Source organism: Ceratotherium simum, chromosome 11, assembly GCF_057802395.1.
Source record: "Ceratotherium simum simum isolate JZ-2026a chromosome 11, ASM5780239v1, whole genome shotgun sequence".
Classification (NCBI taxonomy): domain Eukaryota; kingdom Metazoa; phylum Chordata; class Mammalia; order Perissodactyla; family Rhinocerotidae; genus Ceratotherium; species Ceratotherium simum.
The window spans coordinates 50316183-50460361 of record NC_141910.1 but is presented as its reverse complement, the minus strand read 5'-3'; the positions used below and the strand labels follow the sequence as shown (position 1 = coordinate 50460361).

General features: G+C 45.7%; 1 protein-coding gene across 1 annotated transcript; it reads right to left on the bottom strand.

Annotated features, from left to right (window-relative positions):
• Nucleotides 1–39815: 39815 nt before the first annotated feature.
• CAPN13 (calpain 13) lies at nucleotides 39816–91867 on the bottom strand. Its single transcript, XM_087436424.1, is given in 24 exon segments — nucleotides 39816–39842; nucleotides 40403–40458; nucleotides 41523–41651; nucleotides 43634–43710; nucleotides 44586–44653; nucleotides 46318–46376; nucleotides 46443–46500; nucleotides 49766–49822; nucleotides 50179–50215; nucleotides 51487–51685; nucleotides 58461–58586; nucleotides 58589–58624; nucleotides 60393–60480; nucleotides 60482–60542; nucleotides 61867–61942; nucleotides 65749–65833; nucleotides 70530–70595; nucleotides 71503–71677; nucleotides 77000–77099; nucleotides 77102–77132; nucleotides 82256–82334; nucleotides 82336–82369; nucleotides 84024–84102; nucleotides 91670–91867. Coding segments are annotated over 24 exon segments (2001 nt in total).
• Nucleotides 91868–144179: the final 52312 nt, after the last annotated feature.

Sequence of the window (144179 nt, the reverse complement as noted above, 5' to 3'; positions counted from 1 at the left end):
GCCGCTGCGCCTACCTTCGGCCCTGCCAGGGATACGCCCACACACCCCGCTCCGCATCGGGCCCCGTTACTTGTCCCAGCTGTCCCCTGCTCCCGGCTCCCGCTGACCTCAGTGCTCATTTATATGGTCCCTGGGACCCTCTAGCTTATTCATCTGGGCTCTCTGAGGGCCAGGAGAACTGGCACATGGGGGCTGTCCCATCTTTGTTGCAGAGACTCGCTACCTCTGTCACTTGGAGCCCTTCCGGCAAAGCCACATCACCAGGCCTCTGTCTTCGGAAATCTCTAGACCAGAGGTAGGCACTGATATTGGGGGTCAGAGGAACCTACCCTGCACCCTCTTCTTCCCCATAGTGGGGGAGGACCTACATCAGACAGTGTTCCCAGAACGTACCCTAAGGCTCCTCTTGCCATACAGCTGCAGAGAAGCCCAGTGCTGGTTTCAGATCTGCAGCTCCGTGAACACAGGCTCAGCCTCAGGCGGGCCACCAGCCTCCCTCACTGCAGACGCTCCAGTAAGCAGGGGGTCTCTGACAATCCCCTCACCAGGCTGCAGGGGAGGAGCCTGTCACCACGAGCTCCGTCCACCCCTGAAGGCCCTGCCTTCCCCACCCTCCCCCGGGCCTCTTCTGGCACCTTCTGGCCCTGCCAGTGGGAGGGTGGGCAGAGCACTGGTGCTTGGTGGGAGGCAATTCTCTTCCTGAGTCTGCAGGCAGGGGCCGGCACCACCACAGGTGAGGTTCTGAACTCAGAACACGGGGACCTCAGTGCCATTTTCCCTCGGCTTGGATCCCTCGCTGCAATTCTGGGACACGAGGAGAAATCCCACTCGGCATCCCATTCCAACATCCAATCCATCGTCAACTCATCCTGTGTGCCTGACCCGGACTTCCTCAGCTGTTACCTGAGTGTTCATAGTGGGGGTGGCACGTGCAGAGGCAAGGGTACCCCGGCCTCCAAATCCTGGCTCTCTGCTTATTAACTGACGGATAATAATACCCCTCATAGATTCGGTGTGAGGACAAAATGAATTGTTTGTAAGGAGCTTCAAACAATGCCTGCACACAGTAAGTGATGTTTAAAATTTTGCTATTGGGGCCTACCCAGTGGCGTAGCGGTTTAGTTCGTGCTCTGCTTCAGTGGCCCACGGTTCACAGGTTTGGATCCCAGGCGCACACAGACGCACCGCTTGTCAAGCCATGCTGTGGCGGCGTCCCACATATAAAGTAGAGGAAGATGGGCAGGGATGTTAGCCCAGGGACAATCTTCCTCAGCAAAAAGAGGAGGATTGGCAGCAGACGTTAGCTCAGGGCTAATCTTCCTCACCAAAAAAAAAAAAAAAGAAAGAAAATTTTGCTATTATTATCATCACATTGAATAAGCCACCTCACCTCTCTGAGCTGCAGTTCCTTGCCGGTAAAATGAGGCTGTAACACTCCACAGGTGGAATTCGAGGATTAGTTGCGACACCTTGTAAAAAGTGCATAGTGCAATGCCTGGCAGATGGTGAGGGCTTGGGAACGCTACTTCCCTCCCATTCCCCTCCGCCATCGTCGTTTCAGAGGCCATGCCTTGCAGCACTGAAGTTTGTCTTAGGTGAGTGGAGCCATCATCCCCGGAAGGCACTGTGCTTGGCAGGCCAAAGTAAAGCATAGAGCAAGACCGTCTTTGCTTGCCTGGAACCAACAGGACAAAGAGTATTATTGCTCCTTAATGCCTTCCTTCCAACGGGTGTGAATCCTAGGCAGGGAGGCACAAGGCTTGGGTTCTGGCTGCAGTGTGGCCTGTGAACTGTGTATAAGATTGGGCAGGAGTCTGAGGCCTCTTCCGGCTACTCTCTGTATTGAGAGGGGTGGGCTGGGTAATGTGTGCCTCGGTCTGAGTCCTGCCAGTCACTCCCCACTGGACCCACCCAGGGCCCACTCTCCCTCTCTTTCTCATTCTAGTACTCTCTCTCATCAACCTTTCACCTGCATTATAGTTTTTTTGCTCATGGCCACCAGAGTTTGTTATTCTGTGGCACAGCCCAGCAGATTCATTCCTCCCAGACACTCTTCTCTGCTCTGCCCGGAGAACAAGATGAAGTGACATCTCCATGGAAACAGATGTTGATCCCACAGTTGCTTAGCAATGTGCTGCAGGATGATGTAAGCCGTGCTCTGCTTTCCTGAGGGGCCTGGCATCCTTTGATGTGTCTGTACTACTGGGGCTGGATGAGTGGGAGGTTTCCTCCCTTGCTTCCACCCTTTTTATGTAAAAGCAAACAGCAAAGAGAACTGGAAATTTACCTTCTTTGGGAGGAATGCTATCGTAAGGAGAGCAAAGTGTTGGGAGTCAGAGTTTGAATCAGAGATAAGATGATGAAGGTGACATGTTCCTCTGGAGGCCCACAGGCTGGGGGAGCCTTGGAAACTGTGTCCAGAGAGGAAGCTGCTGGCCAAAGATGGGGAGTCCTCAGCACTTCCTCACTCCACTAGGAGCTGCTGCAGGACCTTTCACCCCGGACAGCCCCTGCTCCCACCAGAGCAGCCCTAATGTTTGCAGGGTCCGGGGCAAGAGTACACACCAATCTCTCAATACCGAAAATCATAAACCAAGTCAACAGGTTGTCAGATAAAATATAGTCTATCCTCTGACTTTGGCAATTGTGGTAGGCAGAATAATGGCCCCCCAAAGATGTCCACATCCTAGGCCCGAAAACTGCAAATATGTTACGTTACCTTAAGGTTGTACACAGAATTAAGATTGCTCATCAACTGATTTTATGATAGGGAGATTGTATCATAGATTATCTGTGTGGGCCCAATGTAATCACCAGGGCCCTTAAAAGTGGGAGAGGGAGGCAGAAGAGAAGGTCGGGGTGATGCAATGTGAGAAATACCTGACCGGCCATTATTGGCGTTGAAGATAGAAGAGGCCACATGCCAAGGAAGGCCGGAGGCCTCTAGAAGCTGGAAAAATGCAAGAAAACGGGTTCTCCCTTAGAGCCTCCAGAAAGGAATGCAGTCCTGTCGACGCTCAGTGAGACTTTGGACCCACGAGCTTTAAGCTAATAAATTTGTGTAGCTTGAAGCCACTAAGGTTGTGGTAACTTGCTACAACAGCAATAGGAAACTAAAACAACCATCGTGCCGTGATGGCCTGTGGGGAGGGCCACAGCGGGTCCTGCTAACTGGCATGGCCCAGAGAGGGGCCTTCATTCCTGTGTCTGAGGGCAGAACTGGTCCTACCACTGGAGGAATAAAAGACATTTCCTCCTTTTTCCCTTCTTCAGTAGCCCTTTCAAAACAAAACAAAACAAAGAAAAAACCCAAACATACCAAACAAGCCCAAACCTTCACCACAAAGCCACAGCCCGCTCCCCAGTCAGCAGGAGGATGGAGGGCATCCTTTGTTAGCGAAGATGGTGGGGTCCGGACCCTATGGCACTGGAGTGCCCTTGCGCATCTGACTGCACCACTGGCTGTGACCTTGTTGTGCCTCAGGGTTTTCACTTATGAGATGGACTTCAGCAAGCACACCAGGCAAGGGTTAATTTTCTTTTCCTTCCCTTGGCTTTCTTGCAGTTTAGTCAATTGTCATGCTTAGCTCTGAGGGGTGCGTTCTGAGCAGTCAGGAATTGCAAAGGATTCAGTAGTAAATCTTCTTCTCTTTCTATTCCATCGTCCTATGTCCTGCAGGTCCAGGGCATATCCCACTGCCTCCAGGAAGCCCTCCCTGACTTCTGCTGCCCATCTGCAGCACTTTCTGGTGGTAGCCCTTTTACAGCCTCATTTTCTTCTCTGTGTATAGTGACACGTTAAGCATATTTAGTATAAACTCAACTGTTCAATGACTGATTCACGCCTCCAATCCCTAACAGGCCAAGTGCAATGCTGGGCACATTGCAGGCCTCTCCAAGTCACTGTTGGTCAGTTGATTATCAATTAAAGTAGTCAGAGCCCAGGACAGCTAGTTACACATTAAATCAAAGCCTGAGGTAATTTGCAATGCTTGGGCTTACCTTCTCCACTGAGTGCAATGGCCCGTTTGGCCTCATGCTTTTATAGCCTCCCAGACTCCTCCCTGGGACGGCTTGGTCATCTTCATGTAGGCCCAGCCCTGCTGCTGTCTCTGGGAAGACCCTTTCCTCAGTTGGGGAAGATTTAAAGTTCAGTAGCCAGCCTGGCGAGGGTCCTTTCCTGGCCTTGATCTCAGGTCTACTAAAGGCTTTAGTCTGGTGGCCAAGCCCCTCCTCCAGCTCCTGTTCCAGTTGCCATCTGGATCCTCTGGGCCTTGACATGTGGCCCAAGTTCTGTTTCCTCTACGACTCACCCTGGCTGGGGTCAGAGTCCTGCTCCTGAGGCCCTGTACCCCTGTTTCACCTTCACGTGTCTCCTGCTCTCAGGACACCCATTGACTGCCTACCAGGACACCCACTCCCCACCTCTGGTCGGGCTGCCCTGTCACAATCTCCCACTTGTCCCATCTTCTCTGTATATATTGTGACTTCCCAAAAGGATTGGCTTTGTCCTCCTGCCTGCTCCAGGTCTGTGCCCTCGAACCTCACCTTACCTAGTGCATGTATAGCCTCCAGGTGCAGACTCTTCTTAGCTTGGCTCCGCCTTACATCTTTATTCATTCATTCATGTATTCATCTACTTAGCCACTTATTCATTCAGCAGACATGTGCTGAAGGCCTACTCAGTGCAGGCAGCATCCTGGAGGCTGGGCTCTGTGCTCTAAACGCACACCAGACTCTGATCCCTGAGGCTCCACCCAGCGCCCCTCTCTGAGGCTCCCCGTGGCGAAATGATCTTGAATGAGGATTTGATGGTGGTCACCTGTAGTGCTGTTTATAACCATTAAATTAATAACACAAGGCAGAATAATAGAGCTTAGATTATTACACTTCTAATTTTGATAGAATTCTTTGGTATAATAAGCACCTGTAATAATAAACAAATTAACCCATAAGAGCTGCATTTCATTTTTAGTTATTTAATTTAATATGTGCCATGAGTCTTTCAAGGTTGAGACTTCTTTACATCCAGGAGTTGAAGAGGAATTGTCTTTAGTCAGTTATAGTTCAAGACAAAGGAAAATTGAGAACCTGGACGACACCACCATCATGAGCAGCCTATATCGGCAGAGCAACCTCAGAAGGACGAGTGTCTAGTGAGTGTTGCAAGTGTGTATCACAGTGTGCGGGTGGAGCCACTCACAGCAGACGGTGCTCAGACATTGTTCCTGCACTGTAAGGTCAAACTAGAAATCTGAACATTAAACATGTTAATAATAAAAGTGCAGCACTAATTACACACAAAGTAAAATTTCATATTTATTATTGTATTCCCAAGGATATCTAGAATGGCAATATTTGGCTTCAGCTCAGTATTTAACACTTGGCTATTCTACATTCTGCCAAGACGAGTATTCAGTGCATCTCTAAAAGGAGCCCATTGAGCCTTTTGTGTTTCTTTTCTTGACAGATATTTTATCCCAGATAAAAATAGTGCGTCACATAAGAGCTGAAAATAGGTTTCTTCTCTACCACTTCCTCACGCTGGTTCTCAGCCTCCTCCTGAATCATCATTGCTGAGCCGGTTCACTGAGACCTCATGGAGATGCAAGCCAAGAAACCCCACCTTTCCTCTGGGGAAACTGTCAGCGGTGCCCGTCCCACTGTTACTGAACCAGCCCAAATCAGGTGCTATTAAACCAGATGGTGCTGCCCCTTCCAGACCCACATCCCAGTCTTCCTCCAGCAAGGAGGAAGGGCCACAGCTTTTGTCCTGGTTGACAGAAGCCCGCAGTCGCCCCTGGGTCTCTATTTAGCCCCTTAACACCCAGAACAGATCCCGAGCCCTCCGCTCCACTCCACGTGCCATGCGGAGTTTTGAACTGTGATGAAATGGCTCATGTGGTGTGCCAAAGGAGGCAGAGGAACAAGCAGCCGCAACAACCCGCAGCGGCAAACATCTGCAACTGGGAGATCCAAACATCCCCCCAAAATCGTGGTGAACAGGCAAGCTATGTTTTCAAGTTCGTCTAGATTTCAAATGTTCAGCGCCACGTGTCTGATGAGTTCATGGCATTCTTGTGAGCCAGGCCATGCCTCCATCTGGGAAGCAGAAAATGTCGTGACAGCCCGTAGAGCCATCCAGCTGACTGGGGGGACAGGTCCCTGAGCCGGCTGGAGTTGTTGCTGAGGCATCGCCCACACTGCAGGTAATAGTGCCATCCACGACGTTCTCTCCACTCTGGGAACCTCCTAAAGGAGCTCGTGCATTTACCCCCTGGCCATTCAGCATTGGCCACACATGTATCCCATGTCTTAGTCTAACTGCCGTCTTGACACATTTTAGAGAGCAGTTTGCTGGGTTTGTCTGCCCAATGGGCTGCCTTGGTTATAGATTATAAAGAATTTCTTTCCAGAGTTTCAAGACTTTCTTTTTTGGGGGGGATTACATTTTATCTTTTCCATGCAGTTTGCCTTTCTGGAGAATGTTCTTAGGGAAGAGTAACTTTTGTTTTCTCAGGGGGTCTTCCTTTCAACTGGTTTCCACATTTTAATGATCCCTTTTTCTTATATATTTTTTCAAAGTGATATGTTTGATTAGAAGTTTTAGGCTGAAACACAGCTTTTTACTGCAAATTCCTGCCTGTTTGCTGTTGGTTCATCTTTTGAACCACCTGGGCCAAATCTGCTGGTTAGCTGAGATCATCAGGGCAGATTCTCAAAGTAAGGTCTGTGTAACACCTGTGTCCACAATCAGCGTGCCTCCCAAAGATGCAGACTGCTGGGTCTAGTTGCAAACACACTGATAGAAAATTTTGGTGGGGCAGGAGGAGGCCCTGGAGTCTGCATTTTTCACAAGCACAGCAGGTGATACATATACACTGTAGAGTTTGAGAACCACCATCCCAGCTGAAAGAGCAGAAAGAGTGACCTCCCCAGATGTCCTGCAGGGCTGTCTTCTCCACACATCTACTCAACCCACACTGTAAGAAGGACCCTGGGGTTGGGTCTGCTCACCTGCCCTTGTAGCTTTCAGGAACTTCCGTAGCATGCAGAATCTTGATGGCCATTCTGAAGGCAAGCTGCACTATCATAGTTGAACCCCACAGAGATGTATCTGGCCACAGTGCCTAGGGTGGGTCTGTGTGGGCAGAAAGGGGCACTTGGGAGACTGGTCGTTCCCCAAATTTCCCACATGGAAGCAACATAAAAAATTATGACATTTGAATTGCACACTGAGATTAACAAATGAGGCTTCCCGAGGCTGCAAAATTCTGATCTAGAGGCTCCAGCCTCGCCAAGCCTGGTCCAGCCGCCCCGAGGGCTGAGGGGATGGCACTCTCAGCACACCTGTAGCCTGTTCGTTGGGATGCCCTACATTAGATGTCTGTTGCTCTCAGCCATATAAGAAACGGATGATGCCCTGCAGGAATCGAGAGGAGGAACAAAGCAGCAGATATTGAGGGTGGGAATTTTAGACTTAACAACTGATTAGATGTGGGGAAAATAGAAGGGAAGGCATCAGAGGGCTGTGGGCTCTGAGGCCAGCTGGAATGTGGGGCTACAGACAGAAATAATGACAGAGCCTGGCCTTGTTGCTGTGGGAGCTGTTCATTCACTTCTCACCTCTCTCCTCCATGTCCTGGCTGAAACCACGTGCTGTTCCCTGGTCATCTGTTCCAGGGGCTACTCCAAGAGGTCTGAGGCTGCAGAAGCTGGAGGACTGTGATGCTCCAGGTGTCAGGGCAGACGGCTGCTCTCTCCTCCCAGCCTCTGTACTCCTGCTGATGATGGTGGGGGTGGGAATTTTGTGTTCCCCATTTTATTTCTTAGTCGAGTAAGGCACACACAGGCTATGTACCTTGTGCAATGATTTGCCAGGGGCTGAGGTGGGGAGTTTATCTCTGGCCTTTTCATCTCTAAATCAGTGTTTTGTGTGTTTTTGTAATCACCCCGAACACCGCCATTTCAGCACATTGACAGATAACCTATTTGCTCTTTATATCAACCTCGTGCTGTGGGCAGATCAGGCTTCTCAATTCCTTTTTACCCAGGACTCCTAAGCTCAGAGATTATGTGGCTGCACCCAAGTCTCCCGGCCAGCAGGTGGCGGAGCAGGGAACCCTGACTCCCTGAGGACTGCAAATCCTGGCTCATCTGCGCCTGCAAAATGACCAATTTTTTTAACCCCCTCTATGACTGGCACCCCTAAATTCATTTGCCAGTCCTTAACAGTAACCATAGGCGAGGCCAGCTTCCAGGCAGGGCAGACCCAAGAGACAACTTTGGTTTAAATCCAAGGGTGGATTAGGTTTTGTGGAGCCAGAAGTTTAAACAATTTTGGAGAGCGTCTTTAGGAAAAAATAGTTCAAACATACACTACTTTTGCAAATTTCACAGAAAACCTGGGACTGTGCAGTTGAGGGGCCTTGAAGTTTATGCTTCCTTAGCTCCCCGATAATCTGCCCCTGCTTAAACATGCTAAGGACTGTCGAGCCACGCAGAACCTTGGGTCACTTTTCCCTTCTGCTCGCGTCTTGCCTGACACAGGTGCAAAACGACAGTCTCCTTGCATTGGAAAACAGCACTGTCACCCAAAGCCTTCGAGGCGCTTTCTAAATGTCAAGCTAATTATTAGATGATTAGATAATAGCTGCAGTGTGTGCCATCTGGGGGAGCGGCTGCGGCTGCTACCAAAACACCCTGGGAAAGCCGTGTTTGGATAGACAGGGAGGACTGGGTGTTTCAGGCCTGGATGGTGACAACAAGCTCTTAGGTCATCTCTGTCAGGTCACCTCAGAGGCCAACGGCGGGAGAGAGTGTGTGGCCTGAGGAGGCTGTGGCAGGTAGAAACCTCTTCCCCAGAGAAAGGGATCGGGTTGGAGAAGGAATTGACTGAGCCGGCTAAGCTCTTCACATGTGTATTTCCTTTAATCCCCCAAACAACGTTTTAAAGGTGGGGCTATTATTATTACTAATTAACAGATGAAATCTGAGGCCACACAGCTGGTAAGTGGGGGAACCATTATTTGAACCCAGAGCTCGCTGTGGAGAGTGTCCTGGTCTAGGATCCCCCTTCTCTCTCCTGGTGTTTTTCATGCACACATGGGAGGCCTCCCCTTGGGTTTATAACTGACATCCCCCATCCCCCCACCCCCCAGACCTGCCTACAGTGAGGACTTCCCACGAGCAAGGCAGAGTGGAAGGCACGCCACCAACAAGATGAGCCCTTAGCGCTGCTCTTCTGGTTCCCAGAGAGGGGCTGCACTAGGTTGATGATTCGTAGATGGGCTCTGTGGACATCTAGGAAGTCCACGGAGCATTCTGGGAAGGTGAGGAGGGGAGGGAGGACATCTGATGGGGAGGGGTGGATGGAGGGGTAAGGCAGCCCCAAGAACCCCCGATTCCCAATCCAACCAGAGCACCTCCACCTTCATATGATGGGCTGGGCTTCCTGAGACACTTTTGTTTGAACAAAGGGATCTGCACCCACAAAATGTCTGCAGGACCCATGGGTACTCCCAGCCCTGCACCCGCCACACTGGCCGTTTGGGCGGGAGGATGATGCCAGTTTATGCAGGGGAAGCGGGTCCTGAACTTCCTCGTCACGATAATCTGATGAAGTTTATGAACCCCTCCTCAGAGCAACATTTTTAAATGCATAAAACAGAATACATTGGAATACAAAGGAAAGGAAGCCAATTACGTGGAAATACAGTGATCAAAATATTTTTAAACCCTCAAATTTGTGATATCATCACGCACGTGCTTCTTTGTTAACACGTTCGGCAAGATCTAGTGACAGGTCTAACCACCACCATCCTCCTGAAGTCGTGATGAGCTTAAACAGTAATTTAAGACACCTGCCACAAGCACACTGTGATATGAAGTATCTGTGATTTCCGCTGGTGACAAATGACAGACGCTACCTATCTGTCGCCTACGTTCATAATAGCAGGAAATCCTAAATTTTGGCTGAAGGTTAGTGAAAATAAAGATGTAAAATATTTTCCCGTCCCAGTTCACAGACCACCTGAACTCTGTCCATGGGCCCCAAAGGCCCTAATGTAGTAAGTGTGAGCTATTCGAATTCTTATCCCTCATTCTGGTTGTTGGTGGCTTTTTCTTCTGGAGCAGCAGGCACAGTGGCCTGGCTCTGCCAAGCTCCCTAGTGCTCATCCTCTGCTCCAAGTCCTGGTGGCCAGCGAGGGGAACGTTGCGCCATGTCTTTTCTCACTGGATTATGACCTAAGTGCTTCTGGCCCGGAGCCTGTCCCTTTCTCCATCCCTCACCAGGGAGAGCTGCAAAAGGAAGTCTGCAGCGCTCCAGCCGGGGTCTGTGGCACTTTACCCATTGCCCCAAGACCAGAACGCTCACTCCCGACCCAGCCTGTCCTCATGCACATGCTGCAAGCTCACTCCCTGAGACAGAGATCCAGAAGGATCCATCAGGCGGCCTGCTCTGCTCTGTCAAAGTAACAGAATGTCTCTGTAGCAAAGGCATGGGATTAGGCAGCCAGCAGAGCTTCAGGGAGCTGTTTTGGGACCACTGGCTTATTTTCCCTCCCCTCACTCCATGGTTTGTTTTCAGACTCATTCACAGAATGCCACTGAGGCCACAAGAGCCCAGGGGAGGGTGGTGCGAAATTTCTCCCCAAGCCTACAGAGGGGTGGGGGTGGGGGAACAGGGTTCTGCATGCCTGCCCTACTTCTCAGGAAGGAAACTGCCAGTTGTTTGCAATTTCTCAGAAACCCACAGTGGTTCCCAGTCACCTCTTGGGTGGCCTACCATTTGGTGGGCTCTTGGCTCAGGCTGGAAGATGGAAAAGGGCAGAACAGGGCCTGGATAAGCCCAGACAGTGCCAAGAGTGTCAGAGATGGGAAGGACCCTAGAGGGCATGCAGCCCACCCTTCTCATTGCCCAGATAAGGGGCCCAAAGCTGGGGCCCAGTGGGTCAGGGGCAGAGCCAAAACTGGCAGCCTTTATCCCCTCTTCTCTGGCCAGACCCAGTCTGATCCTCGGGCAGATCCCACTCCTGAGAGCTGAGTGAACCCTCTGGCTGTGTAGCAGCTCCTGCCACTGAGTCTCTAAACAAGGGGACCACAGATCTCCAGCCGGTGGGCTCTCCCTGCTTCACGTGCCCCTGCCTGTGTTGGAGTGACGAATCTTCCTACAAAGGCGCAGGAGGCACTCCCCACCCCTGACCCAGCACCACCCAGAGCTGGTGCACCAAAATGGGTCACTCCCAAGGGTGACTTTGCCCTGGAGCTTTACAGGTTGGGGGTGTCCTGAAGTGAACCAGCATGGGCTTCTTCTTCTTGTGTTTTTCAAGCTTGCACAGATCATACTGATCCTTGCTCCAAATTTCTCTTACACAAGATGCTCTCTCTTCGACCCTCAGCTGTGGGCCCCCTGCAAATGTCTGCATGTCTGCTCTCCGCAACTCCTTGAAGACAAGAGCCAACTGCTCCTTCTGACCTCCAGGCACCTTAGAGCAGGTTCTGCTCTAAGGTGCTTCTCTCCTGCCCTCTCCAAGCTCCTCAGACTGTGCATGTTCTCACTGATCTGGGAGTAAACAACAAATGACTTTTCTTTTAACTCCGCCCAGCCTCTGGGGTGAGGCTAAACCTGACGTCCAAGTCCAGTTCCCATCCACACCCTCCCCACTGAGGCCTGAAGCCACTGAGGCCTGGGGCCCAAGGCAGATGGTGGGCACGCAAGTTCTCCAGGCTCAAGGCCACGTGGTACATCAGGAAAGATGGTTTGGGGGCCCTTTTCTCTCTTTACGGACCTTTTCCCTGTGGGCAGCCCCACCCCCGACTTCAGGGGCTGGTGTCTTCACACCTTCCCTCCCCTGGCCTGTGAGATATGCTCCCTTGAGAACATTTAAAGCTCTTTTTCACCTAACGCAGAGGTGACCAGCTCAGCTTGGAGCCCTCCGGGCTCTGGGAGATTGCCTAGGGAGCTGAGCATAAGGGTGAAAGAACACAAGCATCACACCTCAGGGAGTGGGAAAGGGGTTTGGAGCCATGGACCCACCAGAAGGTGGGGGTCGGGGTGGCCAGCCCTGAAGCAGACTTTCCACATGGAGCTGTGAGGGCAGCCCGGTGGCAGCCCCACACTAGAGCCACGCAAAGCGCCTCATTCAAAGCTGGCGCCTGGTGGCTTCCGGGCGGTTAGTGGAGGCTTTGTGGGGTGGTGGGCCAGTTTCTGAGAATAAAACTCAGATCTCCAGATCCTTTGGCTTTGGCCTGGGTCCACCGCTTCCTTCGCACTGGAGAGAGGAGAGGGCTGAGAGAGCCTCTCTGTTCCTATGTGGTTCAAGGTGCCTGCTCGCCAGCCCTCTGGTCCCCTTCTTCCCCTTAGGCTGAGATGCATGGAGAAGAGGGCACTCTGAGTGACCCAAGGGTGGGAAAGCCACAGAGGCAGGACTGACCACACACTTTTCCTACTAGAACCTTCGTGGCCCACCTCCTGCAGCGTCCCAGCCTTCTCACTTGCTGTTCCCTTCTGTTCCCTCATGAGTTCCAGCCATAATCGCCCAGTGACCACACCCCAAACACATCAGGTGTCTGCACGCCTTTGGGCCTTGCACATGCTGCTCCTCTGCTGGATGCTCGTCCTTTGCTCGTCTGCCTCAAATGGCCTAGCCGTCCCCATGCCCAGTTCAAACACCTGCCACTCTGTGGAGCTCCTTGCATGAAGGTGGGACCATGTCTTGCTCTTTGAACCCCCAGTGCCTGCCACAAAGCTGGGCTCAAAGTACGTGTTCAGAAAATATTTACTGAACGACTTTCTTAGGCACCAGCTGTGTAGCACGCACTTTGCACTGTCCAAAGCATAACGCTCTTAGTCTTTGGCAACTTTATAAGCCAGGTGGAGAGACCAGATACCAACCTTGCCTGGTAGGAGAGGTGCTCGCTGCACTGAATGCATGCATAAGCAAGAGTCAAGAAAACAGGAGAGCCATTAATGCAAGTATAGTTGACACTACCAGTGGCCTCCCAAGTGGGGAGTGCCCACTGATTTGGTTTGCTCCAATGCAGGATCAAAATATTGATCTTCTATTTATTTTAATTCATAGCCTTTTACTTTGTTATGTTTATATTTTTTGAAAGTTTAATGTGCATCATATATTTGTATAGTAATTTATGCCATATATGTTAGAAACAAATATGCACTTATTGGAGGACATGCTGAAAGAGGTTTTACTAAGAAGACTATTGGATTAAAACGGGTTTAAACTGTGCTGGGTGAGAGTCTGCGGTTGAAGGAGGGTTTCCCGGGGGTCTGGCTCCCTCCCTGACCCATGCCCGCCCCCCATGAAGGACACAACCCCCTCGGTGCTCTGACTTCCTCCTCAGAAGATGGGCCTCCAATCTGCGCTCCTCAACTAGCCACTTGCTGCTTCAGGCCCTGGAGCCATCAGCCTCCCAGGCTCAGGGAAATAGAACTCAGGCTGCCCTGCTTCCTCACAGAGGGCCTCACCTCTGCCTCCAGGGAGAGATGCCCCGTTGCTGGAACGGTCTCAGCCGAGCCAACCTGGGGGAGCAGTTCCGATGTGGGGAACGCAGATGGAACGATTCTCTGTTCAGCTTTCCCAACAAAAACTACTTGGAATTTATGTCCCTGAACATACCGTTCCATGTTTCTGCTCAAATTCCTCCCACTGCTGCCTAAAAGCCTTTAAATTTGCAAACAGCCCTGCCTCGGCATTTGGGAGGTCAGAGCCATCCATCACCATCAGGCGTTTATTTCAACAGGGATTCTTTAAGTCTCCACTGAGAGCCAGGCCTGGGGACAGGCACCAGCAGTTCCAGAGAAAGCTGACACAGAGGGGAGGAGGGCAGGGGCCACTTCTCAGGCCTCACTTTCAACTTTGTGCCAGGTACAGGGTTGGGCACTTCATAACATAATTCGTCCTCCCAGCAGAACTGTGAGGTACAGATCATCACCCCCATTTTACAAGTGAAGAAATTTTGGTGTGGTAGGCTGAACAATGCTCCCTGCCCGAAGATGTCCATGTCCTAATCCACAAAGCCTGTGAATAGGTTCTTGTAGATGGCAAAAGGGGCTTTGTCCATGTGCTCAAGGATTTTGGGAGGGGGAGAGTATCCTGGATTATCCAGCTGGACCCAATATAATCATCAAGATCTTTACAAGAGGGAGGCAGGAGGGCCAAAGTCAGAGGGAGAGATGCAGTGATGGAAGCAGAGGTCCAAGTGATTTGGGGCCACGAGCCAAGGAATGTGGAAGCCTCTAGAAGCTGGAAAAGGCAAGGAAATGGATCCTCTCCTAGAGCCAGAAGGCGTGCAGCCCTGCAGAATTCCTGGTTTTAGGCCAGTGAAGCTGATTTTGGTGCCTTTCCTCCAGAACTGTAAGATGATAAATTTGTGTTGTTTAAGGCACTAAGTTTGTGCTAATTTGTTTCAGCAGCAATAAGAAACTAATATACGAGGCTATCATGTACATCGTATATTCATCAGAGCTCAGAGCCCATACGCCAAAGGAGCTGTTGCTTGTCAGAGAGGTGTCCCAGGCCTGCAGCAGGGTTGGAGGGAGAGATGCTGGAGGTGCTGGAGGGGGGCTCCAGGCTGAGTTGGAGGTGAGGGAGGCGTGAGACGCAGAGAAGCTCACAACGGCAGAATGGCCCCAACTGCCTCCTCCTAGAGGATGTGCAACGATCCGACAACTCTCTGTTCCTGTGGGGATGAGGACCCAGGCGCTGCCCCTTTAGTGAGCACAGCTGGCCAAGGCTTCTGCTGACGGGCGGGGCTGGACTGGGGAACCTGCAGACCTTCTATCTTCCTTCATGTGGTCACCCTGTGAGGCAGGGTGACCCTCCCTGACACTCTCAGAAGAGACAAAGCCCAGCTCTGCCATGACCACCCATGGGACCCTGGATAAATCACTGAATCACTCCTGTCCTCAGTCTCCCCATCTGAAAGAGGGATGACAATACCTTCCTCCTTGGGCTGCTGGAAGGATCGATAGCATGTGGGTCTAAGGGGAGCTGTCTCAGCTGGTATGTAGTGCTGCACCCACCGGACACCGCATTCGTCAAGGCTGGAGTCCATCCTGGCTGGGAGGTGCCTCTGCTGTGCTGGTGGCCAAATGACTTTAATGGCACCCTTGGGTCCAAGTCATGTGTTCTTAGCTCAGATTACCTGCTCCAGCCACCACACTGGCAAACACGCCTCTGTGGGGCTGCCCTCATGCACTGAGACTTCATTCCCTTATAACAGAGAGAAGTGGCCTCTTGGGATCTTCTCTGTGGGGGGACATCTGGTGACCTGGACCCTCTGGCCAGCAGCCCTTTAAGGAGCACCGTTGCTCCTGCGACTGCTCCCCTTTGCCTGAACACTAGTGGAGGCCGGGCACTGATCTCCCTCCTCGCTCCTCCTCCTGACCCCTGTCCGGGAGCTCTGGGAACCCGGGGGCACAGGGACAGAAGAGCAGCAGGAGACAGCTGGCAGCGGCAGCCTCTTCCAGCAACTCTTCCCCCATTTGTTTTGAAATTTTCATTTGGTGACACATCTAGTCACGTCGCTATATTTATCTGCGAGAGAGGCTGGATGTTTTTGAGCAGATGTAATTTCTGGCTCTTTCCTCCGAGAAAAAAAAGTTCTCATTCCTATTCATTTCTTCCTGCCTCTGCTTCTGCCTCTCACACACTTCTTCTGTATAAACACATATACGTACCCATACACTTGCATACACACACGTGCAGGCATGCAGACACTCACACGCACACGCAGGAAGGCAGACATGTGGTTCAGCAACTACTATTCCAAGACTCTCTGGGGTGACTCAGGCCAATGCAGCATAATGGATAGACAGACCGAAAGGCGGATAGATGGAATAAAGAGAAGAACATTGGGGAAAACCTTGAGGAAATTGTGGGTTTGGTCATTTTTTTTCCTGCTAACTTCACTGAACACTGGCTTAGTATGAGGGAAACTGGATGATGGCAGAAGAGAAGACCCGAGAAGCCCCTGCCAGGGCTGGGGGGTGGGGCCTTCAGGTCAGAAGGAGCAGTTTGCTCTCTGGCTATGATGAAGTTGCCGGGCAGACATACCAAGCTTGCAGCTGACCCAAAGCTGAGTGCTGTGGGGAGAAATCTGGAGCAAGATTCAGGATGGCAGGGCAAGCTTGAGGAACCAAAAAGATGAACTGTTACAAGGATGAACACCTTCAGTTCTGCATTTAAATTAAAATCACCAACAACCTGCAAACATCTCCAGGAAGTAAATCAGGGAAGTAGGAGATCAGGAAACAAGACTTGGGGCCTCTGTAGCCATCACAGACAGATTGAGGGTGTTGTCTCCAGATATCGAGGTCACAAAGATTTTCTACGTTCCTTCTAGAAAGTTTATAATTTTATGTTTTACATTTAGGTCTCTGATCCATTTTGAGGTAATTTTTGTATAGGGTGGGAGGTATCACTTGAGGTTTGCTCTATTTTTTTTTTGCATATGGTTATTCAATTGTTTCAGCATCATTTATTAAAAAAAATCCTTTCTCCATTGAATTGCCTTTGCACGTTTGTGAAAAATCAGTTGACTATATATGTGTGGATCTATTTCTGGATCTTTATTCTGTACCATTGAGATATATATATATATTTTATATATTTTTTTTCCAAAACTGCACCGATCTCATGATTGTAGCTTTATAGTAAGTCTCGAAATCAGATAATGTGGTTCCTCCAACTTTGCTCCTCTTTTTCAAAATTGGTTTGGCTATTCAAGCTCCTCTGCCTTTCCATATACATTTTACCCTTAGCTTGTCCATTTCTATTAAAAATGTTGCAGAGAGTTTCGTTGGAATTGCACTGACTGCACAGATCAATTTGGGGTGAACTGACATCTTAACAAGCCCTCTCTTCAGGGCCTCCCTTTGCCCTCATATCTTAGAGAACACTTCTCTCTGTACCCTCTATCCTCCTCCAGCAGGAGACTGCTGTTACTTGTCATTCAACACTTGTTAGCCTGGAGTTGGGGATTGGGGTGGTATCTGGGGCCTTCCCTGCTGTTCTGTTTCAGCCTCAGCCTTGGGTGGGTGCTGTGTCCTTGTGTCTTGGAGAGAGGATACTTCAGTGACCCTGCCCTTCCTCATCTTCGGGGACTTACTGTCTGGATGCAATTTTGCGAGCAGGGTAGAGGGTTTACTCGTCCCTTCTCCCAGCCACAATGGGTCTTCTCCTGTGCCCTAAGGTCAACGGTGGGCGCTGCTATTTTCCAATGGTTTCTATTTTTCTGCCATAAGGGACAGAGGGAGAAGGATCTGTGTGGAACTTGGCGCTTTTCCTGAAGCACCATTCCCCTCACCCAGACCTAACCCAACAGAGAGGTCTTCTCAGTCTCTTGCCCTCCCCCAAGTCTTTCCTGTGGGCAGTGTGGCCCATGGAGACTGCATGTGAGTGTGGACTTCCCTCACGTCGGCAGCTCCCAAGGGGTCTATACATTCATGCGGCCCCCACACCCGGCCTTTAGCAATTCATTAAGAAGTTTGGTGGGATTCGTCTCTCCAGCTTGTATGGCGTCCAACATCTGTAACAGTTAAACAAGTGCTGTGGCCCATTTTCCCTTGGAGGTGCCTGTTTTTCCTTAGATTTCAGCTCAGTTTATTGCTTTCCATCTCAGTTCTCTGGAAAGTTCAAGGAAAGGTGTCATTTGTAGATAATTTGGCATTTTTTTTGGTAAGGGTGAGAGCACTGCTCTTTGCAGAGTTCTACACCTTAAGCAGGAGCCAGAAATCCTACAGCCTTTTGAGTTTAAAAGTCTAGAAACCAGCCCGGTGGCGCAAGTGGTTAAGCGCACACGCTCCGCTGCGGCGGCACGGGATTCGCCGGTTCGATCCCGGGTGCGCACTGACGCGCCATTGCTTGGCAGGTCATGCTATGGTGGCGTCCCATATAAAGTGGAGAAAGATGGACACGGATGTGAGCCCAGAGCCAGTCTTCCTCAGCAAAAAGAGGAGGATTGGCAGATGTTAGCTCAGGGCTGATCTTCCTCACAAAAAAAAAGTCTAGAAGCTTCTTTTATTGAGCAATGTTAGGAAATCTTAAAAAATGGAATTTGTGTCTTGACTTTTTGGATTCTTTGAGAGTATAAATCACTCTACACACAGTTAAAGCAAAAGACCAATACAAGTCTTTGTTTTTATGTCATGCAACTGCTTTCTTTTTGTTAAGTTTTGAATAGGATACGCTATGTCACGGGTCATTATTCAAAAGGGTTTACAATAAGAAGTCTCCCTCCCATCCCTATCCCCCGCCACCTAGTTCTCTCTCCAGGAAGCCAATGTTACAAGGTTCTTGTTACCCTTTCAGAAATATTTTATGCAATTACAAAAAAAACCCCCGCTATTCTTTCCCCCCTTATTTTTACACATATGATAGCACACCTTACCCACTGTTTTATTGCTTTTTTTCACCCAGCAATATATGTTTTGGAGATCTTTTCTTGGTTGACACAAAGTGTCTTCTCATTTTAGTGGCTGCGGAGTATTCCATTGCATGGGCTTATTTAACCACTCGCCATTGCTGGATACGTAGTTTGTTTAATGCCTTTTACGTGGTTTACAAACAATGTTGTAGGGTTATTTTCCTACGTGTGGAGGTTAGCTGCAGCATAAATCCCTGCTTGTGGAATTTCTGGTCTAAGGCTATGTGTATCCGTATTCGCCAAATCACCCTCCAAGGGCGTTGCATCATTTAGATTCTTGCCTACAATGCATAAGAGTGTCTCCTATAACTTTGCCAAAAATAGAGCATTCTCAACCTTTTGGATCTTTGCCAATCTGATAAAGCAAAAATAGAATCTCAGTGCAGTTTTAATTTGTGTTTATCTTCCTAAGAGTTAAGCTGAATGTCCTTACATTGGGTAAGGAGACATCTTTATTTCCCTTTCTGCTCTCCGGGGCTCAGGGTGCCCTAGACCTTTGTGAGGTGGGTGGGGGGATCTGAGCCCAGGATCAGGAGCTCTCATTCCCTATGCCTCCTCTAGATCCAGCCAAGCAGCTCTGTTTTTACTGTTTTGTATGGATTGGGCTTCCTGCATAAAGTTTTATTGTGAGCAAAATGTTTCTGTTACATTAAAAAAGGTAGAAAATTACTGATTGAATGCCATGTATTTTTGACTCCTAGACATAAAGACCCCCTGTTGTGTTCCTTGCCTCCTTACATGCCAGAATCCTAGGGGGAAATCCAGTGTACAGAGTGGTGAGGACTTCCAGGCTGAGGGAGGGGTAGAATTTCCATAGCTGTCAGTAAGACACGCTTCCGAGGATCGTGAAGCCATGGCCTTCTGTATCTAACACACGAGCTGCTAGGCCAGGCCAGCTCAGGTTCTGGCCTCTGGGCCGTGGCAGAAGCTAACCTTCCCATGTGGAGGACCAGGGTTGGCAGGAGTCTCCCTGAGAGGAGGTAGCTCCTTGTTGACCGAGGCTGTGCTCCTGAGGTTTGGGCTAAGCAGGGCATGACCCCCAGGAGAGGCCTGGAACTCTCTATCCTGAGGAGTGTGAGAGAGTTTTGCTTTTAACTCTGTTTTTCAGTGTAGCATGGACACAGGGGAAGGACGCGGGATTCCGTGAGGACGCCAAACCTGGGAGGAGAGGAGGGAACAGCCGCGAGCCCAGAGCAGAGACGGAGCTCAGAGGCAGGAGGTCAGGGCGCCAGCATGAATCTCCAGGAGGGAGCTGAACTCCCACAGGGAGTTTGAGCCACTCTTACCTCTTTATAGGCAGGGGGACCTGCTGACATGTGGGTTACAAAAAAATACTGTAACTGCCTCAAAGATTAAATAATTTACCCAGGTTCATGGGGCTGCTACCTGCAGCATCTGCCTGTGCATATCCCTGAGGCCTCCCCCTGCCTGGGCGCTGCCTGGGACCAGCCTGTCTGTCTGGCTAGGGCTGGCCCATCCCTGCCTGGGATGTGGGGGCTGCCCCTCCCCAGCCCACCTGCCTCCTTGGCCCTGCACTCCCACATCTCTCAGGAGCTTGAGCCCCAGACCTGATGGTGGCTGCACCGTGCATCTCTCCTCCATTCGGTGTACCTTCTCTGGTCCTTGCTTTCTCTCCAGCCAGAGTTGCTGATGTTCTGGGAGCCCCCAGACCCTGCACAGCCCACAGTGGGCCCTCCAGCCATTGCCCGCCTCAGCCTATGTGAGGAGCTGCTGTGCCTGGGGGTTCACACCTCCAGAGGCGGGAGAGAGAGGAGGGCCATGGTGTCACTGAGAGATGAGGGGGGCAGTAGACACTCTAGTTAACCATAGCTGACTGGCTCTGATTGCTCGTTAGGCTCCAAGCTCTCCTTTAAGCTCATTAAATACATTACTTTAGTCAACCCTCATAAGCACCCGTACAAGGCAAGACTATCTTTATCCCCGTTTAGGAGAGGAGGAAACTGAGGCCCTAACTTCAAACAAGAGCGTCCCTCTCAGAGTCACTCAATGTGGAGGGATGAGGGGCCCGGGCTTCTCGGCTGCCGTCGAGTGAGACTTGCAGGAGGGAGATAAGAAGGTAGACATTGAGTGGGACAAGCTGGTGGTCCCAGGCGTGCTCCGGCCCGGACCCGCTGGCCCACGGGCCCCAGCAGGACACATGTCTGCGCGTGTGCCTCCAGGAACATGTGGGGATGAAGGGATTAGACCAAGCGGCGAAGGCCACGGCTGAACGAGCTCAGTCAAAGGGGCATGAGCGGGGCATGCGGAGGAAGTTGCCCACCCATCACCCGGGCTCCGGCCGCGAAGATCACTTGGGGGTCAGAAGAGGTCTTGTCGGACGAGGCGGAAGGAGACAAGCAGACAGGGCGCTTGCCGTCCCGGGGTTCTGTGCCCCGCGAGAGCCCAGGCTGAGCCTCACGGCGGTGCGGGCCTTGGCCGATGGGACACGCTCTGGAGACCGGGCTCTGTGGGAAAGGGCATCTTCCTGGGGTCGGGGCCCTGGCTTCTGGTGCCTTCCCTCCTTGGGCCTCACTGTCCTCGTGTGTAAGCGGGGCCCCTGGAACCCGCCCGGAGGCCGCCTACACAGCGGGCAAGTGTCCGGGCTGCCGGCAGGGGCGACAGGGGTGATTCCCGGCTCTGCCCCGTTAGCGGATCCTCCCACCCGAGCCCACCTGTGCTCCCCGGGACAAGGTGGATAACTGCACCCCCCTCATTAAGTCCTTACAAGGACGAAAAGAAGGTGTCTGCTAAGTGCTCCCCACGCACCCAGCATGGTAAGAACTCAGTAAACAGCCATGTGGTTATTGTCCCCCAAGGGTCCCTGCAGCGCTCACATCTTTGAGGTGGCAAACAGCCTAAGGAGAAAGAGGGTTCCGGTTCCACGGCCCCATGCTGCCACCTGGCGGTCAGGGGGAAGGAAATGAAAACGATTGAAGAGGGTGATGAAAATAAGAGTGATGGTAATAGCTATCAGATGCCGAGTTCTTACCCAGGCACCTCCCTCCCTTTACACGGATTATCTCATTTGAGGACAAGATACCTAATATCTCATATTAAATAAAGTGGTACTGCTATTTACGTGGCCAGAAACACTACCTGTGTCATTTTACTTAATCCTTACAACAACGCTGTCGGGTAGAGATTTATTCTCTCCGCCAAATAGAAGACAGCAAGGTTCAGAGATGTTAAGTAACTTCCCAAGGTCACACAGCAAGGAAATGGCAGGGCTAGGATTGGAACCATATCTATTTGGAGCCAAGCTCATGCTTATTTGAGCATCATGTACTTCCCCCAGAGAAGCTCTGGATCCCCTCACAGAGCTCTGAGCCAGGGGAGGGGGTCTGGTAAGGAGGACAGATATGGCCATGGAGGGAGACCCAAGGGGAATCAGGAAGCACCCACTTTTGTCCTGGATCAGCCCTGGACAGATACTGAGGACCAGGTCACAGCCCTGCGTCTTCAAAGTTATCCAAGCACTTTCCAAACAAGGGGCCTGTTCCCACAAACATGGGCACAGAAATGTGGGTTCCCAAGGCGGAGCCTAGGAGGAAATGCGCCATCTCTGGGAACCCTGATTAAGGAAGACTTTCAATTTTCATCTTTATGCTTTGTGTGTGTGGTTTTATATTTTTGCAGTGCAATTGAACTACCTCGAGTAAAAGATAATATCACAATAGGAAGGACCTTAGAGATTGTCTGGCTCACACTTGGCGCTCGGTGACGTATTCAGTGCAAGAAGGAAAGAAGGAGTCCCGTCTGGGGAAACCGAGGCACAGAGAGGGGAAGAGATGTTCCCAAGGTCACACAGCCACCATAGTATTGGGTCTAAAACTTGGGTCTCCAGATGCCTCCTTGTTCTCTTTCTACTCCACTGAATGGTTACCAGAGTGGCTGTAGGGTCTAGTGAGTAGAGAGATGGCCTTCTGTGCCAGGTGAAGGCACTGGGGAGCAAGCGAGGACTTTTGAGCAGAGGAATGGTCAGCCAGATTTGTGCTTTTGCCAAAAGACTAAGCCCTCTCCCATTCCTTCATTTGATGGTGAGAAGGTTAGTCTGGAGAGAGGGCGGGAGGAATGGATCTTACTAATCCCAGCCACGGGCCTGTTATTATAGCCAGCCCTGGGCCGTACTTGCTGTCCTGTCTCCTGATTACTAACAAGGTCACTTGGCCAGTCTGTTCTTACACCTGCCCCCGCCGCTCAGAGGACTCCCTGAGGGAGACGAGGCTGTGATGGAGCCAAGCTTCGTGCTTCTCCCACTGTCAGGGTCCTCTGGGATCTGCAACATGCTAGCGAGGGTGATGTCCCCCCTCATTCTGCTACCGTGGACCCCACTGAGTGCCAAGGACTGGGCTAGGCCCTTCCACAACATCATCTTATTTAATTCTCACAACAACCTTAACAGGCAGTAATTTTTTCCCCTTTTAAATAGACTTTAGTTTTTAGAGCAGTTTTAGGTTCACAGAAAAATTGAGGGGAGAGTATGGAGAGTTCCCACACCCCTGCTGTCCCCACACATGCATATCTCCCCCCCTACCCCCATCAACACCCCCATCGGAGCGGTCTGTTTGTTACAATGGATGAACCTACACTGACACATCATGGTCACCCACGGTCCACAGTTCACATCAGGGTTCATGCTTGGTGGTGTACATTCTATGGGATGGATGAGAGGTGGTATTTCGAATTGCCTCTTTACAGAGGAGGGCAGCTAGGCCCGGTGGGGTTAGGATCAAGGCCACACAGCCGAGAGGTGGCAGGGATCTGAGCCCGGATCTGTCCCACTCTATACCGGGCCACACGGTTTCCTACGGAGGGCCCGCTGTGTGACAGGCACGAGTGAGCTGGCCACTGGAGAAAAACCTGAGCAGGCAGAGCTGGTGGGGCCGCAGATGCACCTCAGCTGGTCTCTGCTTTGTCTTCACGAGGCCTAAGTCCGCCGACACTCACTGACTTCCTCCCTCTTGGCATTTGTTGGGCAGTGCGACATGGAAGTTTCAGCTCTTCTCACCCTTTTGTAGGATTAAACAGTCTGGCACTCGAGACATTTCTGAATTTTCCCCCTTCCTGGATGTGGTTTTACAGGTGGCCATTTATGTAGTGACTCAGGAGAATTGATCAGATACTGTCCCATCAATGCGGCCCCAATTCCTGGTGAACTGGATTCCTGTTCCTTATAAAGGCCCCATCCCCGGCTTCTCTTCAACCTCTCTCACTTCATATCTGGTTGTCTGGGTGGGCCCAGGATCCCCTTCTCCCCACTGGGGCACTTCTGGGCCTCCGGGCCTGAGTTCTGGCTCTCCTGCAGGCTATGCTGAACCGGCCCTCCCAGGAGAGCAAACACTCAGCCCCTCTCAGGACAGCCTGGCTCTGCCCTGGCAGGGCCTGAGCCAGGAGCTGGCTCCTCTCCCAAGGCCATGTGAGTCCATAGAAAGAGCATGGCTTTAGAGTGAGACCCACCTGTGCCTCAATTTCAACTCTGTCCCTTGTATCTGCGTGGCCTGGAGCAAGAGCCTCAGTTTCCTCGTCTGATAGATGTGGTGTTAATCCTTGCAAGAGGGTTTAAGGATTGGAGATAATGGGACATGATTCCTGGCACATGGTAGACACTCAAAAGCTGTTGGCTCTTATTCCTGAGCCAGATGGGATTATCTCTGGTCTACTCTAGATCTGAAATACCTCCTGTCCAGAGAATATGTCCAAAGCAGCTGCCAGGCAAAGGGGCCTAGAGGTCCCAGAGCCCATCCTCCAATTTCCCAGGCTGATAAGTAGGAATCAATTCCTCCTCTGTTACAGCCGTTACGATTTCATCACCCATAACAGAGATCCATGTGCCTGATTGGATTTTCATTTCAGAAACCAAATATCAATGTTGACCTTTCCACGGGGTGCTGGAGCTGAGAGGAGCTTCTTAGCACGAAGTCCGCTCTCCCCCCATCAAAGGCCAGGCAGCTCTCACTTTCCACTTCTTGCCCAGTGCAGGCTGGTGCCTCTCTCCTGGAGTACATCAGGACTTCTGGGGAGCTTGTTAAATGCAGATTCCAGGTGCCCTCCCAGGCTACTGAACTGGAATCTGCAGAGGTTGGCCCAGGACCATTTTCACCAAACTCTCCCAGTGATTCTGGTTTAGCAATCACGGCCTTAGAGCACCACAGGGCATCTGCCTCCCTGTCAGTCTCTCCAAGGAGGAGAGCCCAGGAAGCAATGCTGGGAAGGTTTATGTGAGTTCACGGAGGAGGGCAGGTGGAGAGAACAGGATCTCACCGTCCCTGTCCTTCACAGAGAGAGGCACCGTTAGCTTGGTGTAGAAACACAGCCTCTAGAGTCACACACACGGCATCTTCAACCCCAGCTCAGCCATGTATTAGCTGCATAACCTTCTCAGGTTACTTCTAGCTTTTAGAGCCTTTCAACATTAAAACGGGAATGACAATATCTACTTCAAGGAACTATGCTTGAGATTATGAGATTCAGGAGGGAAATGCATAACACAGGGCCTGGCACAGAGTAGGTGGGCCTGTTATCAGTTTGTTGCCTCTCAGCTCCAAATCCACCCTTCTCGGCCCTACTTCCTAATACTGGAGAGGGACCCTGTAAACATTTCTCCTTTGCCAGCTGGTGTAACGTTAGGCTTTGTCAGTAGAGGGCGCTGAGGGACACGGCACAGCATACAGAGGAAGAGCTCCTCCTCCTGGCTTCAGAGGGCCTTCCTTCCTACAGCCGGCAGCATCTGGGCCCTCTCACCCAGGGGTGCTGTCTCCAGTGAGTTTTTCTGGCACCCAGCAGGGAGCCTCCTGTGCTGCAGCTCCAGCCTGCTGGTGCCCCACTGAACTTCTCTACCATCTGATGGGCTGCAGCCACGCTCTCGCCAACTTGGTCTGAATCTCATCTAAGTTCCTGGATCCTTCTTTGGGTAATCCCTCTCAGCCCTAGAGGTAGCAGCTGCTTCCTGCATTTCCTTTACCTGTATTCCTTACAGTCCTCTATTGCCCATTTAGTAGTTTAAGTACCTTTCACTAGTTAGTAATTCTTTATATTAAATTTTCCCTATTCAAACAGCTGGTGTGATTTTTTGTCTCCTGACTGGACCCTGACTAATATATAGCAGGTGTTTTAAAATGATAGTTCACCTGCTCTCCATCTCCAAAAACAGATTTTTACATACATTATTTAATGACAAGCGAAAATTTCCACACACCACCAGAAGCTGTGGCAAGTCTAGAATTTGCATCCCCAACCTGAATGAATGGCTTCCTTCTTCAAGGGGTTCCAGAGTCTTACCCCTGTATACTTCTTGGGGATGGTCTAGGAGAGGCCATGAGGAGTAAAGGTGACATAAATACAGCCTCATCCAGCATTTTCGCAGTTTCCAAGTTGGAAAGCACCAAGGTCTTCTGTGGAAGTCATGCAGCACTCAAAGACTGTACTTGGAGAAAGACTAACAAACGCGGACCAAAAATTAGTGATACGGAACATGGTTTAAGGGGCAGGAGCCCAGTTTTTCCAGGGTAAGAAAACACGGGACTCAGGAAAGACCCAACGAGCTCAGCCTCTGTGTCCTCAGCCCTGCTGACCTGGGGTGAGTGCCTGGCCCCAGGGGAGGGTCTGAGGCCTCGGCACACGACCCCCCCTTCTACTCCTTGTGGTTTGTGGGGTGTCAGCAGAGGGAGTACAGTATAGAGAGCATATTAAGAAGAACCCATCTGTATTGTTCTTCAGGGATACATGAACCCTGTGGACCCCACCAATAGGACAAGATTCTGGTACCCAAAGTGGGCAACACCAAGTGAACTGCCCCCCAATCCTCCCACAGAAAGCCAGCTCAACGAGGCTTCTTTCTGGCTGGTTCTGTTACGTTTCCTCACCTCAGCAGCTGGCGGCTGGGATGGAGGCAGGCCTTGGCATGGAACATCTGTGGTCAGTGGCCTCGCTGTGTGGTGCTGCCTCATGGCTGTGTGGAGGTGAGTGTGTGGCAGGATTGTGCATGATCATGTGGGTGGAACCCCAGGGTCCCAGGGGTGAACTCTGAGCTGCGCCTGCCCGGTAGAGATATCCTGCCCACTGCCTGGGCCTGGGGTCCTTGACTATATGCCATAAGCCATGGTAGAATCTCAGAGAACAAGGCAGTTGGAAGGGAAGGACTTAAGGGCCAAACTCCTATTTGAAGAAACTGACTAAGGTCAGACAGAGAGGCAGTTGCAAGACTGAGATTACAACCCAGGGCCCTGCATTCGTTACACCGTGGGTTCATGCTACCCATGTAGCCATGGGAGGGTGGGACATCTACCAAGTGCTGAGAAGCAGGGCTGGACTGTGATGGAGATGGCCACTAGGTGTCACTGTCTGACCACCATCTGCCTGATTCCGCCTCTCCAGGGCCATGTCAATGCTAATGACCAACCCCCTGTGAGTGAAAGGGCTTTTGAATTTCCATTGTCACAAACGTCATAAAAGGAGCAGCAATTCTCAGGCCGAGGGAGAAGAGCACTGTTTGATTTATTTCCCCAGACAGTGGGTCCCAGTAAGAGCTGTCGCTGCTGCATTGCTAGGGGCTCTTGCTTCCTGGCTAACTGCTGCCTTTTAATGATGATTGCGGATTAGAATCCCTAGGACCTGGCTCCCCAAGTTTGTGAGGCAAAAGGGACCTTAGAGATTTTTTTAAATTAAGTTCAGCCTCTTCATTTAGAGAAGAAGGGAACCCAGAAAGAGAAGGCCATTCCCCAGAGCACACACAGCGGTATGGAGGCTGAACCCAGACTTGAACCTTCAACTCCAGAGTCCTTGCACAGTGCTCTGCCCACTCCACCCTACTCCACTACCTATGTCCAGTCACTCAGTCTCTTAACATTTATTGAGCACTTATTATATGCTCTTTCCTTTTCTTTGTGGCTGAACAAAATTGGAAACTCTTAAAGACACAAGATGACATGACATGTCAGTGTCCAAATCAGAGTAGCACAGCTGGGGGTCAGCTTCCTTCCCCTTGGTCCAGAGATTTTCCCAACGTCATCTGTTCTCTATGCAAAAAATGGCAGAAATGAGACCAGAATTCAGATAAAGATTGGGTTGGACAGATGATGGGGCAATTCCACAGATATGGCAGCTCAGATGGTGCATGCTCCGGCTGGGCTGGCTGGAGGCTCCATGCTGAGGCCCCCACTGGATACTTGAGTGGCAAGGAACCTTTGGAATGTGGCTGCTTCGAAGCTGCGACATCTGTGACCATTAGGGGGCAGTGTTTTATCACATCCTGCTTGGTCAAAGAGACTCTCTTCCGAGCACTGAAGAAAGTAAATCTTTTAAGAGAACAGAGGAGTGTATGAAATTAAGAGTCTAAGTGTGGAAAAGAGAAAGATATATCAGTGTGGACTGGAAATTGATCTCTCAAAGGCAGTCATTTTATCGTTTTGCCTGTCTCTCCTCTTCCTCCAGCAGCTATATAGTTAACACAGCTGTAAAGTTGGAGAATTAAAAAAAATATCTCCGTATCCGACTCTCTTGCACATGTCTCCTGCGGTCCAGAGTTGTTTATAACCTTAGAAACCCTCTGGGGGCATTTGGTGGTCTCAGAAAGAATGGTCTAGAATCTGGTTAGAGATGCCCCAGCCCGTGCAGCCTCAAGCCAGTCTACCTCCCTCTCCACTGTCCTCTACCAGGCTGCAAAGTCAGGCCCAGTGACCCATTCTGCATCTGTCTTCTCAGATACAGCCCTCACCTGCTTTGCTGCTGCCCAGTGCTGCTGCTGTACTCAGTATTGACAATTCCGCTGGGATATAAAGCACTTTTGGTTTGGCTCGGGGGATGGTTAATCAACAGCCTTGTCAGAGTGATGGATTCTTCTAGGATTATTGCTAACTAGCTTGTTTAGAAGTAAAAATAAGCTAGGACATCAGTTCTCTGGGAGCTGGAAGGAGGAGGAGAAGTGATCAGGGAGGAGGCGGGAAGGGGTTTTAGAGAGGGCCCAGGCAGCAGAGTGTGGCTGGGGGGTGGGCCAGTGGGAGGCGTCTGACAGAGCAGACCTTGAGCTTGAACTCATTGGGCCTTTCGTAGCGACCCTGGCTGCTGCAGCCCAGAGCACTTCCACCAGTCAGTGGAGCTGCAAAAGCAGTGATTTCTGAAATGACAGCCAAGGACCATAGACATCACTTGAGGAGCGTTGGAAAAAAAAAAAGGCAGATTCCCAGGACTAGCCCTAGACCTTCTGGATCAGAATCTCTGATGCTTTTTAACAGTTGTTCCAGGTGATTTTTACGCACAATAAAGCTTGAGAGTCGTAGCCACTGATCAGTGTTGGGCATGTCAACATTTCCACTGGCGATGGATTTCAGATGGTTGGGCTCCATCGCTAACACTCCCATTGTCATCCAAAGACCCCAGCCTTCCTCCTTCTGTTTTAATCTCCTGATCTCATCTTGTCCTCTGTCTCTCCCATCTTATTTTGTCTATGTTGCTCCCTGCCATGCCTCATTTGTCTGTCCCTCTGTCTGAATTTCCTTCTTCCTCCAGCTCTCCATCTGCTTGTCTTTCCTTCTCTCCCCGCTTTTTCTCTTTTCCCTGTGCTGACTGTTGTCTGTTGGCACCTGACATCCTTTACACCTCATCTACATTTTTCCTGTCTGGCAGGGGCTGGAAGCCTGAGAACCACCTTGTCAGGAGAGTTCCAGATACCTTTTAAGTCCCACCAGTAAGATGCATTTATGTGTCATTTGGAAGGCAGAAGAGAGGCAGAAGCCTTATTATTCTGCCTCCAGCAGCGTGGGCAGCCATATAGGCTTTGGCAGATGTGGCGTTTTGCCTGTAAATCACCCGCCTTAGGGCTGCAGGCAGTGGTGACCACTTCTGGCAGTTCCCCATAGTGTCTGGCGAGGGTGGCAGCAGTGGCTTCTTGGTTCTCTGAAAGCTAGTGGTGAACCTGGGAGTTAGTGGTGACCCTCTCTGGCCTTTGCTCCTCCAGCCAATCTAACAGCTTTGTAAGCACCTCATTCCCTGTGTTAAATCCCTCCTTGAAATACCTTGAGTAGTTCCTGTTTTCCTGCCCGATGCTGTCTGATACACTATCTGTTACAGCCTGGTTCCTGAGCAAAGCCTTGTGAGGGAGGAAACCACTCTGCACCCTGAGGACCAATCCAGCTGACACAGAGGGGGCACAGCCACCTAGAGGCTGCTTGCCGCTCATCCTAGGCCTGTAAAATTTCACCCTTTCTTGTCTCCCAGGGCCCAAGCAGGCCCAGAAGGAGTCTGGGGTGACATGTGGTTGGGGCAGTGAAGTATGCATGTGTGTTGGACTTTCTACCTGGACGTTCAGGTGAAGGTCATCTCTGAATCCTGAGAGAAATGGCTCATTCATTCTTCTGCACTTTCCCTTTTTTAGCAGAGTCTATGTTGACCTGTTGGTACCAATGTTTTGTGTGCAGAAAATCTTATGTCACAAGGCAGTGTGACAGCCCAGGACTCAGGGTCTTCAGGCGTTAGCTCTGTCTGCCTCCAGAGTCCATACTGATAATCACGGCCATCTATCCTGGTTAACCAAGCACAGGGCCAGGAGACAAAATGACCTGGCCCAAGCTGTGCTGTGTTCTGACCTTGCTATATTACTGAAATAATCCTGCACACTTTGCAGCAGTCCCTGTGGGCTGCAGGTTAGTTGGCTGTGTGTGTGTTCCTTGTCCTAGGATGTGTCCTCTTCCGAACGCTGCCCTTGTTCCTGAGCGTGGGTGTTTGCATGACGGCGCCCTCCTGCCCACACCATCCACCTCTGCTCAGAAAGATCACACTCAGGAAGGTCCCCACCCTCCTGTCCTCTGGACACACACATGTGCAAAGATTCCACCACTGGGGAGATGCTTCCAGGAATGAGCTCTCAAACCACAAATTCTCTGGAGTAGGGTCTGGCCTGGTCAGTCTGGAATGGCTTCTACGCTCTAATGGACCATGATCTTTCTGAGATACCTGATTACCACTTTATGGAGAAGGAGGGAGGGAGGTGTCTGTCTTGCTGGCTGGATTTCCCCTCCCCCAAGTGTATTTTTCATCCAGAATTAAGATCCTACTTGTCACGGAGCCCAAGACTTTAATGGGAACCATGTTTTATTTTGCCCTTTGGCTGTGAAACAATCAGGATTCAGACACTGACAGTAAGATTATTCTGCAAATGCCCAGTGGACTGCTCCTGTGTCACCCACAGCACCCTGTGAGTGGGGAGACGCTCATTTCTCTTCCAAGAAACGGATTGGACTGAAGTGAGATGCAGCTTCTTCCCTTCTTCCCCATGGTGGAACATCTCTTACCTCATTTTCCAGGGGATTCCAGGCTGGTGTCCCAAAGTGCTCAGATGACCTGCTCTGTGACCATGGCTTACCAGAGCCTGACCAGCTGAGGACCTGGCCCCAGCTCCTTGAAGGCGGCTTTGACTACATTTCAGGCGGGGCAGGTGTCGATGTATCACAACCACAGGGGCAGCGCAGCCCACTGGAATGAGAGCCAGATTCTTGAGTAACCACTGGGAGCTTACCCCAGAGAAAGACACAGATGGTCAAACGCAGAAGGCCCAAGGAGAGTAAAGAAACCTTTCCTTCCTTTGAGGGACCACAGAGGCCCGGCCCCATTCCTACGGGTGCTGTTTGGGACCACCAGACAGCAGAGGGAGCACATGTACTACCTGCTGGCAAGGCTGGACCCACTCCATCACGCCCATGGCTCCCCAGTGGATGCGAAGGTCTCCACCTCATTCTTCAAAATTCCTCAGAGGCACCCTACCCACCCACTCTGCCCTGAGTGCAAACTGTAGCCCATTTAGCACCGGAGTGCCTGCAGCAGAGTGGAGGGAAAGTTGGGGAGCAGATATCCCTCCAATCCCCTGGGCAGGTTGCAAGGGCTGAGACCAGGGCCAGCTATAATAACAACAGCTCTGTCCTCTCTTCCAGCTGGGCTCTTGTCTGCTGGCTGTGGACTCCTATCGAAGAGTGGCTTTTCTAGTGCATGTCTCTTGGATTAAAGTGACATTCTTGCATAGACATTTTTTCTAGAACTATAATCAACAAACTTTCCTGCCCATGTGGTAAAGAAGCCTCCACTCTTCTTCTGTCTCCCTCCTCTTCTCTTGAGTCTTAAACTCTTGTTTCTCAGACTATTTGCTAGTTTGCTTATTTATTTTTCACAAAAATCCAGCCCAATGTACACAAGTTAAAAATTCAAATAGTGTTATAAGGCATGAAGGAAAAACAGCAGTCCTGTCCCATTCCAATCCTAAATTCCTCTCTCCAAACCTTTTCTTCTGATGCTTACCTCCATATTTCCAAGTAATATGCATACATGGTTACCCCTTGACTTATCAACTTTAAATGCCTTTTGACTTCTCATGATGGACAACGGGGCTGGGGTGCTCCTAACCGGCTTTCATACCTGCACCTTCTCTCCCTCTACTCTCTACTATAGTTCTGTCGCGTTTTTTGTTAAATCAATATTCAATTTTTATTTTATTACAATTATGTATGTACTGTTCACTGCTAAGTGAAGAAATACTCTAGGATCACATTTCCTTTCTTCTATAATTCTTTGTTCTTCTAGGAGTTAATAATTACCTCATTTAAAAAATCTGCATAGTCTATGTCATTATCCTAATAATTCTTCCAAAACTCCCCAGCAGAAGTTCAAAATCCTTCCGAACACTATTTTCTCCATGATTAAACAATCAGAGAAAACTACTGGCTCCTTTTTCCCCCAAAGGTCGCTCTTCCTGCTCCCTACTCTGGTTCAGCTGTGCAGCTCTGGTCCCTGGGATTCCCTAGCTAGTGAAGGATCTAGGGCTGGGTCTCCTGTTTCCTGGATCCTGACTCTTTCTCCTTCTCGGTTTATGCTCTTGGAGTGTCCGTCATTTTCCTAGTTGGATACATTTCTCTTTAAAAGCCAGCTCTGGAAGGCTCGATACCCTGGGTTCAAAGGGTGCCTGGTAATCACCAGCCATATGTGTGTCAAAGAGGGTGGGAAGTTTGCACATCACCAGAGGCAAATTCGGATTCCTGACTCTCAGAAAGAACTCCTCTGGTCTGGAGGCTGAGAGATGGATTTATTAGGATAGCAGCAGACCCACCTTGGTGAAAACTGTTGTTGGTAAATCAGCAGGATCAGGGCCACTGCTGCCCATATCCCACCGGCATGCAGACAAGGAAAAGGTGGCCCCTTCCTCAAAACACTTTATTCCTGTGTCGTGGGAAACTGTTATAAATACTGACTTTGTTAGAATGAGGCACTTTACTGCCATATTGACAGTAGATCAACACGAATGTCAATGACATTAGCCAGACAAACTCTCAGCAGGGCATGCCTTGCCATGTGTTAAACCTGTAGACTCTGAAATCAATTAAGATCAACATAGCTTCAAATGTCCAAGGACCATATACCAATGCACTGATTATTAGCAGTTTTCAAAGTATGAACTTGATATCTTTTAACAATTTGAACATAAACATTGCACAGAATGTGGCAATGGAGGCACATGCTTTGTTAAAAAAAAAGAATAGATATGATGGGAGGGGAGGAAGAGGAGTTGCTGGGTTGCACATTTCTATATCCTAATGTACTAAGTCAGAGAAGAGCAGATGGGTTGAAGATGAGAGAGAGAAGAACAGAGTGTTCTCACAATGGGAGTATACCCTAGCCTGCCTGGTGAGTCCAAGGGCAGGTAGTTGCTTCTTGTACACAGTTTGTAGGGAGTGGCCCCGAAGGAGAGTAGCCTTGTGAGGGGCTTCAGCAACCTCATCTCTGGGGAGAAGCTCACTTAGCTCATGTGACAAGGCTTCACTTGTTCCAGTGACCACTTCATTGCACAGGGGACCAAATGAGCAAGGAGAGGGAATTCTCTGGACTGAATGCTGGCCAACAGTGAAAGTCTCTTTGCTAACCCGGGACTTATGGAAATCCTGGAAGAAAGTGACTTTGACCTTGTAGTAGCAAAGTAAGGGAAGGTTGGGCAGAGCTGAAATGTGCCCTAGACACAGGAAAGCAGATTTCAAGAGGGTGAGAGGATCAATAGGTCAGACAATAGCCTTTATAAAAGAATATAGACCATGAGGTATTGGAGATTATGACAAGATGATGTTAACTATCTGCTCCCCAGTAATCCCAATGGGGAAGAAAATACAGAAATGGCTGAAATAGCAGGAAGACTTGGGTTTAAGACAATATTTACAAAAGTTGGGATGAGAACAAAATAAAAGAAGACACGAACCTGAAAGTCATTTGGGAAATTGTTACTGAGTGGTTTCTCTATGCCAGGCACTTTGTCACACGCTAAGGAGATGGCAATAAATAAGACACACCTGGGCTTACAGTGTAGCAGGAAATACAGACATGAGGCAAGTAATTAAAAGTGCGTTGACTCAGTAAACTACAAATAGAGGGGAACTTCCTCAACCTGACAAATGGTATCTACAAAACGCCACAGCTAACACAATACTCATTGGAGAAAGACTGGTTGTTTTCTCCCAAGGTCAAGAATATAAGGATATCTGCTTTCTCCACTTCTATTCAGCATTGTACTAGAAGTTCTAGCCAGGACAATTAGGCAAGAAAATTAAATAGAAGGCATTCAGATTAGAACAGAAGAAATAAAACTATCTCCATTTGCAGATGACATGATTTTATATATATAAAATTGTAAGGAATCCTCTAAAAAACTGTTAGAACTAAGAAATGAGTTCAGCAAGGTGGCAGAGTATAAGATCAATATACAAAAATTAATTTTATTTCTATACATTAGCAATAAACAATCTGAAAATGAAATTATTTATAATAGCATCAAAAAGAATACAATACTTAGGAATAAATTTAACAAAGGAAGTGTAGGACTTCTATATTGAAAACAACAAAACATTGTTGAAAGAAATTAAAGAAGATCTAAAAAAAATGGAGAGACATCTCATGTTCACGGATCAGAAAATTTTATATTGTGAAGAAGGCAATATTCCACAAATTGATTTACAGATTTATGTGATTGCTATCCAAATCCCAGCTGCCTTTTTTTTTTCCTGCAGAATTTGTCAAGCTGATCCTAAAACTTATATGTGAATGTAAGGAATGCAGAATCACCAAAACAATCTTGAAAAAAAAATCAAGTTGGAGAACTCACACTTCCTGATTTCAAAATTTACTGTAAAACTATAGTGATCAGCACAGTGTGGTCCTGGCATAAGGATAGATATATAGATCAATGGAACAGAATTGAAAGCTCAGAAATAAATCCTTATCTTATGACAAATTGATTTTTGGAAAGAGTGCCAAGACAATAAAATGGGGCAAAGAATAGTCTTTTCAATAAGTGATGCTGACACAACTAGATGTACAGATGCAAAAGAATGAAGACGTTACCTTACCTCACACCTTATATAAAAATTACCTAAAAATAGATCAAAAACCTAAATGTAAGATCTGCACTATAAACCTTTAGGAGAAAAACATGACAGTAAATATTCATGACTTGGATTAGGCAGTGATTTCTTGGATACGACACCCAAAGTGTAAGTGACAAAAGAAAAAATAGATAAGTTAGACTTCATCAAAATTAAAAACTCATGTTCTGTAAATGATATCATCAAGAAACTTAAAAGACAACCTGCAGAATGGGAGAAAATTTTTGCCAATCACATGTATGATAAAGGACTTGTAACTAGAATATATATATATATAAAACTCTTACAACTCAGTAACAAAAAGATAAATAACCCAATTTAAAAATGGACAAAGGATTTGAATAGACATTTCTCCAAAGAACACATACAAATGGCCAATAGACACTGAAGAGATACTCAACATCATAAGCCATCAGGGAACTGCAAATCAAAACCACAGTGAGATATCACTTCACACCTTCTAGGATGGCTAAATGAAAAAGACAGACAACACCAAGTGTTGATGAGGATGTGGAGAAATTGGAACTCTCATTCACTCCTAGTGGAGATGTAAAATGGTGCAGCTGCTTTGGAAAATAGTTTGGCAGTTCCTCAAAATATTACACATAGAGTTATCATCTGACCCAGCAATTTCACTCCTAGGTATGCACCCAAGAGAAATGAAAACATATGTCCACACCAAAACTTGTACACAAACATTCATAGCAGGATTATCCACAGTAGCCAAAAGGTGAAAAACAACCTAAATGTCCATCAACTGATGAATGGATGAATAAAATATGGTATATCTACAAAATGAAATAACATTTGTAACTAAAAAAGAATCAAGTCTTGGTATATGCTACCACATGGGTGAACCTTGAAAATGTTAAGCTAAGTGAAAGAAGTCAGTTGCAAGACCACATATTGCATGATTCCAATGATATAAAATGTCCAGAATAGGCAAATCTATAGATTCAGAAAGTAGGTTAGTGGTTGCCTAGAACTGGAGGGATGGGGCATATATGGTGAGTGACTGCTAACGGGCATGGTGTTTCTTTTTGTGGTGATGAAAAATGTTCTAAAATTATATGGTGGTGATGGTTGCATGGTTCTATGACTACACTGAAAACCATTGAACTCTATGTCTTAAATGGGTAAACTGTATGGTGTGTGAATTATATCTCAATAAGGCTCTAAAAAAGAATAAGGAAGGAGTGGACAACAACAAAGCGTTTTGAATGTTATGATTGGGGAAGAGTGATATGCGAGTAAATAATATGGGAACCCAGTGGGACTAAGACATGAAGGATCAGGAGTTAGGTAACTAACCCCAGGGCTGAGCAGGCAGTGAGGGCAAAGGACCTGAGGTTGGGAGAAGCATGGACTGTTGATGGAAATGAATGTCATGCTGGTGGGAGTAAGGTGCAGGAAGGTATGGTTAGCTAGGTGGGCGGGGGTCGGATAGTACAGGCCACGTTCACGAGTTCACGACTTTAGACTTTTCCTGAATATCAATAGGAAGACATTGAAGGGTTTTAACCTAGGGAGTGCAATGATTGGATTTGAATTTTTAAAAGTGTACTTAGACTGCAGGAAATTGATATGAGGGACGGGGTGGATATAGGAAAATCAGATAGGGAGCCAATGCAAAAGTCAGGGAGAGAGATGATGTCTGAGAAATCCAAATTGAAGCAGTTTGAGGGGAAAGTGGGAGGTGAGAACGTGGAGCCAATTAGCTTTTGTACGAAGTTTGGCTGTAAAGGGAGGAGAGAGAGAGTGTTGTAGCTAGAAGAAAATGTGATATGGAGGAAATTGAAAAGATAAGCATGTTTAAATGGGAATTGGAAGACTCCAGAAGAGAGATAGGGAGAAGTTTAGTATTTAGAAGATAGAGGAGAGAATTCACTCAATCAGGCCCTTGCGAAGGAGGAAGGTAATGAGATCCAGAACATCCTCAGAGGGATATGGTCTCTGGCATAACAAGATGAAGGTGGGAGATAGTTACAGAGGAAAATGGGTTTGTAGATTTGGAGGCAGACTTCTTCATCCTCCTGCCTCCAATTCTGCAAAGCAACTTACGAGCCAAGAGTGAGTGGATATGCTTTAATAATGTGATGTCAGAAGGCGGTGATTGATAAGGAAGGCAAGGGAGCATTCTTAGGGATGACGATAGGCATTAATGAAAGAGACTGAAACACACATACCCACGCATCTTATATTATCCTTCCTTCTTACATAATCTGCAGAACAGGAAGTGTGGAAAAATTAATTAAGAGGGAATTGGGACCCTATATAGGAGAAAGGATAATGAGAGATAACCCAGATATTTCAAAAGTTCAAGCTTTAGGTCCTGTGTGCTGAATTAGCTTAAAGATACAATTGAAAAATCATTCCTGATATTAGAAACCATGCAGATTGGATAGGAATCAGGCAGATGGGAAATTGGAAATGATCAAATGTCCTATTTTTAAAAAGGAGGGAAAGGGGAATTCAAGAAAATATAGTTGAATCTAATTAAATTTGATCTCTGCCATGTTTGTTAACTTGTGTTCATTAGGAAACACCAAGTGTTTATTGGGAAATATTTATGCTACAATATTATTTCTTTATGGAGACAATGTCTGCCTCTTGATTCAAACGTACATGATTGGGAGATTAAATAAATGCTGTTTACAAAAATAATAGGATTCCAGAATGTGTTGAACCCAGGACTGCTGCATAAGGGAACTGTATATTTCAAAGGGATATTGGCATATAGATAATGGTCACCAATAGGTCCTGGATGAGAACCAATAGGGATAACTAAAGAAGAGAGGCTTTGGGCTAGGCAGCAAACTATCCTCAAGTATTGGAAGGTCTGGCATGTCCAGTCTTTTTCCTACAGTGGTCCAGAGAGTAGATCTAGAAGCATGAGTAGAAAGTTCCAGGGAAGTAGATTGTTGCCTCTAGATAAAGAATACCTCACACCTGGAGATGTCCAACAACAGGGAGTACAAAATATTGAGCTCCCCAGTCCTGGAAGAGTCTAGCTGATTCTGTCGGGACTTCTGCTACAGTAGGGTGGGGTGTGGACTATGTAATTCTAGGGTCTGTTCCCTGAAAATAAACAAGTAGAAGAATAGTGAATGGGCGTTAATTCTTCAGCTCATTCATGCTAGAGGTGTAGACCCTGATGCCTAGAAATGATTGTGATCTGTCTGAAGCTGCATAGTGAGGCAATGGTAGATCTGGGGCTGGACCCAACTCTCTTCTCCCCAAGGTCTGCTCATTTCTATTACTCCACACATTAGCCTTTCCTGTGATGAGTGACTGCCTTTCCTCCTTGCAACTTTGATTAAGAATTCTAGAATGAAACTGGACCACTGTTTTACACCATACACAAAAATCCACTCAAAATGTATTAAAGACTCGAACGTAAGATGTGAAACCACAAAACTCCTAGAAGAAAACATGGGGGTAAGCTCCTTGATATTGGTCTTGGCAATGATTTTTTGGATTTGACATCAAAAGCAAAGGCAACAAAAACAAAAATAAACAAGTGGGACTACATCAAAATAAAAAAAAAGCTTCTGCACAGGCAAAGGAAACCATCAACAGAATGAAAAGGCAATGTACCAAATGCGAGAAAATATTTGCAAATCATATATCTGACAAGGGGTTAATATCCAAAATACATAAAGAACTCATACAACTCAACAGAAAAAAAAATCCGATTAAAAAATGGGCAGAGGATCTGAACAGACATTTTTCCAAAGATGACATTAGATGGCCAATGGGTACAAGGTGATCAACATCAGTAAACATCACGGAAATGCAAATTGAAAGCACAATGAGATGTCATCTCATACCTGTTAGAATGGCTGTCATCAAAAAGACAAGTAATAACAAGGGTTGGTGAGGATGTGGAGAAAAGGGAACCCTTGTGCCTTGTTGATGGGAATGTAAATTGGTACAGCCACTATGGAAAACAGTATGGAGGTTCCTCAAAAAATTAAAAGTAGAACCACCATCTGATCCAGCAATTCTACCTCTGGGTATTTATCCAAAGGAAACAAAAACACTAACTTGAAAATATGTATGCACTCTGATGTTCATTGCAGCATTATTTACAATAGCCAAGATGAGGAAACAACCTAAGTGTCCATCAACGGATGAATGGATAAAGAAGATATGGTATATATAATACAATGGAATATTATTCATCCATAAAAAAGAAGGATATCATGCTATTTGTGACAATGTGGATGGGCCTTGAGGGCATTATGCTAAGTGAAATAAGTCAGAGAGATAAATACTGTATGATTTCACTTATATGTAGAATCTAAAAAACAAAACAAAACAAAACGGAACTCATAAGTACAGAGAACAGATTGTGGTTGCCAGAGGCCAGGGGTGAAGGTACAGACTTCTAGTTATAAGATAAATCAGTCCTGGGGATGTAATGTACAGCATGGTGACTATAGTTAGTAATATTGTACAGTATATTTGAAAGTTGTTAAGAGAGTAAATCATAAAAGTTCTCATCACAAGAAAAAAAAGATTTGTAACTCTGTGTTGATGAATGTTAACTAAACATATTGTGGTAATCATTTTGCAATATATACACATATTAAATCATGATGTTGTACAACTAAAACTAATACAATGTTAAATGTCAATTATATCTCAATAAAAAATAAATTATAAAAAATAATTCTAAATCCCTCACTCATGACTTTCAGGCCAAACTCTTTTATGAATGCCCACTGGTCTACATAGCCTGGATGAAATCTGCAGCATTGGCCTTGAAACTCAGGGCCCCTGAGCAGCTGAACCTTGACTCACACAGATAAGGGCTCTGTAATCTCTGGGGAGGTTGCTCCCAGGGAGGGAGTCTTGTGTGCAGTTCTTGGAGGAGAAGGGAAATTGTGCCCCGATAAGGAAATGATTCTAAAGCTGTCATATCTTACCTGGATCCTAGAGTCTGCTCTACCCCTTGGTTCAGTTGTAAATCACCAGGTTCATCCACTGAGAAATAAGCATCATCATTACAACCCATCTTGAAATTTGTTAGCTTAATACAGAGCAAGGCGAATGGTACCCTCCTCCCTTGAAAGATGTCAGTGTAGTCTCCTCAATCCTTTCTAGCTAATTCGAACTCAGGGGGCGCTCTAAGCTCCCTTCACAGCACATCTTCTGCTACTCCCTGAATAGCCAGGCAGTGAGAGGAGCAGCTGAGGTCGACCAGCTGGCTAGGGCGGGAGGCTCGCTCTAAAACTCCATGGGAGTAAGTTTACTGTATAGTGAGCTCAGCGGGTGTTCTTCAGTCCTCTCTGGGATTTATGACTCCCACATAATCCTCCGCTTTATTAAGCTATTGGAAAAAAATAAAATCTGTCTGCCAAGATCCCAAGTCAGCCTTGGCAGAGAGCAATATATAAAGGCAGTAATTGGAGGCAGGGGGCCAGCAGCCTGGCTGGCCCTTGACAGCCTGTTCAATATCCTCAGGGAGAAAAATGCCCCCTGGAATCGGGTGAGGGAGGCGGCCTGGGGCTGGGCCCTGTGTCTAGGAGGGGAAGGGTCCTTACCTCCGTTTTTGTCAGGTAGCGTCATTCTCCATCCTTGGAGAGGTTCCAGAAAGTCTCTAGGGTACAGAGGAGGAGAAGAATCAGGACAGGCCAGGGCAGGCAGGCCTGGGCCCTTGTGAAGATCAAAGCAAATGCGGTGATGCTGTGTAAAGCGCTGTCTCACCCTCCGCAGAGTGTGCCCCCCTCCCCTCCTCGTCTCTTTCCAGACAAACACTACACCCGGACAGCTCAGGGCTGGCCTCCTCAGAAGAGCTCTCTGTGACGGCTCTGGCCCTCACTGCCCTCTCCCTCTCCCGATTCCCTGCCACTTTGAGGCCCTCCACACTTGGCCAGGGGCTGGGTGCTTTTGTCTTACAAAGTATTTCCGGGGTGCAGTTTGAGGAACCTCCCTCCTCCCACTGAGAACTTTCTGGAACAGGGTTTATGCCTCAGGCTTCTCTTTTACCCTCCCAGGGCTCTGTTCTTTCAACCTTTATTAACTGCCTAGCTCAGAGCTGTCGGGTTTACAGAGGGGCCTCATGCCAGGGACGGAGAAAGGATTAGAGTCGAGGCCAGACCCTGCTTCCGCCTCCACCACGATGGTTCCATCTTGAGCCATGTTATGGCTTGGGGTTTCACGTAAGATTTCATTTAAAACGAAGGAGTATGCTGCTAGAAAGTGTCAAAACCTCTGGCCTACATAGTTGGATTTCTGAAGCCTTGGGAAAGACCTCCCGACCCCGCCTCTTTGCTTGGGTGTGCAATTCCTTCAGGAGAGACCCAAGTCATTCACCGCCTGACTGAAGAATAGGTTTAACCCATAAACACAATCCGGAGAGGGACACAGTGGTTTAACCCTGTTCCTGAAAGAGGCACTGAACAGTGAAGAGGAAATGGGAGAGCTGGATAGGGGAATGTCCCGGGGAGAGAAGGGTGCAGCAGGGATGCTGGGGACACATGCCGACTACACCATTACACGGGCTAACGTTGGCCCTGCCTCCTGGGGCAAGGGTTCCTCGCACAGGACGCCCGCCCAGCCCAGTACTCTTGCCTAGGCCTGGGGCAAGAGTGCATTCCTGGTCCTCTTCTGCGTTCTTTGGTCACTGGGAAGGTCTCAGGATGTCCCTCAGGTGACACTTACTTGCCGTGACTTCAAGCCGCATCAGGAAGCAGACCAGGCTGGGGAAGCTGACTGTGCTGGAGCTATGGCTATACCGGAGAGTCATGAGGACCAGCAGCTCGTTGCTGATGGAGATCCCCGCAAGGAAGTCTGGGCCACAGGGTGAGCCAGTGAGCAGGGAGGAGCCTGGGGTGGGGTGCGCTTCTGCCTTCCAAGGTCTGAGAAACCTGTTCAGAGGGCCTAGGGGCCTCCCACCCCCATTTCCTCCTCAGCCTGGCATAGGGGCCAGTCCACTCCTCTGCAGTGGTGTTGATTCTCCAGCTGCCTCTATCTTGCTGGCTGCTGGGCCCCAACAACACTGTTCTAGAGTTTGGCCAGAGACCAACTTAAGATACTCAAGACACTGTTCTGGGGACACCTCAGCCTTCATCATCATCTGATAACTCTCCTGTGGGGGGGGAGCTCCTAGCCCTGCCTATCTGAGGTCTCTCTCTGCTGATGACTTTGTAAAACAACCTTTGTCCCCCACCCCATGACTTTCTGTGGGTCTTACAGGTGGATGCTGCCAGTGTGGGCAAGTGTGGTTCCCGGAAGAGGGGAATTCAGTCCTAAGTCGGTCATCCAGGGAAGAGGCTGGTCTTCAGAGGGGAGACCACAACTCAGTAGGTGGCCTCCGGTGGGCAGGACAGAGGTGGCTTGCCCTCTTCAGGCTTTGTCATCTTGCACGTCTAGTCATGAGCTCAAGGGAGGCACCCATCACATAGCAGACAACGGCAGGCTGGCACAGTCAGGCCCGTGAGCTCTGGGGGTTCAGCAGAACCTTCCAAGCCAAACCACTCATCTAGCAGCCAGGGGCCTGTTTGCTTTCTCTAGTAGAGTTAACAGCATGTGAATTGAACACCTTTAGTTAGGGCATGACTCTCCAGCCTGCTGCATTCCCAAATCACCCTCTCCTCTTGGGTTAGCTCCATTGCCCCTTTCAGTTACCTGCCTGGTCCCTGAAGCCTTTGAGTTGAATTCCAACTATTCTCTATCTTTCTCCTTTTTACTATTCTGGAGTCATTAGTGAGGTCTCATTTAAAGATTTCATCATTCACTGGCTATTCAGTGGTTCTCAGTGTGGTCCTCAGACCAGGAGCATGCGTCTCACCTGGGAACTTGTTAGAAATGCGAATTCTTGAGCCCCACCCCAGTCCTCCTGGATCAGAGACTTTGGGTGATGGGGAGGCTCATCAGTCTGTGATTTAACAGGCCTCCAGGGGGTTCCGATGCAAGCTCAAGTTTGAGAACCACAGCCCTCTGCTATGAAGATTGAAGGGGAGGAAATATGCTAAAGCAGGGAGCAGCAGGCCACGTTTCTACCCGCTTTCCAAGCCAGGAGCCACGGGAGGGAGAATTACGGAAACTCCTTCCAGGAGTAACCTGGGTGAATCTGATTTTAGATTTTATTAAGAAGGGAGGTGGCAATTTCCTGACTTAACCTTTGTGATCCATTTCTCCCCATTGGGACAGTGGAGATAATGATTCCTGCCCTTCCCAGTTTGCAGAGGAGTCAAAACAATCAAGTGAGATGATGTGAGAACAAGTTCTTGCTCAACTAGGAAGCACCTCTGCGTGCTATGGGATTATTATAATTATCCCAGGACTGAAAGCTCTTGCCTGCTCGAAGCTGACAGATGCCATTTGATTTCACTTAGCCCCAAACCCACTGTGAAGAGAGCGCATCAGCCCACCCATGGGTATTTAACACTGATGGCCCAGATGCTGAGATGGAAGTGTCTGCAAGGCAAGTGTGATTTGTGTTAAGGTATCAATCACGAGGGATTATTTTCTCACAATTAGAACTGTGCTGGGGAGAAAAGGAAATGGGAAAAATTGACTCGCACATGAGAACTCAAGCGGGGGCAGATGGAGTCTGAGTCCAGAGCCGGGAGGCTCACAGAGGCCCGTGTAAACCAGAGGAGGACAGGGAAGCCGCAGCTCTGCCTTCTCCTGACTGCCCAGCACTGCTGCACCAGCCTGGCCTATAGCATGCTAGGAGAGTGGGCATCTACACACACACCCACACCCACACCCACACACACCCCGCTGCTGCCTCCGATCATCACGGCTCAAAAGGTCCCCTGCTTTACCTGTATCCTTTATGGCCTTCCACAAATCTGAGCTCAGGAAAACTCCAGTGTTCTCCTGGGTGTTCTGGAAAATATTCAGATGAAAAGAAGCAAGAAGCCCGTGTAAGTCCCAGTGCCCACCTTGAAGAGGATATCCTGGAAGACCCTGCAATCTAATGGGGGGGACATGTCAACCATTGCAGAGCCCTGTGAGAACTCAAACGACCCCAAGTCAGGGACTAGGTAACACACCCTGGTAGAGCCACACAGGAACACTGTATTTTATTGTTGTGGGTTCGAGTATTAGGAGCTAAGGGGGGAACTAACCAGGCCTTGGGGGTAGGCAAGGGCCCCCGGGGAGGCCCTGCAGGGAAGGTGCATCTGAGGCGGGACTCTCAGGGTAGGTGGGCACTGGCCAGGCTCAGAGTGCAGGAAGGGAATAGCGAGAGTCTCGTAGTTGGGGTCTGAAGGAATGGGATGAGTGAAAAGGCTTTTCCTGGACCCCAAAGTCGGGTTCCAGCTTGGGGGATCTTGGGCACAGCTCTGATGAGTTTAGACTTTGTCCTGAGAACAATGGGGAGGTCATAGACCACATCTGTGATTTCGCCACATCTTCTGGCAGGTGGATGGGAAGGGAATGCGATGCACCGGTGGCTTGGGGGACGCAGCAGTGGTCAGTGGAGGAAGGAGGAGGGCAGTGCCGGCTGGCAGTTTTAGCTACTGTCCAGGGTGACCCCCTTCTCCTCCAACCTCCTGGAGTGCTCCTCAACCTGCCACTTGATCGGGCATTGCCTTGTGCCTCCTAGCTGTGCATGTACATCTCCCCAAACAAAGTGGGAGCTCTCCTTGAGGGTCGGGGTGAGTTTTCTCTTCTTTCCTACCCCTCGGCCCTGGTGCAGGGTCGGGCACCCAGTGAATATTTGCTAAACTGGACAGAACAAGGGTGCTAGTTAAAAGAGAACATGCCAGTACCTGGTAGTGGACAAGACACCCCCACAGCCTTGAAAACTCCTCTTGGTCAAGCTGCCCATTCACTTTCAGCTGCTGAGGAGTTAAGAGTTAACCAGCCCAGTGTGCAGGGAGCAGAGGGGCTGCAGGTTCTACCAGCCCAGCGAGCAGAGCAGCTCCATCCATCAACTAGTAACAGTCGGTCCAACGTCACTGGGATGTGGCCCCACGCCAGCTGGCTCCCTCTGTATCTGAAAGGGACCTGGCTTAGATTTATTTTACAAGGAAAAATCAACAATTGGAAGGAGAAGGAAGCGCTGAGAAAGGGGGGCCAACATCACTTGTATCCAGGGGAAGAGAGAGAGCCCAAAAGCCAGCCTTCACAGTTGGAGTGGGGCCGCCAGCCGGGGAGAGTGGGGAGAAGCCTGAGGGGGTCACTGCACCTCCGGAGGCAGCATGAGAGGGGAGTGCAGGCTAGTGGATGGAATGCGTGCCGTGGATTAACCAGCCCTGGTCACTCCATGTCATGGGTTTAATGAGAACCGATGAAAGGAAAAGAATCAATCTCCGAGGAACCGGAGTGTGAGTAGGAGCAAGGGCAGAAAAGACCTGCTGCTTTGCAGGGTCCAGCAGCCATGACCTCCCCGAAGGTCACCTGCCTTAGGCTGTGGGGCCACCCCGGGCCATCTTGATTCATCTACCGAGGATGGGCAGTGTCTCTGAGTGATTCCAAACCACTGCCGGCAGAGACAGGCCTGATTTATGATTTCATCAAGAAGCCCTCTTGTTCGACAATGGCTGGATTCGCAGTCCCAATTGAGTCTTGTTAACAGTGAGAGAGCCGAGGGGCTCTGTCTTGCTCCCAGGAGACAGCACACACCCGCGTGAAGAGCTACAAGGCAGCAGCTGGGGGTTATGCCCATGTGGGGCTAGTCTCTCCTGCCTGCCCACTGGGAGATGGGGGCAGGTGGGGGCAGAAACGGCTCACGGGAGAGTGGAAGTCAGGAGGGGAGTCAGGAGACCTGGGTTTGATTCCCATCCCTGCCACTCATGGCCGTGGAACTTGGCCATGTCACTGTACTGCCCCAACCCCAGTCTCCTCACCTGCAAATGCAGCATAATAGTAAGAATGGGGTGCAACCGCTGTGTAGACCGAGGCATTTTCTACAAGCTTCAGTGGTTGTTGTCTTTATTGAATTGGGGGCTTGTTGAATAAGGAATTTAAATAGTGAAGACTCCTCCAGTGGGAAGGGGAGGAGTAGAAGCAAAATAGTTCCCATGGGTGCTACCAGGAGGCAGTGTAGGATAACGTGAGAACATGGGCTTTGGAGTCTAAAAACTCGCACTTCAAATCTAGGCACAAATTCTGACTAGCTATGTGATCTGGGCAAATTACTTAACCTCTCCGAACCCTGTTTCTTTAATTGTATGATTGGATAATACTTATTATCACAAGGGTTGTTGCAACAATTACAAGAAAAAAATATATATATACCAGTACAGTTCTTGGCACACAGTAGATGCTTGATAGATGGTGACTATCGTCATTTTTGCTGTGGTTGTTCTGGAGAGTTAGTGGGTCAGTATAGATCCACAGAAACCCAGGTTCTATGGTGATCCCTTGGAACCAAGGAAAAAGAAATCCTGAGAGTCAGAAAAGGGTTCTCTAATGTCCTAATTCGACCCTTGGGGAAGCCCACGGAGCAGATGGGCCTTTAGAGCTGGGGGAGGGGCAGGAGGATGATGGCACAGGACACATCCATCAGAGCCACGATGCTCTGGCACTCGTCCAAAGAGAAAGTGTCCCCTGGAGGTCCTGAGGGGGGAGAACAAAAACGACAGAAATGCCAGGGAGGGTGGCACTGGGCCAGCATGTCCTTACCTTTCAGGAATTCCTGGTTGAGAAGGCCCTGAAGCTGGGTGGCATCAATGTCCAGTCCCTGATTAAGTGAAAGAGGAATGCAGGAATCACACCAGCACCCGGGAGCTGAGGGGCCTACCTGCCTGACTGTAAAAGCACTTCGTTCCCACCGCGGGCCCATCCCACCTCTGTCAGGAAGCCTTTCCTGATTGCTCCCGGCCAGGGTGATAACTCTCTCCCCTGAACGTCTGTAGTGCTCCTCACTCCTGACATTGGAGACTTTGTGCGGCTCACCTTGCATTCTCTCTGCATTCATTTATGGACTGAAGGCAGTGTTTGTCCCCCCTCCGCACTCCCCAACCTGGCACTTGGGAGAAGTATTGTTGAATGAATCAATTCAGCCCTGCAGGTGTGTTTCCCCATCTGCTTCCAGAAAGAGACTAAGAGAAAATATGAGTACTGAGTGTGTGTGTGTGTGTGTGTGTGTGTGTGTGTGTGTGTGTGGTGACAGGGGATAAAAATGCGAAGAACCCAGGCTGAGAGAAGCTGCTCTAATTGAGCACATACTTAACATTAGTCTCCTCAGCCACTGAAGCAAAAAGGGAGACATCATGGTTTTCCTTGGATTAAAAACAAGAAGCCAGTGAGGTTGAGGGGAGAGAAACTCTTGCTGGCCTGAACTTCTGGAAGTGTTAACCGCGTCCAATTTTCTGCTGGGAACTCTGAGCAGCTTCGTGGCAGTGTGCTCTATGACGACTTTTCAGAGAAGCAAAGCTGTTTCTATATGCGTCTGTTTCTTATGTCCAGCCTGGTAAAAGCTGAGGGGGTGATGTGACATCATCAGCCTGGGAAAGCTTTTACACGGGGACAGAGCTGGCATGAGGTCCCCCAGCAGACGCGTGGTCCTCCAAGTTGGCCTCACCACACAGGACTGAAAGCAAAAGCAGCCTTAAGGCCTGTCCTTACGGGAGTCCTTCAGCTAGAAGGATGACCCCTCATGATGCCCCTTGGGAAAAACATTCTGTCAGTGTCTGAAATTGGCCCTCAGGTCATCTCTCCAACGTCTCACTGGTTGGTTACGTCAGGGAAGTTGGTGCTGTGTGCCCATCTCAAATGATTTTTCCTATTTTGTTTTTTTTTGTGAGGAAGATCAGCCCTGAGCTAACGTCTGATGCCAGTCCTCCTCTTTTTTTCCTGAGGAAGACTGGCCCTGGGCTAACATCCGTGCCCATCTTCCTCTACTTTATATGAGACACCGCCACAGGATGGCTCGACAAGCAGTGTGTCAGTGCACGCCTGGGATCCAAACCGGCAAACCCCGGGCCGCCGCAGCGGAGTGCGCGCACTTAACAGCTTGTGCCACCGGGCCGGCGCCACCTCAACGGATGTTTTTTGTCAAAAGAATCAGGGCACCCTACTTTGAAGAGCAGTTGACATGCTGGTGAGGAACTAACTTACATGGAGTTAGCAACTAGAATATAAGCAGCTGTGGGGCACGGGCCATCTCCTTCCTTCTGCATGTCCCCCACCCCAGGACACCCCCTGACGGGGACCCTGAACCTAGTGACCACCAAAATGCTTGAGGAGATGAGGAAGCAATGAAGATGAAGGTTGCCTAAACAAATTTCCAAAGAATTTCACATTTGCCTCTGCCACCTCAATGTAAGATCCCTGAGGACTCACGCTTCGCATTCCCAGAGCTTAACGTAGTACTTGGAATGACCTTTGGTACATATTTGCCAATTGAATAAAAGAAGGCAGGATAGACTCAGCCTGTCCTGGAGGCTGAGTGAGTACTTCCTTTCTCACAGGCAGACCCTGGGTTATAGAACCATCACCACCTCTACAGCCATGAAGGTAACTCGTGGGAATGGTAGTGGCAGGAACCAGTCATTGTGTTTGTTTAAGGCTAGTTAAAAGGCACAAGAGATCAGGAGAGATGACACAGTGAGTGCGTGCACAAATATTTTGCTTTCAACTTTTCTTTAAGGACACAACCTCTGAGGATAGTTTTCAGCTTGTGCAGAATGATGCCAGGTTAACCCTACTCAAGGGTGCCCAGGCGAGGGGTAAAAACGGTCTGGAGTCTGGTCCATGTTCCAGTTCCCAGCCACACACCTTGCACAAAGCTGCATCTGTCTCATTTTAACTCCTACAAAGGCCCATATGGGCTACCAGTTACCCTCTATGAGGTTATAAAAAATTACATATTTAATTTCAGATGTGCAGGGGCATGGGCCATGTTGAGGATTTTACTACCTGCTCCTGAAGGAAGCTTGGTCTCAGGTATCCTAATCAGGTCCTGCTGATCATCTGGGGGCAGTCACCTTAGCTTGGCAATTTGCTCTGGGGAAGCTAATCTGTCTTAATTCAATGCAAATTGATTGAGCACCTTTTCTATGCCAAGGGTAGTGATAGGTATTGGGGACAAAGGATGCATACGATGTCACCCCTGCCTTGGGGAGCTCACAGACTGGGGACAATCATCTTGGCAGACCTTGTCTTGCATCAAGTGAAGTGCCTTCTGAATCAGCCTAGACATGGACCTGAATCCTGGGCCCATATTGATTTCAAAGAGGTCCAACTGAGCTGCTCCTTGCAACATGTACCCCTCATGCCAGCCACATTCTTCATTTCTGCTTGTTTTTTCCTCTGGGTGCAGGCTGCCTGAATAATTTCCCTTTGGGCTGCCTCCTGGTTATCACTGCCCCATTAGCCCTCTGAAGGCCTGGCATCCTTCCTGTCCTTGGCCTCTGCCTGGACCGAGGCTGGCAAGGTACACACGATCGTCTGTTTCACTTTCCACTTCCCACACCAACATGACTATCAACGGTAAAAGGCCCACCATGCAGAGCCCTTGGAAGTTGTTTTTATCCTGACAAGTCAAGGAGTTCTTTACAACAGCTTATTAAACCATTAAGAAAATCCCCCTTGCACATAGGTGGCTTGGCAGGAAGAATGCCGTTGCTGCTTTCCAAAGCTGGCCAGCTCCCGGGAGGAATGATGCCAAGGTTGGTGGGAGGTAGCAGAGCAGGAGAGGGAAAAATTTCAAGGGGTATTGCCAATGGCTTGTTTAAAGATTTAAAAAGCTCTCTTTCTCACACACACACGCACACCCCATAATTAGCTCCTCCCTTTCCACGCTCTACATTCCATCCCAGATGTTACCCAGGTGGGGCACCATGTCTCTCCAGAGCTTTGTAGCCAGATCAGTTCTGCAGACATCCAGGGAGAGAGGCTGATAAGATGACCCATCAAATCACTTTTCCTCTCTGTATCCTGATAAGGGCCTGGGAGAGGTTTCTTTACTTCTGGTCCCACCACCACCATGCTAAGTACTGTACCTGATGAGCATATTTGTAGAAAATATTTTGTTGGAAGCCATTTTCTCGAAGACTTGCCTGGATCAAAGGGAAAGTAACCAACATCAAATTTCTGGGGAAGGAGGCCACCTGTCTGGTACAGTGAGGGCACAAGGACCCCTCACCTAGATCTGAGACAGAAGATTCAACCAGCAACCAGATAAAACCTTTAGGGGAATGGGAATATGAAAGTTTATGGAAGGAAGATGGTTGGGTCCAGCCTGGCCTTGGAGGCCTGGTCTTCTCCCCTCCATCCTGTCCCTTTGAGCCATCATCAACCCATTATGGTCTCTCTGCTTTCACTGGTCAGTAGGGAGGCAGGAAGGAAGCATAGGAGCTCTTGGGAATGGGATGTGGCCAATGAAGTTTGCAACCAAACCTTGCCACACACCTACCTTCAATGCTCTGAGATTGAAATCACTGCCCAGGTTCCTAGAAAATCAGCAGAGTGTGATCAAGATGGTCAGCTCACTATTCAAAGGAGGTTTACATATGGGGGGCACCCTAGGTGGCATTGGACATTTATGCCAAGGACCTGAGCGGAGAGCCCTCAGCAAAGCAGGATGTGAAGTGGGCGGCCCAGCAGTCAACGTACAAGCATCATGACCACGTGTCCAATCTTTTGGGTGGACATCATCTGGTCTTCAAACCCTTTAGTAAATTGTTCCTTTCACAACCAGATACACATCAACAGTGACCCCCATTGCCAGGATGGCAGATAAGCTTTGTTTTATGTTCCAACTCTGATTGGTGGTACAGTGGTTGTCTGGCATGCTGGACTGAGAAGCACTCATCTATGCTCAACTGTAAAGATGGCCGTGTTTACAGCGCTGTCTGCCTCGGGTCCAATGGAGGATGAGGCAACCAGCAGGCTGGGTACTTGCTGATCCCAGTCTTGACCATTGACTTGACATCAAAGACCCTCCACGATCAGACTCTATCTTTCAGGCCCACCTTTCACTGTCTCCCTGATGTACCCCACATTCTGGCCACATTTCAGACAACTGCCATGCATGCCATGTACCACCTTCCTATGCATATGGCTGACATCACTTATTCTTCAACAAGCCCTGTGCTCACCCACTTCCTTGCTTCTGCTCAAGCTTTTTTGTGTGTGTGTGTGTGAGGAAGATTAGCCCTGAGCTAACATCTGTGGTCAATCCTCCTCTTTTTGCTGAGGAAGATTGACCCTGGGCTAACATCTGTGCCCATCCTCCTCTGCTCTATATGGGAGGCCGCCACAGCATGGCTTGACAAGTGGTGCGTTGGTCCACGCCCGGGATCTGAACCTGCGAACCCCAGGCCATCGAAGCGGAGTACGTGGACCTAACCACTAAGCCACCGGGTCGGCCCCTTTCTTCCACCTGCATTGCCCTCCCCTTTAAAACACCAAATTATGTTTTCCATCAAGGACTAGTTCAAATGCTGTTTCCTCTAAGAAGCCCTCCTCAGTCCTTCCTGCCAGAGGTGGTTTCCTCCACTCTGTCCTCCCATGAGACTCTGTGTTTCCATTGAGCAACTGCCCCATCCTGTTTGTGGTCTAGTTATTGGTTCACAAACTTTCTCGCCTCCCTTTGTGGTGGGCTCCTTGAGAGTGGGGCCCACGCTGTGTCCCCCACAGACACAGTATGTGCTGCACAGAATGATGCCATGTGTTTTTATAAAATTCAGTAAAAACATTTAGAATTCCAGAGGTTCTGTACCTGTCACTGTCTGGCATTTTCAGGAAGATTCGGAGCAGGAACTCAACTGCTTCTTTGTATGCAGTGATGACCACCACGTAGGTCCCAGGATTCAGACTGAAGCGCTTCGTGAGGGCGCACTAAGTTTTAGAAACTGTGACAGAAATGTCAGCATTTCTGAACTGGGAAAAAATGCAGGCAGCAACCTCTCCCGGAAGTGCTGAAACAAGAGGAAACAGGATGATGGTAAGAAAGCCCCCACGCCCCGTGTGAGGGAGCCCCAGCCATGGGGAGAGACCCATCACCTTCCAGACCCCTCCCCGTTCACCAAAACAGCAGTGCAGCCCTGGAAAGGGAGACAGTGCTTCCCTGAACTCTCCAAATGGAACAGAGTTCAGACTGTTATTTACTGTAGATGCTACCACTACAGTGAATGCAAAGAAACGTGACACATGGTTTTACCTCATTAAATCTAACAGCATCCTGAGTTTCTGGGCTTATCTCTCTGCTTGTCCATAAAGAAGACTTCCACAAAAACTAGTGAGATTGTTCCAACACAGAATTACTTTTGGAGCCTCTAAAGCCCCTTCTCTCCTGAACCTTTTGCAAAAGCACTCTTTGGATGCAAATGCGGAGTTGGCCTCCACTTCCTCCATCCCATCTTTCCAGCAGAGCCCTGAAATTCCTTCTCATTGGAGAATAATAGGCCCTGATCATTTTCCTTTTATTTCAATATTTTCTTAGAGATAAAACAATAAATATAATGCAGTTCCTATTACCGAATGTCACATATATATTACATAATAAAAACCCCTTACTAAATAAATTTTTCCCAATATACTCAAGACAGGGATTCCATTTAGAATGGTTACGCAGCGTGAAATGATTCTTTGTGAGCTCTGCCTTGGGGAAAAACAGGAAGAAGAGAAGAGTTTCTTTTCAGGGGGTGGGGACAGGGCTGGGCGACAGAGGAAGACAGGAGATAGGCCACTGTCCTCGGTATGCAGCAGGGGGCTGGGAGGACCCTCCAAAGTGATTCTGCTGACGATAACAGCAGCCCTGGTGTGTTTGGAGCCTGGCTTGCTTGGGCCCTTCTGGCCAAAGCAATGATGAGACTAGTTCTTCTCCAGAGAGTCAGCACCGTCCTGTGCTCTGGGTATGAGTATGTGTGCACATGTGTGTGTGCATGCATGCACACATGTGCACGTGTGGAGGCAGTGTGTGCAGAGGTGTGTGGGCACCATGCCTCCTATAATCTAGAATATAAGGATCTCCCTGCTTACCTGTTTTCCTGCCCTCCTCCCTCCACTGGACCCTCGTGCCTGTCCAGGCTCCTGATCCTTCAGAACAGACTTGTTCAATGGCAGCAAGAAGTGTGAGTATGGGGGCCTGATGGGAGGCTCTTGATCCAGAGCTCAGAGGACCCAGCGTCAAATTAACATGAAGCTAGTCACCCACAGACCTGACCATCTAGTTCTAGGGATGGGGCTTGTGTCTTTTCCTGGATCAAGTCCCCATCCTGTTCTCTAGCTTTGGGATTTAGACTACCGACTTGCTCCTTGCACCTGAATGCTTCCATCAAAGCCTTTCTGGAACTTCCACTTCTGTGACTGAGGTGCTGTGGACAAGAGTTGGATCCTACACCCAGCTCTGTGGTTGGGCCATGGCTGTGACAGAGAGGTCTCCTTGCTGTCTTCTTCCTGCCCAAGCCTCTGAGTATCCCCTGCTCAGAGATGCCCTGTCTGGCCTCTGTCTACACGCTAGAGCACCGTGGAAGGCCTGGAAGAGCTTCCCTGGACCCACCAGCATGCTATAGTCCCCACCTGTTGGCTGTGGCTACATCCCGCTCCCTCTGTTCCATCCTCCGTCCCCAGGCACATGCGCCTCTCCTTGGCAACAACAGCCCCACAGAGCCCACATCCACTTAAGGGGTCTGAGTGCCTGTGAGGTCAAGCTTCCCAAACTATCTGTTCTTCTCCATCCTTACTCACGTATCACCAATGCTGAGCTAGAATATCTACTTAGAAGGGGTGCTGATTTGGTTGTAAACAGAGCTAGAGGATGTGCCTTGAAATCATATTTGCACAGCATGCATCCTGGCTGTGGTGGATTTGGCGGCTGACAAAGAATACAGGAGGCTCAAGATCCCCCCCACACCCAAGGGACCCTCATTAGCCCTGCATCTCATTCAGCTACTATGGAAAACAGCTATCTCAACAGCTACTATGGAGAGTTCTCAAAAAATTAAAAATAGAAATACCATACAATCCAGCTACTCTACTATTGGGTATTTCTCCAAAGAACATGAAATCAATAAATTAAAAAGATTTACATAACCCTATGTTCATCGCAGCATTATTCACAATAGCCAAGGCGTGGAAGCAACCCAAGTGCCCATCAATGGATTAATGGATAAAGAAGATGTGGTATATATATATATATATATATATATATATATATATATATATATATACACAATGGAATACTACTCAGTCATAAAAAAGACAAAATTTTGCCATTTCTGACAACACAGAGGATCTTGAGGGTATTATGCTAAGTGAAATAAGTCTGACAGAGAAAGACAAATACCATATGATTTCACTCATATGTGGAAGATAAACAAACACATGGATAAGGAGAACAAATTAGTGGTAACCAGAGGGGAAGGGGTTGGGGAGGGCAAAAGGGATAAAGGGGCACATATGTATGGTGATGGATAAAAACTACACTATTGGTAATGAACACAATGCAGTCTATACAGGAACTGATATATAATAACGTACACCTGACATTTACACAATGTTAGAGCCAATATGACCTCAATAAAAGAATTTAAAAAACAAAAAAAGGAACCAGCTGCATAGTCTTATCTATTAGAAGCCAAATGCTTGAAGATAGTTTCACGGTTGCAGTCCCTCTTGGATGTCAAACCAGAGAGCAGCCAGAGGGGGCCAACCTTTAGACCAGGACAGCTAAAATCTGCCCTGCATTGTTGACCCATTTGCAGATTCTAAGCTGGTATCTGTTACAGCACATGGCAAGACTGAATCTGCAGCCACTGAACAGTGAGAGACATATCAAGGCCATGGGTGTTGGAAGAGGATGGATGGCAACAGAGGCGTGAGAAGTCCCGTGAGGGCGGTGGTGAGCCATGCCTGAGGGTTGACCTGTGGGGAAGAAGAAGAAAGGCAGGTTCAGGAGCCCAAACCAAAACATAAAGGCAAGCAGATCCCGGCAGCCTGGCTCAGGGCCCTGCCTTCCCTCTTCTTGCACAGTCAGCCTGTTCCCTGGCATACCTGGGGTGAACGGGGACAGTTACTCATTCCCTGTGAGGAGCTGTGAAAAAGCTCCTACCCATTGTAGGGAGCGCCGAGGGGAAGGAAATCAGGGAGGGGAAGCAAGTGCCTGGGAGGAGGAGACTCTCCGTTCGCCAGCTCAGCCAGCTGTGGTTACTCTTTACAGCAGTGATGATAAAATCATCATCAGGAGAAGTGAGACACTGACGAGGCCCTGGAGGTAAGACAAAACCTGGACCAATGTAAGTTCTCCAACATTGGGAGCTCCAATGAGAAGTAAATTTCCTTTATTCCATCAGACCACTGTAAAATATGGTGGGATTTGTTCTAGGCCCCCCAGGGTTTATAAAGACTGTATGTGAGTGTCTGAATGGGAAATACCTACATCTCAGTCTTTCCGTGTGGCAGAAGGAAGTACCAAGGATGCAGTCCCATTTTTAAGCCACTCCACGGTTTGCAAAGCACTTCTGTGTAATGTGTTGGATTGTCATAGTAATCCTGCAAGCAGATGCTAGGCTCCCTATTTTATGGATGTGGTAACTGAGGCTAAGCAGTCCAAGTAGCAGAGGCGAGAATAGAGCAAGCTGTGTTGCTTCCTTTGTAATTAAGACCCACCACCAGGCACTGTCTTCCACCGTTGGTGTAGGTTTCAGTTCTTTTCCACTGCTGAGCCCAGGCCTCACCTATGTGTAGGGCCACTTGATTTGCCCAGGAAGACTTCTCTGGAGACCAGGGGTGAACTAGAAGGGAGGTGGAAAGTCCCAGCCTGTGGGAGGAGCTTTGGGGTGCAGATGAAATGGCTCGTCCACCCTTGTCCTTTTTCTCTGTCCTGTCTTCTCCCTGCCTATTTGTCTACCACCCAAGTTTGGTTTGATGCAAGGCAAAGCAGTGCTCCCACAGCAGCTGGGGAGTCACAGGCCCACACCAGGACCTGAGCACCATATACGTAGCTGTCACCTGGGCAGCACTGTACCCATTGGCACCATTAGAGCCCTGGGGACTTCTGAGAGTCTGCTTGCTGGCACACACAGCCTGTTTCTCAGCTGAACTGTGAAAGGAACCCAAGTGTCTCTTGAGTCATCAAGGTCTGGACTATTTTTTGGTGTTTAACTTGATCAAGATCCTGCAAGATCCACTGGGATCTCCAGGGAGCCTGAGGAGATCTCAGGTCTGACTGCCTCTTTAGCAAAGTGAGAAGCTGAGAAATAATGCATCTCTGAATGAAAAGTAGAGAAATGGGCTTGGCAGGATTTAAAAAACAGATATGACTACAATCTTGCCAGGGCTCCTGAACTATAAAGACTTTGGGCAAATCAGTTAACACAAGGCTGTTGTGTTGCCCTGCTCTGGGGGATCAGGCTCATAGACGACAATGTGAACAGCACCCCTAGGAGTTGTGCACTGGGGCGGCCCTCTTACCCTCTCTGGGCTTCTGTCTGTCCTCAGGAAAGGGAAGAGTTGGCTGAGACATTTTTAGTAGACCTGCCTGTGCCCTGAACTGTTCAGATCTGGCTGGGTAGACCAGATGCCTCAATTCCTTCCCAGTCCTTCTCAAATCCTTTCCTCTTGTTCTTCTCAGAGGTGAGAGTCTGGGGACTCTGGGGATGAGAGTCTTCTTAGAAGGCACTTGAATCAGTTGGGATTCTTGGCTGAGAGCAATGGAAATGAACCCAGGGTGGGGTGGGCAGAAAGTAATTTATTGGGAAGGATAGCTTACAGAGTCAATGGGAAGTCTAGAGAATGCCGTTTGGAAAGTGGGCAGGAACCAGAAGAGATGGCTACACAGTTGGACACCGCCACAGGCTCTGCCAGCATTGCTGCTGCTAGGCCCAAAGATTTGCTGCAAATAATCCCTGGGCTGGTCCTACCTTTTATTTACCTCCTCAAGGGTCAAAGTCCAGAGTGACCGAGAGTGTGTGTGTGGTGCAGGGGGCATGAGGGGGGCATCTAATTGGACAAGACTGGGTCACAAATCTATCCCTTTGCATCTGAGGGCTGGGGAAAGGGAACATTTGGCCTCTTTGGCTGCTGCAGTGGGAGACTAGGCCCTGCCTTCCACTAAGTGGAAGAGTGTTCAGGCACCTGGTCATGATAAAAACGACAACTGTCCACTACTGCATCCTTAGGAGATGTTCTTCGATAGCCTCAGCAGCTTTGAAGTACCTCAAAAGTATTGTGCTAAACCCCAACAATTTCTTTTCCATTGATTTCATGCAACTAGGAAGTGGAAATGTGCTCAGAGAGAGCAGAACCCAAAAGATTCTCCTCCTTCTAGAACCAGAATCATTGTTTCTCTTCGAGCTGTGAGCATCACCAGAAAGGCAAGTGTGTGAGCCCTGCTGAGCGCCCCGGACCTGGGACCATGAGTTCCGCTATCAGGCACTCCCCTGTCACCTCCTAGCTGTACCTTGGGCAGGTCATTCTTGCTCTCTGAGCTTTGGCTCCCACATATATAAAAGTGGGGATACCAGGGTTTTTGAGACAACGAATGTGAACACGCTTGGAACTCTGAAGTACTATATCAGTGAGGCCTTCTTATTAGAGTGAACCACAGCCAGTGCCCAGGATTGCTCCGCCAAGAGCGAGGCACCCAGGAGCACTGCCTGTCCGTATGGCTAAGAACCATGGTTGTGAGTGATGCCTTAGTCTCAGTGAACAGAAACTGAGATCATTCCCAGAGATACTGTGATCAGAGCTCCACCAGAGAGGTGATGGGTGTGTTTGACTGAAAGCTGGAGGGCCTCTGGTGCCCAGTGCCCAGCTCTGCCATTAACTCCGACCACGTCCCTTCAGCTTGCTGGGCCTCAGTTTCTTCAACTCTAATGTGAGGAGAGGGGATCCCAGCATTTGATGGTTGCGCCATCTTAGTTATCCACGTAGTGCAGAGAGGCTGTGGGTATATGATTTGACAACCACCCACTTTATCTTTGGGATGCATTAAATGATTTGGGGAAGGAGGAGGGAGCAGAGGTATCAGATTTTCTTTTGTAATTCTTTTCTTTTAAATGGTAGTTTTTAAAGGAATGAATTCCCTGATTACCTACTCGCAGTTGGGGTATGTACAGGTGTGGGGGTGGGGGGATAGCCCCTCAGGAGCTGAAAAGCTGGTTGGGAGTGCCGTGAGGGTGGAGGGAATGCTAGGTGGAGAAGAAAACCTAGCCTTGGATGAGTGGTCAAGCAGATGCTTGCAAGTCAACCACTGAGCTATGACTGGACTTTGGTCTAAATATGAGAGAAAAACATACCTCCTGGCTTTATACCCAAGATTATTTTTTTCCTTAAACTCCTCCCAAAGTTTAGCCAATGATTCTCAAACATTCATATGCATAAGCAGCACCGGGGAGCTCATGACAATGCAGATTTTCAGGCTCTGTCCATGGAGATTCGGATTCAGATTTGGGGTGGTCCCAGGAATCTGCATTGTGCTGGTCTTGGACCAGAACAGTCTTTGAGTAGTATTAGAGCCTGCAGCATGCCAGGAAATGCTGACAAGTGACACAGGCAGGAGGTGTGTCCCACTGTAAATTTGGTCAAGTCTAATCTCCTCTGTCTCAGGTTTTCCTGCAAATTTACAGAGTCGACCAGACGAACTCCATAGCCCTTTGGGTTTCATCTCCAAGGCTGTGGTTCAGGGAACTCGCCCAGCCCGGCCAGCTGCTCTCTCTGCCCAAGATCTCCACAAATGTCCTGACAGGGCACGCCCTGAAGCAGGCCGCCTTACCTTGAACACATTGAAGCTTAGTGGACATTTCTCGTCTTTTGCCTTTAAATTTTGTGGCATGACATTGAAGGACATGACGACATTGTTGGCTTCCAGGCTCTCAGCACAGAGAATATGTACTGCGTGTCCCTCTGAAGTCCTTCTGCAGGAGAAAGAGCTGTTATGGGAGCTCAGCCTGGCTCCTTGTACTCCCAGACGGGGCCACGTCCAGTTCAGAGAACCCTGGGGGTAGGGTTAGAAACTCTGGATTTGGAGACTTAAGGCCTGGGTCCCAGTCCCACAGTTACTATTGTGGGACAGGCTTCTTTATTTTGTGAGCCTCAGTATTCTCCTCTTAAAAACAATGAGGGGGAGTGTATTCCTTATTTGGTGAAAATGTTTCTTAAACTGTCAAGTTGAGGGCTGTTTTTGTAATAATAAGTGGAATTCCAGAGTTCTCAGGTATGCCTGAGCTTATGCATTGGTGATAACCATCAGAGCCTTGAAATGATGTCAATCCCCCAAGTGCCAATGGAGACAGAGGAAAATAGGCAGAGATGGCAATTCATCATCCTCTACTACCAAAGCATGCTCATCAAAGCCAGAGCAAGGGAGAGAACAAATGTGAAAACCATTAGCTTCAAATGCACGAAATAATGAAGATAAGTCAAGACGGAGATGAATTAATACATATCAGAAAGTTTGGGTCACAACTGGGAAGCTCTGAAAGGGGAATGGGGAGACATCGAGGACCATCACACTCATAGGCTTTTTGTGAGGATTGAACATGATACATTAAAGTACACTTAACAGCAAATAGCAGGTGCTGGTTGGCTCCCTTTCCTCTCTCCCTTGTAAAGAATTACTAAAAATGGCCTCAATGTATAATATTGGTTAGTTCATTGCGAAGAGGGCTTTGGCCCCACAGTCAGACAGGTGCAGCTCAGAAAGGTGAATCAGTAAATTTGCTGCCCAAGAGTGCCTCAGCGGTTTCTTTGAGTCTGCCCATGGCCTCCTGGTGACTAGGTTCTCTGACTAGCAGAGTGAAGAGCCTGGAGGTTCAGAAGAGGGATACCCTGAGGTAGGGGGTTCATTCAAGAGAACCATTCTCAACAGGCATTATTGGAGAGGGAATGCACATGTCTAGATGCAAACAAATGCGCGCGCGTACAGACACAAATATGTTGTTTGCACAGCTTTTTCTATCAAGGATGTGTAAGCATACTCAAGTTCATCTTGGCAGGGAGCTATTTTACTTGGTGCTGACACAAATGGGGAGCAGGAGGTGCAATGAGAATATATGACTCTCCCAAGGTCACAGTCAACAAGATTCATTTCAGAGGAGCCCAAAGGCATGTTCTGAGGAGACTACCTCTGGGATCTCAGCATCCTGCTGCAGGATAGACCAACCCACATGGGCAGGAATATTCTCCCTTATGTCTGGATGGTGCTCTGTAGTTTCAAGGGTCAGATAGGGATTACTATTCCACTGTTTACAGTTGGGGAGGCTGAGGACAGAGAGACTAGCTATATTCCCAGGGTCACAAAGCCAGTAGGTGGCAAAACAATGGTTTAACCCAGGCCCTGACTTATGTGCAGTGTTTCTTCCACATCCCGCCCATCGTCCTGGATAAATACTGAAGAGCAGTGAGCCTGTCCTCCTGGGAGGTGGGTGGAGGTCAGTAGAAGGGCAGTGGGAGAGCATAAAAGGGCAGGGGGGTCACATTTGAGATTCTCCTACCCCCTTCCCATCCCCGCCATGGTCATTTCCTTTGGGGAAATAGAGCTTTCCCTTTAGGCTGACAAATTCCTCTCCTTTCAAGTTCAGGCTGATGGTCTAGAATCAAGGGCTATTGAGACCTGAAACCAGGACAGGGCTAGGGCTCGCAGCTTCCCCTCTGGCAGAATAATTACCGATGTCATATAACTACCTGCGGTGTTTCCTGGAATCACAAGGTTCTTAAACATCATTTGGGACCATCTTTCATGGGGTATGTTTGCATGGTCCAGGTTGACTGAAAGGAAATTGGTTACATATATACAGGCAGGAGAAGTTCTCTTGGAAATCTTGACATGACATTCTGTTAAAAATAGACACACATCACTCAATGACCACTGGTTTTGTCCCTAGAGTGGAGGTTCCCATCGCTTTACACTTCCTTTGCCTGTCAGCTAAAGTATCCATTGACGTACCACTGTCCTACCCAAAGATCAGAGCCTCATTCTGGCTCATCCGCCGTCAAGTACCCTTCTGCTCCCTCTGGTAGTTGGGAGGACGAGGACAGAGTCAAATTCTGGTTCTATATGTCTCTCTCATGGCCCACAGGGTGACTGTCAGTTTCTCTCTGCCATGGGTCCTACACACTGCTAGGAAAATCATCTTTCCCTAGGTGCCTTTGCCAAATTTTTTGTTGAGGTCTTTATTAGAATACAATGGACTCAACACCTAAAATCCCAGCTGGTACTCTGATTAAATTAGAAATACTGGAAATATTTTTCCTTCTAATTTATATTTGTCCCTCTGATTCATAGTTACTTAGATCCAGCCTCCTTTTCACACACACTAAATTTCATTTAAATATGTTACTAAGTAAACCAGACAACCCCTCAGAGAAATGTCCATCTTATCCTTTAAGATGTGAGCATATGGCCGAGAATGTGCTTTTAAAACATCTAATCCTGGGGCAGGCCTGGTGGCATAGTGGTTAAGTTTGCACGCTCTGTTTCAGAGGCCTGGGGTTCATGGATTCAGATCCCAGGTATGGACCTATGCACCGCTTATCAAGCCATGCTGCGGCAGGCGTCCCACATATAAAATAGAGGAACATGGGCACAGATGTTAGCTCAGGGCCAATCTTCCTCAGCAAAAAGAGAAGGATTCGCAACAGATGTTAGCTCAGGACTAATTTTCCTCACCAAAAAAAAACCCAAAAGACAAAAATAAACAAACAAAAACATCTAGTCCTATGTAGCTGGTGAGGACAACAACGTCTCACCCAGAACTCTAGAGTCAGGCCTGGGAGATTGCAGTTTATGCCTGGGGAGACCATGGAGCTCCACGGTCCTAACAAGATGGCATGGAAGATGCAGGCATAATAACCATGCATCTGAGTTTCCAGGAAACGGTTGATTTCAAAGCTTGGGTACCAATATTTCCTTTTACTATGAACATTTCCTGGAAGTTCCAATATTTCAGAGCTGAAATACCTTTCATACAAAGAGGAAGCACACAAATAATTTCCCATATAAAGCTTTTCTGTCTTGGTGGAAAAAATAGGCTCCTTCTATGTAGGTCTCTGCAAAGCTAATCTCTATTCTCACAAAAGTTTAGGGAAAGGGGTAGGGATGGAGGGTTTTGGAAATAGTTAAAAATTTAAAATATAATTTTAAGAGAAGAGTCAATACAAAAACTCGCCATTGTCTTTATTCTCATACAGCTGGCTTTTCCACTGGTTGCAGGTTTCCTACCACTCCGGAGACCAGAACATGGACAGACAGACCATAGGGTGAGATCTCCCAGATCTCCCATTTCATCTTAACCCCATGTGGCCCAACAGGGGCCATTTGCACAGACCTCCATTAGTTCCTGGGGGGCAAATGGAGAGTGTCATTCCACCTAATGACAGGACTCATCATTCCCTGTATGCTGAGGGCTTCCAAACTGTGCCCAGCCCAAGCCTCTTTCCTGAGCTCTAGATGGATAAACACGCTGCAGTCCACTCCACGTCTCCACCAGAGCCCCACAGTGACTTGAAAATCAATCCATCCCACACTCTACTTACCCTCTGCCTCCTACTGTTGCCCGAGTGAGAACATGAGCAGTCCCTCTCTCATGTGCCCCTACATCCAAACAATCACCAAATGTTAAGGATTTATTGATTCCACCTCCTAACCCGCTCTCAAAGCCATCCACATATTTCCATCCCTACTGCTATTTTCCTGGTTCAGGAACCATCTCCATCTCAGACTTCCCACTGCTCTCACCAAACTCAGTCCTGCCCACTTTCCCAACCATTCTCCACTTGGCCATCAAAATGGTCTTTCTCAAGCAGAAGTCTGATTATGGCATTTCCCTGCTGAACACACATCAGTGGTTCCCTTTACTCTCAGGATGAAGGTCAGACTCCTGAAACAGAACCTTGGCCTCTGCCTACCTCTCCAGCTGCACCTGAGCAGCTCCCTCTTCGCCCCCGCTTGACTTCTATGCTTCAGCAGTAATGAGTGTCTTCATTTCCTTAGAAACACCTGCGTTGTCCCATGTCGTTGTCCTCTCCAGTCTCGTCCCCCTACCCCCGGCCTCTTGGCCTTTGCCATGCTGCTCCCTCTGCTGGAATACCCCTCCTCCTCTCAGTCCTGTAACCAATCACTTCTACTCATCTCTCCTCTTAAAAGGTACTTCTGTTGAGAAACCTTGCTTGCCCCCTATGGCGCCCCTGCCCCACTTCTGGGGTAGGTGCGCCACCTTTGAGCCCCCATGGCACCCTCCTGTACCACTTCTGTCTCAGAACTTAGTCCCTGTATCACTAGTTCTCATTGATTTCTTGCTGTCCTTCACTAGAGTTCAGGTTCCATGAGCTCAGTGAGGCTTGCTGATCATTATATCATAACAGGAGTTTAACATAATACTTGGCACATAGTAGGCACACAATAATTTTTTGCTTGCTTAATTAATAATTAAAGCTGTCCACTTCATTGAGATAATGTGTTCCAGAAGCTAGTCCTAGGGTGTGTGGTGAAGGAGGAGACCCTCACAGGCAGAAGGGAGCCACTGTCCATTCTTCAGCCCGCTCCTCAAAGTGGAGGCAGGCTCATAGGCAATGGGTCCCAGGGGCACAGAAGTGTCATGAGATCTTTCTCTGGAAGTGGCTTTCATGAAGGGCCTGGGTCACCTCTGTGCCGGGAGAGCAAGGCAGGGACCACCACTCAGGCTTCTGGCTGCAGGATGAGCCAGTCAACTGTATTATTGTAAAAATGGCAATTTTATAATTAAGCAATAATTACATTTTCTTCAGTGTGTAAGGGAAAATAAATGTAGTGTAAATCAATACACTATCGATTCATGCAAGTTTGCCTTTAAGTGTGTGCGACTGAAATTTCAATCATGGCTGAGATTAGACCATCTGGCTCTCTCCATCCATCTCCACTCCTTAAAAAGTAGGGAGGAAATCGACCACCTGCGTGGAGACAGTGATTATGCAGCCCCTGTCTCTTCCTTCCAGCCTGGTTTCTGGTGGGAAATGGTGAACCTCAGCACTCAAAGTACATGACCCTATGGAGTAGGTGCACCGTCCATCTCCAATCCCCGTTCTGCACACCTCTCTCCCTGTTTGAAAGCCTTCGGAAATACCCAGGCCTGGAGGGTGTAAACCCAAACTTCTAAGCTGGAATTGGGCTCCAGCCCAGCTCCCAACCCTTCTCTCCCAGGTTCCTCTGCCTCAGGCTGGCTTGTTCGCCCTGAACACACTACAAACGTTCTGGGCTCAGCACCTTGGCCCACACGTCCCCGCCTACCCAGTGATCTCTTCTGAAGTGAATCAGACTTTTTTTTTTTGAGGTTGAACTCAAGTTCAACCCCATTCATGAAGCTTTCTCCAAACATGCCAGCTGGTGGGAAGCTTCTCTTCCCTGATCTCTGGTGTCCCTGGTTGCGGTCACCAGCCATTTGATATTTGGGAGACATGGGCAAAATATCAACTCATGTGAGTTTATGGGCTGTTCTCCTACCCAAGGGGAACATATCACTGACATTGCCCTTCCTCCAGTCCTACCCCCAACAGCCAACCCCGAATCAAGGATTCTGGCTAACTGTACCGTCCCCTGGGCCATATTTGGCAGCTTGGAGTAATGACTGGGAAGGAGATCTGGAAAAGGCCAGAGGTTATTAAGATTTACGTTGGAAGGATCAAAGGATATTCCTGGGAGTGAACAAAGAATAGAGGCGAGATAAAGGGAGGAAGGGTGACAGTAAGTACAAATACAGTCCAGTGGTTCATGGTTTTGCTGCCCTGTTCTCCAGGGGAGATCTGAGGTCACAACCAGTTTTATTCTATGAACTCACGTACCTTGTTTCCTCTGTCTCTCACTCGCTTCTCTACCCTCCACCCCCAAGTCCCTATGTTCGCCTCACATTTGCGGAGGCCGGTCCCGCAGGCGCACATCAGCTGTGGGTGCTCACCGAGGCTCAGAGCCGTCCCTGCCACAGACTAGCCTGGGGCAGCAGGCTGGGTTCTGGATGGCCCAGACTTGGGGCTGGGACACTGGCCAGCTCTGCATTTGCCTTCCAGAACTCGCTTCTCACTGTATTGATTTTCACTGCTCGTTGGGTCCTGTTCTCCTGTTTGTCTGAACGCTTGGCATTTCCTTTCAGATCATGTTCTACTTCCCGCCTCTCCCTCCTCCCCCTCAACCCCAGCGATGTGCTGTGGCTGCCGCTGTGTCTCCCACTTTTCGTGGATCTACGCAGGCCCTCAGAGGAATGCGACAGGGCTGGGCCTCCATCCCTCTCAGGACCGCCATCTGATTCTCAGTCAGCAAGTGGGACAGGACCAGGGCTCAGGCCTCCTGGCAGCTGGAAAATGCCAGCCCAGCTCCTCGAGAACCACTGACCACACAGCTGGGTCCCCCTGGTCAGCCAGTCAGAAAGCAGCTGCCTGGGACTTGGCCAATAGGGCCTTCTGAGACCCTCTTAGCTCCATTCACTGCTATTGTGAGCGAGACTCGGCTTACACGTGAGAGTCCAGATCAGTAGGGCAGGATGGACAACCCAAATGGACTGAGTAAAAAGATCATCCAGATCTTTGCCTCAGTTGCCCCAACTCCCCCAAAATGAAGCTTTGTCCATCTCGATGACATAGCGTCATCAGGATCAGAATCCCATGGGATCCCTTTATGGGATAAGGCTCCTTCTCTCCATCTTTCTCTGCCAACTTGGCACCTGCCCTGCCTCTCCCCTCCCCTTTTAAAAATAATTCTGGTTATGTGGGTTCACAGCTCTGGACTGTAACCTTCTGGAAGACAGACACTGGGTCTTGTCATCTCTATATATCCCATAGCACCAACCTAACACCGTATACTTAGTATAGACAGTACACAGTAGGTGTCTAATAGATGCTTGGCAAACGGCATCATGGGAGTGTGAGAGGGACCGACAGCCATACACAGGTGTGAACTGGACAGACCTGCAGTGAGATCCACAGCAGGAGAGACAGATGCTGGCCTTGTGGGGCGGGGCGCTCTCTGAACACTGGGTCTCCTGAAGGATAGAGAGAGGATTTCAGACGCCATACCCATCCCTCCAGTGCCCTCTCCATTCGGTGTTGCCCCAGGGGGTCCACAGGCGGATAAGATCTTCCCAGCCACTCCTGTACTGAATCTGTTAGGAACAGAAAAGGAAACTGCCAGTGCTCTCCAGCAAAAGTCAGCAGAAAGAGGGGATATGAATTCAGCTGCTTTTCACCTCCAAGGACTAATTTAACTTCTGACCTCATTTGGCTGCAGCCAGAAAAAAAAAAATTGCAAGGAAAAAAAAAATCAATGTCTCTCTGCTGCCTGCGTGGAGTGGGAATGAGCTAGAGGAGAAAACGGCCCCTCTTTCTGCTCAGCATCTTGCAGGGCAGGTGCAGCTGCGGCATTCTGTACGACCGCATCCTAGAACTTGGGCGAGCTGAGATTTAATAGCAGATAAATAGCATGATACGTTGCCGTGGGCTGCAGAGGAGAGATCTTTATGGGTCTCTGGCATCCGCCAATAGAGCCGGTGTCTCTATTCCACAGACAAAGCTGCTTCCATGCCAGGGGACCACTGGGAGCTGTGCCGGGTTGTGCACGGCTGTCCTGAGTGAGGCCAGTAGAGGAGGCTGATTTGAGCATGACTGGGATGGCCTGCGAGTGGAGATATCTGAGGCTAGCCCTCCTCAGCCTGCAACCCTGGCGCTACACCAGGCCCCCATCACCCTGCCTCTGTTGGTCAGCAGGGTGCCTCGATGGCCTGCACTTTCCTTGCTTCCCCTGGGGACCTCATCATCCCTCACTCCCAGATACAGAAGTTGGCACATTTGCTCCCTCAGACCACTGAGGCCAGAGGGCAAGACTGTTGAAAAGCTACAACAAAACAACCACAACCTTTGAACTTACATTCCCAGATCCAGGAGCCCTCAGCCTTCGAGAGGAATTAAAGGATGATTAAGACATAGCTTGGTATTGATCTGTGCTAATGTTGTCTGAGGAGACTGAGGCCTGGAGGGTGAGGGAACGGGAGAACTAGTTCGATGATTCCAAGTCAGAGGGGGCTGAGAAAGCGCTGAGTGGAATATCACCGTATGGAAAAGGAACTCGTGTGTGGAGGCAGGGCTCAGAGCCAGGGGCTGACTGGTGCTTGATGTGTGTTTCATCCTTCAATCCTGTGAGGTAGACGTTCATATAATCCTGTTCTTGTAGATGAGGAAACCGAGCGTCAGAGAGGTTAAGCAACTTTCCCAAGGCCTCCGAGTAAGTGGCAGAGGCAGAATTCTGATCCCAGCCACTGTCAGTCTCCAAAGCCCAGGCCCTTAGTTTTGGAATGGGGAGTAGATAAAGGATATAGCTGCTCCAGGGCTGGGCCATTCCCAGATGTGGCCATGACCCTGGCCTCACATATAACCCCTAAACTGCCCGGCTGAGGCCCATGTGATCACCAATAGGGCATTGACATGAATGGAGCAATGCCATCAGACACAAGAACTTGGCTTGGATAAGGTTCCTTTCTATCTGCTTCTATCACTGCACTGCAGCGGAAGGTGCTCTGGCTTAACCCTACCTGGAATGGGGGGCTCCTGGCCTAAACCCAGTGTCCTGCCCCTCTCTGCCCCACATCCAGGCACTCCAGGCCTTGCACACAGTGTATTATTAACCACCAGCCCCCGATGGAGCCCATGGAGCAGGGACATGAGAAATGGTTGCCTGGTGGCCCAAAGAGCTTAATGAGCCACCTCAGTGCCTAACAGATAGCCAGGGGCTCAGCTGGGCAGCGGGGAAAGAGCGGCCGGCAATGGGAAGGGGCTGAAAGAGGGCTAAATGAGGCATGCAGATAAACACTACCCCCCTTGCCCAGGGGAGTCACCGACCAAGCTAGGTGCATAATAAAAAATGCCAATTTCATTCATCTTCCTGTCTGTATCCCACCTAGAGGGAGGATAAGCAGATTAAAAAGCACACTGCATTTGCGGGCTGTTTTAATCTTAGCACTTGTGGTCAGAGTTATAACCTCCTCTTTCGGGAGGAGGAATCTTTAGCCAAGTTCTCAGGCCCTTGTCCGACTGTGTCACTCCTTTTTGATAGCGCCCTACTGGTGATCACATGGGCCTTGGCTGGGTGGCTCAGGGGTCCATTTGAGGCCAAGGTCATGGCTACATCTGAGAATGGGCTGGCTTCCATGTGTCTGTCTCCTGGCTACTGACTGCACCCCTGGCCCTTGTCAGCTCTCTCAGAAAAGGTCCCACTGGCAAGAGGTAATCCAGGTTATCTATCTTAGGATAGTATTTCCTCAAATGTATTCTCTTGAATTCTAGCTAGTTCCATAGGCTGTTAATAGTTATTCCTAGGAAAAATGGTTTCATGGCTAATGGTAGATTAAAACCAAGCTATACTGGTAGTGTTAATACAGGCCTTCTCAGAGCCTTTAAAATGCTAACGTCCATTGTGAATTTCCAAGTAGGGGATATGGTGAGCAGCATTTTCCAAACATTTGGAAACCTGCTTTCACAGAGGATCTCACCATGTGGGTGCTCCTCAGGGCACGTGCTGGGAAGTGAGAGCAGCCACAGAATGGCAGGAATTGACCATATAGGACACGTAGTCTTGATCACCTACTGTTACAAGGGGAGGTGTCCTGTTCAGACCGCTCAGTGTATTGTAAGAACAACTCAACATGTGCTGTGGGGGAGCAGACATTCGGGCTATGAGCAGAATCATCAGGAGCCTAAACCCCAGCTGAGCCCACACTCCAACTCCCAAGTTCGCCTCCATGACCTCGGCCCTAGATGTTTACACGACTGCTCTATAACATGGCGGTCACTGCCATCCCCATACCCAGGCTCTGTGGGGCCTCACGTTCTGTGGCCATCTGGACCTCTGGATATGCAAGTCCCTTCTCCCTGTGTTCTGAGGAGATACAAAGGCTGTCTTAGTGCATAAAAAGGGCCTTGTCCAGGAATAGCAGGTACATCTCGCAGGTACCACTGCTCCTTCATTCCATGCCCAGCACAGACGTCATTAATTGATCACAGCTCTCTTTCCCCAAACCTGGAAGCAGTGCCAGAGTCTTGTCAACACAGTGATCAAGGTAGCATTGCCAACTGATCAAAGTTGACATACAAGAAAACTGATTCGCTATCCCTAGCCTGGACTTGTCCACATCTGGGACTGGGGAGCTGTGGGGAGCAGAGTGTCCGTGCGTGGCCAGGTGTGATGATGGTATTGGCTGTGTCCATTGAGAATTCAGAGAAGAGCTTGGGAGAATTCAGAGGAAGGGAGTCTGGAGCCACCGTGACTGGGATCTCTTCTGGCCTGGGTTTATCGGGACAACCTTTTCCCTGCTTGTGGGAAATGTTTTTTGAGCTCTTCACATATGTTCTATGATGGAGCATCAGTGATGTCATCTTCATAGGCCAAGGACAAATGCATTCATTCAGTCATGCACGCACATTCACCCATTGATCCAGCAAGCATTTATTAGGTGCCTGCTGTCTCCCAGATGCTGTGCAGAGGAAGCATTTGTTACTGATTTCCTGAGGGAGACAGAAGATATTGTCCCTGTTTGGTGGATTGGAACATTCACCAAAACACAAAACAATGGAGTAACTGGCCTTAGGTCAGTGGACAGGAGAGACATTGATACAGAGAGAGGGAAGGCAAATATGAGAAAGCATGCCAGAAATAGAACCTGACATCCTGCATTCCTTGGCTCATAAGTACCTGTGAAAAATGGACCTTGGAGCTTGGAGCGCTGTCTCTTAGGGCCTAGAAAGACATTATTAGACCTCAAGAGTTATGAGAAATACAGAGATGGGGAACATTTGTGGGAAATCAGCACAAGGCCAGGAAGTGCTGTCACTGCATGGCTGCGTGAGAAACATAGATAGGAACCGAGGAGACGTGGTGTCTGGGCCCAGCCATTTCGAGTAGCTGTGTGACCTTGTGAAAGACCTTTGCCTCTCAGTTCTCAGCTTCCTCATTGATGAATGCAGGAGGTGGCGCTTTAGTGGTGTTTTCCAGACCAAATGATACTGCACACAGTAATTGCATACATTTTTGTCCACACTAAGTCAGTTCTTGCATCAAGGGGAAAGACTGCCCTCCTGTAACCATCTTCCCCTCTCCCATGGGAATAATGTTTTAGCTGGGAGTATGGAGGCCCAGCTAGGCAGTATGTTTCCCAGACTCCCTTGGGCCTTGGTACGGCACATGGTTAGGCTCAGAATAATGGGATCTGAGGGAAAATGGTGTGTGCCTTTTCCACTATCTCTCTGGATATACAGGAGTCCCCTGGCCTCTTCTATTCCATTGGCTGAGAGATGAGGGGACCTGAAGCAGCTGCCCTGGGCTCACAAGTAGAAGCCCCATGTTGTGGATGGCAGAGCCACCTACCAGCTCTGGGATCACCTGCTCACCTGGGGGAGAAATGAACTTTATCTTGTTGGAGCCCCTGTATTGTGGAGTGTCTTTGTCATAGTAGTTTAGTTGGCACATAACAAATAAAACCCTTTCAGGGCAAAACTTCCCCCAGAGTCAATTGGGTAGTTCATTCTGCTTTCTTTTTGGGCTAATCCCCCAGGCTAGACACTCAGCCTGTCTGAGATCAGTTCAAGGATAGCAAGCTCTCTGGTGGGTCCCTTGGGGATGAGGATACTGGACTCCAGAACTTCTGGATGAATAGAAGAAACTGAGGCTGTCTGTGATGGCTGCCACCATGGGGGCAAGAATGACAGATACTCATTTCGGCTTTGCTTGGCTTGCTGAAGGTGTGTGATTCTGAGTCCTCTTTTGAAGAGCCAGAACACTGGCCATGGCCCATGGGCGCCTTACCTGCTCACTCTCGTCACTGTGTAGGCCTGCTGACTCACCAGGCCATTCTCCATTCCTGTGGCCTCACCTTTCGGCTTAAAGGAGAAAGTCAGACCAAGCATTAAACATTCACAGGCTCTTTAAAGAAGTAGAAAAGCACAATTCAATCAGCAGCTGAGCCATGGCTCGGTGAAAAGTGTCCCACTGGCTCACATTGCAATGGCATTTGTTCCGGGAAATCTGTTCTAGAGAGGCAGAGTTTGAAGGCTGCTGGGTGGTTGAGGCTCCAGGTATTCCAGACCTCAGGAGAACACCCCATTACTGATAGGACCCCACAGAGTCCTGAGGACCTGGACTGCTTGCTCCTCCTCCAATCACTCATCATCAATAAGACAGCATGAAACGTGTCTGCTGGGCGTTTTGTGGGAGTCGGGAATACTCGCCACCACGGTGTTGGGGGTAGTTGGGGTTGAAAGCGCGTCTTAGTTTTCATGTGGCATTTCAGATTAGGGACGTGTAACTCACAGTTCACATGTTTTAAAGAATGAAGGAAGCCTCCCCATGGGTGGGGAGCTAGCAGTCTCAGAACAGACTCAAATAATTTGGAGCGTTATCCAAGCTTTTCAGAATGGGACATGCTGCCCTTGGGGTGCTGCTTCTAGATCCAGTGAGAACTGAAGGGCTCCCTGGCCATTCTGGACCCATTGCTCCTGGTCACGGGGAAGCACTAGGCAAAGGCTTTCAAGTTAGACAGCAACATTTGAACCCCTGCTCAGCCACTAACTGGGTGTGTGATGGTGAGCATTTTACTTAGCCTCCTTGAGACCATTTCCTGTTCTGAAAGTGATTCTGCAATCTGCGTCTCAGAGGAGGGCTGTTGTGAGGATTAAATGAAGTGACCTTGGTAAAGCCGTTCCCCTCACCAGCTGAGTGAGCCAGTGGCTGAACACTCCTGGGTGAGGAAAGGCTCACACTATGCAAAGGGATTCCTGGTCTACTCACCCACACCAGGGTGGCACAGGTCATCAGGGAGCTGGCCTTGGCCGCCATCTTCACCATCATCACCAGGTTGGTAGAGAAGGAGTGCAGGGTGACACTGGTGATCACCCCTCCCCTGAGGTCCCCCAGGGTATCGGGGAGGTAGCTGGAGTGCAGGTGGAGATAGGCCCCTCGAAACCTGGGAGGGGGAAGTCAGCTCAACCTCTGTGGTGCCTTTGGTGAGACACTCCAGGGAGGGAGGTTGCACATGTGACCTCTGTGTATTTCCCAGGTGAAGAACTGCCCTGTCCACCCCCAGACCATGGCCACTCACCTATATTCACCTGGATGGAGATTCTAGCAATGTGCCACCCACACCACCTTCCTTCTCCTAGTCTCTGGGGCCTGGGCAGCCCCGTGAGTGGCAGTATTGTGAGGTTAGGAGGGCAGATGCTGGAGCCACAGGCTGGGGGTTAAATCCCAATCTCACTACGTATTTAGCTGCTTGACCTTGGAGCAGTCACTAAACCTCATGGGGCTCGGTTCAGCATAGTGCCTGGCGCATGGCAAGCCCTTAGTAAATATTGGATATTATTATGATGAGGATCCACTGTTTCCTGCTCAGTTTAACAATAGTGGTGAGTGCTTATGGTGTGCAGGGTACCATGCTAGGCATTGAGCATTTAAAGACGAATGAGGCCCCATTCCTGCCCTCAAAGAGCTCATAGTCAATGACCCTGACACCCACTGTGGCCACAAGCAGCCTCTGTTCTCAATCCGCAAACCTTGATCCAGAATTCCCATTCCTATTCTCAGCACTCACCCACTTGCCCTAGAATCATCAGGGAGATAAGTTGACTTTACTGAAGGTAACATAGGTGAGGACAAGTCTTATATAAGGCATTCCAAAGCAAACCACTTAAAACCCTCCTAGCTGTTCTCCAAAGCACCTCTGCCCATCCTCCCATGGGGTTTCTGCTTCTGCACCTGCACCCGGAGAAATGCCTGGCCTTATTGCCCCTATCTTGCCTTCCTCCCAATTTTTCCCCAAGTCTTAGCAGCCAAGCTGCGTACTAGTGAGGCCGACAGACTCCAGATTCAAGAGCCAAACTGCTGTGGTCCAACTCCTAGCTCCCCTTCTCATGAGCTGTCAATTCTTGGGCAGGAGGCTGAGTTTTTCTAAGGCTCCCTTTGCTCATCTGGGGAATGGGCATGTAACAGCACCTGCCTCAGACGGTGTTGTGATGGTTCTGCCAGTTAATGCGTATACAGCATATAGAAAAGTGTCTGGCTCACAGAGGGTGTGTTTGTTGCTGTCATCATCAGGCACAGCAAGTGTGCATTCTCCTGCTTCTACCTCCAAACTTGTCTCCCCCTTTTCCATAGCGCTCGGCCACTCTAAGGGGACACTCTCTCCTTAGAGTGACGCGTCAAGTTTCGTTGCCTTCCTTGTGTGTCTATTTACTATGAGAGCATGTGGGTCACCTTGGAACAGAGAGGAAGTGCCTGAGCCCAGCCTGGGGGGTCTAGAGAAGGCTTCTGGGAGGGGTACACCTCTGAGTTGAGTTTTATCCAGGTGAGGACATTGGGACGAGCACTCCAGGGAGGAAGAATCAAATCGAGGAGGCTCCTGGAGCTGGAGGAGCGTGGTGGAGTGGGGCCCAGGAGGGGCTGACTGGTGCTGCCGGGGGAGAGGGTGGATTGATCAGTCACAAGGAGAACCACTGCAGCAGGGCCCAGAAGAGGTCAGATCTGTTTTGAGAACTCAAGTGCCTAGCCAGGGGGTGAGCTGGAAAGGTTCCCATGGAATCCCAAAATATAGGCAGGGCAAATCCACAAAGACATGGAGCTGAGGCCAGGCTGGGCAAGAGGCCCTGGGGCTGCTTCCTGGTGTCAAAGTTGTCCAGTGCGACTACCCCTGTCACTTGGGTTTCTCATCAGGGACCTGAGCACCCTCGTCCCTGATGGGCAAGCAGAGGTCAAACACTTCACAGGCTGGTGGCAGCAGAAAGCTCCTGCCATGGTGTTCTTTCTGGTAAAACAAAACCATGCAAGGGTCAGGGGCCTGATTCCATGCATACTGCTGCCTCTCACGGGGTCTGTGACTTTGACAAGACTCTTCCCCTCCCGGTCCTCAGCCTTAAACCTGGAAACAGTGAGGTTGAGTGGATCGGCTCTGGGGGCCCCTCAGACACTCCTTTCTCACCATGTTTCCACCTCTGTCATTCTCTCCTCCTGGGGATCACCCAGAATTCGCGTAAATTCACGTTAGCAAATACACAACAAGCAGCCACTCTAAGCAGGACTCTGCCCCAGGCACAAATGCCATGGATGGCATAGAAAGTCTTTTATCAAAGGAAGCTAAAGATACACAGAACAAGAGGGACATTCTGCAGAAACTACCATGTGACAGATTGATCTCAACTTGTTCTATAACCGGTTCTGAATCTTATCTTTCCGTTTCTGCCTCTCTCTGACCCAGGGTGAGGCCTGGTACTAGACTCTTATCTCTGGCGTGTTTGCTTAGTCCACTGCAAAGCCTGCCTCTGATCAGGATTATGCCCACTTGGGTCTGAATGCCTGACTCTCTTGATTTCCCACATGTATTATTCTGGCCCCTGATCCTAAATTAAGAGGGCTTTGCTGAGGGTGCTGGAAGTTCACAAAGACTGGGGTCCTAGAACCTATTCCAGAGCCTGCCAGAGTGATCTCCACACTGCTTCTTCCTGGTCATTCACTCTGGGGTCTTCCCTGACTTCAATAGGGCTGCACTAGAGTCACTCCAGAAAAGCAGCTGTGGGGCTCTGTCCCATCTCTTCAGGCCTGCTGCCTCAGGACACATGGGCCCCGTCTGATGTCTTGCACCCACCCCATTCTGCAGTCACCACAGTGATACCCAATGCAGGAAGGCCCCGCGGCCAGCAGCCCCCTTTCTCTGCATCTTCTGCAGTTTCTCTCATTGTCTCTCCGCAATGCCCACAAAACTTGTCCAGTAGCAGCTGGGTGTTTTGACAAGGAGCTATCTCTCTGCTTTATAAACATGAGCTCACGAATCCCGCTGATGCTTCAGGAACATGGCAACTATTCTTAGCCCTCTTTGCTGACAGGAGATAGAAAGGGAAGGAAAGATAGAGAGCACTGTGTTCACCACACCTGTCACTACGCCTTGTCACCTGAACCCAGGAGTTCTCAGAGAGCCTTGTTCTCATTCCTCTGCTTCAGCCTTATTTTGGGGAAATGTCTATCTCCCCAGCAATGACATGAAAGAGGGAAGAATTGAGACGTCTAAATCAGAGCCAGAAACTATGCTGAAATGCTGCAATTTTTAACTGCAGAGATTCTATAAAGAATGAGACAGACCACGGGGGACCAGACCTTGTCCCCCAGTCTCCTCTCTATCGAATGACCTCTGGGCGAAAAAATCTACAAAAAGAGATTTCTCCCCTCCACCACGACTGCCTTGACCAATTCGTTTCCAGACTCTCCAGCCGCAAGGATAGTTGCAAGTTTGGAGTCCACACGTTCACTAGGTATTGCCTACCCCTTTGCGGGGGAAAGAGAGCCATCTCCATCTGGATGGATGAGATCTCCATTCTTGTGCTGTAGTCCCTGTGTACCAGACACTGGGTTCCAAAGAAGCAAAAAGACAAATCTTTTTCCTATAGGACTAACAGTGTCAAGAGATGATGGAAACCCATGTGACTAGGGAGACTAGTCCTCACCCCAACTTGGCCTCAAACCCAGTGTGACCTTGGGCAAGTCGTTTCACCTCTCTGAGCCTCAGCTGGCTTATCTTTCAAAAAAGATGCTGACAGAGGTCTCTTCCAGCTCTGATATGCTATAATTCTATTTGATTCCTTCCTGCATTCTATAACTTCCTTCTTTGGATGGAGGGAAAAGCTTTTAAATGGCTTAATAGTTTGAAACATTTTATCCTCTGCTAGATTTCTTTAGGCGGTAGAATGTGGATTCCGGGACCACTTTCCTATTTATTTTCAAGCTGAGTGATTGCCTTAGGTCAGCTGTTAACAAAATGGGGTCAAAGTCATCATTTCAGTCCACAAGCTTTCTAATTCTCCAAGTGAACTGCCACGCTCCCCCTTTACGTAAGGCAGAAACGACGCCCTGAAGTGGTGAGGGCTGAATCCATACTGGAAAGATAATGGCAGTGTCTGCGTAAGTAGCTTAGAAGTGAATTAACCTCCCCAAATATATGGATTGGTTCAACAACCTTGGCTGTTATCTGGGCTTCATTCTCAAATGCTAATGAGCAGCTCCCCCTGACACTGGAAATGAGCAATAGCTTTAGTTTTTCACAAGTGGGCTCAGAAGAAAGAATGCAAAAAAAGAGGTCTTGAGCTATCTCACTGTTCAGACTGTGACCTCCAGAAGGACAGGGACTGGGGTAGACTGAGGGTTGTTACCACTCCTCAGGGCCCAGGACTGGACTGGGCAGGGTCTTCAGCCGTGCTAGATGTCCTCCCCCTGGTCAGATGACCGAAGAGTCAGCAGATTCAGGCTGCCTACTTCCACCTGCCATTATATCACTTGGCTTCCCCATTTTTAAGATGATGGTTGGTTAGGATGATCTTTGGGGAACCTAATTCAGTGACGCTCTCTGCTACATATTTTCTCCTGAAAATGTGGTCCTCTGTTCTTTCGTCTCCTAGCGTTGATTTCTACCTCTGATGTGTCCCTCACCTGCGTGGGTCTTTGCGACAGTGATCACACACACACGTACTCTTGCACACAGCCACTTGAGCCAGTCTGAGTCTCTATCCCCGTGCCAAACACAGGGCCTGGCCTATGGTTAAATGCTCAATAAACATCTGTTGAATGAAAGCAGCCCAAGAATCTAAGTAAAACATGTGAATTGGGGTGTTGATAAGTCCTTGAGCTTGTCAACACCAGAAGGTAGCCCCTGAATCATGGTGTTTGGACCACATAATAACAAGCAACTCCTGCCCTGACCCTACACATGAGTGCAATCTCACAGCAGCCACACCAGGCCCCCAACTGACCCAACCTCACTTGGAACTGTCCCACCTCTAGGTCTTTGCTCGAATCATTCCCATTTTTGAAATTCTACCCATCGTTCAAGGCCCCACTCAATGCCACCTCCTCTGACAGCCTGACCCTGTGAGTCAGAAAGTCAAGATTGTTTCCTCTCTCCTTTGTCCTCTCATCAGATTTTGACCATGATATATTTTATTTCAGCCCTTATATCAGCCCTTGCAATAATATCCTTGTCAGTGCCTCTTTGTTCAGCCCTGCCCTGCCCACCCCTTGTTATGTACCTCTGGGTCCCTCCTGATGGTGTCACAGCCTTGCACACAGTGATTCCTTAGGGAGGATGTCAAGCTGGGTGGCAAAGGCTTTGATGTTCCCGGGACATCGCTTGCATTCAGCAGAGCTGCCAAAAGTCCCAGGGCCAGCTGGCGGGGAGCATCTGACAGGGCAAGTGCCTGGGCGGGCAGGGCCAGCACTGAGGCCCTTGGCTGAGGGATGGGCCCATCCTTACTTGGCGTAGGCTTTCTCCAGCAGGCGGGGCCAAAACTCTTGGTTGTCCCGAGGATGCACAAAGAGGTAATCCTTGTTCAGGACAGGCAGGCGATCATCACCACTGCTTCCACCCACTGGCCACACTGCTAGAACTGGAAGAAATGGGGAATATATGCCTTAGTAGAGTTGGGGTAGGAAGGAGCTCCTGGACCCCCGACCCACACCAAAAAATCACCACCGTCACCACATGACCCCCACAATGCAAAAATGAACTCTATTCGGAACAAAATCTCAGCCTATGTTGGATGGACAAGGGACGGGCATGTCATCTCCACTGGCAGTTGGAGAAAATGAGTCACAGATCCAGTTAGTCAAGGAAAATACAAGCAGAGAGGAAGGAGACTTGGATTCTAGTTTGACTTTGTTTCTAACTCTGGCCTTGCTTTGGCAAGTCCTTTGTGAGCTCCAAACATGAGGCTCTCCAGGTACATCTTGTGCACAGAATGGCAGTAGGGGGAGCAGCTGCTGAATAACAAAGGAGAATGGTAGACACAGAGTGTTGTAATGGGGGAAGGAGAGCCTACTGGGTGCTGATGGCTTGAGGCAGGAAGCAGGTGGAGAGGAGACAGGGAAGGCATCCCAGATGGCAGGGACAGTGTGGGCAAAGGCCTGGAGGCCGAATGATGAGGATTGCTCAGGAGGACTGAGCACTTACAGCCTCCCTCTGGCCCTCCTCTCTTCAAGTCAAGCTGGCCCTGCCATCAGAACAGCAGAAATGAAACTGGCTGGCGCTGCTACTGCTAAGAGCACAAATGAACCAGATGTTCCTCTCCAAAACAGACTGCTTTAATCTTCAGCATTCAACTCTTAATGGTTCACCCGGGGACATCGCCAAATGACGAAAATTCATAACAAAGCCAGCCTTTTGGAGTTTCTTCCCTGGTCTCCCCTGTGCTGGATAAGCAGCAGGGCTTCAGGCTTCAGTCCTGAGCCTTGATGAAGGCAAGTCTCCGACAGGTGGGCTCAGAGTAAAGCTGGGTAGGTGCAATCTATCATCTGCTCAGCAGTGACAGGAAGCCATCCGCATGGACTTTTTCACAGCTGGATGTCGCAGATGTTGGGCTGTTGCATTTAGCTGAGGATGCACTTTCAAAGCCGAGATGGAGACCAAGACAGAGACGTCACTAGAGACAAAGCAAAGAAGATGTTTCCACGGTCATTAATGGACCAGTGCACTGCAGCTGGTTCGGCACAGCTGTGGACGTGGGTGTCCCTATTGTAGTAAGATGCATAGGTGGGTGAGGTCAAGAGCCAACGGGATGTTATTAGAGGGAGATCATGAAATGCATCTGAAGCATCAAGGAACGCTAATCCAGCTCCTAGATGGGGGGTACTGGCAGGGCAGCCCGATCCAGATTTGGGATTTAATTGGACAGCAGAGTTCAGTAGACTGTCCAGTGAGTGGAACTATGCTTGATTCCTGGTTTTGCCTTTAGTTACCTGAGCAACAGACACTGGGTAAGACACTTAATTCTCTGTGACTCAGTTTCCTCATCTGTCGTATGGTGGTAGGAGTAAGAACTGCCTCATGGTGCTGTGACTGGGATCAGATGAGACTGTGAAAGTGAGATCACAGTTTGCTAAGTAGAAACTGTTTTTCAATAGCCTTTTTGTTCAGCACCTAGGATAGTGCCTGGCACACAGCCACCATCACGAATGAGTGAGTCCTGGCTTGAACCAACCTGGTTAGTTCCCCCTTAGAAGTCACCCTCACTCCCATCTCCCCACACCAGTAATGCTGACCAAACTTCTCTCCCTGTACAAAGGCAACATCAGATAAGATCATCATTCCCAGAGAGGATGCAAATGGCCTGACTGGTGGTCAAGAATGAGGCCACTGACCTGCATTTGCTGGTTCTCCTCTCTGGGTGAGGAGGACTGGCATCTGGATAATGTCTGCACCCTCCAAGAAGCATGCTGGTGCCATTTTGCCAACATCCAAGTGTCTGAGGGTAACCATAAGTATTTGGGAAAAGCACCCAAATTGTCCAGGCATTGGCCCCTTTCCAGGGAGCAGTGCCCAAGCTCAGAGTGATGAGAAGAGATGTACAGAGGTCGGCACTGCAGCTATTTCTGGGGAACTATGGGATTTTCTTTACCACCCAGAAGGGCAGAGAGTGTCCTGCCTGGGCCTTGGGTTGTCACTACCAACACTTGCAGGTCTGGGGCGAGCCCAGATACGGCTGAACCCTACATCCTCTAGCTTACTCCTCAGTGTGATCCTTGGACCAGCAACATCAGCATCACCTGGGTGCTTGTAAGAAGACCTGGTATGCAAATAGTTGAACTTCAGGAAGAGAGAACAGGATAAAGGAGAACACCCAGAAATAATGGAGGGAAACTTAGCTGAGCAGAAAAAGGAGACAGGTCTTCAGACTGAAAGGGCTCACTGAATTCCAGACAAGATTAATTTTAAAAAGGCACATATCTAAACATATTCCAGAGAAATTTGTGAACACCAAGGAGAGTGAGCCTCTTATAAACTTGCAGTTTGAAAGAACATGTTGCCTATGAAGTCCAGAGCAAATATTAGCACTGGATTTTTCCTCCGCAAGATCAGAAGCTATAAGAGAATGGAATAATGTTTACAGACTCTTGAGGAAAGAGAATATGATCCAAGAGTCCTAAATTCAACCGAAATATTGTTCTTAAGTAAGAGCAAATGAAAAATACTTGTGTAATCTGAGGAAACTATTTAAGGAACTACTCCTACCTAATGAGCAAGAAATTAGAACAAAAATCTTAGGAGGAAATGAAGGGTGAAAGAAACAATGGTGAGCAATGAGTTTTAAATATGCTTTGTACAAGAAACATATAACATAGTGAAAATGAAATTGATAATGAAGGGATGAGCAAAGATGTAACAGGGAAGTGTAAATCATAGGAGGCTGGAGTGGCATTAGGAACATCAGATAAAGAGAAATTCAAGGCCCAGAGCATTAAATACAACAAAGAGGACTATTATGTCAGCTTTATTCCAACAATCAGATAGCAAGAACATAAAACTTTGGCCACCAAAGAATATAGCAGGAAAAGTGTAAAGTCAGAACATCTGAAAACATAAGAGGAACCCTCCAGACTATAGCTTTGGGGAAGAATTTCAATTCATCTCTTTTAGAATTTGTCAAATCAAGCAGACAAAAACTAAGCCAAGATAAGAGAGATAATTGCAGATAATACAATCAGCAAATCAGATGCTTGATTCCATGTATAAAACTCATGACCATTGGGTAATATATATTTTTCTCACATGTCCATGAAACATCTACAAAACGTGTCTTGTTGGCCATAAATGAAACTTTAATAATTTCCTAAAACGTAGAGATTTTATGAATTATAGTCTCTGACCATAATTTAATAAATCTAAAACTCTACAACCAAAAGATTTCCCCCTGTAAAGCTTAATCAAAACTAAAAACATATTATCTTAAAATTAATAAAAGTAAGACATCTTATATCAAGATCTATAGATACAGATAAGATCTCAGAGGAAAATTTAGTCTTAAAAGTTTTTTCATTAAAAAAAGACTAACAATATTAAATGACTGGTTCAGAAAACAATAAAATTAACCAAGAGAAAGTAAATGGGCATTAATAAAAATAAATTGAAATTAATTATATAGAAAACAAAACCCCAAAAGAAAACGAATAGAATGAATAATGAAAATTAAAAGTTGATTCATTCAAAAACCAATACAACAGATTGGTTGGATTAAGAAAAGCTGGATTAAGAAAAGAAAGGAAAAATGAATATATAGCACAGGAATTGATAAAGTAGATTTAACCACCGATTAGAAGAAATTAAATGAATTTTCAGAAAATAATATAAGCAACTTTTGGGCAATAAATTTGGAACTATAGAAGAAATAGTTGGTTTTCCTGGCAAAATATGAATTTCAAGAATTAACTCCAGAAGAAATAAGAGACCCAAGCAGATGAATAGCTATTGAACACATTGGAAGAGTTAAAGAAATCACATTTAAAAAGGAAGTAGATCCATATGATTAGCTATTGTCTACGTTACTTTCAAAGATCAGATAATCAATGATTAACAACCATTATTCAAATTATTTCAGATCAAAGTATGTAAAACTCAGTGGGTTCATTTTAAAAAGCTAGCATAACTTAAATGTGATAAAATTAACATAAACAACTAGATATCAATTCTACATATGATATAGATGCAAAAATTCTAATAGAATTTTTAGCAAATTGAATCCAACAGTGTATTACAAGAACAGCAGACCAAGAAACAACATTACTAAAATCATGAGAAGGCAGGATTTTTCAAAATTGTGATGTTCTAAATAATGCGACAAGGCAATAGAGCAAAAGAGTTCTATAAATAGTAAAAGAAGAGACAAAATTATCTTTATTTGCAGGTAATATTAGATAACTAAAAAAATCCAGACTGTACTAAAGAAAAAAATTAGAACTAGTAAAGAAATTTGGTAAGGTGGCTAGATAAATTTTAATATATAGTAAGGAGTAGTTTTCCTCTTTTCAGCAATATCTACTTAGGAATGAGGGGAAAAATCTCATTCACATTAGCTACAAAACTGCAAAACATTTGAGGGGATAGCACCACTCTGAAAACATAACTACAACATTTTATTGTTCTGAATAAACTAGTTCTGAATAAATGGAAAGATATACCATGTTTCTGGAAAGGAATAATTTAAATAATAAAAATGTAACTTTTCCAAATTAATACATGAATTTAATGCTGCTCCACTCTGCATCACACTGGCTTTTCTTTTTACTTGACACAATGATTTTAAAGTTCTCGTGGAAGAATAAATGTGCAAAAATTACCAAGATATTTTTGAGGAAAGAGTAATGAATAATAAAGGAGAACTCGTCCTACCAGATGTTGTAACTTACTCTAAAGCTACTGTAATCAAAATAGCAAGATATGGCACAGGGACAGACGCTGACAAAAGCTCGGTGATGAGCAGGGTTCTTGATCAATGACTTTTTTTTGCTAATTGTTTTTCTGCCGTTTCTTTTTATTTACATGAAAACATTTGAACTCTCATCTTTCCTACGTGTTGTCAGATTGTGAGCTCAAATCCTTTTTTGGAGGTACTCAGAGAAACTAAAACGTAACTGACTCTTTCATCTCAGGCTGCCAGGCCACGAGAATACTCAAGACACTTGCCTCCCTGTGCTCACAGAGAACCCCACATAAAGGTTGTCCCAGCGGTGCATGTACTAGGAAACGGAAAATTCCTGCATACTGGTATGAAAAGGTTTGGTCCATCAGGATCTTCTGCAGATGCTGTGGGTTCTGTCAAGGAGCCCAGCACTGCCAGGAACCAGCAATCTTCTGTGAGGGTAGATAAGCGACAGGAGGATTCTTGGACAAACCTGGAAGCCCTACCCCATGCATTTCACAGGTCTTTGTCACCAGGGTCTGTATACTTTCTTCTGAATAATGCATTTTTTTTTTCTGTCCGAGAGAACTGGGTGAAGGACTCACTGGGGCCAGTTCCAAGCAAGATAGAGACGGAGCTGGCTGTCATGGTGATGGTGATGGTGGTGGTGGTGGGTGTGATGAAGGCGATGATGAGGGTGAGGGTGGGGATGGTGGTGGAGATGGGGTGATGAGGGTGGTAATCGGGGTGGTGATGGTGGTGGTGAGGGAGGTCAGAGAGCCCAGCCAGGCTTGGGCAGAGCTGGTAGATCAACTTGCCTTTTGATTCTCATTTTGCCAGGGGTGCCCAGAGCTAAAGTGACAGTGAATTTTGTTGCCAGCACGAGTGCAAGGGTGCTCTCTACAACTGGAACAACCAACTATGTTTTTCTTTGCTAATATTTGCTCAGCCTCATTACCCATGTCAGGGCTTCTCTAGCCCACACAGGGGTTCTCTCCTCCTCCCCTTTGAGGGACACGTTGCCTTGAGTTTCTCCTTGGACATTATTGTGAGCCCTTTTGAGCGTGCTCATCCCCTTCTCCTGAGTCTTCCCCACTTCACCTTCAACACAATCAATTATTTGAATGCCATTTTGTGTCAGACACTGTGCTGGGTGAAGCCAAAAAGACACCCTTGGAGAGGTCCTTCCTCCAGTTAGGTGGACCCTCATAGGAGGATTATTGGCCTGTGGGGGTTTTCCCCAACACTGAGAACAAGCCAGGTAGGCTTCTATCAACTTGGTGCTAAGACACCATGGTTCCACCAGGCAAAGTCCAAGTGCAGGCATCTTTGTAAGCTGACATTTTAAAGACGTGGAGTCTGTTCTCAGAAGAATTGCTGTCTTACTTGGCCATGTCTCCCAACTCTCTGTCTGCTTTCTCCTCCAAGCCAGTCCCACATAACCCTTGCTCAGGGGTTTTGCTGGAGCATACCTGATACCACCCAGGGGCCTCCTTCAAGGCAGGCCTCCACTTCCCTGTCCACACTGGTCAACTCTTAGCAACAACTCTGTCCCGGGCTGTCTGGCAGGTGGGAAGGAGTCTAACAGCCCTGGATTCAAATCCAACTCTGTCACTTATTGCTTATGTGACATTAAGGAAGTTATTTTACCTCTTAGACCCTTCATTTTCCTTTGTTTTCACAGAATGGAGATGTTGTGAGACATAAATGAAGTAATAGCACACGCAAAATATCTGGCACAGCCATTGCAGAAGCTCAATAAATGTTTGCTTCCCTTTTCTCGGTCCCTCCTTCCTTCCCATCTTCCAGCAGCTGATGCTTCTCTCTGCTCAGCGCTCAGATTAAACCCTGTGTCCATTTTTTCCCTTTTTTCAATAATTCCTTACCGCACATGGCTCTGCACACCTATTGCTGAGCTGACTTGCAGGTTGCAGGACTGGGCGTGAACAGTCCTTCCACAGCAGCACCGAGGGTGCCGGCCTTGCCTCCTCAGGAGCTGGGGCAGAACTCCGTGGGTCTGGGTGGACACCACCCTCCACCCCTCCCTACCTGAAGCTGACTCGGGCAGCCTGCCCCGATCTGGGGCCGGGAGGGGTGAATTCTTACGTGCCTGTCCTTGTTGGATGTCAGATCTGCTCGCACCTTCCAGGGTAAAGTGAGGCTCTGACTTACCCTTTGATAAATCCTTAGAAAAGAGGGAGAAAAGCTATGAGCATCTTTCATTCCTCTGTGTCCCAGTGTGGTACCCAGGACATCACTCATTTTGTCTTTGAGGAGTAGAGGTTAATTCTTAAATAGGTGCTTAAAATCTGAGTTAGGAAAGTTCCCCTCATTCTTCAGGTTTTATTGCTATCACGAAGGCAGATGTCACAGGGGTGTAAATGTAACTGACAAGACAGGCAATAAATGCCTAAGCAAACTGCATGCAGAGAGAACGTAAATAAGGACTCAGGATCCTTGCATCAAATAGTCAGCCATCCCGATCCCAACAAGCAGTGTTTTATTAAGAGGTTATAGACAACCAAAAAAAAAGAAGAATAGGATACATTTATTAGGAAGAAGCTTTTATAAACATAATAACTCTTTCTTTGTGAAATGTCATCTCTTAGAAGTCAGCGTTAGGCATTCTGGGCTCCAGGTTCAAGTCCAGTCACATGATGCACAGGATACGGGATGCGTATTACTCAGATATTTGCCCACTCCCTGGCTAACTCACAGACTGACTCTGGAAGACCCCAGGCTTGTCTCAGGTGCTGTTATTCAGCACCTAGTCCTTCCCCAACCTCCAACACACATCGTGCCTGCCAGCCACAGAGAGGGGCTTGCTAGAGGATTCTGCAGGGCTGCAATTCCCTAGGGAGAATTGTGGGAACTCTCAGCAGACCTGAGGATTGTGCCAGGTCCTGGAGCAGCTCCCCAGGCACTTTGGGGGAACACCGGGCCAAAGATGTGGCTCCTGCCCCAGCCCCACCAGCCCTTTGGATTTGCCCCCTCCTAGGAGCCCATAGGATTATCCTCAGCGTCCTCTCTGTGCGGCTCTTCCTGGATTTCCATGGTATATATTTGCATAATTTGGTAATTGTTCCTGTTTCGTTTCTTCTCACATTGACAATTAAGTCCCCAGAGAGCAGGGCTGCAAAGTGGGAATGGGTTCGTTTGCTCAGCAGCCGTGAATGGATGGAGCGCCGTGCCTTGTGAGACCTTCATAAACTGCCAGTTTCCTGGTGGAGCCGCCAAGGAGCAAACAAAGGTGTGGGAACGCGTGTGTCAGCTCGTGTGCGCGGGTCATCACCTCACCTCACCTCCTCCCACTGCCTTCCCTGCAAATAACTGGCCCTTTCAGATGGCCAGGAGAGGCACACTCAGGCCCAGGCCCTCCCGGGGTGAGGGGGACCCTGGGGTGGTCCCAACCTGACCCTCTGCTGTACCCACGCTGGGCAGAACCTGGGGGTCTCTCCCAACACAAGCAAGCAGGGCAGCCCTCTCCGAGGGGCCGCTGTGGTGAGCAGGGCCATGGAGGGAGCAACTCTCTCAGTTTCTAAACAACTTGGGGGCGTTTCAACGGCTGTCACTGTCCCCTCCCTTCTAATGGAAGAAGGAAGTAAAGGTCTCAAAGGAAGCCTGCTGTCAGTGGGCAGATGCTCATGTTCCTCCACTCCCAGGAATTAGAGGCTGGAGGCCATCGGGTATTTGGACTGGGACAAAGACAACTGTGCTCAGCTTTCTGCGCCCCCCAGCAGCCTCAGCTCTTCTTTGCTCTTTTCTCCTGGTTTTGCTCCAGTGATCCTCAGAGGAGGGGTGGACGTGCTCCCGAGTTGGTTCAGACGGACCTGGTATGGAGTCCAGCCCTGCGCTCTGCGTTTCCCCCAGATGACCTGGAGCAACTTCCTGTCCTTTGCTGAGCCTCAGTTGCCTCATGTGTAAAATGGGAAGATTAATACAAACTGGAGGGCAGGTGGGAGAATCAAATGAGAAAGCAATCAAGGCGCCGGCTGCCCTTTCAAACCCTTGCTGAGGGCCAGGTGCCGTATTCACGGAGGTCTCCCAACAGCCTTGCATGGCAGGAGTCTTTCCATTTTACAAATGAGGAAGGATGTGAAATACTTAGTGCAGTGTCAGGCACAGTACTTGTTCAATAAATATTGATTCCTTTCTTCTGGAATAATTGCAAAATTAAAAAGGCCATATCATAGACAAACCCAGAGCCTCAATGCATTCATTATTAAACAAGGTAGAATAAAAACGTGAATTAGGCAATCAACTCATAGATGTTAGAGAGAAAAAGACAAAAAGAGCCTCACAAGCATGGGTGGAAGGAAGTGATAAAGAGAACAATCAGTGAATTATAAATTAGAAAAACAGAAAAATCAATAAAGCAAATTGATTGTTCTATTTGGGGGCGAAGGTTTACATAGACCCAACCTCTGGCAAATATGGTAGAGAAAGCCACATAAAATTAGAAAGAGAAATGAGATTTTAGCAATATAAAAACATGATGTAAAATTCTATACTAATCACTTTAAAAATACTGATGATTTTCTGACAAAAATTAACATGGCCCAAAATGATTCAAGTTAGTAAATAACCTGAGAAGATTAATAACCTTGGAATAGTATTTTAAAATGATCAAAGACCATCTCCCTAATATTTCTGTAAAGGCTTCTAAGTACACACAATTTTCCTGCTGTGTTTTCTTAGACTTTCAGGGAACACACAATTCTTGTATCACTTACAGTTTCGGAGTTTAACAAAAAAAAAAACAGAAAGAAAGAAGAAGAACCCTGCCACCATTTATTTTGAGAAGCCAGCATAGCCTGGATGGCCAACCTGAGAGAAAACACACACACACACACACACACACACACACACACACACACACACCAGACTGATTTCACTTATGGAAATATACCTAAGTAAAATACTCAGCAAATGAATCAATAATAAATCATAAGACTAACCCGCCATCATCAAGTAAGGTTTGCCATCGACAAGCAGAATACCAGAATTTTTGCATGTCAAGACGTTTAATAATATAAAATAGCATTTTCATGAACCAAAGGAGAAAGAATTTATATCCTTCCAATAAATGCTATGAAAGCATTTGACCAATATACCACTTTCTCTGATTTACCAAAATAATAAACATTGAATTAACAAAAATTTTAGCTAATTTAGGAACAGAAAGGTTTTTTAATGTTATGAAAATTAAATGGCAATCATTTCAAATCAAAAATCAAGTCAACATCAAGTTTATGGGCAAAACAGTGGAATCGTTTGCATCAAAATTGGGCACAGAACCAGACCAACAGTCTCCTGTCCTCTACGCTGCCTGTTCCTTCCCCACCCTGGGCTTTAGAGGGGTGCTGGACGATCTAAATAGAGCAAAGGTAGGAAGAGACAGAGATTATACCCAGAAGCAGTCTAGTCTGCTGGGCTGACTTCCTGAGACAAGGCCCAGAGAGGAAATAGGTACAGATGGCTGGGAAGATGGAAATGCTCTGGCTCTGGGCAGGTCCCCTGTCACCAGGCAATGAGCAGCCACCACCCTGAGTGTGACTCAGAGTCACCTGGGAGCTTTCCAGACATGGAGACTGCTGGGTCCCGCCTCCCACAGCTGGATTTTAGTAGGTCAGCCAGAGGTAGAGCTCAGGATTTACAGAGCTCCTCAGAAGATTCTGAGGCCCAGCCAGGGTGAGGGCGCAGGTTGGGCAGTTGAGCGATTTGTTCCAGGTCCCCCAGGAAGCAGGCTGTGAATTAGCCAATCTGGCTCCATAGTGCCTAGCTCTTCCCCATGGACCACATCAGCAGGCAGAGTCTTCTTGACGTCAGTGTTTTCTGATTCTGTGAGATGGACTGGCCCTTGGAGGGCTCTGAAACATCCGTCGGTACAGAAAGAAGCTGTGGTGGTTAACTTTATGTGTCAGTTTGAATAGATCATGGGGTGCCCAGATATTTGGCTAAACATTATTTCTGAGTGTGTCTGTAAAAGTGTTTCCAGATGAGATTAGCATTTGAATTGGTGGGCTCAGTAAAGCAGATTGCCCTCCCCAATATGGATGAGCATCATGAATCTGCTGAGGGCCTGAATAGAGAATACAGAATAGAGGAAGGGAGCATACCCCCTTCTCTGCCTGACTGCTGAGCTGGGACATCGGTCTGCCCTTTCACTGGGAATTACACCACCGGCACCCCCTGGTTCTCAGCCCTTCCCACTTGGACTGAACTAAACCACCAGCTTTCCTGGGTCTCCAGCTTGCAGACAGGAGATTGGGGACTTCTCAGCCTCCATGATCACATGAGCCAATTCCTCGTAATAAATCTCTCATCATAAACATATTGCTAGTATATATATATATATCCTGTTGGTTCTGTTTCTCTAGAGAACCCTGGCTAATACAGAAGGCGTCAGCCATAGTCAAACAAAGTACTCTTAGAAACTTAGTTTGGGATTGTGGAGCCCTTTTTCAATGCAGTTTGGGGCAATCTCTTGTTATATTAGGCATGCCAGAAGTTCGTGTAATGCAAAAGTCCTTAGAATCTTAGGAAATACCCTCTCTGAAGTGGTACCAAACCCAGTACTCTCCTGCAGTTGTCTCTGGAGGTGTCTCTTCCAATGAGACATCACTTTGTGTATTTCCAACAGTGATTCCTGCGTTCTTTTCAAAGGCTGCTCATGTACTTCCCCAGATGGTGTACTGTTCTTGGATGAGGTTTAGCGTCTTAGCACTCAGACACAGGCCCTTTCAGAGGGTGGCCAGAGTTCGGGCTGGCCCAGGTGGCAGTGTCACTCCCTTTTTCTATTTTTGCTCAAGAACTTTGCTTTATTGGCATCAAAGATCTTTGGTTCAATGGCAATTGGCTGTTGGCTTTTGTTCGCTTTCTGTCACCCTCTGTTACCTCTTGCCTTCACAACCTCCACTCATATCCCCACTTTGTCAACCCCTTCCTTTTCTGAAGAACTCCTTTTGGTCCCAAGGTGAATCATTTCTAGTGAATGATCCTTCCAGAAACTCTGCTCTGGCTGCTTGGAAGATGCAAGTTGTTGCCTAAACAGGCAATGCTTCATTCTGGGATGGCCACAGGCCAGAATCCACAGTGGGGCTGGGTGCCGAGCACCCATCAGACAACATACTTTGGGCTCACAGCCCATTCTGCAGTTGAGCAGTGAAATGTTTTTCACTAGAATGGAGACAAAGATGAAATTTCAATCCCTCAATCTGACAGATTTGTGACCGCACCGTGAAGATCTATATCTACAATTCTGTGCTCTCCAATATGGTAGCCACAAGCCATATTGGCTACATAAATTTAAATTAAATAAAATTAAAACTTCAATCCCTCAGTCACACTAGCCACATTCCAAGCGCTCAATAGTCGCATGTGACTAGAGGCTACAGTATTGAACAGTGCAGAAAGAACATTTCCAACATCACAGAAAGTTCTATTGGGCAGTGCTGATCTATTGAGTGAGGATAATGATATTATCTACCTCACAGGACTGTTATGGTAATTAAATGAAATGTTGTATGTAAAGTGCTTAGATTAATACCTAGCACATGTACGCACTTGATAGATAAAATTTATTATTATTAACCATGAAATAAAAATTCTAGAAGAAAGTCACTCTAAGCACCAAATTTAGTTCAGAGAAATGTCACATAGATACTCCATGTATAAGTGTAATTCTCAGCATTGTCTCTTGCTGACACTGGGGGTTGTAGGAAGCTTTGAGGCTGATGAGGAGTTGGGTCCCAACAGTGCTATTTGCTTCATGCACAGGTACAGGCTACTTAAAATAAAATTATTTAATTTAATTTAACAGAACCTGATTGCCTGCTGGTGGGGGGAGTGTAGGGAGGTGAGGGGGGTTTAGAAATTGTTTAAACCAAGAAAAGCTGAATGAAGCAGTAGAAGGAGCTCCTACTTCAAACACAGTTGCAGCAGCAAATGGACTAGGTTAATTGTTAGAGGGAGGGAAGACCAGAAGAAGACAGAGGTAGGCAAAAGGCGAAGGGGAGAGAGAGAGAGAGAGAGAGAGTAGAGAAAGGAGCGAGAGGAGAGAGAGAGGAAAGAGAGAAGCAAATGTAAGTGTGGCCAGCAAAGAAATATGACATATCCACATATACATTTTAAAAGAAGTGCTGGAATGAAAAGTGACCCCCTGGTAGAGTTTGGGTAAGCTTTTGGGTAAGAAGAGGAAGGGGAGTAAAACTTATCTTGTTCCTGGCTGTCTCCATTTCAGGTTCCTGGCATGACTCTGTGTAAGTCATTTCCCTTCTGTTTGCCTCAGTTTCTCCGTGACCCCAAAAGACATCACAAGTTGAGTTGTTACTGGAATTAAGATAATAAGAAACTCTCAACCCTTTCTAAATCGAAATGTTATAAATTCTTCAACACTATAAATATTGTCTCACATCTATTGCTCAGCACCTTGTGAAAAAAAGAAACAAACACTTTCCAAAAGAATCTCAACTTCTCAAAATAACAAAGGGAAAAAAATATAACCCTTCCAAATCTTAAATAGAGTTCTCTGTTCAGCTGTCCTTAGGAGGTGAAGGCCAGAAGAAGAGAGTCATTGTCGGGGACTTGTCTCTCGCTGCTAAGATGGACCCTAGAAGGCTGAAGCACCCCCATCTTTCTTTAAACAGCCTTCCAAGCCCCACCTGATCCCCACTAATCCTCCCTTTCCCCAAGGCTACAAATCTGTCCGAAGTTAGGACAAGACTTGGCCCCTCCAGAATTCTATGTCTTGTTCTATGTCATAGAAAACATATTTTCTGTGTAACCTAACCTGGCTTTATTGAAAGTGCTCAGCAGAGTGCTCAGCATTTAATCTGTGCTCAGTAACAATTGCGCATATTGTAATCATGAGCTCACTAGACATTGTATTATTTTCTCTTGTTCTAGGTTCTGCTGGCTACTTTTAGAAGCATGAACAGGAGGTTTGGGCATCAGGGCCCTCAAAAAGGTCCTTACCTGGGTCCTTTGCATCAACAGTAGTCCTGATGAGATTATGAGAATGTTGAGTGTGCCGAGAAATTTCCCTTGGAGCTTCATGCTCTGAAACTGAAATAGTTCTGGAAAAAACAACAGGTCTCACCTTGCTGCAGGTGGAGTGAGCGGCCATCTCCTGGGGTGGGGGTGACAGAGGGGTATGAATGTTGTCCTGTAATATCTCCCTAATTTTACAGCTGATGTCTGAAATTCTGCTGTAGGTATCAAGCCTTTACAAGATTGAAAATACAAATATAAATGAGAGAGGTGAGGCAATTATTTAAATTCATCCTATTGTATAAGTGACTGACATGATAACTTCTGTTTGAGTAAATTCTAACAGGGAAAGAGAAAAGAAGAGAAAGACTGATACCTGAAGAGAATAAAGAGTGATGAAGACTGATAGATGGGCTCAATTATGGAGATGGAAGAGACCCTGAAAACCAGCTACTACAATCTTCATGCCCATGGTTTCCCATTTTTCAGATGAGAATACTAAGGCATGTAATCTAGTGATGTGTTCATTGTCAGAACTGGGTTAGAACCCAGGGGTCCTGGTTCCTGGTATAGGGTTTTTCCATCCCACTGAGTATACAACACTGTAGCCGAGGGACCAGATGAATTTAACTCTCCTTCCAGTTTGCTTTGGGCAGCCCTGAAAACCAGGTCTCAGGCCCATCCGTCTTTCAGTGGGAGGTACCATGGCAGGCAGCTCAGAGGGTCCAGGAGCTGGGTGTGTTCCTAGGGGGCTCACTCACCTTTGGCTGCTTCCACTGCAGGCTGGAGATGTTTTGTCCCTGGAGCAGCTGCAGAACTATGGAAGATGTCTTGGCAGGGAAAGTCTCATCCTCAAACAGCAGACCTCTGCGGAGGCAACGATCCTGCAAGAAGTTAAAGTCCTGGCCCTTGACCTTGATGATGGTGGTCCTGGCTAGAGGCTCCTGGCTGTGTGTCATGACTCTCCCTAGAAGACGTCTTACATCTGTTCTTTCTGGGGAGAAAAAGAGGTATTTTTAGGGAGGAGCTGTCAAGTTCTTTGCATCATGGGATGTGAGCCCTGGAAGGGCACTCAGATGTCCCCCCTAGAGGTCTAGCCTGACTAGAATTCAAGCATCCTCCCTCCCAGGTCAGTTTTTAATCTGCTATACTGAACAGCTCCTCGGTGTGTTCCTAAGTGCACGAGAGACCTTGGCGGTATTTGTACATTAATGAATATTTATTCAGGACTGACCTTGTGCCAGGCACTTTTCTGAATGCCGGCAATCCAAAGACAAATACTATACGATATTTATCCCCTAGGGGCTCACTATCAAATGGGAAAGAAAGATTAGATATTTTAACAATTAGCTATCATTCAACGGAAACTGTCTAATTAAAAACATGTACAAAGTCCTGTGGATATAAAGAGGAGGAGCTATGAACTGCTGAGGAGAGTCTGGGATGACGCTCCCACAGGCAGTGACATTTGATTTGGGCCTTGAAGGAAGAAGAATTTGCCAGGTGGAGAACTGGTGGGTAGATATATAAAAAAAAGTTCCTCCAGGTGCCCTGAGTAGCAAGCGCATGGAGGCCCAGGAGTTGGATTGGAAAGGTCATGGGCGTTAGAGGGAATGGGAGGGGCTGGAGAGGTCGGTGGGGTGGGGGCTGGGGAGTGTTGGCAGAGATGGCCGAGAAGGTGGATTGGAAAGCTGGACTGTGAAGTGTTTTATACCTTGAAAGCACTGCAGGGCCACTGAAGAGGTGGGTCATGGTCAGATCTGTGTATGGGACTGTGGAGCAAGTTGGAGGCCAGCATGGTACTGCTCTGGTGAGGACTCTCTTCCTGGCTCACAGATGGCCACTTTCTCACTGTGTCCTCACAAGGCAGAAAGAGAGAGAGAGAGAAAGAGAGAGAGAGGGAGACCTTTACCTCTCCTTTTTAGAAGGCCACAATCCTATTGGATTAGGGCCCCACCTGTATGACTTCATTTAACCTTAATTACCTCCTTGAAGGTCTTTCTCCAGATACAGTCACATTGGGGGCCCGGGTTTCAATATATGAATTTGAAGGGAACACAATTCAGTCCATAGCAGTGACTAACCCCAGGCTGTCCCAACAACTTCCCAGCCCTGGTTGCATATTTCAGGGAGTGTGCAGATCAAAGAGAAATTGGGGGCATATCAACAAGGACCTCCGGGAATAGGTGAAGGATGCCAGTGAACATGAGGGACAATGACAGGCAGCACCTAACAGTGGCGAGTATGTGAACATTATTCAAATTAATGGAAAGATGAGGAGGGCCCCTTCATGGCAGAAAGGTCTGAGATACCTAGATAGTAGCATCTTTGGTCTGCCAGCACCTAGTACCAGGCCTGGCACACAGTGGGTATTCTATAACATTCTTGTGAGTCTTGGTGGAATGAATGTCACATATCAGCTATTCTCAAATGTCTTCCGTAGAGCAGAAGCCTCAGGAAATGCTTCATAAATAACAGATTATGAGGTCAAATTGCTTTGGAAATATTTCACATCCAATAGTCCTTATGGAGATTCACAAAAGGCTCCAAGAAGTCCTTGAATAAGGAAAATTATTTCAGTTTGTTTTCAGTGTTTCACACTTATATAACCGGCAAGTCTTCTTATTGGAAACTCTTATTGACATAGGGAAAAGATGCACAAAAATTTAATGACTTCACAAAAAAAATCCCAAAAGCTAAATGACTTCAGAAGATCCCAGGTCCTCATTCTGCCCCTCATTAGCCATATGATCCTGAGGAATTTTTCTAAGCATGCAGCGCCTTGGCTTTCTCTTCTGTCAAATGGGCACAATGATACTTTGTTGAAAAATAAAATGAGACAATATATGGGAAGAGATTTAAATCATAAAGTCTTATACAAATCATTATTTATTTCTCTGATTCTAATAATCTTATCGTAATCTATCTTGCATTTATCCCACTCATAAATGGATACTTGAAGGGCTGGCCCGGTGGCATAGTGGGTAAGTTTGTGTGCTCCGCTACGGCAGCCCAGGGTTCACAGGTTCGGATCCTAGCAGCAGGCCTACACACGGCTCATCAAGCCATGCTGTGGCAGCATCCCACATACAAAATAGAGGAAGATGGGCACAGATGTTAGCTCAGGGACAATCTTCCTCAAGCAAAAAAGAGGAAGATTGGCAACAGAGGTTAGCTCAGGGTCAATCTTCTTCAGCAAAAAAAAACAAACAAAGAAAGAAATGGATGGTTGTAAGAATACAGGGGTCGGGGGCCGGCCCTGTGGTTTAGTGGTTAAGTGCGTGCACTCCGCTACTGGCGGCCCGGGTTCAGATCCCGGGCATGCACCAATGCACAGCTTGTCGGACCGTACTGAGGCGGCATCCCACATACAGCAACTAGAAGGATGTGCAACTGTGACATACAACTATCTACTGTGGCTTTGGGGAGAAAAAGGGGAAAAAAAAAAAAAGGAGACGGATTGGCAATAGATGTTAGCTCAGGGCAGGTCTTCCTCAGCAAAATGAGGAGGATTGGCATGGGGCTGATCTTCCTCACAGGAAAAAAAAAAAGAATACAGGGGTGGATTATCTAAACTCCTTCTGCCTGGACACAGGATAAGGGCATTTATCCCCAGATAAGACTTCTCACATGCGTTGGTCTTCTACATGAATATTCATAGTCTGGGTTATCTTTGGAAATGGAGAAAATCAACATGTGTAGGTGTGTGTACAGATGCTCTTAGAAATAACTTTACTATATACTAAGAAATTTCCTGTGAATTTTCCTAAGTCTGTTTTTTGAAGAGTAATCATCATCTTTCCGAGATATGTGAGCTTTAAACATATTCAAGAAAAACAGCTTTTTATTCCCCAGTGGGTCTCACAGTTGGTAGAAACTTTTCTTGAGGATAGTTTAACAATAGGTAGTCAAAGCCTTTAAACTATACAAACTATTAAAATTCTTTATTTTTAAATTAGTTCACTTTGATACCTATAAGAAAATATGTAAGCAATATAGATTATGAAGTATCCTAATCACATGAACACCTGTGAAGCCACCACCCAGCTTATGAATTTACCAACACTGCTGAAGCTACCTGTGCCTTTCTCCCTGATGTCACTCCTCACCTCCCCTGGAGGAGGCCACCACCTGAATGTCATGTTTATCATTCTCTTGCTTTTATTGAAAGGTCGCTTTATCACATATTTATCTAACTCCTCACTGCATTTTTTTTTTTTGCGGTAACATTGGTTTGCAACATTATATAAATTTCAGGTGTACATCATTATGTTTCAATTTCTGTATAGATTACATCATGTTCACCATCCAAAGACTAATTATAATCCATCACCACACACATGAGCCTAATCATCCCTTTCACTCTCCTCACACCCACCTTCCCCTCTGGTAAGCACCAATCCAATCTCTGTCTCTACGTGTTTATTTGTTGTTGGTTTTATCTACCACTTATGAGTGAGATCATACAGTATTTGACTTTCTCCCTCTGACTTATTTCACTTAGCGTAATACCCTTAAGGTCCATCCATGTGGCTGGATTTCATCCCTTCTTATGGCTGAGTAGTATTCCGTTGTGTATATAAACCACATCTTCTTTATCCATTTGTCCCTTGATGGGCACCTAGGTTGCTTCCAAGTCTTGGCTATTGTGAATAATGTTGCAGTGAACACAGAGGTGCATGTATCTTTACGCATTTGTGTTTTCATGTTATTTGGATAAATGCCCAGTAGTGGAACAACTGGATCATATGGTAGTTCCATTCGTAATTTTTTGAGGAATCTCCATACTGTTTTCCATAGTGGCCACACCAGTTTGCACTCCCTCCAGCTGTGTATGAGAGTTCCTTTCTCACCCCATTCTCTCCAACACTTGTTGTTTCCTGTTTTGTTAATTATAGCCATTCTGATGTGCGTGAGATGATATTTCATTGTAGTTTTCATTTGCATTTCCCTGATAGTTAATGATATTGAACATCTTTTCATGTTCCTGTTGGCCATCTGTATATCTTCTTTGAGAAATGTCTATTCAGATCTTTTGCCCATTTTTTAATTGGGTTGTTAGTTTTTTTGTTGTTGAGATGTATGAGTTCTTTATATATTTTGGATATAAATCCATTATCAGATATATGGTTTGCAAATATCTTATCCCAATTGTTAGGTTGTCTTTTCGTTTTGTTGATCATTTCCTTTGCTGTGCAGAAGGTTTTTAGTTTGATATAGTCCCATTTGTTTATTTTTGCTATTGTTTCCCTTGCAGAGTAAGACATGGTGCTTGAAAATATGCTGCTTAGACCCATGTCAAAGAGCGTACTGCCTATGTTTTCTTCCAGAAGTTTCATGTCTTACATTCAAGTCTTTAACCCATTTTGAGCTAATTTTTGTGTATGGTGTAAGATAATGGTCTACTTTCATTCTTTTGAATGTGGCTGTCCAGTTTTCCCAACACCATTTATTGAAGAGATTTTCCTTTCTCCATTGTATGTTCTGGGCTCCCTTGTCAAAAATGAGCTGTCTATAGACGTGTGGGTTTATTTCTGGGCTCTTGATTCTGTTCCATTGATCTGTGTGTCTGTTTTTGTGCCAGTACCATGCTGTTTTGGTTACTATAGCTTTGTAGTATATTTTGAAATTAGGAAGTGTGATACCTCCAGCTTTGTTCTTTTTTCACAGGATTCGTTTGGCTATTTGTTCCATATACATTTTACGATTCTTTGCTCTATTTCTGTGAAAAATGTTGTTGGAACTTTGATAGGGATTGTATTGAATCCATAGATTGCTTTAGGAAGTATGGACATTTTAACTATGTTAATTTTTTCAATCTAAGAGCATGGAATATCTTTCCATTTCTTTTTATCATCTTCAATTTCTTTCAACAATGTTTTATAGTTTTCAGTGTACAGGTCTTTCACCTCTTTGATTAAGTTTATTCCTAGGTATTTTATTCTTTCTTTTGTAATTGTAAATGGGATTGTATTCTTAATTTCTCTTTCTGCCACTTCATTATTAGTGTATAGAAATGCAACTGACTTTTGTATGTTGATTTTGTATCCTGAAACTTTCCCATATTCATTTATTATTTCTAAAAGTTTTTTGGTGGATTCTTTAGGATTTTCTATATATAAAATCATGTCATCTGCAAATAGTGACAGTTTCACTTCTTCTTTCCAATTTGGATCCCTTTTATTTCTTTTCCTTCCTGATTGCTCTGGCTAGGACTTCCAGTACTATGTTAAATAGGAGTGGTGAAAGGGGGCACCCTTGTCTGGTTCCTGTTTTTAGAGGGATAGCTTTCAGTTTTGCAGAATGTCATTTTTATCATTCTCTTGCTTTTACTGAAAAGTCACTTTATCACATATTTATGTATCTCCACGCTGCCTTGTTTTCATCTTGCTTGTTTTGCAGCTTTTAAAAATTCTATAGGAGTTCCAGTTCCTTTATGGCAATGTAAGAAGCCCCCTATACAGCCATCTCTCCTGCTGATTATAACTATAGCCTCTGGGGAAAAAATAAAACAACTCCTTGAGGACACTGAAGTGAAAACAAAAGCAGGCAAATTGTATGGGGGAGTCAAAACTTGGAGAAGAAACAAGCATGCGGGCGAATTTCCAGGTTTTTGTGTTTTCTCTCTCACATCTTTGCCATGAGGGTGGGCCCAGTCATGAAGTGGCCTGGTGCAGATGACTGAAGCTTTGAGGGAAACTCGGTCATCTTTTGGGCAAAGGAGCTCCTACAGACTTGGTGGGAGGGAACTAGGGGGAAGAGGCTGAGAAGGGAGAGAGCCAGAGAATGGGGTCCTCTAATTCTGTGCATAAATTTGCACAAGTCTTAGCCTAACCCATCGATACTCTGGATGTGGGGAACAGATATAAACCAGCAGAGCAAAGGCTTAAAGAAATGAGCTGAAATTTGAATCGCTTCCCAGAGAAGATGAGTCAGAATACATAGACTGAACTTAATCAGGTTGATTGCCTGCTTAAAAAAAAAAAAATCAGCATTCTCCAGAGAATTCTAACAGAACACAAAGTCTACACAACATAACATTCACTTTGTCCAGGATATAATCCCAAACTGCTCAAAATAAAAAGAACTAGGAGAATGTGCCCCATTCTCAAGAGAAAACACAATTGATAGGTGCCAACTCTACAGTGATCTAGATGTAGAAATCATCAGATATTCTATATCCTGTGAAAATATATTTCAGGAATAAAAGTGAAATAAAGACATTTCATATAAAGGAAAGCTAAGAGAATTCATCATCCAAAGACATGCTTCAGAAGAAATGATCAAGTTCTTCAATTTGAAAGGCAATCATGACAGGGGAAAACTGAATTTTCATGAATGGTATGTAGTAAATATTTGAGTAAATATGTAAGACTATTTTTTCCTCTTAAATTCTTTAAAATACATGTATTTGTTTAAGGCAAAAACTACAACGTTGTCTGGAGAGGCTTCAATGTGTGCAGATGTAATTCATACAACAACCACAACATAAGAAGCAGTGGAGGGGGTTAAAGGGACCTATATGGCTGCAAGTTTTCTGTATTTTACATGAATTGGTGCAATAGAATGTGAATGGTTAGGAAAGTGTATTATAATCCCTAGACAACCACTAACAAAACAATAAAATGAGAGATAGCCAAAAAGCCAATAGATAAGTTAAAATGGAACACTAATGGGGCCAGCCTGGTGGCGAAGCAGTTAAGTGTGCGCACTCTGCTTCAGCGGCCTGGGGTTCGCAGGTTCGAATCCTGGGCGCAGACATTTGAACCACTCATCAAGCCATGCTGAGGCAACGTCCCACATAGAGCAACCAGAAGGATGTACAACTATGTCATACAACTATCTACTGGGGCTTTGGGGAGAAAAAAGGAGGAAGATTGGAAACAGATGTTAGCTCAGGGACAATCTCCCTCAAAAAAAAAAGAAAAATGGAACACTAAAACATAGTCAAATAATCAAAAGAAGTCAAGAAAGGGAAAAGAGTAGATAAACAAACAAAAAACAAAATAGACCTAAATCCAACCACATCAATAATTAAATGTTAATTTAACTCCAGTTAGAAGGCAAAGATTGACAAAGTAGATAAAAAAAGCAAGACAACTATACGCTGCCTGTAAAAGACACTCTGTAAACACAAAGGCAAAAATAAGTTGAAAATAAATGGATGAAAAGAGATACAGCATACAAACATAAGAAGGCTGGGAGGAATATTAATAGATTGATCAAATAGACTTCATAACCAAGAGTATTACCAGGGATAAAGTGAGGCATTTAACATTGGTAAAAATTCATTAGGAAGGAAAAACATCATAAACATCTAGGCACCTAATAACAGAACCTAAAAATACACGAACCAAAACTTAACTGAATTAAAGGGAGAAAGAAACAATTCCACAATTACAGTAGGAGATTTTAGCATCCATATTTCAGCAATTAATAGACCAACTAGACAAAAAAAATCATTGAAAACACAGAAGATCTGAATAACACTATCAATCACCTTGATATAATTGACACGTATATTGCACTCTAACTGCAGAACATACATTCTTTTCAAGTGGATGAGATACACTCACCAAAATAGACAAGATCCTGGGCCGTAAAACAATATATTTCCAAGGATTGAATCACACACAGTATTCTCTAATCACAACAGAATTACAATTAGAAATCAATAATCATAAGATATTTAGGAAAATCCCAAATATATGGAATTAAAGACTTCTAAATAACTCATGTGTCAAGGATAATATCATAAGGGAAATAAGAAAACCCAAAATAAGTAGAGGGCAGTAAGTAAAAAATAAAAAGAGCAGAAATTAATAAAACAGAAAATAGTAGAGAAAATTAACAAAGCAAAGACTGCTTTGAAAGGATCAACAAAACTGACAAACTCAGTCAAACTTGTCAAGGCCACAAGATGATTTGTGAGAACACAAATCATCAACGTCATCATGGATGAAGGCGTTATCACCACACATCCCATACACATTAAAGGGCTAATGAGACTACTAGGAACAAAACTAACACCAAAAAATTCAGTAAGTTATATGAAATGGATAAATTTCTTGAAAAATACACCTTACCAAAGTTGACACAAGAAGAAACAGAAAATCTGAGTAACCCTATATCTAATAAGGAAACTGAATTTGTTATAAAAAGCTATCCCCAGAAGAAACCCCCAGGCCCAGATAATTTCACTGGTGAATTCTATTATACCTTCAAGGACAAAATAACGTATATCTTACACAAACTTCTTCAGAAAATAGAGGAGAAGGGAAACATTGTTGAACTTATTTTATCAGGTCAGCATAACACTAACAAAAAAGCCTCATAAAGAAATCTACCCCCAGAAAAAAATTACTCATCAATATCCTTCATGAGCAGAGACGGCAAAGATCCTTAACAAAATTTTAGCAAATCAAATCCAAGGATGTAAAAAAGAAAAGAAAAGAAAAAGGATAATACCACAAGACCAAGTTGGGTTTATTTCAGGAATGTAAGGTGGGTTTAACACTAAAAAATCAATCAGTGTAATTAACCATATTAAAAGGTTAAAATAAAACCAATAATTGAATTAAAATTTGATAAAATTCAACATATATTTATGAAAAAAACTCTCAGAAAACTAGAAAAAGGAGGTAATCTCCTCAAACTGATGAAGGGCATCTATGAAAAATCTATAGCTAACATTATACTTAATGATGGAAGAGTGTATTTTTTTCCCCTTATGATCGTAATTAAGGCAAGGATGTCCACTGTCAACACTTTTATTTAACATTGTACTGGAGGTCAAAAGGCCAAAAGACCAGAAAGAAGAAAAAAATGGTCCTTATTTGATATTTCGATTGTAGGAAATCTACAAAAGAACTACTAGAACTAATAATTGAGTTTAGAAAGATCACAAGATACAAGGTTAATAAAAAAATCAATTGTATTATTATGTACTAGCAGCAAAAACAATAGGAAAATAATAGCACCAAAAAAAAAAATACTCGGGAAAAAAATCTTACTGAAGACCTCCAAGATCTCTCCATCAAAAACTACAAAACATTGATGAGAGGAATTGAAAACCTAAATAAATGGAAAGATATGTCAGGTTCATTGATTAGAAGGCTCACTATTGCCAAGACGGCAACTCTCTCCAAATTTATATATAGATTCAATACAATCCTAACCAAAATTCTAGCATGCTCTTTTTTTTTAGAAATTGACAAACTGATTCTAAAATTTACATCCAAATGCAAAGGATCTAGAATAACCAAAGAGTTTTTTTTAAAAAAGATAAAGTTGGAGGACTTACCCAACCTGACTTCAATACTTCTTATAAAGCTATAGTATTGGCAAAAAGATAGACAAATAGATCAATGGAGCAGAGTAGAGAATCCAGAAATAGACCAAAACATATACAGTCAATTAATTTTTGACAAAGCTTCCAAGACAATTCAATGTGGATAGAAATGTCTTTCAAAAAATGATGCTGGATCAACAGGATATCCATATGGAAACAAACAAACATGGACCTTACTTCAGACTATACACAAAAATCAAGTCACAATGACCACAAACCTAAAGATAAAACAAAATTATGACACTTTTAGAGGAAAACATAGGAGAAATATTCGTAAACTTGGGGTAGGTAAACATGTCTTTGATAGAACACAAAGAATACGAGACTTACAAGAAAAAAAATGGATAAATTAAACATCAGAAGTTTGAAAGACACCATAAAGAAAACAAAAATGCAAACCACAGACCAGGAGAAAATATTTGTAACATAAATATCAGGCCAAGAACTTGTATCCAGAATATATAAAGAACTCTTATAAATCAATAATAAGAGAAAGATAACCCATTAAAAATGGTCAAAAGATTTGAGCACTTTATCAAAAAACATATAGGTATAGGCAATAATCAACATGAAAAAATGTTCCACATCTTAAGTCATCAGTGAAATGCAAATTAATACCACAGTGAGATACCACCACACACTCATTAGAAAGGCTAAAATTAAAAATGCTGACCATACTAAGTGTTGGTGAGGAGATGGAACAACTGGAACTTTCGTATACTGTTGGTGCTTATGTGAAATGGTATGGCCACTGAGTGGAATTTCTGGGTTTAGAGTATGCATATATTCAACTTCACTAGATATGCCAAAATATTTTCCTAGGTTGTACTGATTTATAATCTCACCAGCAATGTAAAAGAGTTTCCATTGCTCCATCTCCTCATTAACGCTTGGTATGGGCAGGCTTCTTATTTGTGCCCATCTGGTGGGAGTAAAATGGTAACTCCTTGAAGTCTTAATTTATGTTTCCCTGATTACTGGTAAGATTGAGCATCTTACAATATGTTTATTCTTCATTTATATTCCCTCTTGTGTGAAATGAATATTCATATGCCCATTTGTCTATTAGGTTGTCTTTTTCTTATTGATTGTGAGAATTCTTTACTTACTCTGGATATTCATCTTTTGTTGGTCATATGTGTTGCAAATATCTTCTCCTAGTTGGTGGCTTACCTTTTTATTTCCTTTACAGTGTCTTTTGAAGAACACAGATATTCTTCACTTTATACAAATATAAATGTGTTATGAATATTTGCCTAGAAGTTTAATTTTTATAAATTGAGCCAAATGTTATTAATTCTTATGGGAACTTAATGTAAGAAACTTTGTGAGAGATTCTCTTTTTAAAACAGGAAGTTTATTTGTAATTAACACATTCATTCCCCCAAAGCATTGATTTTTACAAATTTTTATAGCTCTATAATAATATTTATAAGAAGTATGATATTCATAACAAAACTCAGAAATAGACTTGCAAAGAAACACTTTGAGTACTTAGGAAATAATGCTTGTATTTCTAGAAGCAAATGTAGCCTTACCAAAACCAATTACCTAACTTTCCCTCCTTTTTTGTTTTTTTTTTCTTCCAAAAATAGAGTTCCTACTTTGGAGGAACAGGAGACTGCCATGTATATATATATATACATATGTGTTGCAGTATATATAAAACATATCTTGATTTTTAAAAAGTATTTGGTAAAATCTGCCTTTAGTCTTTCTATATAAGATGGTGAAACCAGACCAGACTGCTAGACTAGGTAGGTTGTATCCCATAGTATTGTATAGTACAGAAGTACAGTGTAGTGTAGCACAGTAGAGTATTGTAAACAGAATTCAGTTTGAACCAGAGATTATGGATGAATGACTCTGGATTATCTTGGAATCACTGCACTGTAATAGTCACAGAATTCTGTCCCTTGTCCTGTCCTGTTTAACATTTTTATCTTGGTCCTGGATGAAGATGTTGAAATGAAAATGAAGACACTTTTCAACTCTTTCATCATTTTTAATGATAGAAAGAAAGGAAGAACAATTAACCAAGCAGACGGTGGAATCAAAATTCTAAAAGACCTCAAAACCAAGAAGATGGAATTTAACCAAGGAAACTGCAAATCTGTCTTCACATTTAAAAGTTAATTGTGCAAGTAAATAGTGAGGGGGATCTGCCTTGGCTAAATTTCATTTCAAAAATATTTTTTATGGCTTACTTGACTTCCTGTTTTAAATGAAGCAATGTGGTGAAAGATTTGACACAATCTGAACTGCTGTGACAGCAGTAGGGCATTGCTCTAGACGGAACAGCTCCAGCCCCCTGTACAAAGTCGCTCTTGACTCCATGTGGACATCTAGTCCACTGTGTTCAGTTCTGGGGGCCGCATTTCAAGAGGTACATCAACACTCTCGGTGGTACCCAAAGAAAGGTGGTGGAGTAGCGTAGAGAGGCCGGCCGGGGAGAAAGCAGTCTGCTTGTAAGCAGGGTTTCCCGGCCTACAGTTATATCTGCCTGGAAAAGGTGGCAAGTTTTTCTAATTGGCACAAACATGCCATCAGCCAAATGCACAGGATCCTAGAGATAGAAGTTGGAGATCTAGAAATGTTTACTGGGAGGAAGAAAGACTGAGGAACTTGCAGTGACTGTCAGACCCAGCCCTACAGTCCTGGTCCCCAGCCCTCCAGAATAATCCTGGTCTGAGAGAGCAGGGATTTAACCACCACTGGTCCCATAACTGGGCTCCCCCTTGCTGCTCTCTGACTCCCAATGTCATGCTCCCATTTGGAAAACTGGGCTTGTCCTCGTCCCTAAAACAAAAAGACATCACGGAATGGTGGTGAAGAACGTGTGGAATCAGGTTGAAACTTTGGTTTGAATCCGGATGTTGCTTAGCGGCTGAGTGGTCTTGAGCAATGCCCTGAATGTCTCGAAGCATCCTCTTTTACATACAAAATGGGCTGGACACGGTGGTAAAAAAACAGCCTCACAGCACTAAGTGGGTATTAAAGGAGAAGATTCTCGTAAAGGGCTCGTCGTGGGACGTAGTAAAAGCTATGTGGTAGGTCTCATGACCATCACCCTGTCAGGATCACCCCAGGTGCCGCTGCCCTGGCCCTGAACTTGAGCCCAGGGGCCTGGGGCCCTGTAACAGGTGGTGGGAACCTCAGGCATTGGCCATTCATCTCTTGGACTTCCAACAGTAGGTCTCTTCAGGTCTGCAGAGCTGTGTCCAAATATCGTAGCCACTCGCCACATGAGCAGTTGAAATGTAGCAAGTGTGGCTAAGGAACTGAATTTTAAATTTTATTTAATTTTAATTAATTTATATTTGAATTTAAACACACGGCTAGTGGCTGCCTTCTTGGAAAGCACCTAAGAAAAGAGCTGCTACTGGCATGAATGAGCAGACCAAGAAGGGCATGCGCACTCTTCAATGGAGACAGCCCAGCTGAGGTTGGATGATTATAAAAGCGGGGTGCACAAGAATCCTCAATTGGGCAGATCCGTTCAACTTTGACCTGCTGGGGTTCTCTCCACTCGATTGCTTTTCTTCAACATCGTATTTTTTTGCCACCAAACCACACAGTCCTTTCCTGCCAGTGATATGATAGGACCAGGGATGGCAGCTCCCCCAGGCCTCGCAGTGACAGGTGCAGGGCTTGCCTTGGTGTCCAGGCCTCCAGGATGAGCTTAGCAACAAAGGCTGATTCTGTTTGCATTTGTTTTCAATCAACTAAGAAACGGGAAGCAGCGTTCAATTGTTCCCTGCCCAGGAATGATGCACACAGCTCTCTCCTGGCTGGTGTTTTTCAGAACAATGGAAATAAATCTGATGTAATGTAGCAGAACACGACAAGGGACGGTTTTCCCCTTAACAAATACTCATTTGAAATGGTGCCCAAACCCGGCACAAGGAGTGATCCATTTCCCACAACAGTGTTCCAGCAAAACCCATTACTAATTCCACAACTCAAATTAAAACTAACAGAGCTTGAAGGCTGGGGCTGACGCACTCTCTGCTGACAAGGAGCAGGGAAGGGTGGGGGAAGGGGCCCACGCACTCGCGTGTGTATGTGTTTAATTACGCTGTTTAACACATCGAGAATAATTTAGCCACCCGAGTGGAGAAAATAAGGCACTTAACTGCTCTCTGGCAGAAAAAAGCCCCATGCAACCTGCTTACAGCTCTATGCCACCTCAGCACACCTCAGGGCTTTGGAGAGAGAGAGGAGGGAAAAGAGAACGGGACAGGTGGGGAGAGAGGTAGACAGAGTAAGGGAAGGGAGGTGAGAGAGAGTGAGGAAAGGAGAGACAGCTCAAGGGAGAGAGAGGGTGAGATGGAGACAGAAAGAGAGAATAGAAAGAGGGGAGGAGAGAGAGACAGAGCAAGAGAAGGGGAGGGAGGGAGAGAGAGGGGAGTAGGAGGGAGGGAAGGAGAAAGAGAGAGGGAAGGAGAGAGAGGGAGAGTTGGAGGCAAGGAAAGAGAGGAGGAAGGAGGGACAGAGAAAGGAGAGGTAGGGAGGGAGAGAGAAAGAAAAAGGGAATTTTGTGCACACAAATCTACTGTGAGTTGGGAGAACAGTGGCTACTTCTCAAGGAGGGCTTGTGTGAGGTGGTGGAAGGGTGAGAATGAAGATAAACTTTGGATTTTTAAATGGAGCTTAACCCCTAGGTCATCCCTTTCCCTGACCCCCTCCCCTACTCAGGGTCATCTCAGCGGGTTCCCACACCTTTGTGGCCTGAAAGCCACCAGTGGGGTTTGGGGCCCCTAGAAAGGCAGGCCTCGGAGGAAGACTATGCAGGGCTCACTCTACAGGGGGAGGAAACCGAGGCTTAAGATCAAAAAGCAGAAGTTTGAACAGGGCTTGGAGTAGACTCCTGTCCAGCTCCCAGCCTCAAGGCTGGAGATCTGGCCTGCAAGCAAAGCATGTCACTGTCCCTTCCAAGGGACCTCTTACTTCCTGTTTAATTAGGGCTGAGAGGGGTCTGAGAAAATCTCATACCCACCAAGGGTCATGGCAGAGGGAGAAATGAGAGAAGCCTCTCGCCTTGGCTTCAGATTTAGGGGCCAGCCTGTGGCGGAGTGGTTAAGTGAGCACGCTCTGCTGCTGGCGGCCTGGGGTTCAGATCCCGGGCACGCACCCACGCACCCCTTGTCAAGCCATGCTGTGGCAGCGTCCCATATAAAGTGGAGGAAGATGGGCACAGATGTTAGCCCAGGGACGATCTTCCTCACAAAAATAAAAAAGATACAAAGCCTCCCAGATCTGGAACAGGTGCCAGAGAAGGATGTGCTCAGAATAGAACTATCCATCGCCAGCCAGTGACTCGAGGTTCAACGTCGAGGCTGACTGCCAAGGAGATGAACAGCCTGGCAGGAGAGAAGCAGAAGGCAGAAGCTACTTTCCGTGGCCAGAGAAAGGGCAACCCCATCCTTCTCTCTCCCTGGTCGCCTTGCTTGTGGACCCAGCCTTTTCCGGGGGGACTCATGGCCTAAAGGAGCTCAGAGACCTCAGCTGATGGGTCAGTCCCTCCCAGGAGGCCTGCAGGGTAACAAAGAAAACATATGCCCAGAAGAAATGAGTCTGTGCAGCTCCACTAAGATTGTGAGCCGTGGGCAAGCCGCTCCTCTCCTCTTGCCTCAGTTTCCCCATTTGGAACCCCGAGGTGGTGGGACTTACTCTTAAGTGCTTTTCAATTGTAATGTTCTGTGTTTCTGGAACTGAGAATGTGGATTGTTATGTACCCTAAATGATACCATTGGGCAGACAATGAAACAGTGAATATATCATTCCTTTCAGTTAGGTTTAGGTACGTCATGAGCAAACACAAAAAATGAAACTTGTCTTTGCATGAAAGGATCCTCAAAGTTCTTTGATGTGTGTCACTCAACTACAAAAGAGGCCTAGAAAGTTCCTGAGTAGACTGTCAGTGTATTCTGAGGACAAGGTAGAATGTCCTTTCTGAGTTCTGTAACTATATGTGTCTCAGGAACGCTGTGTAATATTTGATATGATCTCAGATTTCTGGGCATGGATTTCTTTTTTCATCCATAAAGACAGGATGTACTTCTTACTTAGCTAATTCAAGCTCCCTCTTGAGCAAATTAGGGGGATTTAGGAAGTTGGGACTGTCATGGAGCAAATCATAACCCGGGTCTAAGAGCTACTGTTTCAGACCCACACTCCCCAGCAGGCCCGGGCTCCAGAGGCATGAACCAGAGGGGCTTAGCCAAGCCCTGTGCGTATTGCGTATTGGGTTTAGGGCCGTTTTTTTTTTCCCCCAAAAGTTTCTTTGGAAGTCGATACCACATTTAGATCATCAGTTTATTCTCAAAGGATTTCCTCTCGGCCTATCTTCTTAGGCTTTCAATGAAGTGAGACAAAGAGAAAGAGAAAGTGAATGAGACAGAGACAAAGACAGAGGGACAGAGACTCAGACAGAGTGGGGCAGAGAGACAGAGACAGCTGGTGAGCAGAGATGGAGATCTTGAGGAGGAAAGTGGGAGGAATGAGGGGACCACGATGCAGGGAAGGACAAAATCCACTGAAGAAAGGCATTCTCGTGCAATTCCAGCATCCCGCAGTGCTGAACTGGTGTCCAAAAGTTGCCATGCTTTCCTACCCTCGGATGTGAGCACTCAAGGCCCACCTGGGAAACACACGTGCAGTGGCTGCGACTCCCTGATGAAGTCCCCTCCTGCTACGACAGATCATATGGTGAGATCTGGGGCTCTGTCTCTGGCCACAACACGGGAGAGAAAAGGACAGGGAAGCCAGCATTTGGACCTCCGGCCCGGTTACCGTGGGCATCCCAGTCTGTGCTCGGCCGTTTCCAGGCATCTCAGGCCTCTGGCAGCCACAGAAGTGAGAGGACAGAGCCTTGGACTGGGAGCCTGGTCTGGTTCTGCCAGTGGCCCCTCCGCCCGTGGTGTGGGGGTGACAGGGGTGGGGAGAGAGGCACAGTAGTACCAGCAGCCAAGCACTCTGGCTCAAGGAGAGACTCCCTTCTCCCACCACCTCGGGGACCCATGACAATGGTATGTCCCAAGAAGGCCCAAGCTACTTGCTCTGAGACTTTTCTGAAAGTAACCTTAATCCAAGGGGATGGGGTCACGCTTGTAGGGTGTGTCAAATCTCTTGAAAACAAGAGATTTCTGTATTAAATGTCAAAGAGCATCAAGAAAGAGAACGACCTTAGAACACAAGCATGTGAGTGTGTGTGTGAATGTGAGTGTAAGTGTGTGTATGAGCAGGTGAGTGCTGCAGAGAAAAGCAGGCTGAGGGGGGCTTTAAGTCTCTGAGTGCTCCCACAATCCTTCCTTCATTCTTTTCCACCCCCACCTTTAAAAACTCCAAGAAGGCCAGAGCATTTGAAGGTGGGGGCTGGGGTAAGAAGGAGAGACAGTAGAGAGAGGAGCAGAAATGGTCTAGGAGCCTGCTTGTGAGGGTCGAAAGGGGAGGGGGTGGGAAGTACAGGCCAGCGGGGAGAGGGACTGTGCCCGCAGAGCCTCCGCCTGAGATGCCTTGGAGACGCTGCCACAGGAAACCGCCAGCTCCCTCCTGCTGCCTGGGCTATGTGCCAGAACAGGTGAGGCAGGCAGGGGCCATAGGGGAGTCCTGTGCCCATCTGGAGAAAGTCACCTGGTTGAAGGGAGAAGACAGCGTTCGAGAACAGTGTCGGGGGGAGAAAGCGGTGCTGGGTCAGGACAGCCTCTGAGTTGATGGACTGTGCCTGAGGTGGCCCACAGGCCAGAGTCGTAGGCACCAGCCTCCCGTCAATGCCTTTGCCCTGAATTTCTCCTCCAGGCAATGCCATCTGAAAATTTCTTTAGTTTCTGAAAGGACGCTGGAGATTTTAGAGATGGAGCTGAATGATGTTGCTCAGCTGGTTGGCAGCCACTTCTGGTTCAGGATTTTACTGGGGAGAAGATAGAATGTTGGGCTAAGGGAACCAGGGAAATGACCTCTCCCACCTCAACCACTTGAGAACCAACTGGATCCAGACGTGGGTCATGGGCTGCATCTCCTGAAGGAAGGTGTGCAGTCAGTGCTGATGGACACAAGCCCCTCGGAGTCTCTGGACCACAGGCTGTGGTGGGGTCTGGCTCAGTTCTCTGAGCTGCATGGGAGGTCCTGGTCAGGCCTGATCCATACGCATGAGAGGCGGGCATGACAGGGTTGACCCAGCCAGTGATCAGAGGGCAGTTCTCTGCCAGAGGGACCATCCTTTCGGAGAGAAATCAAACAGAGGTCCTGGCCACTCTCAGTTTTAAAGATCTCTTGTGGCTGATTTGGCAGAGTAAGAATGTTAACCCCAGAGTCCCTGCTCTCATCTAGACCAAGGACTCAGAGGTAGCCCATTGCCCGGGCCTTTACGTTAGGACAGGTTACTTCTCCCAACTTCCGTACAACTCCACCAGAGGTGGCGGTAATGGAGCAAGCCTTCACTTCCACAACCCTACTCCATCTCTTAAAAATTTGCGTGTGTTTATTGGAAAACCAGATCATCTCCAAAGCAATGCAGGAGCTGGCAGAGATGACCTTCAGCTGACTTGCAACATGAGCATCACAGATTACAAAGGGCTGGAAGGTCCCCTAGGGATCACCTTGTTCAACTACCTTAATTATTAAGATGAGGAAACAACGCTTGGCTGAGATTTCCTGGTTGTTTACTGGGAGAACCAGCTTTGCAGACTGGGGAGCATGCCTGGCTTCAAATTATATAGCAGAAGTTTTTATTTAAAAAGGTTATGCAAAGCAAAAAGTAGTGCATAGTGGAGAGGAGGCCCCTGAGAACTCAGGGATCAAGACAGAAACAGAGCGAACCCAAGGGTCCCCAGGGTCCCAAGCACTGCTTCCAACAGGTGTGCAGTATGAGAAGTGGTGGCATACTCAGTTCCACTAGTTTCCTTGTCTTGGTCCTCTCAGAGCCCTTATATGCAAACCTGAATCATGACTCTCCAAAGAGGAAGAGGAGGAGGAGACATTCACCCAAGTGTTTGATCGTAGACCCTTTACATCAAGGCGCTCCCAGCATTAGCATTCTATGTACCGTGCTTTAGGAAACACTTGTCCAAGAGACAGAGTCCCAAGGGCGGTAGAAAATCAACATTCTCCTCTTGGTTCTGCTCTGGTGTTTTGCATGGCTTTGGGCTTTCTTACCATCTGTCAATGGCATGCTCTGCCATGTAAAGGTTTGCGAGAGTGAAGGATGCACTCAGCTGACCTCTTCTAAACACTGAGGGGAGAGGGGATGGACCAGTCTACCCGGGGATCTCTTCACGGTTGCCTCGTGGGAGAAACAGGTGACTCTTTAAGGTCAGGGAACATTAGTGCCTTGCACAGTGTCCAGGAAATATTAATAATGATAATTTGATCTGTATCAGACAAACCTGTGCTGTCTCACGTTCTCTTGGTGTCACCTGTCTCTGGAACTCTTAGCCCCCTTTCTGGCTGCAGGCAAAGAAGTGGCTTTTTTGACCACTTCGGGACTCAGGTGAGGTGCCGAGCCTCAAGGAAAAGGATCTGGATTTCCCAGTGTCTGCCAAAGGGGCCAGATGGCACAAGCCAGAAGTTCTGGAGAGTTAACCTCCCATGGAACAAACTTTGCCCTAGCTTTTCTTAACGCCTGTCCTTGGACTGTTTGTATCAGAAATACCCAGTTTTCAGAGCTACTGAATACATATCTTTGGGAGTGGAGACTCAGAATCTACGGTCAGGACACTCTCTGAGGAAATTCCTGTGCTGGCTGAAGTTTAGAGCACTATCTTGGTCCTAAGGCCTGAGAGGTCACCACCCACACCCTTCCTGTTTCCTAGTCAGGGGCATGGAATGGAGCGTTGTCAGCAGTATTCCCGAGTTAGGACTGAGGGGTTCCCACAGGCTCCGCAGCAGCAGCCCTGTGGGATGGAGAGTGGTGGAGGAGAGTGGCAGTCTCTTTGGAGGAGCGGCAGGCTGGCTCACTGGCAGTGCTGGCATCTGCTTGTTTCTTCCCTTTGGGCTCTTCCTTATATGGGCACAGCAGGTATTGCCCCACCTGAGTTAGACAACGACTCCAGCATGGGCCCTGGCGCCTCCTGGAGAGAGAATGCTGGATGTAACTGCGAGAGCTTCCCCATACTCCACCCCAAGCCTCTCTCCACCTGATCCCACCTCACTTACTGGATCCCTGAGCTGCCCGTTTCTTGGCTGCCTGGGTTGTGGTTTTTTCACTGTTTCCAGGTACTTCAGTCTCTGTATTTTCCTTCAGGGAATTGGCGCTTCTACAAAACCCCTCTCAGAGCACAGAGGAAGTGCTGTGAGAAGCAAGCTCCCTTAGTGTCTCATTCTCATGCCGGGAAGGGCAATTGCCATGTGTTGCACATCAGGAGCGGCCACTCACAGTAAATCACATCACGTGGTCTTCCTGCCGGGGAAAGCATCTTCTTTCTACAAATAAACCGCAGAACACATTAACCCCTGGGCATGGTGGGACCCGGGGACAGTCTCTGCATCATCCTTGCCTAATGGATCAGGGAGAAAGAGGTGAGGCCTGTAAAGCAGATGCCTTCCTGACTCCAGAACCCTGATAGCATGGCTCACCCTATGTTATAGTAGAGAATGATAAAGTAGGTAAAGCAAGAAAAAATGTGGAAATCACGAGGAACTGACGTGACTGGATCCATCCCCAAATTGTGATAGTTGGGAAGAGATGGGATTTGCAACATGGAAGGAAGAATCACAGCCCTTGTGAAGTGTGGCTCAGACCACGCCAGTGGGAGGTAGCATGGTGGTGAGGACAGATCACTCAATGACTGGAAGTGGGTTTTAACCCCAGTTCTACAGTTTTTGTTTCTCTGACTTGGGCAAGTCCCTTCCCTTCTGGGTCTTAGATGACTAATTTATAAAGTGAGGATTATGACGTTTGCCTCGCCTCTTCTTATGTGTTTACTGGGATGCCTGCACCCCGAGGGACATGATCTGATAGAATTTTCCCTATCAATACAGTAAACAATAAGCACACTATTGTATAAACATAATCCATGAAAAATACACATATATTTGTGGTGTGCGCTCAAAATGATTTCACTAATAGGATACGCAATCAAAAATGTTTGAAAGCCACAGTTTCAGGAAAAACGGTGTGAAAATGCTTTAGAAATCCCTACCCACATAAGTATATCTAGAGACAGTGCTTAAAGAAAAATAATTGAGAGTTTTCCTGTTTACTGATGTTGATTTTGTCTCCTCCTATTTCATAAATTTTTTTTTTTTCCCCTCAGAGCAGGAGTGTTGCCCCAGAGCAGATTTTGGGAGTATTGAGTTAAACAGGGAAATCTCTCCCCAAAGCGTGTTCTTGGTGCCATGAGACAAGTGGCCTTGGGTGATAGTTGTGCTATAAGAATGGCTTAGATGAGGGACCCTGGGAAGAAGCCTGTTCACAAATCTGAAGGGCTGTTTTCTTTCTGGGCTTCATTGGCTCTTTGATGTTTTCCCTCCCCATATGTATGTGCTCTTTAGAAGCCAATGCTTGCTGGTTTGTGTTTTCCAGAGAATTCTAGCCTGAGGCTATAAACTGGGAAACCTCTAGCCACAATTTTCTAGCTGGACTTCCTCTAGGTCTGAAGGGAGTGGGGCATGCCCCTCAAATCCTTCCCACACTGGGCACTTTGCATCTGCTCTGAGATGCAGCCCTTTGGTCCCCACATGGAACCTACCTCCCCTTCCACTGAGGCTTGGTTGCCTTCACTGCCTACAATGGCTGCTGTATCACAAGGCCCACCGAGGCCTCCACCACATAGTAAATGGATCATCTAACAGATTTCATTTATTCTTACATTCTTCAGTGGGTGGAAAAGCAAAGTCAACAAAGTGTGGTGATTTTTATTACTGCCCAAAAGTAATCACTGTCAAATGCACAGACCCGGCTGTGGCCACTCAAGCCTGGGTCACCAGGGCTGTGCTTCAAGTGGCTACAGGATGTAGAAAATGCAGTCATCACCACAGTGCTGCAGTCACCTTGCCCTTCCTGTGCCAATGTCATGGCCATCCCTGAGGCTGCCACCTGCACACAGCGGCTCACACCTCATGCTCTCAGGGTTCTAGAGAAATGACAGAGAAATTGCTTTTTTTTGCAGCCTCCTCTGAACCAGAAGAAAATCTGAGACAGATTGGGCTCAGGGTCCCTTGCCCTCCCACTGTGAACCTAGGTGACAGTCCTTGAACCAGTCTTGCCCACAGTGAGGCTACCTTCCCTTGGGATGACTTCTCTTTCTCAGGAGACTCTACTCATTCATTTAATACATTCCTGAGTGCGCCCCCCTTGCCAACCTCTAGCTGTGCCTCAAAATACCAGATCCTGGAGACACAACTCTTCCTCACTCCTTCTCTTCCTTCTTCTTCTGCTTCTCACTTTCTTCCCTCCTCCCCTCTATTCTGTCTGTCTGTCTGCTTCCCTCTTTCTCCCCTCCATCATTCCTTTACAAATTATTTCATGGCAGCCACCTGTGCCAGGCACTGTGCTAGGCCCAGGAGACTCAGCAGCAAACGCAGTGGATGCAGCCAGCCCTGGTTGCTTAGGGTCTCACAAGAGAGACACATATGAAACTAATGACTACACAAACAGCTGGATAATGTCACTTTTGATCAGTGCTGTGGAGGGGATTTACAGGTCTCTGAGAACCTGAAACAGGGAAACCTCATCTCCACTGAGGAATCATGGGAACCCCCCTGAGGAGTGACAGATGCGGGGAGCCCGCCAGGAGAAGAGGGTAGTAGAGGTGGTCCAGGCAGGGGTTAGAGTGGTGAGAAAGTACAAATCCCAAGTGGACAGCTTGATAAATTTTCACAAAGTGAAACCCAAGTTCCACCACCCAGATGAAGAGACAGAGCTTTACCGGCCCCCCAAAGCCCCCTTTACAACCCCTTCCATCCAGGATACCCCTCCAGGATATCCCTCTAGCATACCTGCAGGGTAAACTATCCCCAGTCCTGTTCATTTTGATAAGCTCCATCTTCTTCTTCCTTTATAAAAAAACAAATCCAGTATTGATTTAGGGGATTAAATCAAATGTCCCTGCAAAAGATGACAAAGGGGACTATTGTGGCAGGGCAAGCAGGTATACAGAGTGTTTGCCATGTAATAAATGGATCATCTAACAGATTTCATTTATTTTTACATTCTTCGGTGGGTGGAAAAGCAAAGTTAACAAAGAGCGGTCATTTTTATTACTGCCAAAAAGTAAGAAGTGACTGGAGGCTCACCTGGCTTGAATTTGCTGTGCTATGGACTGTGTTCTGGACGGATTAGGAACCACCCAAGTCATGTTCTTAGCCTCAGAGCAATAGGTGACAAATCAACTTTACCTTCAAGAGAAGACTTGTAAACCCTCAAGTTTCCAAATCAAAGTGTCCTGGCCCTACCACTCCCTTATTGTGGAATTTTGGACCAGGTACTTAACTCTAAGCCTGTTTCTTCAACTCTAAAAAGGTGACCATAATAGAATCTGACTCATCAGGTGTCGTGAGAATGAAAAAAGCAAAGGCAGGTTAATTGCTTAATAATAAGTCTGGTACCTAGTAACTATTTAATAAATGGTGGCTATTATTTAGTACAACCAGACATAGTACCTGGATGGTGGAAGTTCAGGAGAACCAGGTTAAGAGAGAGGCTGGGATTTCTAAGGTGGAAGCCGTAGACACTTACGGGAAGGACAAAGGTGATAACCCAGGCCAGGGAAGTAGAGCCTGACACTGACCAAGAGAAAGTCTGGAGGGGGAAAAGGAACTCATTTTCATCTGTTTCTTAAAGTTATGTTTCGATAAGTAAGTCTACATACTGTAAGAATTGCCTGAAGAAACCACCAGAGACTGGTATGAAATATTTGCTGCTGGTGTTGCCACATGTGCTGAACTGAGAAAAACAGAAGCATTTGGCCAAGGAAAAAATGAACTCGGCTGCTAATGTAGAAACCTTAGTAATGGGTGGGTGGAAGGAAACGAACCCCTTCCCTGCCTTCTGCTGTGGGGGCCATGGTGGAAGGGGACTGGAGAAACCCGAGTCTTGCGTGTGCTGAAGGAGCGGGAAGCAAACACTCCGAGAGATGTGTGTCTGTGTCGGGGCAGGGTTACCAGGTACCTGCTCCACCCCTTTCAATGTTCCAGCATCCCTCAGGGTGAGCTCCTTTGGTGGACAACCAGGTCCATGAAAGGACAGTCCAAGGGTGGTCACTGTCATTTTGTAGCCTGAGGAGGACCCATGGACCAGGATCATATCTTGTCATGGGACCACAAATGGGTGAGGGGACAGGATATGGGACTGTTATTGCTATTTCCTTCTTTGATGACATCTCCAATAAACAAGTTCTCAGGAATTTGAGACAAGAAGACTTAGGTCAGCCAATGTGTGTGGGTGGGTTAGGGAGGGTTGGCATAAGCTATACTTTCTACTTTCATTCTTTAGCTAACCGGGGGATTTTGTAGAAAACCCTTCCTTCTTCCTGAAAGGTGACAAATAGGGTGGGGTAGTGACAAGTACAGATAAGAAATGTTCAAAGTTGGTGCAGAATGGCTTGAAGACAGAGGAAGGGCATTTGGTAAACAGGTGGGGAATTGTTTCACTTGCTCAGAAAAGTCAGTGACCAAGCTTGGGGATGAGCAGAACATGGGGAGAAAGGGGCAGCGTGCTCAGGACAAAGGATTGGCAAGCAGGTTCTTGCAGGGGCTGGGAATCCACTGGACCTGGTGGCAGCACCAACCCGAGCTCACGTGGGGCTATTTAGTTTTGAGTCAGACACCTGAAAAGAGGCTCTCAGTCCCGATGGGGGAGACCTCCAGGGACCCTCTAAGAAAATGATCTTGGAGAGCCTGGTTAAGCCAGTGCTGCTTCTTCTTGTGGATTTCTGGGCTTCTCCATCTGTGCCCCAATGTAATGAACAAGAAAACTAATTAAAAAGGATGCCTATGTTCATTTGGGGGACAGAAAGAGAAGGATGTCCTGAAGATACTATCTCCATCTAAGCAGTCTTGGGGGTGACAAAAGGAACTACAACAGAGCAGGTAAATGAATCCCCGGAAGAAAAGAGGAGAGCAGGTGGGGGCCTTAGGGAAGGAAGAAAGGGGAGGCTCTGGGGCCTGGACTAGCAGAGGATCCACGTGGGGCTCTTCACAGGACTGCTAACTGCCCACCAACACACTGTCTATGAAGGATAATCAAAATAATTTCATTAACGTGGATGCTGGCACCATCACAAAGTCATTAAGTAAGGAAGTTAAAACTGCCAAGTACTACTGTGTATGAGGAATACACCGAGATGCCTCATAAAGATCAGACTTCAGTCAAGCTCAGATATGCCAGTTATGGTTACAAAAAGCCAAGATGGGTGGTCTAGTAATGGTTGTGCTTCCTTGATAAGAAGACACTACTGAGGAGGTACATACAAGTCTATTAATATCTATTTGTATCCATTTTAGAGCGATACTTACATCTGGAGAGGACAATCATTAGACAATGGACCAAGCGTGAAGATAAGTAGATTGTGCTCAGTTGCAAATTCTGTGTCTGAACAATCAAGCTTTATTCATTTCTTGTTCGCTTATCGCGTTAACATTTTATTATGCAAAACTGTCAATTCAATTGCACAATGAAAAAAAAATATTTGGGACAATTCACAAGCAATGTTTACCATTGCTGCTAAAAGGAAAAACTAACTAGAAAGAATTTGCTGGAGAGGATTCTCATGCTCTGCTCAGATCCTCTTTGGCAAGCTGATCTGGTCATCTAGGACTTGAAGTGACTCCTACTCTAGTGTGCATCAGAAAACTAGGAGCAGACAAGGGCTCCTTTGATACATAGGAAGCAAAGCTTTCACACAGCAAACTGTGCATAAGAGAAAGCTTCCTGGAAAGGAGCTCTCAGTAGCAGTTCTCAAACTTAGGTGCAGAAGATTAATTGGGGGGGAGGCATTAAAAATTGTGGATTCCCAGGCCCCACCCCAGAGATTCTGATGTAGTAGTTTTGGGGTGGGGCCGGAGAATCCACAGGTTAGCAAGCATCCCAAGAGATAGTGCTTTGAGAATGAATTCCTGTCTACCACCCTGGTTGCGGCTGGTCCACTACTTAGAAAAGGCAACCCCCTCATCACATGCACACACGGGCCCTGCTGGGGCATTGGTGCTGTCAGAGGGTCATCTGGCCTTCCCAGGGTCAGGAGGTAAAGCTATTCCCTCTGTGAGCACAGCCCTGGGGTGCAAGAAGTGATCTTCAGTGCTGTCAGGGCGCATCTACCAGGGACAGAGTAAACTTTAGAGTAGATTTTAGGGGAAGCCTTCTCTGCCTGCTCACCTCTGTTAGCCACATGATTCTCAATCCTGGCTGTGCATTAGAATCACCTGGGAACGTTAAAAAAATGCTTATGCCTGAGCCCTACCCCAGATTGGTCAAGGCAGAATCTTGGGGTTGAGTGAGGCTGCTTTTGGCAATAACATATTTAAAAAGATCCTCAGGTGATTCCAATGTGCAGCCAGTATTGAGAACCACAGTTCAGTCTCTTTCTTACCTCCTGGGTCCCTTCTCTCCTGGCACTTCCAGGAGCTCAGTGCTTGAACCACACCCTCTGGCTGCCTAAAGGCCCCAGCTCTGCCACCCCATCCAGGCCTGCTCTTCCTTAGATTGCTCCATGCCCCTCCACACACACACACACACACACACACACACCTCTCTTTCAGGCAAAACCCCTCTTCCCTCCATGCGGTACGAGGGGAGTACACCAGTTTTCAGGAGTCCTAGAGGGAAGATGTGTGTTTCTCTATCCCCATCATTCACAGCATATAAACGACTAATAGTCTCATGGTCTTAGGGCAAGTCAGCTGAGAAACAGATTCTGAGGAGATTTACACACAGAAGGTTTATTTAGGACTTTTGTCCGGATCAGTGTCTGTGAGACAATGAAGGAGGAAGTGCTGGATAGAGGGAGGTAGTGGATAGAAGTAACTGGAGAGAGGCCATTGCAACAAAAGTCTCAGTTGACCCATGGGCAGGTCTAGAATCTGATGGCCCTTCAGAATTGTCCCACTTGGAGGCAAGGGGGAAAGGCTTTTGGGGGCAAGCCTTTTATATCCCCCACATGGGCCAGTAACTGGATGCAGTTTGCCTTTGGGGGAGGGGTGTGACCTGGGATGAGGTGATGCCTTCAATCAAGGGCAATTCAGGGCAATGTCTGGAGAGGGACTTGACTGAGAGCCATCGGTTGTCAACATGCCCAGCAAGTGGGGGAATGACATCCAGGACTGAATGTCTCAGTCCTGAACCAGGATCTGCCTGTTGTACCACATCATCCACTACACCAACCATACCCAGGGTCTTTATTTTTTGAGAGAATATAAATGAACATAGAATATTAGTTTGCCAATATAAATGAATATCTAATTAGTTTCATCAAGGAACACAGGCTTCTCAGTGACCTTGAGAGGCAAGTTGGGTGCGGTGTAAAAACTATGGATTTGGATTGGAATCCCAGCTTGGTCTTTTACTTATCTTAGACAAATCACCTACAATCTCTAAGCCTCCGTTAATTCGTCTTTAAAATAGGGCTGATGAATGGGTATCTGGCAGAGTCGCTGAGGGTTAAGCGCACTGGGTGGGCGGTATCTGAGGCAATGGAGCATGAGTGAGTTGGGCCTCGCCCACCTGGGTTCTATCTCCCCAGCTCTGACCCCACAGGACACTTAGGACAAGACTGAGCCACTTATCTCCAACTCACACTGCTGGTCCTGGTAGCTGAGATGCTGAGAGAACACTGGTAATATCCCTGGAGGGACTGTTGCCCCCGTTTGGTCCCGGACTTCCTCGATTCTCAGATTTCCACGTTCCTCACCGAGAAGTGCCTTGACCACTTTTCCTTTAATTGGTGACCTGGCAGGAAGGTTTGCGATTTAAGGGGAGTTTTGTAACAGTAAACAAGACCCCCCCTACCCCTCAACCCTCCTGGGCCTGAAGAAATCCCAAAGTCAATGTGAAGGACAACCTCCAGTGGGGCCAAAGAATTGACTCAAACTGGATTTCCGCTTCATCAATGGAGTTGCCAGGCTCCCAAATAATATTCACTATGAAGTTGATTAACAACCAGCCTTAGCAAAATGCTGTGAGAATATCAAATGCAAAAAAAAAGTAGGACTGAAAGTAATATATTCAATATGATTTCAACTATGTCATACAATGGCTCAGGAAAATTCTGGAAGAAAAAAATGCCAAGATGTCATAATAATTGCCTCTGTATGGTAAGATTGTAGCTGATTATTTTCATGCCTTCTTTATATGTTTTTCTATAGTTTTAATTTTTTCCACAATGAGCAGGGGGTGGGATAAGAAAAGGAAAATGCATTCCTACCAGGGGGAATGCACATGCCAATGTTTCCCGCTGGCTTCTCCCACAGATGACCATGGGCCTGCAAAGGGTCACAAAGCTGGATGTCCATCTTACTTACCCCTGCCCAAATGTCTGTGTGAGGAGATGTAAGCAAAGCTGACACTTGTGCTAACAAGCGTTTGGAGTTTGGCTGCTGAGTGTTTTCGGGGAGCCTCATTGTCAGCTGCAGGATGCCTGCTGCGTGGGGTGGGTTCCCCAGCCCACACAGGATAATTTTATCACTAAGGACAACAGTCGTAGTTCTGCGCGAGCAGCTCTCCTGGTGAGATAGAGGGAGAGACTGTGGCTCAGGTATCAGGGCTGAGGCGGAAGTGTGAGAAGGCTGGTATACGAGATGTCTGAGGGGGTTGGGAGCTGTAAGTAGCATTGAGGGGCTCAGGGAGGCCCATAGTAGCGGGTAGTGGGCTTTGATGGGTCCTGGTGAGTCTCACCTGTCTTCAAAACACGCTCCCCCTCTGATGGTCCACTGCGCCTCCAGTTCCTGCGAGCCTTTCCTTCGGACCTTTGAGGACAGTGTCATTTCACTGGTGTCAAGTATTTTTCAAATGTTTAACCCATTATTGAGAGAATCGTTAGTGAAGAGCCAGGCACGTAGGGAATAAATATCACATAGGTGGGTTTTGATGAAGAGGGAGAGAGATTTTAAGCCTAGGAGATTTTAGAACTGGATGACAAGATCACCCTGTCCTACTCCTTTGTTTTATAGGAAAGAAATTGAGCCCCAGAGAGGTTAATAATGAGCCTGGATTTGACCCTCATCTGAATCCAGACTGAATTCTGCAACTATAGGCTGTTGGGATGTATTACGGGCTGAATTATCTGCCCCCAAATAAGATCTATTGGAATTCTAACCCCCAGAACCTCAAAATGTGACCTTATTTGGAAAGATTGTCTTTACAGAGGTAATCAACCTAAATTGAGGTTATTAGGGTGGGGCCTAATCCAACATGACTGGTGTCGTTATAGAAAGGGGAAAATTTGGACACAGAGACAGACACACACACACAGGGAGAATACCATGTGAAGACTGGAGTTACTGCTGCCCAAACCAAGGAACTACCAGAAGCTATCAAAGATCTTCCTCCTTCAGAGGTAGCATGGCCCTGCTGACACCTTGATCTTAGACTTTTAGCCTCCAGAACTGCGAGGAAATAAATTTCTGTTGTTTAAGTCACTTCGTTTATGGTACTTTTATTACAGCAATTCTAGCAAATTAACACAGAAGGTTTGTCAGAGGAAAGATTTACAACATTGGCCCTACTGGATGAAGGAGGAAAATCTATGAATTCCAGTCATCTATGCCAACCCTGTACCTCATGACAATTAACACTGAGACTGGAAAACTCATAGACAATTGGATTATTTGCCGCAAATTTGGAAACTCAGCTGATACTCAAGGACATGGGAAACCAAATATTGTCTGTGGATTGGTACAGCCACGGCAAAGTACATCTGTCAAGGGACCACCCTGGCTCCACAGAAAGTGTCTGACTCTGGACCAGGAGAGAAGAGCTCAGGCCTGGGTCATGACATAAAAGCAAGACTGGACTTGCTGTGTTGCTTCTTGAATTTCAAAGACAGTGTCATTCAAAGATCTGAATAAGCTCCCAAATGCCATTAATTAAGGGATCAAGCTGAAATGGCTTGACCCAGTGACCAGCTGTGTTAGCATGAGAGACAGGAGAGGAGCTTAAGAAAGGCACGGGATGGATAAAATGCAAGAAATATAGTTCCTTTCCCTTTTTTAATCAGAGTTTTTCTGAAATCCCTTCAGTTCAACACTTGGGTTCTTTTTATTAGTAAGAAATGAAGTGTAGGGACACCCGGCTGTCAGAGATGCTCTCTGGCCAGGACCAATCTTGGAGACAAGGTGTTCAGGCCAATTTTGCTCTCTCCTTTCTTTCTTTACCCTGTGCATTTCATTAGAGGTCACAAAGCAGCAAGGGGCCCCTGGATTAGAAATTGCCTTTTTCCCAGATACCCTTTTTTCCAAGAATGTGGTCTGAAATTCTAACCTGTTGACACCTTGTCAAGTATACTGATTTAGCTGGCAAAATGCCATACCATCACTATGGGAAAAGAATGAGCTCTCATGATTAAAAACCAACTTGCAACTTGAGTGTGTATCTCCATGAAGAGGCATCTGTGTGTAAGGCAATGCACAACCCTGAGGCCGACATCAGAGTCCACCTGAAGAGCCTTGACCTGTAAAATGGCAGATGGATAGATTAGTCATTTATAAATATATTTTTTATTTTTTAAAAAAAATCAGTGGAACTGTTTCTTCAGATTTTAATTGGAAGCCCCCAAAAATAAAAATTAATAATTTAAAAAAATGAATTGCTCTGTCTAAAAGTTGGGCAAAAGTCTTGAATAGACATTTCTCCGGAGATTTGTTTCTAGTTTTTAAGCTTTTTTTTTTTTGGTCAGGAAGATTGGCCCTGAGCTAACATCTGTCGCCAATCTTCCTCTTTTTGCTTGAGGAAGATTGTCCCTGAGCCAACATCTGTGCCAATCCTCCTCCACCTTCTATATCGGACGCTGACACAGCATGGTTTGATGAGCAGTGTGCGGGTCCCTGCCTGGGATCTGAACCCACGAACCCCAGGCCGCTGAAGTGGAGTGTGTAAACTCAACCACTACACCACCAGGCTGGCCCCTAGTTTTTCAGTATTTTTGAGAAAACTGTTATAAACATCTTTATGCAAAAATATTTGTTCACTTGACTGATCATTTTCTAACATAAATTCATAGCTGTGGAATTGCTGGGTCAAATGTTATGCAGATTTTAAACTTTGACATAGTTTGCACATTGCCCTTCAGAAAAAAATTTTTTTTTCATTCTATTGAGACATAATTGACAAACAGCACAGTATAAGTTTAAGGTGTACAGAATAATGACTTGACTTACATATATTGTGAAATGATTACCACAATAAGTTTAGTTAACATCCATCATCTCATGCAAAAAAGAAAGAAAAGTTTTTTTCCTTGTGATGAGAACTTTCAGGATCTATTCCTTTAGCAACTTTTTTTTATTGAGGTATAATTGTCATATAACATTATATTAGTTTCAGGTGACAACATAATGATTTGATATTCATATACATTGTGAAATGATCACCACAATGTCTAGTTAACGTTTGTCACCATACATAGTTACAAAAATTTTTTTCTTGTGATGTGTCTTGACATGAGTGCAGTCATATTTGGCTGCTCCATTGACCTACAGCCACCAGCACACAAAGAAATATAAAGCTGCTTTCTGTGTGCTGGGAACTGCCCTTTATCCTGGGAACTGGCCTTTCTCCCACGGAGATAGTTGCAATTTGTAACATTTCAAGGTTCTTTGGGTGTCACAGCCCGGGGCAGACTGGCCATCTGTGCCGGGCTGGGATGATAACCAGGGAAAACAATGCACGTACACAACTGCTGGGCTGGGATGATAGCCAGGAGGTTCAACGCACATATGCCACTGATAACCATTTGTGCATGGGAACACTGAATGCTTGCTCTGTAAACTCTGTAACTGTTTACTCTGGAAACTACTGATGCTATATAAACTGCTGGAAACAGAGGCCTGGTGAGAGTCTCACCTGTGCAAGGGACGCCTTGCCCAGGATCTCTGATGATCGGATTCCTGCTCAGCCATGTCAATTGAAGGGACTCTCCCCGGCAGTGGGACGTGGATGTTGTGAGTAACCGATCTGATGTGTTGTCTTTTCAGTCAACCTGGTGGTTCTCTTTCTGGTTGATTTGTGTCATTTCCCTTCAGTCGATTTGGTGTTTCCCTTTCCGATCTAGCTGGTGTTTTCCCCTCTTATTATTTGACCTATTCGGATCTGTTTGCAGACTATCACCTTTACTCTTCTTTATATAATAGAATATACCTTCAGTCCATTTGTTTGGAGTGGAAAGTTTCTTTTACGTCTCAGATCGAATCCCCCGAACCTCTCAAAACATGATGAAAACTTTTAAGATCTACTCTATTAGCAACTTCCAAATATGCAATACAGTATTACTAACTATAGTCACCATACTGTACATTACATCCCTAGGACTTATTTTTTTGGTAACCAGAAGTTTGTACCTGTTGATCCCCTTAACCCATTTCACCCACCCACCACCCTCTGCCTCTGCAACCACCAATCTGTTCTCTGTATCTATGAGTTCATTTTATGTCATTGTTTGTTTTGTTTTTTAGATTTCACATATAAGTGAGATCATATGGTATTTATCTTTCTCTGTCTGACTTATTCCACTTAGCATAATGCCCTCAAGTTCCATCCATGTATTGCAAATGGCAAGATTTCATTCTTTTTTATGACTGAATAATATTCCATTGTATACATATATACCACATCTTCTTTATCCACTCATCCACTGATGAACGCTTAGATTGTTTCCATACCTTGACTATTGTAAATAATGCTGCAATGAACATGGGGGTGCATATATCTTTTTGAGTTAATGTTTTTGTTTTCTTTAGATAAATTCCCAGAAGTGGAATTGGTGGGTCATATGGTAGTTCTATTTTTAATGTTTTGAGGAACCTCTATATTGTTTTCCATAGTGGCTGCACCAATTTACATTCCCATCAACAGTGCGTAAGTGTTCTGTTTTCTCTACATCCTCACTAACACTTGTCATTACTTGTTTTTTTGATAATAGCCATTCTAACAGGTGTGAGGTGATATCTTATTGTGGTTTTGATTTCCATTTCCCTGATGATTAGTGATATTGAGCATCTTATCATGCATCTGTTAGCCATTTGTATGGCTTCTTTGGAAAAATGTCTATTCAGATCTTCTGCCCATTTTTTAATTGGATTATGTGGGGGTATTTTTGCTAATGAGTTGTATGAATTCTTTATATATTTTGGATATTATCCCCTATCAGATATATGATTTGCTAATATTTTCTCCCATTCAGTAGATTACCTTTTCATTTTGTTGATGATTTCCTTTGCTGTGCAGAAGCTTTTTAGTATGATGTAGTCCCACTTTTTTATTTTTGCTTTTGTTGCTTTGGCTTTTGGTGTCAGATTCAAAAAATCATCACCAAGACTGATGTCAAGAAGCTTACTGCCTATGTTTTCTTCTAGAAGTTTTATGGTTTCAGGTCTTACACTTAAGTCTTTGAATGTTATTTAAGGCAATTTTTTAACGTATGGATATTTTTAATTGTTATGAAGTTAAATCAAATTTTGCTTCATGTGTCAGATTTAACACAAGATTAGAAAAAATATTTACTCATTTGCTCTGTAAAATGTCAAATGCAAAATATAAAACTAAAACCTCCATTGACACTCCTCCCCTCCCGGTCTCTTTCCTAGAGGTAACTACCATTGTCAATTTGGTATTCGTTCATGACATTCTTCATGTTTTATATTTAAATCTTTAAGCCATCTGTAATTTATTTTGTTATACATTTTAAATTAGGAAACTTAGCCTTCCCCCCAAAACATTCTGTGGGGTATACTACTAACCCATCTCCTACCGATTGATCAGAAATGCTCATTTTTATCATATACTAAATTCTCATAGGTAGTCCAGTGGTTAAGATTTGGCGCTATCACCACCATGGCCATGGGGGTTCATTTCCCCATCAGGGAACCACACCACCTGTGTGTCTGTCGGTTGTCATAATCAGGCAGCTGTGTGTTGCTGTGATGCTGAAAGCTATGTCACTGGTATTTCAAACACCAGCAGGGTTACCCATGGTGGACAGGTTTTCATGGAGCTTCCAGAGTGACAGACTAGGAAGAAGGAAGTGGCCACCCACTTCCAAAAAATTGGCTACGAAAACCCTAAAAAGAGCAGCAGAGTATTGTCTGATATAGCTCTAGAAGGTGACAGGATGGGTGAAAAGACTGGGCAGGGCTCTGCTGTGCTGTACACGGGGTTGCTAAGAGTTGGAATCAACTGAATGGCACTAACAACAAATTCTTACGTTTGCTTTTGTCTTTCTCTGGACATTAAATTACATTCTGTCTTTGGATATAAGTTCTGTTCCATTAATTAAGCTCTCATTCATTTATTTCCTATTTATATTGAGTGCCTACTATGTGTCAGGCACTGGGCTACTGCAGTGAAGCAGACAGACATTTGTTTCCTCTCATGGAATTCAGTCATACGTTCATATGGTCGTTTAGGATATAATTATGCAAACAGTTACTTAGATAAAAAATCATCAATACTAAGAAGTAAAGTAGAGAGCATTAGGAGAATTAGTTTTCTTAGTAATACTAACATGCTATTTTAAATATTGTTTTATGATATTTTATTTTGGATATTACATATTATTGATATTTTATGATGATGATGATTATTAAACTTTATTTTATATTTTAATGCCTAGGAGAATAAGTCCTCCCTTATTAAGCTTTTTTCAGAAATGTTCTGACTTGTTTATCATGTTTATTCTTTCTTTTTGCCTAGACATCCTTATCTTCATTTTAAATGAAGTGTTATGTATCAGCCCAGGGCAGTGGTGTGCTAGAGTTTGCTTCTACAGCTTCTGGCAGCCAATGATGTGCATCTCTTCCCAAGTCCAATTCAGTGACATCACATGGGTAGGCTAAAATCAGCCATGATGGGAGTATTTACACCATGGAAATTGGCAAATAGCACAATCAGGGTTCCTTCCTTCCTTTCTCAGAAAGCCAGTTTATCACCACAGCACTGGCCCAGGGGCATATATAAGCATATTTAAATGTGTAGATAGGACTTGAGCTCAGGTTGTTACCACACCAGGTCCATTTTCACCTGCCGCCCAGAAAGCCAATCACCAAGACAACGAGATTGCAGAGAGAGAGAGAGTTTATTAATCACAAGGCAGCCAAGTGCGGAAACTGGAGACTGAATCTCAAATCTGCTTCTCCAAAAAGAGGGACTCAGGGATATTTATGGGGTAGGGGGCAATGTGGTCTGAAATGATTGGAGGTGAGAAGAGATGAGGTAATTGATGATCTGTGAAAGCATAGTCAGCCTTCATGCCTTTTCATAGGATGCGTGTTCACAGAATGGCAGCGTTAGCATGCCCTGAGGTTGGAGTTCCAATCTCTTGCCATCAAAATGTCACTTATGGGACACATGTCTGTGTGGGCCTAGTTGATGGGTTGGTGGTCTCAATCTGGTATCAAGTGGAGAAGGGGTTCAATTCCTGAAAAACAATAGCTCAAACATCCATTACCGTGGTGACCCCGGCTCCAGGGGGATGTTACCTATAGGAACCTAGTGGGAGTCAGATAGCATATTGCCTAAACAGCACAGTTAACAATGGGTAAGCTTATCATGCAGATTTCTAAGTCCTCATCTTCCTTTCTGATAAGTTTCTAGGTAAGGCCATCTCCCCCTTCTTCCTGGCACAGAGAAGAAGATACATTTACAAATGGAGATTTCCTTTACAAATGTAAATGTTTCTTATAAAGGGTAACCAGAACTAAAAATGGGCTTAGCAAGGACCCTCCAGATAGCCGGAGATGTCTGTCTTGATGGCCTGTTCTTGGGGCAGACCTCCCATCCCAAACTCCTTTGATCAGTTAGTGGGGTGGGGGCCAAAGTGACTTTCAGGCAGAGACATATTTTGAGGTGGCCAATTTGATACCCCATAGTTACTAGCTGCTTGATCATCAATGGCTAACTGTTTGACAGTTTCATGGTCTTCTGACTAAAAACCTATGAATTACTTAACTTCAGCAATTTTCAGAGGTCATTAATGACTTGTGGTTCCAGGCTATGAAGAAATATGCACATAGAACCCATATTTATATGTATATGAAGTCATTAGACACTGACAACAAATACTGTATGTATAAGCAGAGTTTTAAAAAGCAATTTGAGGGCTGGCCCGTGGCTTAGCAGTTAAGTGCGTGTGCTCTGCTACTGGTGGCCCAGGTTCAGATCCCAGGCACGCACTGACTCACCGCTTCTCTGGCCATGCTGAGGCCACGTCCCACATACAGCAACTAGAAGGATGTGCAACTATGACGTACAACTATCTACTGGGGCTTTGGGGAGAAAGAGGAGGAGTATTGGCAGTAGATGTTAGCTCAGAGCCGGTCTTCCTCAGCAAAAAGAGGAGGATTAGCATGGCTGTTAGCTCAGGGCTAATCATCCTCACACACACACAAAAAAGCAATTTGAAAAACACGTTGAAAGTCTTAAAAATGCTCATATGAATTGGCTAATATTTTAATTTCTAGCACTTTATGCTTAGAAAATAATTCAAAAAATGGAAAAACATTTGTGCACATAGTTCATATTCAACTTCTAGTTGGGTCCTTAGGAGACAAAGAAGCAGATAGTGAGATACAGCACTGGTTAACATGCAGGCGATCCTCTTCTAAATGTTAGATTGTCTTCTTCTGTGATGGTTCCAGGTGTTTGAGGTCATCCATGTGTATAACCCCTTAAATGGAGAGTCTATCAAAGAGAACGTTGTTTTGGAGAACACTAATTGAAGGGAGTTTGTATGGCAGGAATGTAGACTCAGCATTATCTATAAATCTATCCTGAAATTGTTTTTCTCTGTTTACCAATGTCTCTGCTTGTACGTATATTTAAATGCTAACTGGATCATAAAGGGTTTAGGTGAGTCAAGTCAAATGGGATTAGTCAGGGAAAGCTTCCAGGATGAGGCAAAACATGTGGGCAGTGATTTCAGGAGAAGAGACAGATGGTTCAGCAGGGAAGAAAAGGGAAGTCTTTCCAGAAAAGAAAGCCTAGACTCCTCTCCTCCCACAGACACACCAATGGTTCAGCTAAACACAGAGCAATTATCTTAAAAGAAATTCAGGAACTAGCTGAGTGACTCCTACACACCAGGTGAAGGGGAAATACCCTCACTGACATGGGTAGAAAAGGCTGAGACACACTCTCATCATAAACCCTACTCCTGGCACAGCACCATAAGATTGGGAGGGAATGCCCAACTCCCAGCTTCTCTCTGAGGAGTGAAGGGTTTGAATCCCACATTTAGGGCTCCAACTTGAAGACTCCTTCTTGAGGGACAGGTCCGCAAAAGATCTAGCTCTGAAAGCCAAGGAGGCTTGTGTCCAGGATACCCATAAGACTATAGCAAACAAAGGAACAGTTGTTAATAGGTGCACAAGCAGTCACTATGGTCTTTCCCCAGGGTCAGTGCAGAGGGAGCAAGCAAAATCGCCCATCTTCCAGTCTATCCCTCAAAGTGATCTATTGCAACTTTAAAAGCTGCTGCCTGAGGGTCAGGTTTCTAATTTAGAACACATCTAGGGGTTGGCTTTGATCTTCTCCAGGGACCCGGTAGCTGGCAGATACCTTCCCTGCTGTCTCCCTGTAGCCTGCTCCAAGTCTCCAGTTTCTCACTGAAAGGAGCTTGTACACATGCGTGTGCCCAAGCTTTTGCAGCTGCCGCCTAAGGGAAGGGTCCCTGGTGCCTGCCTCTGTTAGCCAATGGGGCTTCCATTCATGAATCCCACAAGACTGCACCAATCAAAGAAAGAGTTTTTAACCAGCTATCCCCCAGGGCTCAGCACAGAGAGAACAGGCAAAAGCACCCATCTCCCAGTATTGTCCTGAAAGGACTTTATCTGTATACTTTAACAGCTGCTTCCTGAGCATCAGGCTTTTAATTTATCACACATCTAGAGGCTGGCTTTGATCTTCCCCAGGAGATGGGGAAGCTGGTGGACACCTCCACTGCCATCTCCCTGTAGCCTGCTCCAAGTTATCAGTTTCTCCCTGAAAGGAGGTTGTACACATGTGTGCACTCCAGCTTTTGCAGCTGCCACCCAAGGGATGGGTTCTTGGATCACCTGGCTCTGATAGCCAACAGGGCTTCCATTCATGAGTCCCACAAGACTGTAGCAATCAAAGAGGCAGTTTTTAATGAGTGCAAGAGCCCCTGTCCCACAGCTATACACCTGGGCCCAGTACTGAGGGAGCAGCCAAAAAACACCCATATCCAAGTTTCTCTCCGGAAGGAGCTTAACTACATACTTTCCCAGATGCTGCCTGAGGGTCTGGCTTCCAATAAGCCTGCATCTAGGCATTGAATGTGGTTCTCTCCTTTGGGACACTGATGGGTTTTGGCACACCCTCAAAAACTGGGAGCTGCTAAGAACAAAGACAATGGCTTGGACAATCACAAAGGTTTGAGAGACTACCAAGAGCTCAGGGGGACTGATTGATGAGGTTCATAACCTACATGAGACCACTATGTCAAAACTGGGAGAGGTGGCTGTTTTATCTAATGCACGGAAACCAATACAGAGAGTCAAGGAAAAGGAAGAACACAGGAATATGTTCCAAATAAAAGAATAAGATAAATCTCCAGAAACAGATCCTAATGAAATGGAGATAAGTAATTTACCTGAGAGATCATCAAAATATTGGTCATAAAAATGCTAACTGTGGTTAGAAGAGCAATGCATGAACAAAGTGGGAGTTTCACCAAAGAGATAGAAAATATTTAAAAAGTGTCAATCAGAAATCACAGAGCTGAAGAAAAAATAACTGAAAAACTCAATAGAGGGGTTCAACGGCAGACTAGATCAAGTGGAAGAAAGGATCAAGGAACATGATGATAAGGAAGTGGAGTTCATCCAATCGGAGGAACAAAAAGAAAAAAGAATGCAAAAGAGTGATGATAGCTTAAGTAACTTACTAGACACCATCCAATGGATGAATAAACACATCATATGTGTCCCAGAAATAGAAGAGAGAGAAAAAGGGGAAGAAAGCTTATTCAAAGAAATAATGGCTGAAAACTTCCCTAACCTGGGGAAAGAAACAGATATCCAGATCCAGGAATCCCAGAAAGTACCAATTATGATGAATCCAAGTAAACCCACACCAAGTTGTATTATAATTAAATTATCAAAAGTTAAAGACAAGGAGAGAATCTAAAAAGCAGCAAGAGAAAAGCAACTTGTTATGTACAAGGGAACCCCTGTAAAACTATCAGCAAGTTTTTCAGCACAAACTTTGCAGGACAGAAGGGAGTGGAATGATCTATTCAAAGTGCTGATAGAAAAAAAGCTGCTAACCAAGAATACTCTACCTGGCACAGTTGTCCTTGAGAATTGAAGGCAAGATAAAGAGTTATCCAGACAAACAAAAGCTTAAATGGTTGATCACCACTAGATAAGCCTTATAAGAAATGTTAAAGGGAATTCATCAAGCTGAAATGAAAGGACACTAATTAGTAACATGAAAACATGAATGTATAAAACTCACTGGTCAAGTAAATATATAGTTAAACTCAGAATACTCTAATGTTGTAAGGATAGTGGGTAAATCACTTGTAACTCTAGTATAAAGATTAAAAGACAAAAGTATTAAAAATAACAATTACTACAATAATTTGTCAATGGCCACACAGTATAAAAAGATGTAAATTGTGACATCAAAAACATAAAATATGAGGGAGAGTGTAAAAATATAGAGCTTTTGTATAGCTTCAAAGTTAAGTTGTTATCAGCTTAAAATAGAAAGATAATTATAAGATGTTTTATGTAAGCCTTCTGGTAGCCACAAAGCAAAAACCTATGGTAGATACAGGGAAATAAAGAAAAAGGTATCAAAGCATACTGCTACAGGAGATTATCAAATCACAAACAAATTGAGCAAGAGAGGAAGAAAGGAACAAAGGAACTACAACAGAGCCAGAAAGCAATTAACGAAATGGAAATAGTAAGTCCATTTTAATCAATAATACTTTAAATATAAATGGATTAAATTCTCCAATCAAAAGAGAGCAAGTGGCCAAATGGATTAAAAAAAAGAGAACAAGATCCAACTATATGCTGCCTATAAGAGACTCACTTTAGCTTTCAAGACACACATAGACTGAAAATGAAGGTATGGAAAAAAATAGTCTTTGCAAATGGAAACAAAAGAGATCTGGGGTAGCTATACTTATATCAGACAAAATAGACTTTAAGCCAAAAACTGTAACAAGAAAGAGACAAAGAAGGTCATTATACAACGATAAAAAAGTCAATTTATGAAGAGAATATAACAATTACAAATATTTGTGCACCCAACATAGGAGCACCTAAATATATTAAGCAAATATTATCAAATCCAAAGGGAGAAATAGACAGCAATAGAATAATAATAGAGGATTCCAATATCCCACTTTCAACAATGGATAGATCATCTACACAGAAAATCAATAAAGAAACATTGGACTTAAACTACACATGAGACCAAAATGCCCTAACAGACATACAGAACATTCCATCCAACAACAGCAGAATACTTGTTATTCTCAAGTGCACACGGAACATTCTCCAGGATTGATCATATGTTAAGCCAAAAAACAAGTCAATAAATTTAAGAAGACTGAAATCATATCAAGCATCTTTTCCAATGACAATGGCATGGAACTAAAAATCAAGTACAAGAAGAAAACTGGAAAATTCACAAATATGTGATTAAACAACATCCTCCTAAACAACCTATGGGTCAAAGATGAAATCAAAAGAGACATCAAAAAATACCTTGAGACAAATAAAAATGGAATACAACATATCAAAAGTTATGAGATGCAGTGATTAGTAGACATTTAGTCCTGTCCAAAACATCCATAAGACATCTGGTCAGTAAGACATTTGATCCATGCCAAAAGATCCTTGATACTTGCAAGATCACTTGGTCTTGCCCAAAATGTTCATAAGACATTTGGTCCACACCAAAAGGTCCTTGATGTTTGGTTGTATTTGATCCCATCCATATCATCCATGGAGACATTTGGGCCATGTCTAAAGGTCCTTCATATTTGGTCGTGTGCAAAACCATTTGGCGTGGACCAAACATGCTCATGGACGTTTTAGATAGGACCAAATGTCAGGGAATTTTGAGATGCACCAAATGTGTTACAGACCAAATGTCTTATAGATCAAATTCTTGTGGATCAAATGTCTTAGGAACATTTTTGTGTGTGTGTGAGGAAGATCAGCCCTGAGCTAACATCCATGCCAATCCTCCTCTTTTTGCTGAGGAAGACTGGCCCTGGGCTAACATCTGTGCCCATCTTCCTCCACTTTATATGGGACGCCGCCACAGCATGGCCTGACAAGAGGTGCATCAGTGAGCGCCAGGGATCTGAACCTGGGCCACCAGCAGTGGAGCGTGTGCACTTAACTGCTACACCATGAGGCCAGCCCCTTATGAACATTTTGGACAGGACCAAATATCAAGGACCTTTTGGTGTGGACCAAATGTCTCATGGATGTTTTGGACAGGACCAAATGTCCTGTAAGGGATGCACCAAGAGCAATTCTAAGAGGAAAGTTTACAGCAATAACTGCCTACATTAAGAAAAAAGAAAAAGCTCAAATAAATAACCTAACTTTACACCTCAAGGAACTAGAAAAGGAAGAACAAACTAAGCCCAAAGTTAGGAGAAGGAAGGAAATAACAAAGATTAGAATGGAAATAAACAAAATAGAGGGTAAAAAGACAATAGAAAAGATCAATGACGCTAAGCTCTATTTTTTAAAAAAATAAACAAAATAGACAAACCTTTAGGTAGACTTACTGAGAAAAAAAGAGAAAGGTCTCAAATAAACTATAAATGAAGGGACATTACAATTGATACCACACATATACAAAATATTGTAAGAGATTGCTATGAAAAATTATATGCTAACAAGTTGGAAAACCTAGAATGGATAAATTCCTAAAAATATACAACTTACAAAGACTAATCATGAAGAAATAGAAAATCTGAACAGACCAATTGCTAGACGCAACAAACAATAGCCCAGGACCAGATGGCTTCACTAGCGATTCAGCCATGCTGTGGTGGCAACCCACATACAAAATAGAGGAAGATTGGCACAGATGTCAGCTCAGTGCTAATCTTCCTCAAGCAGGAAAAAGGGAAGATTGGCAACAGGTGTTAGCTCAGGGTGAATCTTTCTCAGCAAAAAAAAAGTAAAAGTGTGTACATAGTTCATATTCAATTTTGATATGTATCACTGTGGTTTTTTGTTTATTTTGGTGATGAAGATTAGCCCTGAGCTAATATCTGTTGCCAATCCTCCTCTTTTTGCTAAGGAAGATTGGCCATGGGCTAACATCTGTACCCATCTTCCTCTACTTTATATGTGGGACACCTGCCACAGTATGGCTTGATAAGTGGTGCATAGGTCTGCACCTGGGATCTGAACTTGCAAAACCCCAGGCTGCCAAAGCAGAGCGCACGAACTTAACCACTGTGCCACCGGGCCGGCCCCTGTATTACAGTGTTTTATTGTGACAAATAAGGAAAAGTAAAACTGTTCAACCATAGAAGATTGGTAGGAAAATTATGATACATGCTCTCTGGGTAATAGTATGCCACTATTACAATTAATTTTATTAAGACTTCAATATGGTAAATGCACATACAGTTTGGTAACAATTATGCCAAAAAGAAAACAAAAATGTAGGACTTGCAAAATAATACATATAATATTTTCCTTAGGCATCAGGATGTTTGGTTATTTTCCCTCATTTTGTTTTTAAATTTTTATTACATATTTCTTTGAGGTGAAAATAACTATTTTATTTTTTTTCAAATCAAAGAGGTAGGGCATATAGGTACTGAGCAAAGCTATGAGTTTTAGAAAAGCCCAATATTTTTTTTAAATTTAGATATTTGATGAATTTTATATACTTATAATTGTCACTCAAGTTTTCTATAAATGAAAAATAATTTTAGTGATGTCAGCATCATGGTGTAATAAGATGTCCCTTGTTTTTGTACCCCCTCAAAACAAAAATAATTCAGGATCCATCCTTGGACAAAAGTGCCTTTTTGGGATCTGTGGGATCTAGCAGCATACATTAAGGGAACCAGGAGGAGTTTTGTCCACTGTGCATTATATGTGTATTAGGTTAATACACATATAGACCTCAGTCTCAGCTGTGGAACCTTCAGTGACCCATGAACCAGCCCCTGCCTTTCTTGGCTGCAGTCCAAGAGCCCCTGGAAAACACTGTCTTGGACAATCACCCTCTGACAAGAAAGCCTTTGTGGAAGTCCAGGTTTCCAGAGGAGAAGCTCTAGCACACCTGCCAGAGCAAAAAAATCTGAGTTTGGACATATTGGAGAGTGCAGTTAGTAAAGACTGCAAGAGGTGACTGCTACTTCAAATGTGAAGATAGTCACACAAAATTTCAAGGAACATGAAAAATCAAGTCAACACGACACCACCAAAGGATCACAATAATCTTACAGTAACCTACCCTAAAGACATGGAGATCTGCGATTTACCCAATAAGGGACTCAAAAGAACTGTTTTGAATTTGAAAGAGGAAACTTTGAAAAGAGGATTCAATGATAAGATAATTCAACGATATCAAGAAAACAATAAATTAAAAAATGAGAAGTTTAACAAAGACATAGAAATCATAAAAAAGAACCAAACAGAAATTCTGGAGCTGAAGAATGCAATGAATGAAATGAAAAAAAAATGCAATAGAGAGTATCAATAGCAGAATGTATCAAGCAGAAAAAAGAATCTGTGAGAAAGAAGACAAGAACTTTGAAATTTATCCATTCAGAGGAGAACAAAGAAAAAAGCAAGAAAAAGAGTGAAGTAAACCTGTGGGATCTGTGGGACCATCAAACAAACCAATTCATGAATTATTGGAGTTCCAGAAGGAGAAGAGAGGGAGAAGGGGCAGAAAGCCTACTGAAAGAAATAATGGCTGAGAACTGGGGGTGCATCTGGGGGGAGATTTGGACATCCAAGTTCATGAAGCTTATAGGTCACTAAACAAATTCAACTTAAAGAGATCTTCTCCAAGACACATTATAAGAAAACTGTCAAAAATCAAAGACAAAGAGAGAATCTTAAAAGCTGCAAAAGATGAATAAAAGCTTCTAATTTACAAAAGAACCCCCATAAAACTATCAGTGTATTTCTCAGTAGAAACCTTACAACAGGAGAGAGTGGGGTAATATATTCAAAGTACTGAAAGAAAAAAACTGCCAACCAAGAATACTCTATCTGGCAGTTATCCTCCAGAAGTGAAGGAGAGATAAAGACTTTCTCAGACAAACAAAAACTGAGGGAATTTATCACCATTAGACCTGTGTAACAAGAAATGCTGAAAGGAGTTCTTCATGCTGAAATAAAAAGCCACTAATTAGAAACATGAACACATATGAAAATATACAACATACTGGTAAAGGAGAGTATATAGTCAAATTCAGAATACTCTAATACTGTAATGTGGTGGCATGTTAACCACTTAAGTCAAGTATAAAGGTTAAAGTACAAAAGTATTAAAAATAACTATAGCTACAATAATTTGTTAATGAATATGTAATATAAAAATAGGTAAGTTGTGACATTAAGAACATAAAAGGGGGGAGTAATAGTGTAGAGTTTTCGTACGTGATCAAAGTTAAGTTATCAGCATAAAATAGACTGCTATGTCTTTAAGATGTTTTATATAAGCATCATGGTAACTACAAAGTAAAAACCTAAAATATTCATAAAAGTTGAAGAGAAAGGAATCAAAGCATACCACTACGGAAAATCATCAATTCACAAAGGAAAGCAGCAAGAGAGGAAGAAAGAAACAAGGGAACTAAAAAACAGCCAGGAAAACAATTAATAAGATGGCATTAATAAGTCCTTACCAATCAATAACTACTCTAAATGTAAATGGATTAGATTCTCCAATCAAAAGGCATAGAGTGGCTGGATGGATTTAAAAAAAAAAAAAAGACTCAACTATATGCTGCCTACAAGAGACTCACTTCAGCTTTAAAGATACATAGGTTCAAAGTGAAGGGATGAAAAAAAGATATTCCATACAAAAGAGAGTGGAGGTAACTATACTTTTATCAGACAAAATAGATGTTAAGCCAAAAATGATAGCAAGAGACAAAGAAGGACATTATATAATGATAAAGGGGTCAATTCATCAAGAAGATATAACATTAGAAAATATTTATGCACCCAACATAGGAACACCTAAATATATAAAGCAAATATTAACAGATCTGAAAGGAGAAACAAACAATAATACAATAACAGTAGAGGACTTCAATATCCCCCTTTCAACAATGGATGGACCATTGAGACAGAAAATCAACAGGGAAACATTGGACTTGTACAGTACTTTAGAACAAGTGGATCAAACAGATATATATAGAACATTCCATCCAACAGCAGCAGAATACACATTCTTCTCAAGCACTAATTGAACATTCTCCAGAATAGATCATGATAGGTCACAAAACAAGCCTTAGTAAATTTAAGGAGATTGAAATCATACCAAGTATCTTTTCTGACAATGATGATATGAAACTAGAAATAGTAACAGAAGGAAATCTGGAAAATTCACAAATATGTGGAAATTAAAGAACACATTCCTGAACAACCAATAAGTCAAAGAAATCAAAAAGGAAGTAAAAAAAAAACATTGTGAAACAAATGGAAATGCAACATACTAAAACCTATAGCATGCAGCAAAAACAGTTCTGAGAGGAAGTTTATAGCGATAAATGCCTACATTAAGAAAAAGGGTCTCAAATAAACAATGTAACTTTACACCTCAAGAAACTAGAAAAAGAAGAACAAACTGAGCCCAAAGTTAGCAGAAGGATGGGAATAGCAAAGATCAGAGCAGAAATGAGTGAAACAGATACCAGAAAACCAATAGGAAAGATCAACAAAACTAAGAGTTGGTGTTTTGAAAAGATAAACAAAATTGACAAAAGTTTAGCTAGACTAAGAGGAAAAGAGAAGAGACTCAAATAAATAAAATCAAAACTGAAAGAGGAGACATTACAAATGATACCACAGAAACAAAAAGAACCGTAAGAGATTACTATGAACAATTATACACAACAAATTGGATAACCTAGAGGAAATGGATAAATTTTTAGAAACATACAACCTATCCAGGTTGAATCATGAAGCAATAGAAAATCTAAATAGACTAATAATGATTAAGGAGATTGAATCAGTAATCAAAAACCTCTGCCCCCAAAAAAGCCCAGGAACAGATGATTTCACTGGTGATTTCTACAAAACAACAAAGACCACGAAGAATTAATGTCAATCCTTTTCTAATTCTTCCAAAAAAATTGAAGAGGAAGGAACACTCCAAACCCATTTTACAAGGCTAGCCTTATTACCCTGATACCAAAGCCAGATAAGGACGCTACAAGAAAATAAAACTACAGACCAACATCCTTGATAAATATAGATGAAAAATTCTCAACGAAATACTACCAAACTTAACTCAAAAGCACATTAAAAGGATCAGATATCATAATCAAGTAGGTCTTAGTCTGATGCAAGGATGGTTCAACATAAGCAAGTCAATAAAGGTGATACTCCACATTAATAGAATGAGAGATAAAATTCATATGATCATCTCAACAGATGCAGAAAAAGCATTTGGCAAATAAAACTTCCTTTCATGTTAAAAACTCTCAACAAATTGGGTATAAAAGGAACGTACCTCAAAATAATAGAGGCCATATATAATAAGCCCAAGCCTAATATTATACTCAATGGTGAAAGGTTGAAAGCTTTTCCTCTAAGATCAGGAACAAGACAAAAGTGCCCACTCTCACCACTCCTATTCAACATAGTTTTGAAGTTCTAGCCAGAGCAATCAGGCAAGAAAAAGAAATAACATGCATCCAACTCAGAAAGGAAGAGTAAAATTATCTTTGCAGATGATATGATCTTATATATAGAAAATCCTAAAGACTCCACCCCAAAAATGTTAGAATGAATAAATGAATTCAGTAAAGTTGCAGGTTACAAAATCAACATACAGAAATCAGTTGCATTTTTATGCACGAACAACAAAATATCTAAAAAAGAAATAAAACAATCCCATTCATACACAATAACACCAAAAACAATAAAATACTTAGGAATAAATTTAACCAAGGGGGTGAAAGATCTTTACACTGAAAACTATTAAGACTTTGATGAAAGAAACTGAGGAAGAAAATAATAAGTGGAAAGATATCCCACATTCATGGATTGGAAGAATTAATATTGTTAAAATGTCGATGCTACCCAAGCCATCTATAGATTCAATACAATCCCTATCAAAATTCCAATGGCATTTTTAATAGAAATAGAAAAAATAATCCTACAATTTTCATGTAACCACAAAGACATCTAAAAGCCAATGCTATCCTGAGAAAGAAGAACAAATCTGGAGGCAACACATTTCCTGATTTCAAACTATATTACAAAGCAATAGTAATCAAAACAGTGTGGGCAAAAAATAGACACATGGACCAATGCAACAGAATAGAGAGCCCAGAAATAAACCCATGTAAATATGGCCAATTAATATTTGACAAGGGAATCAAGAATATTTAATAGGGAAAGGATAGTCTCCTCAATAAATGGTGTTTGGAAAACTAAATAACCACGTGCAGAAGAATGAAATTGGACCCCTGTTTTACCCTGCTCACAAAAATTAACTCAAAATGTATTAAAGACTTAAACATAAGACCTGATACCATAAAACTCCTAGAAGAGAACATAGGGGAAAATCTCCTTAACATTGGACTTCGCAATGATTTTTTGGATATCACACCAAAAGCACAAGCAACAAAAGCAAAAATTAATAAATGGGACTATATCAAACTGAAAGTTTCTACACGGCAAAAGAAACAAGCAACAAAATGAAAAGGCAATCTATGGAATGGGAAAAAGTTTTTGCAAATCATATGTCTGATAAGGGGTTAATATCCAAAATATACAAAGAACTCACACAGCTCAATAGCAAAAAAATAAACAATCTGATTTAAAATGGACAGAGGAACCAAACAGACACTTTTTCAAAGAAGACAACCAAATGGCCAACAAGTGCATGAAAAGATTCTTGACATCACTAACCACAAAGAAAATGCAAATCAAAACCACAATGAGATATCACCTCACACCTGTTAGAATGGCTATCATCAAAAAGACAAAAGATAAATATTGGCAAGGATGTGGAGAAGACAGAACCCTTGTGCAGTGTTGGTGGCAACGGAAAGTGGTACAGCCACTAGGGAAAACGGTATGGAAGTTTCTCAAAAAATTAAAACTAGAACTACCATATCATCCAGGAGTATATTTCCAAAGGAAATAAAATCAGGATCTTGAAGAGATACCCGCATTCCCATGTTCATTGTAGCATTATTCACAATAGCCAGGATATGGAAACAACCTAAATGCCCATCAGTGGATGAATGGATAGAGAAGATGTGGTATAAGAAGAATATCCTGCCATTTGCGACAACATTGATGGACCTTGAGGGTGTTATGCTAAGTGATATAAGTCAGAGAAAGGCAAATATTATATGATATCACTTATAAGTGGAATTTTAAAAAGCTGAACTCATAGAAACAGAGAGTAAGTTGATGGTTACCAGGGTCTGGGGGCTGGAGGAAATGGGGAGATGTTGATCAAAAGGTACAAATTCTCAGTTATAAGATGAATAAGTTTTGGGGATCTAATATACAGCATGGTGATTACAGTTAACGATACTGTATTATATGCTTGAAAGTTGCTAAGAGAGTAGATCTTAAATGTTCTCATCAGAAAAAAGAAATTATAATTATGTGAGTTGATGCCAGTGTTAGTTAACACTTTCACAATATATTTCACAATATATAAGTGAATCATATCAACATGTTGTACATCTTACACAATCTTATATGTCAATTATATCTCAGTAAAGCTGGGAGAAAAAGAAAAATAATTTTATAGAAGAACAAATTTTAATAGATGCTTTTATTGATTTAATCTATGTCCTATAAATAATGGAACATTTATACAATGGAATATTGTATAGCCATTCACATACACACATGTACAATATTTAACAATACTGGGAAATGCTCATGATAAAATGTGGAGTAAAAGAAAAAATCATAATTGTATAGATAGTATTATCTAAATAATTCTGCTTGAAACACACAAATAAAATCAGTCCAAGCTCATAAGGGTAAAGTTTCATAGAACAAAGATTGGACAGAAATATTTAAAAATGTAAACACTGGTATTGCTAAACGGTGGTATTATTAGTAACTTTTATTTTCTTCTATAGTCATTTCTTTACTTTCCAAGTTGTTCATAAAGCATATCTACTATCCTTAAAATTAATGAAATGATATTTTTTAAAAATATTTTTGTCACTATGGAAAACAGTATGGTGGTTGCTCAAAAAATTAAATATAGTCATTTTATATATTATATATATTTTTTATATAGCTTAACAACAGGGATATGTTCTGAGAAATGTGTTGTTAGGCGATTTTGTCATTGTGCAAACTTTATCGAGTATCTTTACGCAAACCTAGATGGTATAGCCTACTACACACCTAGGCTATATGGCACTAATCTTATGGGACCACCATTGTACACGTGATCCATTGTTGACCAAAATGTTGTTATGACTGTATAAACTTCCCATATGATCCAGCAATTCTATTCTAGGTATATACACAAAAGAATTGAAAGCACGGCCTCAGATGTTAGTACATCATGTTCATAGCAGCATTATTCACAATAGTGAAAAAGTGGAAGCAACCCAAGTGTCTATTGATGTATGAATGGATAAACAAAATGTAGTATATATGTAAGATGGGATATTATTTAGCCTTAAAAAGGAAGGAAATTCTGACACGTTACAACGTGAATGAACCTTGAGGACATTATGCAAAGTGAAATAATCACAAAAGGACAAATACTGTATGATTCCACTTATAAGAGGTACCTGGAGTAGTTAAATTCATAGAGATAGAAAGTAGAAAGGTGGTTGCGAGGCACTGAGGGAGAGGGCCGTGGGGAGTCAATCTTTAATGGGGGCGGAGTTTCAGTTTTGCAATATGAAAAGAGTTCTGGAGATGGATGGTGGTGATAGCCTATCGTATGATAGGCTATCGTATGATAGCCATACGAATATACTTAGTGTCACTGAACTGTACACTTAAAAATGGTTAAAATGGTAAATTTTATGTTATGTATATTTTACCACAATTAAAAAATATGTTTTCATCTTATTTGAATTAAAATCCAGATAATCCTCGAGTCGCAGATAAAGTGATAAAGTTGGAAGGCAGTGGGCCAAATTGTGGAGGGCCTTGACAGCCTAGCTGAGCTGTTAAGCAAGAGGAGCCGTGGGTAAGAGACGTGGAGAAAGTAGCACTGCAGGAGAACCCATGTGGCAGCCACACTCAGGATGAACTGAACAGGAGTAGCAGGAGAGGGGAAGGAAGCCAAAAGTTATCAGAAGCCTCTTACATCCTGGATGCTCTACATATGCCTCCATATTTATGGAGATAAAGGCTAGGAGAGGTGACTTGCCCAGGGTCCCAGAGCTAGCAGGTGGCAGATCCCTGTCTTGAGCTCAGATATCTCTGAGATGTCTAACTGCACATCTCTGCTCTTTTCTTCATGCCATGCTACCTCCGTGTATTGTAAATAAAAGCCCAGAGGAAGAATGGGGGGAGAAGAGAAGAAGACAGAGGGACTGGGAAGAAAGTAGAAAAAGAAAGGAAAGAAAGGGAATGCCAGGAGACAGGCAGATGAGATTCAAAGCTGCAAACAAGAACAAACTTTTAAATAAGGCCCTGAGTCTGCATTGAACTTTTGACAATTACGGTTTGTCAACATGGTAACTGATTCATAATTATTTTATGGGAGTTTAGCAACTCTATATGTAACAGGCTCAGAGCAGTTGCAGAGTTGTTAATCCTGAATGTTTATTACCCACCATTCAATAAATAGCTTAATAAATCTAAAGAAGTCCAATTTATGGGGATGGTTATGGCATGCTATTCAAATTCCAAGCAATTACTATAAAACCATGTCTACTGAGGGTAATGCAGTTTTTTTTTTAATTTGATATTGGAGGATGCTGGAACTTGACATCCCTTTAAACTATTCTTTCTTCTTTGTCTGAGACACAGGGGCCCAGGGCAGGACAGAGGTCAGGAGCTGACTCTGGGTTGCTGTCTGCCAAGGCGATGGAGTGATTTGGGACACAGGTTTATCATTTTCCATGATGTTTAGGGATCTAGGTTCCTAGGGATGGTGACATTTCAAGGATGTTTGGTTCCCTGTTCAGGACTCACCTCTGACCCTGGTGTGGTAGAGTATGCCATAGTCCATGTCGGGTGCTCTTTGGGCATCTTCTAGAAGGTGAGCAATTTGGGAAGGAGTGATGACTTCTCTCCTCACAGCATTTGTCAAGATCAGGGACTTCTCTGCTCACTTCCAGGAGCCCAATGCAGCCACACAGAGGGCTGTAGGCAGAATAGCAAGGAGACACATACACACACACACACACACACACACACACACACACACACACTTCACGGTCTTACTTATCCCTTGGCCCATGGATTTCCTCTCACTCCCTGACAGTTTGCCTTCCATTGTCTGCCATTAGGGAAGCAACTGGTTGAAGGTGATACAAAGAGCAGAGAAAGAGAGACTCAAGTGGGAAAGATACTGGCCTGAAAAAGAGCAGATCTGGTTCTGGCCTCGGCTCTTATCTTTACTGTGCGGCCTTGGACAAGACACTTCAACTATGGGGCCTGAGTTTCCCCTTCCAGTTCTGACATTCTGTGATTCCATACTTCAATGAAAGAGAATAGCAGGTGAACTAGAGAGAGAGGCAGAGAGGTGCTCTGCAGAGGAGGATTCCTGTGTGAATTGGACACAAGACTTTACATCACCAAAAGGCAGAAATCGGAATCCACCTTCTTTCAGCTCAAATATTTATTGAGCACCTACCTATTCAGTTTGAAGTTCAGTGTTTGAAACTGCACATGAGTGAGACTCATTTTCCTCCTCACTAAGAATTCAAATCTAGTGAAATAGGAGACATATATCTAAATAATTATAGTACAAGGTGGTAAATGCTAAACTGGCATTTTGGAGAAAATGTTTCAGGAGCATAGAGGAGGAAAGTCACTTGTTTTGAGTTGGAGAAGCATGAATGCGTTTAGGTCAGATTTGGTGGAGAAATTGATATTTGAGCTGGGCCTTAAAGATGGATGCATAGACATTCACCAGTGAGAAAGTGGGGGAAGGGCACCCAGGTTAGGGAAACAGAGAAAGTGAAGAAGCCTGGAAGTGCATTCATTCACCTGCATCATGCCACGAATGGTCAGAGGCACTGGAGATACAGTAATAAATAAAACAGAGTCTCTGATTTCGTGGAGCTTACAGACAAGCAGGTAGGGACAGGTTTTAAACAAACATATCAATGAATAAGGTGGTCTTAGGAAATGGACAATCCCGTGTGCCTGAAGTGTGGGGTGCATGATGAGGAAAAACTGGACATGAGCTTGAAAAGATACAAATTTAAAAGATTGTGGAGAAGGGGCCGGGCCGGTGGCGCAAGTGGTTAAGTGTGCACGCTCCCCTGCGGCGGCCCGGGGTTCGCCGGTTCAGATTCCCGGCACGCACCGACGCACCGCTTGTCAAGCGATGCTGTGGCGGCATCCCATGTAAAGTGGAGGAAGATGGGCCGGATGTTAGCCCAGGGCCA